The 137,716-nt window shown below is 44.2% G+C and overlaps 1 protein-coding gene and 1 long non-coding RNA gene across 4 annotated transcripts; one reads left to right on the top strand and one right to left on the bottom strand.

Annotated features, from left to right (window-relative positions):
* Positions 1–34,464: 34,464 nt before the first annotated feature.
* On the bottom strand, positions 34,465–57,197 carry LOC114596058 (uncharacterized). Of its 3 annotated transcripts, none has more exons than XR_003706421.2 (4): positions 57,100–57,197; positions 51,022–51,190; positions 45,242–45,307; positions 34,465–36,484 (listed from the first exon to the last, which is right to left on the bottom strand). It is a non-coding gene; the product is annotated as an uncharacterized LOC114596058 (long non-coding RNA). The 3 variants fall into 3 exon arrangements; XR_013392941.1 differs by having other exon boundaries at positions 57,091–57,186; XR_003706419.2 differs by lacking the exon at positions 57,100–57,197 and adding an exon at positions 56,784–57,080.
* A 93-nt stretch (positions 57,198–57,290) lies between these two features.
* Positions 57,291–137,011, top strand: CREB3L1 (cAMP responsive element binding protein 3 like 1). Its single transcript, XM_028727070.2, has 12 exons — positions 57,291–57,928; positions 100,819–101,047; positions 110,404–110,564; positions 114,186–114,264; positions 117,828–117,985; positions 119,529–119,678; positions 122,718–122,776; positions 126,752–126,820; positions 130,201–130,300; positions 131,346–131,466; positions 134,482–134,746; positions 135,482–137,011. The coding sequence occupies exons 1-12, from the start codon at positions 57,821–57,823 to the stop codon at positions 135,516–135,518; spliced, it is 1,536 nt and encodes a 511-aa protein (XP_028582903.2). The 5' UTR covers positions 57,291–57,820; the 3' UTR covers positions 135,519–137,011.
* Positions 137,012–137,716: the final 705 nt, after the last annotated feature.

Genomic DNA, 137,716 nt, shown 5'->3' with positions numbered 1-137,716 from the left:
TCTCTTTCCCCCATTTGCAAAAAAGAAAAAAAGATTCTGCACAGGAAGTTGATGCGCCAAGGGCAGGAGTGAAAACATGAATAATCGCCCCGATTGCAAAGGGGCTTTGCACAGGAAGTTGATGCACCAAAGCAGCGGCTGCACAAGCATCCTTAGCCCTAACGTCGGGGATTCTGCACAGGAAGCTGACATACCGGAGGAGGGAAAGGGGTGTGAGAGGGAACAAGAAGCATCACCATCCCAAAGCGAGGAGCTTTGCACAGGAAGTTGATGCAACAGGGCAGCAAGGGCTCCGGGGGTGGGGGCAGGAGAACGGGACGCCACAAAAATAACTATACATGCAACATCCTAACAATGGAAAGAGCTCCCTTTGCACAGCAAGGTTTCAGTGCTACACTTACCTACTTGTAAGCAGATGTGACGGGATTTAATGGGGCTTACTACTGGGTAAACATATTTAGGAGAGTGGCATAAATCAGAGCACAGGGTGGGGACATGAGCGACATCTCGACAAATACAACGTTCTTTGCTAATGTACCAAAGAAGAGGCACATCAATCACAACAGCATCTTAGGCACAGCTAACGTGGCGTAGTCTCTCATCCAAAAGAATTACTACACACTTACTTAGATGCATGACAAATTCTGCTTTATCCACTCATGTTTTGATTTTTCTTAATACTATTACAATACCTAGCTTTTAAAAAAAGTTTTATTGTACTTTATGGTGCCATTTGTATTCATAGGCTCCCATAGAAAATCCACCCTCCAGGTGCCTGTAAATTAAAAAGTTTTATAAAATTAAATTAATAGAAAGTTAAAACTTTCTAAGTTACCTTAGATATGCCAAGTCTGGCATCCCACTGATACGGTAATGTTCTTCAAAAAATTGTTAGTGAGATAAAATACATAGGATTTCTTTTGCTGTAACTTAAAGGTTAATAAGCATAATTTTAAAAGGACCATACAATATAATTATATTTTAAATTAGTTGCTTAAAGACCCATTTTAATAAGATTGTAAAACTAATAGCACTCTCCTAAACATGTTTGAAACAATCCAATCAAGGGAAATCCGTGGGATTTAAGAGAGTTGCGCCTGTTGCTATGCCATTGTTTTCAATGGGACATACTCATACTTAATTATTGTCAAATAACTGGCAGTATAAGCAGAACTGACTTCCAAGCAAGTGTAACCAGACTCCTGCTGTAAGATACAGTATCCTCTTTTGCTTTTTTGGTTTCAGATATGTGTTGACTTGATCGTGTAATTAATAGTTCAGAAAATTACATCAATAGAAAACTAAAACTCAAAGGTGCACGCAATATGCAAAGTCTGCTGAAGTAAAGTTCTTTTAAAGTTTATGTGCTATAGGGAATTGTGATGACACATGCATATATATATATATATATATATATACACTGTATTTGCTTTCGTAGATTTTCACGGGTACAGGAATGCAGGTTTTGGTGTCCTCGGGTGTCTTCCCGTGTAAAAGGTGGGGTGTCTAGGCGACGTTTCGACGAGGTCTCACTCGTCATCTTCAGGCTGGTGCTTTCGGCTTCTTGTTACTGGAACAGAGCAGGATCTCAGTGTTTGAGTTCCTATAAATACTGTTGAGGAGGTGTGGTGTATAGCCTCCAATGTTCTGGGCAGAGAGGGCTAGCAGACATCTGGAAATTAGCCATCCCCACAAAAACTGACACCAGATCCAGAGGCACACAGAACGCCATCACCAATCAACCACACCAGACCCAAACCCAGACCCTCTCCACAGATAAATTACAGACACCATCCAGTAGCCAAACCATGGTGGCACCTCCGGATGCTGCACCCCCCTGCAATCCCTACACAGACCTGGCTGGCACAGACCACAAAACCACAGCTCGCCCCTATACACGAAGCCAAGCCAGAGCACAACTAAGTGCAGTACAGCCATCTTCTCAGAAAAACTCTTCACAAAGTTCAAGAGGTCAAGACACAAAGGCTTTAGCAACTAATCCACACCTAATGACCCACCTAAGTGGTACTCAGGATATCACTCAAGAAATCACTCAAGATATCCCTCAAGCAATTAAGGAACAAAAGAAGAAAAGGCACACTAGCCTGGGAACTTCCTCTCTGCCCAGAACATTGGAGGCTATACACCACACCTCCTCAACAGTATTTATAGGAACTCAAACACTGAGATCCTGCTCTGTTCCAGTAACAAGAAGCCGAAAGCACCAGCCTGAAGATGACGAGTGAGACCTCATCGAAACGTCGCCTAGACACCCCAACTTTTACACGGGAAGACACCCGAGGACACCAAAACCTATATACACTGTATATATATATTTGCTGTACCTAACAAATGAATAAACATAGCTTTAAATCAGCCATGCAATACTTGTATTATTATTCTTTATCTTGTATACTGCCCTACATCTGTAGATCTCAGGGCAATTCACAACATAAAATAACAATATAAAAAACACAAAATCCATAATAATAAAAAAACAAGAGCAAAAGAAACCAAAAAGTTGTATAGCTGTGATGGCTATATTCAACCACTAAAAATAGAAGCAATATGCCTTTGAATACTAACTGTAGGGTACCAACTATGGAAGAGGGTGGTTCTCTTCATGTCCTGCTACCTAGAGGCACTTTCCAATGTACATCTGGTTGGCCGCAGTGAGAACAGGATGCTGCACTCACTGGGTCTTGGGCCTGATCTGGCAGTGCTCTTATTTTCTTATCTGATTGACCACTGAGCAGCAGAACTGCTCTTATCTTCATTCTGGAGTAGGGAGGAATTTTATATAACTGGCCATAGATATACAATATCATAGGTGTATAATATTTACAGAGACATTCACAGTTCATTTATGTTTTCAATAAGTGTGTGTGTCTATATGAAGAAATTTATAGGGCTGGATCCCAAAGATCTTTCCAGGCAATGGCTAGAATCCAAAGACTCCAGCTAGCTCTGTGTGCCAAGAGTTCTTTGGATCTGTGCTTACTGAAAAACAGCAGCATTGCTGTATGGCAAGAAATGCTTGAAGGAGTTGTAAAAGCAGATTGTGGCATGACACAAGATCTGTTCAAAGTCACACACACACACACACACACACACAAATTGTTGGGTGGGTGTGAGCGCTTGAATTAGCCTAAAGTAGCCTATTAGAATAGTTCCTACCTAATTATTTACCTTCCCCCATCATTTTCTCCGCTATGCTTGCACCTGCTTCTACATTGTCCCCATGCCAAAGAACTTCTAAAATAAAATGGGAGCCTTTGTGGGCTCCCATTTTATTTTAGAAAAGAATCTGCTATTTTTCGAGAAAAAGAGATTCTTGAACTCACCATGAACGCCTTCCTCGTTCTCTTATAATGGCAATGGTGCCCACCTGAGAGGTGCCAGAACTGAGTTCCAGTGAGTTCCAGCTGAAAAAAAGGCCCTGAAAAGAAGATGTGGTAGTTGTGCAGGAGGTAGAGTTGTACATTGTCATAGACAATATTCACAAATAAGCCTACAGGATTCCTGAGCCCAAAGTAGAACCACATTCTTCATGGCAATTTAACCTACAAAGGGGAAAGAGTTATGTTTTCTGAAATACATTGCTATATGAGTTCTTGGGAAATGGCAGTACCTCAGCATAATAAGCACTATTTCAAGCAAAAATTTATGGAAAGGAATTTATTTATTGCATGGGGGGGGGGAGAAATAACTTTTTAGATATTATGGAAGAGCCCATATTAGTGTGTTGCAGCAAAAACATCAGTGCCTTGTAGCACTTTAAGTACTAATAAATGTATTATAATATGAGCCTAAGGCATCTAAACATGATCTAAATTTGTTAAACTTGTAAGATGTCACAAGAGTAATTATTATCTAGAAAAATCTTGATATATGTCACTTTAGAGCGAACATACTTAAAATGGAGGCTCTTTTGAACCTAGACAATATTGTAAAACATGTAATTCTAATGTTCTAGTCATGTCCGTCCAGGTTTGCAGATATATGCCAGCGCATGTAGAGATAGGGGAGAAATTAGATTCAGTTCACATTTAAACTTACATAATTCACACTTTCCAAAACAATATGTGAATTAAAACACAGCCATCTTCCAAAATCCACACTTTTCACAATTTTGCTGTACATTGGTCCAGCCAAGCAATGTGCACAAATATGAACATATTAGGGCAAAGTGTGCATATAAGTGCACACACTGCTTAGAATAATATATAAAATCATTGTATTGGGGGAAATTGCTTGCAAAATGTCTTTATCTGTCACAACTGCATGCAACAAGGTGTTAGGAGAAATTTGAACTAAAATGCTGAAGAATTTTCACATGGATTTTTTTTTAAAGCAAACTTCTGCAAAAATAAAATAAAATCTTGAGATCTGAATTTAAGATTGGAAAAAGGAGAAACAGAACCAAAAATTGACAGATTTGTCCATCCCTTGTGGTCAGGATCCAAAGAACCCTGTAAATTAATAAAAGGGAAGAGCTGCAAATCTTTGTACTGAATCGAATCATATTCCCCCAATTCACAGGACCAGATTTTTGCAATGGGAAGGCAGGTTGGAAAAGCCCCACTGTGCAGTTAAACTACTTATGTGATCCTTTGACCATCGTTCATTTATTCATTTTTATCAAATTGCAGTTCATAACATGGAAACATTTTTAATATATACTTTTAACACATACTTAGATCTCTAGAATACGGAGCACACTGTAGGCAATAGTATTTGCAAACTTAGCCTTGTTGCATCTTGAGAAGCAACAGTAAGTTTGGCATTCTGATACCTGAACTGTGTTTCTCTTAACTGAGAAGAGTAAAACTGTACATTGGGACTGCAGCAGTAAACTTCACCAAGTTTTTGCGAGTTTAGGGCTTCTGTGTAATGACTATAGATGTTGCAAGAAGCCAACATGAACTCATGGCTAAATTGTGAAACTACAGTTATAATGCAGTCATGATGAGTAATGGATGAGAGTAATTTGATAGCAGTGCACATTTTATAACCAGAGTTCTTCTGTAACTGTTTTAAACAGGGAAGTCTTACAGCATCCTATGAGACTATCCCTTACAGAGATTGCATGTATATTGGTTCAGTTTTGTGTATCACAATTTCTGACTGTCCAGTAAGTGTGGGGGTAGAGCCAGAATGACCCCCAAAGTATCTACGATCTGGCTGTTGGAGTATACAGCTTTGTGCTTTTTATTTTCGTAAGGCTTCACCAATTAATTAATTTAAAGGTTTTGTTTATGTGAACAGTCCATATTCTACCACCATCATATTTTGACAAGTGGAGAAAAATTACTCAGGTTGCTTCCTACGTAATCCTTTACAAATTAATAAAATGTATCTTTTTACATTTTTCCTTTTGCATTATCTCTTGCCAGAATTTCTGTAGTAGTTTAAACATAGAATCTAAAATGCTATGATACATTTGGAAATAAGCTATACTTAATAAAAGTGCAGGGACGTGGGTGGCGCTGTGGGTAAAAGCCTCAGTGCCTAGGGCTTGCCGATCGAAAGGTCGGCGGTTCGAATCCCACTGCGCTCCCACTGCTCGGTCCCAGCGCCTGCCAACCTAGCAGTTCGAAAGCACCCCCGGGTGCAAGTAGATAAATAGGGACCGCTTACTAGCGGGAAGGTAAATGGCGTTTCCGTGTGCAGCTCTGGCTCGCCAGAGCAGCTTCGTCACGCTGGCCACGTGACCCGGAAGTGTCTGCGGACAGCGCTGGCCCCTGGCCTCTTGAGTGAGATGGGCGCACAACCCTAGAGTCTGTCAAGACTGGCCCGTACGGGCAGGGGTACCTTTACCTTTAATAAAAGTGCAAAATTCGTATGTTCCCTTAGTCATGGATGCTTCATTCGCAATAGGATTTTCCAAGGAATGTAAGGTCACAATTTTCTCATTATTTGATTTTCATTTAACCTATTTATTGGTAATGGGACTTTTCTAAGATAAATAATGTGAAGAATAGAGCCAGAGAATGTCAGCCTAGGAATGTAATTTGAGCCTGCAGTCCTCTGCACAGTAACTTGGAGGTAAGTTACATTGAATTTATAGGGACTTACTTCTGAGTAAACATACTTAGGATTGTGGTGTTAATCATGCTTGCTTGGCAATAAACAATTCTAAGATCAGAAGGCATGGCCACCTACTTAATGGGTTGAACTTCAAGCAAATATATTTAAAATTGCAAGGCTAGAGAATTAAATGGTAATTCCCACAAGGCTCCAACCTGGAATTAAGTCTCATCGACTTCAGTGATAAAAACATAAGGTTAGCAGAATAAGGGTGCATGTGTCCTGAAGTCTGCAGCATAAAAAAAATCCCATTTGTGCAAACAAGCAAACCCTTTCCAGCTGTAAGAGCTATTTGGCATCTTGACCATCCACTGCTATCAGTGCACATTGTGGGGGCCAAGAGACTCTGAAGGTCAGGCTAATTGAACTTTGCTGTGAGCTTGTATTTGTAGCTTGTTTCCCAACATAACGTTGCAAGTCATGCTGTCCCTTCTTATGCAATGTGGCCCTCCTTTCAGGCTTTGATATAATTTATTTCTTCTGGAGCCTGCAATGAAAACCAAAACCAGGATGGGGCCTGAAAACACTTCCTTGGGAGTCTGGGCGAGGAAAGCTGAAAAACAGCAGGGGTTTGTTTGTTTGCTTACTTGCTTTCGCTAACAGAAGTTGTCAACCTTTTCTGGTGCAGAAGCAGTTTTTTTCAGCACATCATTCTGTTGTTGATTTGGATTAGGACTTTCTGCTATGTTTGCCTGTGCTCCTACCAGTCAGCCTGTGAATAAACAGAGGCGGCCAGTTTACTCAGTGTTAGATACCATCAATATATCATTTTCATATAATTTTCTCTTAAACCATAGTATGCTGTAAATTTTATATCCCTATTCCACAATCGTTCCCATGCTGGATGATGGAAGTTTTGGTCCAACAACATCTGGAAAGCCAAAGGTTACCCACCTCATCTCAAGTCATTCTTCAGTTCTCCACCACCACCAGAGATTAGGCATGTTGTTACTCAATAGAACATCTTTTTGGTTGTGGTTTACGTACGCAAACTTCCCTGAGAGTTTTACCTGGCATCTACGCTTACATATTTCTGGTTTCATGTGAGCATTAGATCCCTAGCTAAACAGAAATGTTTGGAAAATCAATAATGAGGGAGACAAATAGACCTCTACAGGGAGAGCATTCCCTTACAAATGGGGAACCATCACTGAAAAGGCTCCATTATGGGTCAGCAATGCCAACCAGGCAGACCCTAGTGATGGTGCCACCACAGCCAAGGCTTCACCTGCCAATCACAGGGTCGAATTGACACTCAGCTGCTGTCAGCCCTGGCCCCCTAAAGAGTGTGCCTGAATTACAGTGGTACCTCGGGTTACAAACACTTCAGGTTACAGACGCTTCAGGTTACAGACTCCGCTAACCCAGAAATAGTACCTCGGGTTAAGAACTTTGCTTCAGGGTGAGAACAGAAATCGCGTGGCAGTGTGGCGGTGGCAGTGGGAGGCCCCATTAGCTAAAGTGGTACCTCAGGTTAAGAACAGTTTCAGGTTAAGAATGGACCTCCAGAACGAATTAAGTTCTTAACCTGAGGTACCACTGTATACAAATGTTATGTGCACCTATAATTTGGAACAGAAGTGCCAGGATGAACAACAGAAGTTTTTCTTTTCTTTCCATACATGATAGTTGAACACAGTATTGTATAATAATAATAATAATAATAATAATAATAATAATAATAATAATAATAATAATAATAATATATTTATACCCCGTCCATCAGGCTGAGTTTCCCCAGCCACTCTGGGCGGCTCCCAATCAACTGTTAAAAACAGTACAGCATTAAATATTAAAAACTTCCCTGAACAGGGCTGCCTTAAGATGTCTTCTGAATGTCAGGTAGTTGTTTATCTCTTTGACATCTGATGGGAGGGCGTTCCACAGGGCGGGCGCCACTACCGAGAAGGCCCTCTGTCTGGTTCAGTTATTTTCTGGGTTTTCATCCCCACTGTACTTCTGTTAATTTTTTAAAATTTCTATATGCATTTATCACTTATCACTTTTACTGTATTTTCTATGTGTTCATATCAGTGAAAATACTACTACTACTACTACTACTACTACTAATAATAATAATAATAATAATAATAGGACCTGGGACAGGAGCAACTGTGTGTCAGATAGCAATGTCAGAATCTAATTTTTATTTCTTTTATCCTGCTGCTGTCTCTTATGATGTGTTTTTTATTGTAATGCTTTAAACATTGGGCGATATCGAATGCTCTCATTCTGCTAGCACCAGGGGTGTGTGCCCTAGGACAATGGAACTTCTCTCCCCTTTAACTTTCTACATGGTGTCAAAATCAGCTCTGGGAGGTTGGAGGACCCTCGCGAGGAGAGCATGCCAGCCGAAGGCAATTTATGAATTTGAATTAGCTGTGACTTTTTTTGTGTGTGTCTAAAAGTCTCTGTTAAAGATAATAGGCACCAAAGCTGTCCATGCCACCATACACAGCTGTGATCCGGGAGAATCACCAATACAGTGGTACCTCGGGTTAAGAACTTAATTTGTTCCAGAGGTCCATTCTTAACCTGAAACTGTTCTTAACCTGAAGCACCACTTTAGCTAATGGGGCCTCCCACTGCCGCCACGCCGCCAGAGCACGATTTCTGTTCTCATCCTGAAGCAAAGTTCTTAACCTGAGGTACTATTTTTGGGTTAGCAGATTCTGTAACCTGAAGCATATGTAACCTGAACCCGAGGTACCACTGTATGCCCATCTTCAGGGGACATGCAAGTTGAACCATAGCTGTCAATGTTTCCCTTTTTTTAAAGAGAAATTCCCTTATTCCGAATAGGATTCCTCGCAAGAAAAGGGAAAAGTTGACAGCTATGCGCTGAACTGAGATGACAGTTTCTCCAGAGTACAGTGGTACCTCAGGTTACAAACACTTTGGGTTACAGACTCTGCTAACCCAGAAGTAGTACCTCGGGTTAAGAACTTTACCTCAGGATGAGAACAGAAACCGCACTGCGGCGGCAGCGGGAGGCCCCATTAGCTAAAGTGGTACCTCAGGTTAAGAACAGTTTCAGGTTAAGAACGGACCTCCAGAACTAATTAAGTTCGTAACCAGAGGTACTGTACCACTGTACTGGAGCCCAGGAACTTTTAGGCTGCACTCCTATCCCCACTCCCTGAGAGTAAGCGCATTGAACCAAATAGAACTTACTTTTGAGAAGCCAATAATAGGTGCTGTAAACCAACATATGAACGTAGGAAGTTGCCTTATACAAAGTCAGAGGAGTGGTCCATCTAGCTTACAATAGCCACACTGACTGCCAGCAACTCTCCAGAATTTCAGGTAGAAGTGCGTTCCAGCTCTATCTGGAATTCCTGCAAACTGAACCTGAGACCTTTTGCATGTAAAGTGTATGACGAAAAGGACATTTAAGGAACAAGAGATTGGAGAAGACCAGTGATTGATTCAAGTGACTAAAGCCCCACTTGCATTTAAAGCAGTAGCTTACCACTTTAAGTCATAAGATCTTAGGGCGGTTCACAGGATAAAATACAGGATAAAAGCAAGTAAACAAGCAAAACAGCAAAGCAATAACCCCCCCTTCCCAGTCATGCCTCCCCCCCCAGCATATTGGGAACTATAGTTTGTTCCCAGAGTACTGAGTGTTAGAAGGCCTCTTTGCCCTCCTCAGAGCTACATTTCCCTGGTTGTTCAACCATTCTGAGAACTGTAGTTCTATGTGGGGAACTGGGGTCTCCTAACAGCTCTCAGCACCTTTAACAAACTATATTTCCCAGGATTCTTTAGGGCAGGCTTCCTCAACCTTGGCCCTCCAGATGTTTTGAGACTACAATTCCCATCATCCCCGACCACTGGTCCTGCTAGCTAGGGATCATGGGAGTTGTAGGCCAAAAAATATCTGATGGGCCAAGGTTGAGGAAGCCTGCTTTAGGGGCTGGCTGGCCATGACTGTTTCAAGTGGTAGGATACTGCTTTGAATGTAGTGTCAATGGGGCCTAAATGCATTTGCGCTGTTATGGTTCTTTCTTTTTCCTGAAAGAAGTTTTTGTCCCTAGCGGGGGCATGCCAGGCAGAAATACCACAGACAAAGCTCTCTCCTGGCTTGGCGAAGAAGAAATGGGGAAAGTGACGTATTGAATCGGCCTGCTCTTTGACTTTTGAAGGCACAGGGCTACTAACAGGGACTGCGGGGGGACAACTACAGCTTGTAGCATATGGAACATCCATTTAAATTCTATGGCCTGGGTCTGTGCTGCAGGCATATCAAATGGCATAATTATTTGGGAGACAAATTGTTACGAAATGAAACTCTGCTTGACCTGTTGTCACAATTATCTCGGTGTGAAACTGGCAGTCTCCTGCCTCAGATGTTAGCAGCCCCACTGCGGGAGATGCCATTTATTATTTTGCAGGTGGTATCAGAATGTTTAGTCAATCAATGTGAGTATTCTAGATAATTTGTACTAATCCTTAATTCATGAGTGGATAAATATAAATGACTTTCTTTGCTGGGTCGGTGGGTGGGTGCAAAGTATTGCAATTTAAATTGCAAAAAGTAAAGTATGAAAACTAAGTGTTTTAAAAATAAAGGCCTCCATATTTTAAAGCTTCAGTTTACTCTAAACAATTAAGGTAACTTAAATGAAATTTCACATGTTAATGCAATTGATTAGAGTGATCTTCGTTAAGTTAAAGCAACCCAGATAACAGGAAGTCATTAATAATAAGGGCAAATGTTGCTGATGTATACAACTGCTCAATATTCAGTATACTGCAGTTCATCCTTCAGCTTTTATCTTAAGCTATAAATTATGAGTTGCCAAATGACCAGTCAAACTTGCCACGCTTCCCCTTATGCCCTTATCAGCAGCCTTTTGCACAGAAAGCCACAGGTGAAGCTTCATAGCATGGAGGCAAGCATTTTCAGCTACTCAGGTCTGCACACTGAGTTACTGTGAAAGGCAACCTTTATAGAGAGGCCACTTAAAAACTTTGCAATCCTACAAAGATCCCACCTCAAAACAGTTCCTTGGCACTTTGGCTCATACATATATTTATGAGTTTGTGGGTGCTAGACACACATAATTCCTGGAATTGGTAAGTGTTATAACATAAACAATGCTTGGAGAGTTAAACTGGAAGTCAGATTCCCATGTTCAGGAGATCACCTGAGAGATGGGCCGTTAACAGAGAACAAAGGGAGATGTGCGATCAGCAAAGCAAAGACTATGTGCCATCTGGCAAATGGGTGGTTCCCTTCCCTAAGCTCTGAGATGTCTAGCAGAGTGGAGAATTTAGGGTTGTAGTTGGGGGATGATGTGAGATGGAAGAATATAGTTGCAGTCTGTAAAATGCAGCAAGCTGGAGGGAGGCCGGGCCATAGCTGGTGTCTTTTTCAATCCAAGGCTGCCGTGGCTATGGGAGAAACAATAACCTCTTGGGGTGTTAAGCTTTCCACCCCCCATATGTAGGCTCAGGTTGTATATATGTGTAAATAATCCATATATCATAAAGACACCACAGTCTGCTGTTTCTCATTTCCAAACAGAAATACAAACCCTGGGTAAGCGTGCCTGAAACTCCTGGAATCTCACAGAGATTGGGGCAGTGTGTAAGAATACTAATAGCTTCAGCAATTTTATTTCTTGTATCGTCCTGTTCCAGTCCACCTCTGCTTCAATGCATCCTTGGGTGCGAAAGCCAGCAATGGTTTAAGGAACCTTCCAGACCACCTGTTTAGCAAACATTCATCCTGATTTGTTTGCAATAATATTAGGCAGCTATACTGTTGCTATTTTTGGATGGGGTTCTGGCAAATTCAGGTTGTGCAATTATAGTTGATTGGGAGGTTTTGCACAACAAGACCACTTCTCCAATAGATCAGTGTTTGTGTGATAAGGAAAGGGACGGGGAAATGCACTGTAAAGTGGGGTGTAACACTGGATTTGGTGTAATGCTGTCTAACGTTCTTAGAAATCAGGATGAATGCTCAATAAACAAGTCATCTGGAAACACCCAATGTTGGCTATTTATTGATCATTCTCATTTGTTTCTGGGGATGTTAGACCTCCCAATCAACTACAACTGCACAACCTGAATTTACCCTAAGAGAAAAACTCTGCAGAGCAAATAAAAATGTGAGGTTCTGTGAGTGGTTTATGAATGGCTCCACCAAGTCCTATAGAAAGTACTGGTTATATGTGGTCTCCTGATCAAAGATTTCATATTTTCAGGAATACAACCACACCCAAAAATTATATAATAACAAACAATACATACATAACCAATCTTGACAATGAACTTAATCCCGGTACTAACTGTTGATGAATGGGGTGGGAGAAATCTTGAAGAAACCAGAGGACACAAAATAGCACCAAAAGAGGTAATTTATACATTTTTAAGCTAAAGGCCAAAAAACATTTAGTTACAATACTGGTCCATAATAGACAATGAAGATCTGGGAGAGGGACTGCTCCCTGTTGTCACAAAACATAAAGAGAAATAACATTTCATGTGAGCAGAGCTACTGACATTTTGTCCCAGAAAGTGACAGAGATACCTGTGAGAGAGTAAGAGCTGGTCTGAAAGGATTAAGGTGCGAAGGGGTGTAGTCAGAGCGGAGAAGGAAACAGCAGAAGCTGGAAGGTTGATCATGATCAAGGTCTTTTGTGTTAAAACTAAATAAAACATTTGTTCTTAACTCACAACAGTTTCCAGCTTTCTTCAGTAATACAAGGAACAACACAAAGCCAAGCTGCTAAAATGTTTGTGCCCCAAACAAAATGCTTACAAGAGAGATACCACAATCAACAATCTCAGCTTTGGTTCTTTTTAAAAACACACACACACACACACACACACACACACACACACACTCAAATTCAATAATCGCCAATTCAATGGTGTTTTATTTGACTTAGGCTATATCAGCTCCCAGAGAAACTTAATGCTTTCTGACCCCTTCCTTGAAATCAGTGCTATCCTTGCCTTCCCTAAAATACACAGCGATAGTAGCTTAGGCAGATTTTGCACTTTGGGAAGCAGACACAAAGGAAGGCCTATAGAAAGAAATGATGTGAAATATTTTGGTTCAATATCCCAGACAGGGGGGGAAAGGGATTTGTGGGAAATCTAAAATGGATCAGGAAATAATAATAATAATAATAATAGTAGTAGTAGTAGTAGCCGCCTGCCCATCTGACTGGGTTGCCCAAGCCACTCTGCCAGCTTGCATCAGATATGAAAACATAATAAAACATTAAACATTAAAAGGTAAAGGTAAAGGGACCCCTGAACATTAGGTCCAGTCGTGGCCAACTCTGGGGTTGTGGCGCTCATCTCGCTTTATTTGCCGAGGGAGCCGGTGTACAGCTTCTGGGTCATGTGGCCAGCAGGACTAAGCAGCTTCTGGCGAACCAGAGCAGCGCACAGAAACGCCATTTACCTTCCTGCTGGAGCGGTACCTATTTATCTACTTGCACTTTGACGTGCTTTCAAACTGCTAGGTTGGCAGTATAAATAAAAAGAATAAAAAGATTCCTTCTTTTTAGTAAGAAATAATGGATGGTGGAAATATGACCCTCCGGATGTTGTCGGACTCCAGCTCCCATTAGTCTTACCCAGCATGGTGAATGTTGTTGCTGTTTATTACATATATTAGGGGTTTAGGGTTCTTTGTATTCTTCAATAGTCTGAAAGTGCTGAACTTGCCTGTTGTTCCAGCATTCTGTGCTTCTGTATCTGTTTTTTCTTTTTTCTTTTAAAAAAGATTAGCATGTGTATATATTACACCCTTCCAATTGAGCTCAGGGTGGCAAACACATTGGCATTAAAACAATACAATCAAAAATAATTCAAGGCATCTAAAAACAAGGAGATGCTCTCACCGTTGCTAATTTCACGGTTGCCATGCCTAGCATCTTTCAGCCATCAAATCCTGGGGTGAACAGGAGAGTTCTTAAATTTATCTTGAAAATTAACAGAGAGGGGGACAGACAACCTTGCAAGGAAAGGCATCCTACAAAAGGGGAAGCACCATCAAAAAGGCCATTGCCGGCTGACCTTATGACAGAGCAAGGGACCGTTGCCTTAACATTGTTAAGTATTCCTTTGAATGAAATAATTACCCATTGTGCCAATGGCCGTTCATGGGGATCTGCAAGTGCAGGTTGCGGTGGCTGGGGCTGATGATAGTTGTAGTCCAAAATAATTTGGAGGGCACCAGGTTGGCAAAGGTTGACACAGGTTGGCAATATGACCCATAGAAGGCAGCAGAACTTCAAAACTCTCTTAAAAGGTTGGATAGATAGGGAATAGGTCCGTCAGCTCACACTGTCTGTCACTTGTGGCTCAGCACACTTGCTTGAGGAGCAAAGGGTGCTGAGGAAGGGTTAAGCCAGGTAAAGGCATCAATAAGAGTGACACAGAGATGACAGCATCACAAAGAGCAAAACAGTTAACAAGGGGTTTAATGCACGCAGCTCTAATTTTTATGATCTCAGTCCTTGTGTGAATAATACATGTGGAAGGCAGTGGGAACAGTGTAATGACCACAGCGTGTTAGTAGAGTGCATGTCAGGGGTCAGCAAACTTTTTCAGCAGGGGGTCGGTCCACTGTCCCTCAAATGTTGTGGAGGGCCGGACTATATTTTAAGGGGGGGGATGAACAAATTCCTATGCCCCACAAATAACCCAGATATACATTTTTAAAAAGGACAGATTCTATTCATGTAAAAACACGTCCACTGGCTGGATTTAGAAGGCAATTGGGCCGGATCCGGCCCCGGGCCTTAGTTTGCCTACCCATGCTTTATATATATGTCCCAATATTTGCATGAAGGGCTGGTTGGCTGGTTGAAGAACCCTGCCTGAGCCATGGAGAGCACCTGCCAGCCTGTGTCGACAATGCTGCATAAAAGAACTCTGCATAAAGCAGCTTCCTGTGATTGGTCAACAGTCTCATTAGCCTCCTTAATTTGAATCTTCCCACATCATGCTGAGGTGTTGTATGTGCACGCATATTTATTTTGGCATTGCCAGCTCTAAGCATCCAACAATCATGAGTCAGAGTGGCTTGCAATTGTCCCAGTCTTGAAATAGCACACTGGAGTGAAAGAAGCTTGATAATGTTTCTCCAGAATCCCCTGTCCGTTTCTCCCTTCCCACTTTTTCTTGTAGGCCTTACACAAAAAGATACGTTCTAGAAATCAGGGTGCCATGAACAAACAGCTGGTTTTGTGCAGCTTTTTTTGTAGGTTGAACTGAAGCCAGCAATGTTGGGCATTCCACATGGCTTTGAAGAGTAGTCATAGAGAGCAACAGCACAAGAAATGTCAGCCACTGTACATGATAAGGGTCCCATTTACCCATTTATCACGGCCTAGGACCCTCGTACCTACAGGACCGCCTCTTCTGGTATGCCCCACGGAGAGCCTCAAGGTCCATAAATAGCAAACACCCTAGTGGTCCCAGGCCCTAAGGAAGTTAGATTGGCTTCAACCAGAGCCAGGGCCTTTTCAACTCTGGCTCCGGCCTGGTGGAACGCTCTGCCTCATGAGACCAGGCCCTGCAGGATCTGATTTCTTTCCGCAGGGCCTGTAAGACAGAGTTGTTCCGCCTGGCCTTTGGCTTGGAGCCAATTTGATTCCCTCCCTCCTTCTCTTTCTTTTTTCTTTTCCTTCTCCTCCTGCAATGAGGCTACATTTTAATATTTTAATGTTCCATTATTTTAATGTTGTATTTTATTTTTGTTTTTAAGTTGTAATCATTCTTCTTGTTTTTATTATTGCTTGAAAGCCGCTCTGAGCCTGGCCTTGGCTGGGGAGGGCGGGGTATAAATAAAAATTATTATTATTATTATTATTATTATTATTATTATTATTATTTTACATAGTCACTTATATTCTGGCTTCTCCGATGGGACCCAATAAGGAGCTTGCCCCAAAATACCTGTGCACACCTAACACCACTAATCAATAGGGTCAATTGTACTACGGGAAAGCAGTGAGATCCCTCAAGAAATCAATGTAGTACAAGTGCTAAGCAATTAGAATTAAAAGCAGAAAAGCTGCATTTTCCTGCCCTGAAAGCTTACAAACTAACTTATGTTCTGTGTTACCTTGGTTATTTTCTGGAAGTTGTTGTCAAAAGAGTAGATATTTTACTTATGTGTGTTGGCTTGGAGAACGATTAAATGCTATAGGGAATATGTACGTATCAACATTTTAATAGGTATTTATGAAATTTACTCTCTACTTGGGAATCTTCTCCTGTGAAAGTGTAGGTGTAAACTGGGAGATGGGGGCTTTTTCAGGCTCAGAGCTGCATTCCCTCCAGGGGGGAGAGCCACTGAGCCAGAAAGCAAAAGTGGATGGAGCAATTGATGTGATTCTTGCCTTTGTAAAGTGGGCTACACTCTCATTATACTTTCAAAGCACATTCAAAACACATTCTCTCCCTCAGAGAATTCTGGGTACTATGGGTTACCCTTCACAGAGTTACAGTTCCTAGCAACTCTTAACAGTGCCCAGAATTATCTGAGGAAGAAAATGCACTTCTATTGTGCTTTAAAAGTACAGTGGTACCTCGGGTTACATACACTTCAGGTTACATACGCTTCAGGTTAGACTCTGCTAACCCAGAAATAGTACCTCGGGTTAAGAACTTTGCTTCAGGATGAGAACAGAAATCGTGCTCCAGCGGCGTAGCGGCAGGAGGCCCCATTAGCTAAAGTGGTGCTTCAGATTAAGAACAGTTTCAGGTTAAGAACGAACCTCCGGAATGAATTAAGTACTTAACCTGAGGTACCACTGTATTCTGTATTCTGTACACAGCTACATGGAAGTCAGAGGTTTCACACACACATCTTTTCATCTTCTGTGCAGGCAAGCAGGAGGCATTATCATGGATAGAGGACAAACTCATGGGATGCACGGCCTGGGGAGAACTGGTGTTTCTTGGATCAGGGGCACAGCCTAGGGCAGAGATAGCTAATGTGGTGTGCTTCAGATGTGTTGACTCCCATTCCCATCAGCCCCTACCAGAATAGCCATTGGTCAGGAATCATGGGAGCTGTAGTCCACAATATCTGAAGGATGCCACATTGGCTACCCTGGCCCTAGGGAAATTCTCAAGTAGTGAACAGAGAGTCTGGGTGGCCCAGATCTATGGGAGAGAGGCAAGGGCTTTCCCACAATGAGCCAATTGAAAGGAAAGATGGCGGTCTAACGGACCACCAATCTCAAGTCTGTCCTCAGCCAGCCTCCATCTGCCTTTCTTCTTACTTACAGTCAGGGAGGGGGACGCTGCCTGTAAGCTTCCTCCTCCTTACTTTAAGTGTTGCCTTTGTTCAACTCTGCAGGGTGGTGGGAAACAAGAATTGGTTGGCTCTGCCTGCCATTAGCTCTGACTCCACTTACTGTTGGGCCTCATCCACACCATACATTTCAAGCATTATTATGCCACGTTAACAATCCTGCCTACTCTGGAAATTCCCAGAATTCTGGCAACTGTAGTTCGTTAAAGGTATGGACCTTATGGAGTTACACTTCCCAGCACCTTAACAAACTACAGCTCCCGTGCCTGTTAAAGTGGTATGAGTGCTTTACATGTGTGGTATGGGTATAGTTTTGGTCTCCCTACTTTCTTCTCCACAAGTTGTAATGTACATGAGCCACCACTGAAGGACAGTACAGTGGTACCTTGGTTTGCAACTGTTTTGGATTACAACCATTTTCGATTACAACCACGTCAAACCCTGAAGTGTGTTTTGAATTACAGCCCATTTTTTTGGATTACAACCAATTATTATTTTTTTGAGGCCCCGTTGGCGAAAGCGCGCCTTGGGTTACAACCTGCTTTGGTTTACAACCGCACCTCCAGAACGGATTATGGTTGTAAACCAAGGTATCACTGCATACAGATATGAACTCTCTCTCTCATACACACATACAAGCAGCCTCATAATTCAGATTTTTATATCCTCATCAAGGATATGTAAATAAGGTAAGCCCTGTCCCAATTTAGCTCTGTGTTGACTGCCGTTTTAAGCCAGCATTTCCTATGATTTGCTGGGTTAAAGGTTGCTATTAGAAGCACTAAATCAACATTACCAGATTGAAGGACACGAGACAGACTGAGTGTTCTTTCTAGGGGAGTGCAGCATGACTGTTCAAAGACTTTGGGGAATTAGTGGCATTTTGATATAAAGATCATGCTTTAAGTAGAGGGGGGTGGCCAATTGGCAACCTGTGGACTGAAACTTTGGGGGGGGGGGGACAACCACCTTTACTGTTCCTACCACTCAATGTGGGGCAATATTTTTGCCTAGCCAGATTTCTTTTGAGATATAAAACAGCTTTCACAATTTTGAGGGGAAAATTTCACACTTCATTGTTCATCTGTATGGCGCTGGTGAAATCTTTGGTATCGATTGGTTCAGCTGATGGAACAGCATCAGTAGCGGATGCTGTGGTGGGCCTGAGGTTCCCCATCCTTGCCCTAAAGTACCCTGCACCCAGTGGCATAGAATGGGGGTAGGGTCATAGGGGCAGTTGCCCCAGGCACAAAACTGTTAGGGGCACAAAATTTCAACACCTGGTGCTACCTCAGTACAACTGTGTGCTTCTGTCACTGGGCGCTGTTGAAAATGGCTTCTCCATGTTCACTAGGAAGTGACCTCTTCAGACCATGGGACAACTCTATGGCTGAGATCTCTTGGGTGATGCCATTAGGCAGTTGAATGTGCATGCGTACTCCATTTCCCTCCCTCCCACCCCCCTCTCTGCATGGCCCTGTGTGCTGGCAACCCACGCTACGCCACTGCAAGTAAGACATTTGGGGCTTTGAGGTGGACGGTAAATACATGTACTCCATAACTGGGAAGTCTTTACTGTTAGCGGGTGCCAACTAAATTACGAACCCTGATTATCCATAAGAATTTCGGCTCATGTGAGTCACAATGAGCTTCCAGCCCTCCAATCACCATCTGAAGAACAGGGTAGTCTTTAAGGTCGCCCATCCCTGACGCACCAGGGTTACACTGGTTTTCCTTCTTTTGTAGCCCAACCCTGATGGTCAGCTATTTTAAATCAGCATAATCAAGCAGCCTTTCCAATGATGTGCCAATTCACATTTGTGATTTTCTCTGCCAAGAAAGAGAGCCATAAGGAAAACAACAACCTCTAGCCTTTTCCAGTAGTGATCTGCTCATTCTGAGCCACTGGCCACATTGCTACAGCTCTCCGTCTCAAGAGACGTCACCCACTGTGTGAAGTTACACACCGACAATTCCCCCCTCCTCCCCCAAGTATGTGAAACTTTTGAAGGCGGGTAGACTGAAATACATGAATCACTGTTGCAAAATGTAATATATGACTCAGCGGTTACTTTTTTCCAGAATGGTTTGTCTCTATTCCTGACTTGTCTGTGTTCTTTTTTTGTGTTCATTACATGACTAGATTTAAAAAGGGAGTTTGTGGTTTCCTCACTAACTGTGAAAGGTAGCTACCAGGTTGTTGTTGTTTTTAGCAAGCCACCTTATATCAGATGTTACTGGGGTGGATTACAAGCCTTAAAATGACAATGCAACATAAGCCATAAACACACACACATCAAAACTCTGGGTCATCCCTATTATTAGGCAAAATGAGGTGACCACCTCAGGCAGCAGAAAGTCAGGGGGCAGCAGCTCTCTGGCCATTTCCCTCCTTCATCAGAGCTGTGTGTACTACATGGCATGTCCTTGCCCTTCCTAGCAACTAGTCTGATCCCTCAGTGCTGTAGAAGACAATATCCCATCACTGGTGTTAGATTAAGACTGAACTGCTGTTCCAGTTGGCTTCTGTATATTGCATGAGGAGAGGGCGCCATGTTCTCCTTTGCTTCAGGCAGCTGATCTAGCAATCAGCTATAAAAATCAATATAAGCAGCTCAAATGCAACTGCAGTTAAAGCCTCCCCTGCACCCCCCCCACCTCAAATGCTTGAGTGAACAGCTGGGTCTTAACTTGGTGCTGGCATATGACCAATCACAGCACTAGCCAGGCATTCCACAGCCAGGGAGCTACAGTGAAGAAGGCCCTCTTCTTCATCTCCACATAAAGTACATAATGCACAGTACAAATCCAGTTCTTTCATTCATACACACCATTAATTTACCGTAGTAGCAATTCATTATGTTCTAGATCAGAACTCAGAGCAAACTGTTTTAAAATGACTGCATAGACCTTGGGAAATACTTGAGATGTAGAATTAGAGTGAGGAAAATATTGGCACTGCCAAGAGCAAAATGAAGCTTTCGGTCACATGTGGTGGCTCTGCAACAGAGTATCGAAACAAGGGAAGACGGTAGCCAAAACTATTAATGAAATGTTTGAAATAAGTGTTTACATTTAGATCCACCATTGTTCCACTTTCTACTCAGTTATGTAGAAGTGATAATACCAGTGAAGTTACAAGAACCAGCTTTATGTTTAAAAATAGCTGCCAGGTTGATCTTTGTTACTAATTTAAAATGCATGGTTATATAAAATTGTAAGTGGCTATCAGTTTGACTAACATGTCTATTGCTAGTGTCGGAACACTGTGAACTGTGTTTGTATGTGTGTCATAGGTACCTGTTTGTTGACTACTGACTATGACATCACTAGTGATTGGTGACACAACTCCTACTCTCTCCCTGCGTAAATGGTTTGGGTTCATAAATATTTTATTGTGCAAAGCTTAAAACAATATTTGCGCTGCAGTCTTAATCCCCTGGGTAGTGGTGGTGGTTAGGATATCAAGTAATTTCTTCTGGGCTGGGCTCTATTAGCAAAGAGGTGTAGTGGGAGGGATGACCAGCTGGAATAGAAACTGGCTCTGTAAAGTGGCAAATCAGAAACATTATCCCCACCTTTACAACAATGCTCCAACGTCTACTGCCACCTGTTCTTGTTGTCAGCTCAGAGGTAGAGCATCTGCCTTGCATGCAGAAGGTCTCAAATTCAATCCACAGCATCTCCAAGCTTGCAGCCTCAAACTTACTTGGAGAGAAGGCCAAAGGAAATCAATGTGATTTAGGGCTCATCCAGACTTCCATTTGTGCAGCATTTCTAGGCACAATTCCGCATTCTGAAGCACTGTGTCCGAGTGCTTTTTTTGTCTCAGACCTTTCCCTGCAAAAACCCATTCTTTAATGCAGAATCAGAACAAATGACAATTTGGGTTTTCTGCGGATTGTTGTTTGTTCTGATTGATAATTAAAGAATGAGTTTTCAAGGGGAGAACTCTGGGGCAAAAGAAAAAAAAGGGTACACCGACGCAGCCCTTTAAAGCATGGACCTCTGCCTTGAAAGCACAAAGCAAAAGTTAAGTGTGGGTGAGCCTGTTCTTCCAAGGGAATTTTTTTTTGGATCAATAGATAATCCTACACAAAAATGTTTCACTGAGCTGAGAAGAGAACACAAATACCTGTATATAAAAGCAGTGCTTTTTTCCCAGGGGGAAGTAAGGGTACGCAATACCAGCACCTTCTTCTCTAGAAGAAAGGCACTGTATAAAACAATAAATGGAAATAAATAAACCACCATGCCTCTTTATCTGCCCCTCAGGACTTCCTTCCAGGCTACACCACCTTAGCCACAGTCCCCTCTCCTCTGAGCTCAGCCCTCACAAACCTTACTTTGCACCCTCTTTGAGAGCTTGTGCCTGGCTGTCAGATGCCCTTAAACACTGGTTTTGCCTCTTGCTTGTCTGGATGGAGGAGAGAGAGGGGTGCGTGGAAACTAGCCTGGTGTACAAACTTGCATTTGTTGCTCCACCTGCTTTACCTCTGGCCCAGCCATGCAACACTCCCCTCTGCCACCACCTCCTGAAGGTTGTCCAAAAGGGAACGTGAACCTTGTTCTGGGGGAAAAAAAAGTTCCCCATTTCTAGTCTACAATATAGAATTTGAACTAAGCAGCAAATCCAAGTTCTGTGTTAAGAAATGATGGCAAATTTGCATACAATTGCCTGGTCTTACCTGCACAGTTACGACTGTAGGTTAAGGGTATTTACAGTGGTGATGGTGGTGGTGAAGAATATCTTCTAAGGCCTGAAAGCGTCACTTGCCATGATAGCAACTTGTGACCTATCTTTTCCAACGTTGTCACTTAAACAGAGGGCTCCTTCATTCATTCCAGTTTCCAACACGATGTGTACTTGCAGTGCAACAGCATAGCAGACACATATGTGTGTACACCAGATTTTTTTTTAAGTATGCCTTTCCTCTCCAACACAATTATCACCTTAAAAGCCCACGCTAGCAGTGGTGTAGCGTGGGGGGTGCAGGGGGGGCCGGCCGCACCGGGCGCAACATCTGGGGTTAGGGCAAATCCATGGGTTAGGGGGCGCAAATCCACAGGTTAGGGGGCGCAAATCCACGGGTTAGGGGGCGCAAATTACTTGCCTTGCCCCGGGTGCTGACAACCCACGCTACGCCGCTGCACGCTAGCATCCCATAGGGAAATATAATTTGTACGTCTGTATGTCTGAGCATCTGCCTTGCTTACTGAGCCTCAAATGAGCTGTCTGCTTCTGCGGATCTGCTGGTTTATAGCCCAATCCTAAAGGTCCTCTTCCCAGTGATATAAATGTAGACTTATGCCAATACACCCAAAACAGCAATCTTTTCTATTCGTGAGGGGTTGGGGAGAACTGATTGCTCTTTCCCCTGCCATGAAAACCCAGTTCTTAAGTGGTTAGAATAGTCATACAATGAGACCGTTTAATCTGCTCCATAATATACCACAAATATAATTCAAGGAAGGGGGGAAATCATTAGTGTAGAATTATCAAGCCCTGCTACTTCATGAGCTCTCGGACTGGGATCGGCAGCACAGCAAGAAAGGTGCAAGGGCCTCTGTTTTGCACTCCAGCAGCAAAGCATTGCAGAGGCAAGCCATTCGTCTCACAGCTGAGCGATTTGGGCTTGCCACAATAGTCAGTTCACACATGCATGAGCAACACTTGATCTTCCTCCATTTTATTACGAAACCATTGACAACTTTCAAGTGAGGTTTCTGGACTTGGTTGAAAAGTATCGCACTGGAGTCAGTATGAAATTTCTTTCTTTGGTACCTGATCTGCGATGGCTCTTTCACACGTAGAAGTTATTGCTTCATGGGCTCCTCCAGACAAGTTGTCTATTGAGCATTCATCCATATTTGTTTGTTTGTTTGTTATACAACAATGAGCAGACATCCTGATTTGCTTGCAGGGTGCTTACATATCAACCCGTTAATTGGTTCAACTTAATTCTTTTCTGTGCAATTCCCCTCACTGCCCTAACTTCAAGAAGTCTGTTTCACAACAACAACACAGGTTTGTTGCACTAGGGCACCAGAACATTTTAATCCATTTTAATAGTACAAACCTAAATTTCCAGTTATGTGCTTGAATCCCTCTCACAAAACAGTGACAGCTGGAAGCACCCCATTGCACCCATCAAGCAATGAACATCCATGCATGGCCGTGGCCTTTGTCCTGATCGACTGTATAACCTGTGCCTCAACTGGCTAGCATGGGGAGGAGAAGCTGCCAACCTCCTCCAGACACGGCTGATCTACTCACAAGTGACAAAAATCAATGCACAAAGTCAACTGATTTCATGCATCTTTTAACATGGCCATGGCCTTTAGTTAGCATCCGCTTAGATCCAACTGCTTCTATTTTAAAAAAAATAAATAAATATGTCCTTTAGTTCACATTAACTTAAAATCTGGTGGTTTTTTTATTTAGAGCCCCTCTCTCTTTCAAGGTTATCACACTCCACATCCTCAGGCTCACTCTTAGGTTTATTTACACTCCTGCCACTTAGCTCACCATTGGGCTTTGCTGCCTGAGCCTTCGTATGCTCCTTCCTCTCTCCTCTGTTTCCTCCTTCCTTGGTAGTGCTTGCCATTATCCAGCTGTCATTGTTTCTCTCTTAATTCACCACAGCTGATGCTTTCCCCTTTTCCCTACTTACTCTCATCTCTCTACTTTTTGTTGCTATTTCCTGTTGTTAGTTCCTAGCGCTCTGCTTCCTCCTTCTCCGTTTCACTCCCACATTCCTGCTTCCTCCCCTTTCTCAGTCCCTGGGACACCAAAAGTTTCTCCTTTGCCAGGCTGAGCAGCGCTGCATTCTCAGCGCCGCCACCCCGCTTTGTCCCATCCAATCTGACTGGCTCACCTTCTGGACCGACTGCCAACACCTCTCCTCATATGCATAGATTTACACAGCCCCTTTTATGAAGAAAACCACCTTTGAGAGGAGCTGATGAATTTCATCAGGCAAGTGGCAGAGACATGCTGAATTTCCCCCCTGACCATCATTTCCCCATTACAACTTGCTATAAGATGCATTCCTTGCATAGGGTTGTAGGCATGTGTTTGCAAGGATAAACAAATACCCTCCAAGTGTCCCTATTTTCCAGGGGCAATCCTGGAATTACAAAAGCTACTCCAGCTTCTGATCTGATCCTGGAATGCCCCTATTTTCCCCACCAGTGCCGCCACTGCCGACCTCAGAGAGGAGGAGGAGGAGCTGGCACTTGCCCTGAGCGACAGCAGTGGCAGCTGCAAGGGAGCATACCGTTGCCTCTCCATGGCCGCCAGTGTTGTGCCAGTTCTGAGGTGCAGGCAGAACGCAGGGCCACCCCAGGCAGGAAGAAAGGGGGAGCAAAGCACAGCGCAAGGCTTGATTTTTTAAATGAAAAAATGCTTTGTGCGTCCATGCCTAATCTTGCTCCTTTCTAAAATTTATTTATTGGCATGTGTTTTCCTTTTTGCAAACCTACCAAAGAATACCTGAAGGAGCATCTCCACCCCCATCATTCTTCCCGGACACTGAGGTCCAGCGCCAAGGGCCTTCTGGCCGTTCCCTTGCTGCGAGAAGCCAAGTTACAGGGAACCAGGCAGAAGGCCTTCTCAGTAGTAGCACCCACCCTGTGGAACACCCTCCCATCAGATGTCAAAGAGAAAAATAACTACCAGACTTTTAGAAGACATCTGAAGGCAGCCCTGCTTAGGGAAGCTTTTAATGTTTAATAGATTATTGCATTTTAATATTCTGTTGGAAGCCAGCCAGAGTGGCTGGGGAAACCCAGCCAGATGGGCAGGGTATAAATAATAAAATATTTATTATTATTATTATTATTATTATTATTATTATTATTATTATTATTCCATGTTAGTGTAGTGGTAGAGGTAATGCTTTGCCAGGGGGTGGGGTGGAAGACAAAGAAGGTTGGGGGTAGGAGTGAGAAATGTCCCTTTCTTCATGTGAGGAATGTTGGAGGGTATGTAAACATACCCTGGACAAAGTGTCCTGTTGTGGACCCCTTCCTTAGTGGGGCCTAACAGCCTTACTTCCCTGTTACAGGGTAACAGAGTCTAGCAATGAACAAATTTCCCAGAATGCCTTGTAGAAAATGTAAACATGGCTCGATGAAGTCACCTGCTTCTGCTAGGACTGCCAGGTCAGACTGTTTTTTGTGTGGTGGGTGGGGAGGGGGTCAGGGCAAGCATCAGCTATGCTGCCCGCCTTTTAAAAAAAGTCCCCAAGGAAGCCAGGAATTACCTGGACTGGAATTTCATTGAAGGAAAACTGGTTGTTGGGAGGCTTCTGCAGAAGAGTCAAGGGTGGGAGTGATGGGCATCCTTCCCTCCCTGCTGCTTTACTGCTCCAAGCAACTGCTTTCTTTAGATATAATGCGTAGTTTGGCCCTCATGCTGGTGCCATTATAAGGGGGTGCTGCATGCCTGTAAGCAGATCTTCCATATGCTCAAGAATTTCCACATACACGGGCAAAGACACTTCCTACTGATGCCTCAGCGATTTGAAAAGAAAAGTATTTTTGATTCCTGGTGCCACACAAGGCAAAATCTCTCCCATCCACGTGGCACAAGCTCTGTGTTACTTGACCAAGAGTGCAAGCAGTCAAACCTCAGCCAGGCTGCAATTGGTAGATACCCAGGTGAGAGCCTTTAGCACAGTTCTTGCAAAATGTTCTTCTCCCTGCCTCTGTGTTTATAGTTCCTGTCAGTGGCTAAGAAGCAGGATTGGCTTGAAGGGCTCAGGAGCCTCAAGAGGCTGCATGTAGCAGGAACAGGCTGTGCTTAGAAGGCCACTGAGAGCACTCAAGGCGGAAAGGAAAGAAATGAAGAAGAGACTGGTCTGCGTCATGAACTGCAAGCCAAAAGGCGAATGACATCAGAGACAACAAGCCAGTGGAAACTGTGTCTCAAGTACAGTTCCAAATGGGAAAGGTCAATATTTATTACGTATAATAAATCTATACAATATGCAAGGAACTTACACCCCAAATTGCTGAAAAAAATAAATTAAATAACCGTATTGCTGTCATAAAATGTCACGTAAAAAGCCATGCTTTATATGATGCACTGTCAAAGATCAAAAAGCTCTGGAAATCCAGGAATTCAGTGAAGACTTAATTTAGTATGGCTGTTGGTAGCTGGGTCAATGGACCCGTTTCCACAGAATCTTCATTCGGGGCCAAGCTATAAATGAACCTCAGCTGTCTGAACAAATCCTTCGCATTGTGGTGTATAATTCAACAAATGCAGTAACAGCTGTAATAACAACTCTGTAGTTTCTCGGTGCTCGTAATGGTCTCAAGCTCTTCAGGTAGCCAGTATCTAAGCTCTCTAATATGTGGGTTAAAATAGTATAATGCAAATTATGGGATAAAAGCCAATTTAAAAATAAAACTGCATGTGTATATATGTGCAATACCTGTCGTTTTAAAAACTCCTGTAAGCAAAGAGTCCCTAGCAACCTTCAAAGGTCTCACAATCTGCTAGGTAAAAACCCAACTGAAGATAGTTTGGAAGAACAAAGACTGATATTAAAAATGTCTTTAAAATATACGTAAAAATACAAATACTAATATTTTTACTACTGTGCTACTACAAGATGTCTTCAGATTTGAAGATATTGATATACAGCTTATTCAGCACTGATTTTTGACAAAAGTGTCAGGCAGTATGTGGTCCACACATTTATGTAGTCATTTTTATTTATTTTCTTCCATTTATACTCTGGCTGCCCTGCGTCACAGAATCCAATGGGGCTCACCTGTAGTCTCCTATCCAGGTGCTGGCCAAACAAAGACCTGCTTAGTTGTGATGGCCCCACATGCTGTTAGATCATACCTGGGACCCTAAGAAGCATTCAGGATAAACAGAAACACCAGCACCTGGGGCTGGAAGTTTTCTATAGCTCAGTTGGTAGAGCATCAAACTCTTAAATTTCAGAGTCATGGGTTTGAGCCCAGATTCCTGCATTACAGGGGTTGGACGAGATGATTCTTGTGGTCCCTTCCAACTCTATGATTCTAGACATTATGCTCAAGATGGGGCTAGCTCCAAAAACAGTGGCTCTCTATTGTGCTCCCCCCCCCCATTGTTACTTAAACTTTCCCTGTTTACCACCCCTGTCACTGCACCCAATGAACCAGGGCAGGAATGAGGAAAGACTCATCACTACATGGGTAAGTATCCCTCAGAGTTAAGGGAAGTGGACATTTCTCAAAGGTGCCCTGTGCTGAGAGGGAACACCCAGGGGTGCCCAGGGAGGGCTAATGCCTTTTCCAGCAACCCCCCTGTGCTTCCTTATAGTGGCTGTTTCCTTGGTCTGAAGTCAAGGGCATCATAGTCTATTGGGCCTCCCAGTGACCACCTAGAGAACCGCAGATGATGGGGCAGCGGCAAGTGATCTAGTAACTGGGCAGAAGTTATATTGGCAAAAAGGATAAGTCAAACCCTATTTGAAAAGTTTGCTTTCTCTTTGCCAGGCTTGGGCTACCTCAGCCAGCAGAAGCCCTGTTTCTGAACAGAGTTCTGGACAGGGGTAAATTACTTTGCCCTAATTTACCCCTGTGTCATTTAAGCTGGCTTCCTTGAGTCTGCCTTGCCCCTCACTCTCCGTCAGCGCCATTTGCCCTCCATGACATTGTCATGTAGCTAGTTCTGATTGACTGAATGGTGCCATTATGCCAATATGTTCGCTACCAGCTCTCTTGATTGTCTGGGGACATATCATAAATTAGAAAGGAGCCCTAACTGGGGTGGGGGGCAGCGGCACCAAATCAGCAGCAGATCTGACTGCAAACGGGCATGAAAATACTTAGAGATGTCAAGGAGGTGTTCGGGCAAGATTTAAACCATCCTTACGTGCCAGAAAGATTCATGGGGTGAATCTTCAGTGCAGCACTATAATGATCTTCAACATGGAAACATGGAAATGTGCAACTTGGATGCCAGAGACATATATTTTATCAGTGTGTGTGTGTGTGTGTGTGTGTGTGTGTGTGTTTCTTTGGGGTCATTAATGGAAATCTACTCTTCACCAGTTTATTGCTTTTGGCTAAAATATTTGTCTACTGAGCTTTTCATGTCCTTGCCTGCTGCAGTTTTGCATTCTATGCATTTCTTTCTCTTGTGTGTGTGTGTGTGTGGGGGGGCTGTTTCAAAGCTTTATAAGATGGATCAAAGAACAGGTTATTTTGTCTAACAATTGCAGTAGTGCTTGGCCAGGCCTGAGTTTGTTTTTATTGAGCTGCTATGCTGCAAGGGATGGCCTGTGATGGGTATAGATTGCATATTGATCACTGCATGGAAGTACAAGGAGGTATTTGGCGGGGTGGGGGTGGGCAGGGAAGGAAGGAGCAGCTTACTTTCGCAGCCCATCCTCTCACAACAGAAATCATAATTCCAAGCAAGAGCACTGGGCGCTAAATGAAATACAATGTTGAATCGCAGGGATGCAGTTAATGTATTTAAAATGTAAATAGCAGCCACAGGGAAGCCACAGGGAAGCTTGAGCAGGCTTTGGACTGCAGGAAGTGGGGAGAAAAAGTTTTACATAGTTTCTGGGGAGAACCTTGAGTCGTAGATAGGGCCCAGAACAGAGCAAGACAAGCCCCTGTGTATCCAGCTTCCAGCATCAACTAAAGCTCACATATACACAACCCTGCTTGGCCTATGGTTCTCCATCCAGCCAGGTGAAGTCAGAAAAATCTCACCCGTTTGTCTCTAGGACAACAGGGCTCACTCTTTGGACATGTAAATGGCCATGCTTAACTAGCCAGCTAAGGCCATTATCTCACAAAGAGACAGGTGTGACTGGTTCTTCTGCTACATTCTTAACTCACAGAGACAGGATCAGAAGCCTGGAAGGGTCCCACAGATATCATCCAGACTGACCCCACAATCCTACAGCAGTACAATCATATCAGGAAGTCTGGGTAATGACTCAATAGGGAAATTCCTGAGTCACTGCAGAATCAATCCTAGGACATGAAGTTGGAGAATACTGTGTGATTTCCACGGGTTCTGGTGTTTTTTTTCCAGATGACATGGTGCTAAAATATGTTTTAATAAAGTGCAGACAGTGATAAATGTAGGATATTACACAGAAGAAAGAGTCAAAATGCATAAGATGGATCTGTGCATTATTATACAGGTTGCAATAGACGGAAGATATCAAGAGAGGAATTATATCAAGACAGTCTACCCTGCAATCTCGTCTACAAGGAGGTCATTTGACATGTTGTGTTCAGTTTTAGGAGCTACAATTCAAGTCACCAAACTGGAAAGGATTTAGAACAGAACTATGAAGATAATGGTGAGAAGACCTAGAGGACACATCATATAGAGAAAAGTATGCTGAGCCTAGAGAGAATAGAAAATTAAGCAGAGATGGTCTACAGCTTTTGAATTATGAAAAGAATGTGGCAGCCAAAGAAGGAGATAGAGGAGGTTCACCAGGAGAAGCAATGAGTTTTAATTAACTACAAGAAAGTAGATTCAGGGCATGTCTGCACTGCAACTAAAAGGAAAAAAAAACTCCCTGCTCCCACTTGATACATTTTTGGTCATCACTGTAGAGATGCATGGCAAATTCAACTATTCTTTCTTTTTGGGGAGAAGAACACTATTCTGATCTACCATTCGCCGCTTTCTTTTTTACTTCCTTCACTGTGTTTTTGTATTTGTGTAGCCAGACGTGGGCCAAACACAGCAAATGGTCTGGGAACATCAGAAGCTGTCGTGGTACGGAAGCTAAACAGGTGTGGCCTGAATTGTAATCTGAATGTGAGCCTTTGGGGAGTTCAGTGTATGAGCAGAATATATGTATAATAAATTCAGGTGGTGGTGGTGTGTTGTTTTTAAAAAATAGCCAGATGCATGACCCTTGAATGCCCTAGTATCACCACTGTGGTGGTGATCATGGTGCATAAATAATGTTTATTAAATGCGTAATAAATAAGCATGTGCACCTTGTAGGGCATCTGTTAACAAGGAAAGATGGAAGACTTATCTTGCCTCTCTGCAGAGCACAGCATTTGCATCCCTATGAGCGCACTTGTGTGAGCAATGCTTATACATACATATGCATGCACGCTTACGCAACTCTCCAAATTCCGTCAGTGGAAGACCTTTGAAGAATCTGATTGAAGAAGTTGAAAACACATTGGATCACCATTTCCTGTTATTTATTATTAACTAGTTATTAACTAGCAATGCTCCTGTCATGGTCTCCCTTCAGGGAGTAGAGGCCATGAAGAAATCCAGGGATGTGGGTGTGGGAGTTTGTCCCTGCTCATCCCCATCTGCACACTGGGGAGAAGACTCCCCCACAATTTACACCCCAAAATAGCCCTTCATCCAAGTTATTTGCTACCACCACAGCATTTATGTATTTTTTTATTGCTATTTTTATTTCTCTTACTGTAAATTTTGTATGTTGTATGCCACTTTGCTGTGTTAAAAACAAACAAACACAAAAGTGCCTTCCATAAACATTTAAATGAAATGGAAAAACAATTAAAATAATGTGAGCAAGGGGTTGGCTTGACTTTACTGGGCCCTGCCATTGCTCCCTCTCCCCTATTTGCTTTGATAGTGACATAGGAGTTGCTGGTGCTGGGATAGTCCAATCAAAAGGCAGAAAATAGAGCCTTGGGAAAAAGACAGAGTTGGGCCTTTTTCCAGCCAACAGTTAGGACTGCATCCTCCAGTCTGGTGCCTTGCAGGTGATTCAGACTACAACAGTTCCCAACATCGCTGAGCATTGTCCATGCTAGTTGGGGTTGATGGGAGTTGTAGCTGAAACCATCTGGAGGGCATCACATTAGGGACGGCAGAGTTAGGGAGCGCCATTAAAAACCAGAGAGAGTCAACAAAAAGGAGGATGTTAGAGCTTACAGCCCATTTGAAAGACCTCAAAAGGGATAGCTGGCTGACCAAGCCATCTGAACAATGTGTTTCTCTCCCATGAGCCTGTGGGAAGTGGTAATACGGCCCACTACAAACTAGGTCAAAAATCCTGGCCTGAAAAGATGCTGGGATTCAGAGATGAAGTTCTACTTTCTTGAAGAGCACATGCTTTTTCTGCATTTTTCTTAGGTGGTGGCTCTGTTCAGTGTCTATGGAGTCAGGGAGGTGAGCCCAGATCACTCATGGAGAAACCAGGTGTAATTTCTCAGGGTGCTCCCAAAAGATGTTATGTAAATATAGATGCACAGCTTGGTTTATTCAGTGCCAGGGACAGTTGAGTGAACACTCAAGTCACAGGAAGAGCATCTTGGTAAAACTGCAACAACCGCCAAAGGAAGCCCATACTTGCAACCCAACATCATGCCCTTGATTACCCACTACATAGAATCTACCACAAGGGCAGTAGTAATGCATCTGTCATGTCCCCGGCCTCAACAGTTGTGGCTGGAGGGGATACACCAAGAAGTTGAAGCAATGTTGCACTTTGAGATAATTGAAGAATCCCAGAGTCCTTGGCAATGTCACCCCTTGTTAGTACCTAAGCTGAATGAGAATGTTCATTTTTGTATTGATTTTAGGAAAAATTAATCCTGTTTCTACATTCGACACGTATTCCGTGCCACAGGTTAATGTGGTTTTGGAGAGGTTGGGCAACCCAGATATTTATCTACCCTTGATCTTACTAAGATTTATTGGCAGTTTCCGCTTACCAAGTCCTTTGAAGACAAGGAAACCTCCTTGCAGCCAGTATATGAATGACATTTGGTGTTCACGGAGCTACTTTTCAGCACCTTATGCCCAAGGCTCTGAGAAGAGTAAAAAGGAGTACAACAGAATTTCTGAGTTATGGTGGTCCATTTATTCCCGGGTTTATCTGTGTCCACATTGCTTACAACCTTATCCAAAGGGGGGGGGGGACCCACCATCCCACATAATTTGAATAGCAACTTGTGTACAGCTGGGAGTACTTCTTTACTCTGCATGTATTTGTACGTTGAACTAATGTTCCACATCCCTGGTCTTGCCTGTTGCTTTAGCCTTCAGACAGATTGATGCCTTTAGTGGCACTGGTGGTGACGACACTGTTCTCTCTCAGGCTTTTATACATGAGCAGAAAGTTCTTGTGGCAGAAGATGAGTGTTGTAGAAAAGGAGGTCCTCATAATAACCAGTGCTGTGAAGACATTAGGATACTGTATCTGGAGCCTGTGGTAGCTCATACTCCATTATGGAGTTTGCTGTACAATCTCCCTCTGCCCGTGAAAATAACAAGGGTTAAGAGGGCTAGATACTACTGGGTCAACTGGTGGTTGACAGCTTCATCTATAGTTCAGGGGTAGCCAACATGGTGCCCTCCAGATGTTCAGCCCCAGGCAGCATGGCCAGTGGTCAGGGGTGATGTGCTCTGTTGTCCAACAACACTCGGACACCACACCAGCTACCCCAGTAGATATGAAAGCATCAACCACCCATTAACCCAGTGGTATCTAGCTCTCCTGCCCACAGAATGATAATGCTTATCCCCCCCTGCTCACAACAAGAGGATGGTAATCATGTGGAATCTGTGGCCAAAAGTGGTGTCCGGTTATCTATTCAGGAAATTCCTGTCAGACTTGCACTGTGCCCAGTGGTGCCCAGAAGTGATGTAATTGACGAGTGTTTGCGAGCCATGCGTCAATTCAGAAATGGAATTATTATTATTTATTACTTGTACCAGGGCATCTGACTGGGTTGCCCTATCCACTCTGGGCAGCTTCCAACAGAAATCAGGAGACCCCAGAATGAAAACCAGGAATGAAGGAGGCCCAGTTCTGGCTTGCATTACGAGCCACAGAGAGCGGGCAGAGGAAACGAATGAGAGAGCTGCACTGGGACAGTGCTTATGGCCGTAAGGGTAGGAGGTCTCAGTGGGTAGAGGCAGCTAGTCAGGAGACCTGAAATGATGAGGTTGCTCCTATGAACCAACAACTATGTGGTGGGGCAAGGTCTAGCTCCTGGTTTTAAATGCTTGTGTTGGTTACCTCCTAGGGTGGTAACCTATTGGATCTCTTTGAGTTGGGAGCAGGGCTGGATTAAGACTTTTAGAGGCCCTAAACACTGTGAAAATTATGGTTCCCCCTATGAAATTCAAAATAAAAACAATGCTAAATTATATATCTCCAGTGGGTTTTTTCGGGGCGGGGGGGGGGCACAGAGGTATGCATACCCCTAAACATTTTGTTAATCTTTGTACTTTTGTCCATTTACTGTATTTATTTTCCCGATCTGAACAATAAAATGGTGGTTTTTCTTGAGTCAAAATGAGAATACCCCTAAAGAATTTTTTTATGGAAAAAAGCACTGTATATATCTCAAAATGACACAAAACTTTCTTGTATGCTGAAATTAAAACAGCTCCTTTCTCGATTTTCTGATTCTGCACAAGTCCATCAAAGCTGGGTCAATGAGGCCTTCTTTCGATTTGCCTTGGAAAGGAGGCACAGCCCCTGCTTTAGGTGGGGATTAAGTAATAAAAAGAGAACAGGAAAATGAGGAAAGAATGTGGAGAGGAGTGTAAGGAAACCTAATACAATTCTGAGTTTCCCGGTGATAACTACTTTTTAAATATAGATATCAAATTCTTAAGAAATACATTTGGGAAACCTCTCCTTTTCCGGCGCCTCTGCTTTGCTGGTGCCCTAAGCACATGCGGAATCCTCCGCGTTCCCTCCCCGCTGAAACTGCAGACTGCGCGGTCGCCAGGCGGATCCCAAGGCACGGATCGGGCCTCCGACTCGCCCTCCTTCCCATTGCCCGGAATCCCCGAGAGGTCACGGGGCTTTTGGACTTTCGCCAGGGGAGAAGACTTCCCGAGGTGGGTTTCCATAGGGTTCCAGAGAAGCGGGAGAGGCCGAGTGGGCGGCACAGCAGCAGGAAAGCCCCAACTTTAGCAGCCCAGGAAGCGTCCGCGGCGCCCAACTTCGCCGCATCCTGCGGGTGGCCGGTTGCGCGGCCGCCGCCTGCCTTGTTTTCGACGCGCTTTAGACGTCGCCATTTCTTCTCCTCTGGCGCCCTCTCTTGGCCCGTAACAAATACGGAGCCGAGGAAACGCAGTGGAGGGATGAGGGCAGAAGCGGAGTCTCCCCACCCCCCTCATATTTATTTCATAAGATTTATACACCGCTTAGTTGAGGGGGGGTTAACCGCTTTACAAAAAGCTAAAACAAGAAAATTAAGGGGGGCCAAATACAACCATACTTTGAAACACACAAATTAAAATACTGAAACGGATTAAAATAAGCATCTGGGTGCGCTTGTCTAAACCAGAATGTTTCTAGCAGGTGCCGAAAAGAGTGCAGTGAAGGTGCCTGCAGCAGAGCAGGTCTGTTTCTTTCCCATCGCTATATTAGGATGGATGATACACGGATGGAAGAAGGGGGGACCAACCAAGGGCCATTTCCCCCTCAATACAGTCGTGGTGGGTTATCTGAAACGGTGCGTTTTTAACAGGAACCTGTGGCCCTCCAGATGTTCTCAGACTCGTTCCCAGCAGCCCCAGCCAGTACAGCCGATGGGCAGGGATGATGCAAGTTGTAGTCCAGCAACAGGGCCACAGGTTTCCTATTCTTGTTTCGCACTCAGGAGGCAGAAAAATAATTGCCTCTGTTGGAGAGCCCTTCAGGTTGGAGGTCTGGGCCCTCTTCACTTAGCTGCCTCCATTAAATGAGCCATGGCAACAGCATAAATTGGGGGGCCCCTCTATCTCCCCCTATTCTTTTCACTGAAAATTAAATCCATGCTACTTCCAGATCCTGAAATATGAAACTAGGAAGAAACAATTGTCATTTATGAGTATCTGCTCTTCTCCCAAGAGACTTCAGAACTTTTGTTTAAAAGCTGCTTTAAACAAAAAAATAATAATGCACATGACTGGTAGTATGTACTTAACATGCATCCCCTTGACCCTGGTTGGATCAAGAAGCCTTTCCCCCATCTCTTCTCATCCCCCCCCACCTCTGTATTTAAAACTTTGTTGAGTGTCTCCATTTCTGGGGCTTGAAGAATCTTGGGATACAAGCCAAGAAACGTAGGGTTGAAGAAGTTCAAGCTGAGCCAGGAAAATGTGAGGTTCCTGCAAGGTTCAGTCACTGAAAGTTAAAAAAAGTTGTAAAAGCACGTAACCGAGGCTGTGCTTTTTGCAAACGCTATGCTTTATTCCCAGCTCTATTTCCAGTACTCCACTGATGCAAAGCGAGGCTATCTATAGGTAAATAGGTAATCTTTGCTGCTGCTGTTCTGAAGTGCCATCTCTTTGTCACCTGTTCTCGGCTAAGCTTACCTGCTGCTATGGTGTTGCAAGCTGCCCAAGTTCTTTTCCATGCGGATCAAGTGAATGACAAACGCAACGAGAAGGTAGTCAGATGGTCCCAGGTCTCTCCAAGTGGTCAATTATATCCCAATTTTCACAGGAAACTTGCTGTAACAGTTGCTCTCCAACTTGTTCTACACTGTTAACGTGTTCAAATCTTACTTAAGGTTCATCTACAACTGCTGGGATAGCCAACATGGTGCCCTCCAGATGTTTTCGGGACTACTGATGGACTTGTACTCTGTCAACATGAGGAAGTCACCACACTGGCTAGCCCTGCACTGGTGCCTGTGGGAAATCCTCATGTGTTTTTTCATTGGCATGATAATGTAGGAGGTCCTTCATTCCTTCTGTTTACTAAAATATCTTGCATTACGTATCTGAAGAAGTGTGCATGCACACGAAAGCTCATACCAAGAACTAACTTAGTTGGTCTTTAAGGTGCTACTGGAAGGAATTTTTTTTGTTTTGACTATGGCAGACCAACACGGCTACCTATCTGTAACTTGCATTACAGGCTTATCTTTGGGCAGTTGTGACTTGAAAACATTCACCCTACATTATGCACTTATAATAATGCATATTAAAAACAGATGGCCTTAGTCACTGATCACCAGCTTAAAATTTATCACTTGTGCAGAATCCACCATCTATAAAGGCTGCTTCACACATGCTGTGTTTTCTCCATGGAAATAACCTCTGTGTCAGAAAAATAGGTCCCGATGTCCTGTCAACACCAGCATTCTGGCTTTTTGTACCTGTGAAAAATAAGTATTTGTGTCACACTTCACAACTGACAATGCAAATAGGTTTTTTGTTTAATAAAAGGATAACTTCATATGAAGCAGCCCATCAAGAACAAAGGGATATGTGCTTTGTCCAGCCAGCAGAGGGCAGCTTTTCTATACTTCTGCATTGAGCAAAAAAGCCCTCATAATTTCTTTCCAATGAATATCAGGAAACCAACTGGCATATCACACACACACACACACACACGGTCAGTCAATGGCTGCAAGTGAGATGGTGCTAGGGTTTAACACACATAAATCAAAAGTGTGAAACTGTAAAGCAATGCACAGATATTGACAATGTTGCTAGTGCTTCTCCATGGTGATATGGTACACATACAAGAGATTGTATGTGCAGCTTATTGAAGTTCCTAGCGCGAGCTTACAACAACACACTTGCATTTATCCTAACCTGGGGAAAGCCGGAAATTTTACATGTCCTGAGCCCACACTCAAGTCTTGTAGTTTACACTGTGCTGTTGGAATCTCTTTCTCTCTTGGGATTCTGTAATGTACCTATAACACTGAGCAGGGTTGGCCTTGAGATGTTGTTGGACTTCAGCTCCCATTATCCTTGATAATGCTGGCTGGGGCTGATGGGAGTTGGAGTTGAACAACATCTGGAGAGCCAAAGGCTCCCCACAATATACATTATAGAGTATTAACTCTGAAAGACAGTGTCCACAATCCAACATAGAATTAGGATCACAAATCATTTGTTTTTGGTGTTGGGCTGTGGTTGTTTGGAAGATAGAACCAGACAGCATCTGCTTTGCATCTCCCTGATATTTCACGTTAAAAAGATTTCAGGGTGCAAGGCCAGGGTAGGCCTGCGCCCAAGCCCTAAGTGGGTTGCTGCCAGTCAGAGTAAAGAATACTAGAACAGACAGCCTAACACTATTACTTGGTCTAAGGCGGTACTTCTTATTTTATCACCTATATTAGAATTGGAAATTTCTACTGCACCCTCCCTTTTAAAAAGAAATATGGAGACAAGCTAAGGAATGAAAAGTCAGAAATCTCCTCCCCCTTATCATAGAGAGCTAGAAAACAAAATATAAGTGAACTCTGAATTTCCCTTGCAAGAGTGCTTTTATGTAAAGGAAATCTAATTAAGGCTGAAAAGGATTACTAAATGTTCCTGACTCTTTTCTTCCTGGAGTCTAAACTGTGAAAATCTCTGCGCAGAAGTGCCTGGGGGCGACGGCTGGGGCACCACTCTGTACTCAAAGGCAGCCCAAGAAGTGAAGTGAACTTCACATAGCCTAAGCCTCACTCCGCCTCCTAATTTCGGAGATGACAGATGTTGCCTCAAGGCATGTTATTTTAAACACTTCTGTGGCTTCTATTTCTTCACAAGTTTGATAGATGAAATCAGATGTTGCAAACTAGCTAAAAATAAATCAGTTACTGAAGAAGCCCTAGGCCTGTCATATGTGTGGGTCTAGTTTCAGTATTCAGTGTATCCCATTTCTTAAGATTCCCTTGGTACACTTCTCAGATCCACACATTATCCTCACCACGAAAGGAAATGTCCGTTCCAGGGCTGGATTAACCATTAGGCTAAATAAGCTGCACATCAGGTCCCCAATGTTTCCCCTGCAATTAACTAAGTGCACTTCTATCTAAACAGTGTAAAGTGATACAGTTCGCAATGCCAAGTTCCTTTAAAATCCTCCGTACTCAGAGCATAGTGGCTACTCTCTTCTCATAGAGAAAAGCATAGAGTATTTTTCCATGGTTTGTATGAATTTTTAAAAGCTGACAGTCCTGCACAGCATAAACAGCAGACCATATATGATGAAGGGTGGTATACAAATTGCAATCATCATCACCATCTGCCCTGGAAGACCTGATGCAGAGGGCTTTCTGAATCCTAACCCCCTTACGGTCCCCCACCCCAGGAAAAAAATGACAGAGGGGGAAAAGCATTGAGAAACCACTCATCTCCCTCACAGGTCTTCTGGTGCAGATTGCAGGCGTCACAGCTGCATTTTGTAAACATAAAACCACCACCTGCTCAGAGAAAAATGGCAGGCAACGCAGCATTGTGGGTCAGTTGGCCACAACATACCCTGGTATTCCCTGCAAGCAAACCTAAGAAGAACCATCAATCTTAGCATTTATGATTGTGATGCAAGCTGAAAAGTATGTGTCACCACCACCTGGTCCAAACGTCAGAGAAGCAATCCCTTAATGTCAAATAATCTTTTCTGGGGAGAAGCACAGTGTAAATTGTAAGTTTCCCAAGAACATTCATACACCTTTCCTCTCACACACATCCATATGGACATGTATCATTATACATAAACCAGCATACATAGGCTCCTGTGCATGCACACATCACAGATGCATGCACGCTTGAGGAGAAGCAGAGCCCTGGGCATCATCACCTCCATCTTCTATGAACACCAAGGGGAAAGAATCTACGAAGGGACAGGCACGACTGGGAACAGAACAGCCTTCCTTCTTTCACATGTGTTTCCCATTCCTTGTGAAACTTCCTCGGGTAGGCGCTGTGTCTGCTTCACAGGGCCGAGGGAGGCAAGGCTGGGATTAGAGTAAAAGCAGATGAAGAAATCAGACAAATCTGTGTCTACAGAGATGCAAGGCGGAAAGGAATGTGTGCCTATGTCTGTTGAAATAAATGGGCATAGCTACACTTATGAGAGGGGACGCGGGTGGCGCTGTGGGTAAAAGCCTCAGGGCCTAGGGCTTGCCGATCGAAAGGTCGGCGGTTCGAATCCCCGCGGCGGGGTGCGCTCCCGTTGCTCGGTCCCAGCGCCTGCCAACCTAGCAGTTCGAAAGCACCCCGGGGTGCAAGTAGATAAATAGGGACCGCTTACTGGCGGGAAGGTAAACAGCGTTTCCGTGTGCTGCGCTGGCTCGCCAGATGCAGCTTGTCACGCTGGCCACGTGATCCGGAAGTGTCTGCAGACAGCGCTGGCTCCCGGCCTATAGAGTGAGATGAGCACACAACCCCAGAGTCTGTCAAGACTGGCCCGTACGGGCAGGGGTACCTTTACCTTTACCTTTACCTTTTACACTTATAAGGCATGCCTACTCAGAAGTACGCTGCACTGAGTTTTGGTTATAACCACACCATACGTTTACAGTAAATTTATACCACCTTTGGTTTCCCATCCCCCCAAAAAAGTGCTTTACCCATCATAGAGGTGCAATTCCAAGCACTCTTAACAAAACAGCACTTCCCAGAATCCCTTGTGGTAAGTCATAACTGTTTGAAGTGGTATAAGAATGCTTTAAATGTATAGTGTGGCTGTGACGTCAGTGGGAATTGCTCTCAAGTAAGCACTTATAGGATTGAAGAGTTACCCTTCTGTTGGATTTAGGCCAAAGGGGAAGGGGAGTGATTGTGTGTGTGTCTAAGTTGATTCCATTTCCCTCTATGGGGAAAGGGATAGGTGACAAATTACCACGATGAGGTATTGTCTATGGCAATTTGTGAGCTATCCTTTACTAATGTTAATAGTAGTAGTAGTAGTAAGCCGTTCTGACTGGGTTGCCCCAGCCACTTCGGGCAACGTAATAAAACCTCAAACATTAAAGAACAATAATAACAAAATGAGAACAATAATAAGAAATTCAGTTATGGTCGTCATCTAGTTACACTTTCCTAAATGTCTGCACATTCAGAGACACCCATTTGGAGACACCCATTTAAAGATGCAAGAGGCATTTGATTCAGTCCACATTTAAAGCCAAATTTATCAATTCCACACTTTTCCAGAACAATATGATAGCCATCCTTTAAAATGTGCACTTATCCAATTTTTGCAATGCAATTCTCCAACCAAACGTTGGATAATGCAATAAATGCATACAGTGGGAGACAATGTGTATAAAAATAAATATATTACTAAAACTATTGTACAAAAATGCATTGTATTAGGAGAAATTGCTTGCAAAAAAAATTTGAGTCAAAACTGCAGACAAAAATGTGCTTATTAGGATAAAGTTGCACTAAAATGCTGAAGAATCTTTATTAGGATTTTTTTTAAATGCAAATTGCTACAGAAATGTGGATAAGTGATTGTAAGGTTGGAAAAATGAGAACTGAGAGAACTGAAATGGACAATCCTTCCATTCCTACCCCAGTTAATGATAGCATCTAACGAAATACAAGGCTCCTGTGTTCTGGCACAGGATGTGCCTGGGGAGGCCAGAAGGTATTTTCAAGGATGGAAGACCTTGAGCAGCAGTAACAAGAGGTTCCCTTAGTAATTCCGTGCCAACCCCACCCCAACCCACAAAAGCATCTGTTGAAGGGTAACAGAGCAAAATGAGATGGGCAATACATGTAGACCTGGATAGGAACTTGCAATATTGCCATGGCAACAGGAACACCGTCTGTTGCTCCAGAAGTCTCAGATCCACACAAGAGGCTGAAGGCTCTCTACAGGCCTGAGTGGTGTGTCGTGATCTCTTTAGAGGGAAGGACAAGACAGCTGAGTCCATTCAAGTCATAGCTGTGGGGCCAGGGGTGGAGATGAAGGTCTCTGGGTGTTGTCAGCCCCCTTCCCTCCACATCTGAGGCTGCTGGGGCCCTCTCTGACACATGGTATTGGGGAAACATGGAATCTAAAATGGCAGGGGATCAGCATATCTGCCCCTCTTGCTTCTCCTGATCTGTTCCCCAAACTTCTGTCTACACCTTTTCTTAGATGGTGAAGGAGTCTTGCAACCCTGGCTGCATTCTTTGTGGATTGCCTACCCCATAAATGGCACTCCAGCAAGTAAATTACCATAAAATAGCATTTTACAAGCACTGTAAAAGGGGTTGATTACTTGCTCAATCAAGGAATTCATTGTCAATAAACATCCTCTTCAGGGCTTTCTATTGTGTGCCAGCGCAGTCTGCGAGCTGAAGCCAATCACGCGCATTCATTTTTCCAACAATTTTCTTAGAATAAATGTCATCTCACATCCAGGGGGATTTATTAGCCTCCTACCAAGGGAGGGGGAGGGGGGAAGATCCCTAAGAAATATTCCACTGACATCTTCTAGGTTTGTGGAGGGGAAGAGGGAGGGTGTGCATTTCATCCGTGTATCTGGGCCCCCACCCTGTGAATAAGGGCTCTTGCCAGCAATTCAGCTGAATGGCCGGATCCAGATTTGGCTGACTGGTTCAGCCTTGCCTGCAGCATCAGCATCTGAAAGGCAGAGGAAGGTCTATCTGGCACAACGCAAGCAAATGATAGCAATAAACAAGTAGAATAAAATAGCACACCTTCCATTACTTCCTGAGTCAACAACACTACGGGGCAGAAGCAGTTGCCAGGACACCATCTTTGGATGTCCCAGAAGCTCTTCCTTCCATAGCTGCCATATGATGCAAGCATATGCAATGCTTTTTGGGAGCACAGCCCTGCTCTGGGGGCTTGGTGCCCAAAGCTAATGCTTTCTGTTGCTCTTGGAGTGCAAGCTTTTATCCAGATGTGCATGGAGGAGATATATAGCGGGAGGAGGGAGAGATCAGGGGGATTTTTGGAAGCCCTTTTTTGTGCTATTTGAATTTTAATATGCTTCTCCCCCCGAGGCTGTAGATGGCTGATTGACCCCAGGACCCAAAAGGAAAGAAAACGCTCAGAATTAATTAAAAAACCTGAATTGGAATTTACTAGGGCTGTACCTCTGGCTTCTGTCTTGGATACTGATACCCGGCAGATGCTGGTAGGTGGAAAAGGATTGCTCAGTCGAATCTAGGGAAGCCACAAATTCTCCTACACCAAGAGATCACATTATGTCCCCTGCCTCCTTTTATGGTTATTGCAGAAAACTGGACCTGCTCAATATGTCAAGGATAGAACCACCACCCCCTGCCTTGGCTTGAATTAATCCCTGTATGGAACAGGGAAGTGCTTGTATAGATCAAGATTGACAAAGCAGCCCCTTTCCCTCGGTGAGTATGTGTGGGTGCATGTGTGAAAAGAAGGATGTACGCAATGCTTGCCCCCTCTTCCAGCATACCCCCATAACCCCATAAGCTATAGATCGGATTCATTCACCTCGGATTAGAATGCAGCTCATTCTGAAATGGAGGAAAGAACACCAGTTTGACATTAACAGGCTATACTAGGCAGACAACACAGCAAAATCTATTGTCACAAATGGAACCTGCAACACAGGGTTGCAATGTGGTGGACTCTCTCCTCACCATTTCAGCCACTCCATTCTGTTCCTCCTTCCCCACTCCAGTTTTCTATCTCTCCCCCGCCCCCTCTCCAAACCGCCAGTCACTGAATTTGTCCTTTTGCGAAGCTTGGGGTTCCCCAACCCTGACAGTAATAACATCTCCCTCTTGGGTGGGGTAGCGCCATTTTGGCATTTTAAGCAATGGCAGTCACATTTGTACATCAGAAAGAGAGGGAATGATGCTGGAGACTTAAAAGAGTAAAGGAGAAGGTAAAGTTACCTGAAATTTGGCAGAAATCATTATAACCAGTGTGTTAAGTCCTTAAGAACATAGGGCAAGCTATGCTGGATCAGACGAAAGACCCATCTTCTCTAGCATTCTGTTCCTACCGTGATTACCCAGATGTCCCAGAGAAGCCCACATGCAGGATACGAGTGCAACAGCCCTCTCCTGCTCATGTGTTCCTAGTGAAATTCATTCTGTTAGTTTGGGCCCTGTTCTCCAACTTAAGGTCAAATTGAATCCTGATTCTGTCTTCAGTGGCGTTGGCTACTCCTCCCCGTTTGGTGTCATCCTCAAATTTGATGAGCATCCTCTCAATACCTTCATCCATAAAGATGTTGAAGAACAACGGGCCCAGGAGCAACATGACCTACCTCACAAGATAATAGCAAGCATAAAAGGTGAGCTGGAAAAAATCCACTGCTATTCCTAGCACCGAGTCAGTGTGTTGTAACCATTAGAGTGTTGGACTACCACCTGGGAGACAAGGGTTCAAATTTCCACTCAGCCATGCTGCTCACTGGGTGACCTCGGACTGGTCACTGTCTCTTGGCCTAACCCTACCTCAGCGGGTTGTTGTGAGGTACCTTTCAGATGCTTTGGATTACAACTCCCATGAGGCTCAGTAAGCACAGCTGTCCAAAATATTGGGGGGGGGGGGATATACCAGCTTGACAAATGCTGTGGCAACAACAATGAAGTGCTTCTTCCACTTCTTCCAGCCCTGATCTTGGGCCATCTTGGGGAAAAGGTCCTTTATGCTCCTCTCCCTCCTTTCTGCTATATCCACATGGTAACCGGCCTTCCCCCCTCAACCCTCCCCCCCCCGCAACTTCCTCCATTTCGGCTCTCTTCATCCACACCCACTATTTAACTGTTTAGGTATATAAAAATAAGCGCGCTTGCACACACACACACACACCACTAGACAGTGGCTTTTTATGAAGAAGTGTAATTTGGAAACACTCGCCTTTGAGGTCAGAAAGTAATTGCAGCATTGGGCTTGTATGATCCAAGGCAGAAATTATCCCCAGGCAACCATTAAAACAAGGGAGGATAGCAGACGACATGGAAGGACAAGGGAAAATCAACCCAAGACAAGGGATATTGCCAGGCAGCTTATCGGATCCTTAAATCTCACTACCAGCACCGTGTGAGCCTCCTGCACAAGGCTCAGGGAACTAACTAAGCTAGCACTCAGGGAAACGTTTCTGTTGGCCTCCATTTATGCTGTGGTCTGACCTCACTTACCTTCATTCCTCCACTAGACATTTCCTGTTGCCTTTTAAAAAAAATCTTTAAGTTGTTTCAATCCGTTTCTGATACAGTTTGATGCTGCGTTTTAATATCCATGTTGTGTTTAAATTGCTGTAACCTTAGGGTGAAAGGCGGCTAATAAATTGTAATAATAATATTATACATGACACTGAGTTGCCATGACAATGAATCAGAATTTTCTAGGAGATGAAATAAAAGATACCAGTAATAGTACAGTAGTAATACAAATATTCTAGGCGAGTGTGTACACACACACACCCTTTCCTCAAATTATTTCAAGGTGGGGTGCATAGTTTTTGTCCTCTCCACAGTGCATCCTCACAACAACCTAAGAGATAGTTATGGGTCTAAGGTCACCTAGTGAGTTTCATGGTTGAGTTGGAGGATTTGAACCCCGGTCTCTGCCCCTGAGCTACAGCCCTGGTTTGTGTGTGTGTGTTTTCTATTTTATTGTATATACTGCCGTGTTATATTGTATGAATTGGTGTTATATAAATGTTTTTATAAACAAACAAATACTATGAAGTTAAAATACATCTCAAGCACTACTGAATTACGTATATTTCACAAAAGCCTTATGATTCTTTGCCACCACTACTGTGAAAGCCTAACAGACCAAGAACCTAAAGAGAAGCAGTGTGGTGTAGTGGATAGAGCAGGCATAGCCAACATGGATATTTGACCATAACTCTCATCCACTCCACAGTGGTCAGGGTTGATGTAAGCTGCAATCCAAGAGCATCTGGAGGGCACCACCTTGGCTATTCCTGGGTTAGAGTGTTGGACTAGGGCCGGGGAGTTCTGGGTTCAAATCTCCACTCAGCCATGAAGCTGACCAGATGACCCTTTCTCAGCCTAACCTACCTTATCATCGTTGTTGTGAGGATCAAGTGGGAGTGAAAGGGGAGAGCACCACGGCTGCTGTTTTGATCTTCTGAAAGTACCCTATAACTGGGAATGAGTAACCTTTCTGTTTCTGCTGGCTGGTGTGTCATCGTTGGTTTACTTACTGAATGCAGGATAGATGTGGATCACAGTGCAGGATTAGGCAGGATGGAGGTCTCCAAGAAACATCACTGAAATAAAAAAATGCAGAAGTCTTGATGCAACCATTTATTCTCTGTGCTTTGTTTCCAGATCCAAAGTAACAGGTTTTCCTTTGAAAAGTTTTTTTTCTTTAAAAAAAGCAGAAACGGTTGTGCATTTAGGGTGTGTGTGTGTGTGTGTGTATTCTTCCTTCTACCCATTCCATTTCCAGGCTTTCATTCATTTTGGTATTTCTCCTTATCTAAACACTATTTTGCACATGAAAGGAAATTATTTTCAGTCTCACGCCAGCATTTGTTACAAGGGCCTTTGCTCTGCGGCCTTCAATTTTGAATAATCTAGGAGGAGACAGGTTTTAATTTCCTCCCTTTGTGGCATCCCTGGGTCAACCCTTCCCAAAGCCAATGCCACTGGTTCATCAGGAGGGGCATTTTGCCTCCCACTAAAGTCATTCAGAACCCTAAACCACAAGTGAGCAATTTAGGTTACAGCCATTGCAGGTCAACACTTTTGGCCTTTTGCAACCGCTTTTCATCTCCAGACCTTGGGATTTTCATATTTATTTTATTTCTTACCAGAAATATCAAAAACCCAAAACCACAATAACCGTTTGGGGAGCTCTTCGCAAAATAAAGATGCAAGTCTGATCAGGGATTACACTTGGCTAAGTACATCCGTTTGCCATATGAACCTAGGCAGAGCTCTTCTGGATCAAAACCAATGTGGGACTTGGTTTTGATCCAGAAGAGCTCTGCCTAGGTTCATATGGCAAACGGATGTACTTACAGATGTACAAACGGGCAGGAGCTAGGACCGAACGACGGGAGCTCACCCCGCCGCAGGGATTCGAACCACCGACCATGCGGTCGGCAAGTCCTAGGCGCTGAGGTTTTACCCACAGCGCCATCCGCGTCCCAATAAAAATATAAACATACGTTAATAATAAATATTATCTGTGCAATCATGAACTTGCTGCACTGATATATATCCAGTTTAGCATTCCTTGCCTTTCTGGGGCATTGCATTCTGAGATAGCTAAGACATTCCTATCTCTGCACTGGACTAAGCTTAGGAGTAGAATATAAACATGTACATTTCTCTTTCTGCCAGTCCTCAGTCCTGATCAACACACTCTTTAACTGAGGTTCTGAAATTATAAGGTGGTCTTTCTAAAAAGCTAAGCTACATAGCTCTCATATCAGGACCACTGATCTGTGCAAACCAGGCATAGGGTCCACAAATCCACATGTATCGATCACTTAACACACTTGGGGAGGGGAACACAGAGGGGAACAGCGTGACAAGGTTCAAAGCTGCCACATCAACGGTACATGCCTGGAGGAGAAAAATTGCTCTGATGGATGGAATTTCCAACCAAGCGCTTCAGCTGGAACATCTCCTGGCTGTTAAAGTTTGTTTAAAGTAGGCAAGTCATAAGCTGCAGAGATTGCTAACATGCTCTATCCCAGCAGCTATTCTCTGCTGCCATGAATCTTTGAAAAGGGCCTCCAGGGTACTGTCATGTTTCTGACCTCAAAAAAAATAAAAAAAAGGTGATAATGTTTTATTCCTTACGATAGCTTTGCTTTGTGAAGACCTGGTATCAATAACTACTATTATTCACTTGGGAGAAATTGAGAACAGGGTAAACCTTTTCTTCCTTTCCTGTAGGTTTAATCCACTCTGTCCATCCCAGCACGCGGAAAATGTTCTGTCTGATCCTTTGCTGATCTGCACAGTGTTTCTGACCATGTGTGTGATTGACACACACTGACTTTGGCTGTGCCAATGTTTCACTTTGGCCACACCCTCCATAGGCACATGTCCTTCAGAAGTGCTGGCTTTAGGGCCACATCTGCAAGTATGAAGCTTCCTTACAGTGTCCCTCCCCCTCAAAATAATATAGGATATTTTACATGATCTGCTGTCAGCAAGTGTTCAAGGTTTGAGCTATCATGCACTTAACCTTGCTTCGTTCTTTTAAGCCAGATGTCAAATGGCAAGGCGTTCCAAACTGTAGGTGCTGCCATGCTAAAAGACTGATTTCTTTTTAACGAAGGATGGGAAAGATTTGTGGATTATTTGAAAAATATTGTAAACAACTAAGTTCATTAGCAGGATTAATGTAAAACAAGCAGCTGAATATATTTATTAAGGAAAACATAGGGAACAATTAATAAATGGAATTAAGTGGCAGATGCAGTAATGAAAATTAAAACATAAGAAACCACAGAAGGAGGGGAAAGGAAGTCAAATTATGCATTTTTTATTGGAAAATGAAATTAATTTGTGCGATCGTAATTTTTTTAAAAATAACCTGAAAAATAAAATATTTTTAAAAGGGCGGCGGGGGGGGGGGGAGAGATTGATTTCTTACAAATGCAGAACAGATATTATTGCAGAACAGGTATTCTGTAGCACATGTAACAGTGCCAGTTCCACAGAGCTAAGCAGTCAATATGGGGCAATGCAATCTCACAGATAAACTAGTCCTAAATTGTTAAGGGCTTTATTTACTAATAGTAATACCTTGCCACGCCTGGTAGAAAACCGGAAACCAGTGTAGATTTCCAAGAACAGGTGTTATATGCTGACAATGCCTCACTCCTGCCAGCAACCATGCTGCAGAATTCTTCACTAATTGCAGCTTCTGGAACAAGCGTTGGGGAAGCCTCACATAGTGTACATTGCAGTAACCCAGTCTTGACGTAACCACAATGCTTAGCATGCATTCTTACATGGGAACCATGTAGTAACTTCCACTTGCGCGTAGCAACAACACAGGAAGCTAATTCAACATGATCAACTTGCTACCTCAAAACAGCATTTGCTATGGTTTTATGTAAGGCACCTAGCACCAACCTCACAGTGGCACTTTATAACTGCTCCTTACAAACAAACAAAAGTCCGAGCCGATATCAAACTACCTCAATTTGCTTTGATTTAGAAAACATAGCTTGAACTCCAGTGCGTAGCAATGGGTTTTGGTTGAGCCAAGCGAGTCCTGCGACCTGATTGGCTAGATGGATTTCTAGAGGGAGCAGATGCTTGCCAAAGCCGACCGAAAGGGACAATGATGAGGGCTTGCTGTAATAGTGACATTTCAAGTATGCCTGTAAAACCAGTTGCTATGGAGATGCCTATTAGAGCCTGAACTGAGCTGCACCTCCTCTCAAGTTGTGAATCAGGTTTCATGCTATTTATTTTTTTTTAAAAAAACCACACACACACAGCCCTAACAAGCAATACGAAAGAGGAAAGGCCATGCTACAAATCCCATTGCACACCTCACTGCTGAGTGAGTCATATACACTTCAAGCTATTAACCAGCCCACCTGACGTCAAAACTCTGCATCAGAGGAAAGACCAAATGGAAATGTCAACATATCTGAATGGCAAGGCCAGGAGGTAAAAAACCCTTTTTCTCGGCTCCCTTCTGTGAAGTGAGAAAAGAAGATTAAAATTCAGCCAGTGCACTACACAGAAATGAAAATCTGATTAAACCGCCCTACCCCTGTTATCCCTAAGCAGAAGTTCTAAAGGCAGAAATTCCCCCAAATGTAAGGAGGAAGACACCAGTGTGTGTGGATTGGGGGTGGGGGTGGGGGAGAAGAACAAACAAAAAACCCATAAGCTAACGCTTCTGAAGAACACCAGAGGTGAATAAAATAAATAAAGAACATCAGAGATGGAGAGTTCATTAGGCCCAATGCATTTGGAGTGAGCAACGCTCTTTGTGAGGAACAATTTGGAGGTTTCTTCGACTGCTTCAGATGTGGCAGCAGAAATCAAAATCCTGAGAATCATAGCCTGAAGCTTTCACAGAGCTAAACTAAACATGATAGTGGCAGATCCACAAGTTGGAGGCACAGTTGCATAGAACAGGGGTGGGTGGGGAACCAGGGGCCCTCGGGATGCTGTAGGCCTCAATTCCCATCAGCTCCAGTCAGCATGGCCAACAGACATGGATGGTGGGAGCTGGAGTACAGTATTTGGAGGACCACAGTTTCTTCACCCCTAGCATAGAAAGAGGGTCTGGGTGCACCCCTCCCTTTTAGCTCTGAGGTGGTGGTGCGTAATGTGTGTATAGGAGTGCTCTGCCCATATAGGAAGAGTAAGTGAGGATGAAAAAGGAAAAAGAGAGAGCATTCTTTATTATTGAAAGCACTGTAATTCTCCCAAAGCCCTCCCCTCCCCAGAACAACTTTAACAAAGTGATCCTATGAAATCTCTCTTTAACACTTCACCCCCTTATCACAGAGTAAGCACAAGCTTTGTTCTGATGGGTTGTGGCGGCTCTGGCATGCTGCCGCAGACATTACATTTGGGGGTTTCTGTTTGAAAGATGATTTTCTAATGAGGGTTTCCTCCACTTCGTCTCTGTTTTCCCCAAGTTAAAGTCTGTAATTACCTACCATGGGGTGAGGCTGCCAGGGACTAAAACAATGTTATTTGAACTGGGAGGAGGATGAAACATGACTGGTTTGCTGCTTTTTATTTATGCTGTGGAGGCGTTCAACCTCTTTTTACAAATTTACTCTCCAAAGAAGTGATAGAGCTATTTTTATCAGGCCATCTAAGGACAGCTATGAAAGAATACGGTCTGCTTAGAACAGCACACAACTTCTCTGTTCATGTGCAAAGTTTAGCCTGTGTAGATGCCATCATGTCCCTCCATAGAAAAGTTCTTTGTCAAGGACTGGAGTCCTCCATCACATCATTTCAACACCAGGATTCCTTGGGGAAGATCACTATAGATTTATTGGCTTAAAATGGTGCTTTGGGGGTTTTGTGGCAGGAATGGGCAGTCTGTGACCCTCCAGTTGTTGTGAGACTCCCCATCAGTGCCAGCTGTCATAAACAATGTTTAGAAGAATGAAGAGAATTGTAGGTTGGATGAACACCACACATTTAAAACACATTAGTTTCCCCAAATAATCTCATCACCCTTTCATTGGTGACATATGAAAGGTCTGCCATTCCTGTCTTCATCAGCACTTCCTTCAATGCAAAGGCCAGGTTGAAAATCCTACCTGTTCCCTCTGGGAGTGTAGAGATACTACGGTAATTCTCCATCACTATATGGTCTTTTAAAAAAGAGACATGATAGAACTGTGTAATATTTGGAAGAGGGAATCAGATGCTGAATAAGGGCAACTGAGATCATAGAAAGAATGGCTTGTATCCAACAAAGTGATCCCATACGCACAAGGACTTCCAGTAGTGCAATGGCGCTTCTCCATTCCTCTCCTCTCCCTGGATGCCTTGTGCTGCCCCCCATCTGCTCTGGAGGGTTAGGAGACCCTGAGAACAGATTTTGGGGAAAGAGAGGGAGGGCAAGTTCTGCTGCACAAGCAAAAGTCCTTGCATGAGCAAGGCAACTTTGCTGAATCATACAACTCATGCTAGAATCTAACAACAGGCTACATTAAGAAGCACCCAAAAATTCTATTTAAAAAGATACACAACTTTTGGTGATTTGGGGGGTGGGGCTATTAGTTCCAACATCTGGCATGCAGCTGGAAAGACTATCTTATGCATAGCCTGGCTACCTTCCTCATCCTAGAGTGTTGTTTTCGAGGGTGGGGCAGGCGGAGCTTTTTATTGTAGTTAGTAACATGCTGGTATGTTTCTTTGTTGCATCCTTTTGGAATTAAAACATCATGGCAATTAAAAAAAATCAAACTATATTAACATTTTTCAAAAAGCCAGACCATTAATTTAACTGGAAACCTGAAAATACCTTCTGTTGCTGAGTTCCAACTTGGACCCAATATGTACAAGAAATTATGCCTCTGGTTTGGTTCCAATTTACACAAGCTTTCTGGGTCTTTTCTCCATTTTTGTTACAGTTCAGTTCCCTGGCCCAAAGCAAGCATGGAAAATCCTGGGCTCAAAAGTATATTTTCTTCCTAAGGACCACAGAAAAGTTAAAAATTACTTTATGAAATGTTTTTTAGTTCTTTTTAAAAAGGCACACACTAAATACAAATACATATAGGCTGCACTCCTATACACACTTAGCAGAGAGTGAGTTCCATCGAATTCACTTGGGACTTACTTCTGGATAGACATGTATAGGATTAGATTCTGAAGACTGTAAATTTTTGTATGGGATGGGTGGGGGAGTAGATGTCTTATGAACACAGCTGCGAAAGGAAAAGCTCACAATTTGAAGGGATGGCCAACAGAAAATATGAAGCAAGTCCTGCTGAGTTTTACATTTAAAACAAGAAAATGATCATTCAGATATCTTTCCTTTTAGGGTGTGGTCTTCTCGTTGAGTCTGTCTGCTGAAGGGTTTGTTATGGGTGCTGAAATCTCAGCCTATTCTACCATCCTGGTGCGATGGAGACTTTGGAGTCAAGGTGAGGGGGAGATACCCAAAATGGAAGCTGCAAGGCTGGGTCTCCTGGTAACAACTGGGTTTTGTGGTTTAGGAAGGAAAGAAAGAAATATGCCCCATCTTGTCTGCCACTGTGGCTGAGTGGTTAGTTAGGGAGCTGTGCTGTTGAGTTTGCACTGTGGACAAAAACCCTCTCCTTGCCAATGGCAATATTCATTTTCCCCCAGGCATGCAAAGGTAAGTGAGGGCATTCACCCATAGTAAGGCTCAAACTCCCGTTGCCTGTTTCACATCCTTGTGGAGTGAGCCACTGGATGCTGCTGTCAATATCATTGATCCTGACCCCTCCCCTTTAGCTGCTAATCATATGAGTGTTCCCCTTGCTGGGTGAGAAACCCTTGTCTTGATCCCTTGTGCCAGGACAGCTGTGTTTACCTCTGCAGGCACCCGGCCCAGAGAACCATTCCTTCTTCCCCTTTGTGTGTTGAAATCTAAAACTGTATTTGTGAGGGAATTAAAACCCCTGCCTGCAGCAGCAGAAGAAGAAGAGTTTGGATTTGATATCCCGCTTTATCACTACCCTAAGGAGTCTCAAAGCGGCTAACATTCTCCTTTCCCTTCCTCCCTCACAACAAACACTCTGTGAGGTGAGTGGGGCTGAGAGACTTCAGAGAAGTGTGACTAGCCCAAGGTCACCCAGCAGCTGCATGTGGAGGAGCGGAGACACGAACCCAGTTCCCCAGATTACAAGTCTACCGCTCTTAATCACTACACCACACTGGCTCTCACTAATCTCCTTTCCCTTCCTCCCCCACAACAAACACTCTGTGAGGTGAGTGGGGCTGAGAGACTTCACAGAAGTGTGACTAGCCCAAGGTCACCCAGCAGCTGCAAGTGGAGGAGCGGAGACGCGAACCCGGTTCACCAGATTACGAGACTACCGCTCTTAACCACTACACCACACTAGCTCCTGCAGGGATGCTTGAGTGACTGAAAATGCTGAGGTGTCATTTTGCATGTGTGTTGATGCAGGGATGTATCCATGTTGACCCAAGTTCATTGGCACTTTCCATGTGTGAGCTAACATTGTGGGTATTGTTGCCAGCGGAGTAGGTGATTGGTGCCTACTGGTAGGGTTTTAATAATAATAATAATAATAAAAAATTATTTATACCCCGCCCTTCCTGGTTCAGAAACCTGGGCTCAGGGCAGCTAACAACAAATTTAAAACACTTAATTGATGCAACAAAAAATAGCATAAAATACAGTATAAAACGTGAATAACAATAAATTCAAAATTCAAAAATCAATTTAGGGGGAAAATCCATCTAATAAACATTAGATGATCACCAGGGCTAGCTGGCTAAATTAGTCCTATTTGGGCCAGTGAGGAGACCAGGGGAGAATTAGCTGTGGGATCCCAGAGCAGGTAATCTTAATAAAAAGGGGAAAGGGAGGGAAGGAAGGGGAATAAAAGATCAGGCTAAGTTCAAATTGAAAGCCAGGTGGAATAGTTCTGTCTTACAGGCCCAGCAGAAGGAAGTTAAATCCTGCAGGGCCCTGGTCTCTTGGGAGAGAGCATTCCACCAGGTCGGAGCCATCACTTAGAAAGCCCTGGCCCTGGTGGAGGATAATCTGACTTCCTTAGGGCCCGGGACCTCAAGACATGCTAGGGGTGTATCTATCATCTTCAATCCATAAATTTTGTACTTTCCTCCTCCCATCATGGGCTGAGCACATATACAGAATATATATATTCTGTATATATTCTGGGAGGAGATGCCCATCTAGCTGGTGGATAGGATTCCTCTGCTGGTCTTTGCTGCTCTGATCTGGAGTGATATCAAAGACCAAAACAGATAGAAACTTTACATAGACTCCCGGCTTGTGATTTCCGGCATAGCCTGAGGTTGCTCATTAAGCCTCAGCATTGATGGGACGCATCTACAGACAGAGCTGTAATTTATATTTATATTTTCTCGCTCTCTTGTTCCCCGCAAGCTAGCTTAGAGGCCTGAGCAGCAGAGAAACAAAAAAGGATTTACATGTTCTCCCTTGCACATGCATGCCTCTGCTGAAAACACACAGTCCACACAGAATGCTCTCTGCACTTGAACCACAATCCAATCATTAGTTCAGATTAAAAACGCAAACTGAAACAGGGGTACCTCGGGTTACAGACGCTTCAGGTTACAGACTCCACTAACCCAGAAATAGTACCTCGGGTTAAGAACTTTGCTTCAGGATGATAACAGAAATCGTGTGGCAGTGGCGAGAGGCCCCATTAGCTAAAGTGGTACCTCAGGTTAAGAACAGTTTCAGGTTAAGAACAGACCTCCAGAACAAATTAAGTTCTTAACCCGAGGTACCACTGTATATATATTTTGCAATGAAAAAATAACTAAGTGAACTCCCTAGCTTTTAAGAGTTCCTCTACTAGTGATAACAGGCTTGTGTCACCTTAAAGACTAACTAATTTATTATGGCATAAGCTTTCGTGCGATGCCTCATTTCACTGCTCTTTTGGCTCTCTTGGGTATGGTAACAGGTGTTTTTTATAACTGGCAAATGTACAGAACGAACAAGGAAGCAGGAAATAGAAAGCAGTTGAATCCGGCTCCAACTAAGGGAACTTTTTTTTAAAACTGGCATTTGGAAGACAATAATAAGCATGCAGTCTTCTTGTATGTGGAATGACTGAGGATAACACCCTGGCATGAGGCCCCCAGAATGTGGCCCTCAGCCTAGAAAAGGTCCCCCTCCTGTGGTCTACTGACTGGCAAGATCTTTACAGGATTTCAGACAAGTTTTTTCCCTTAGCCCTCCTTGAAGATGTTGGTGCTCAAAGCCGGAACCTTCCGCATTCAAAGTATGTGCTCTGCTACTGACGTACAGACCTTGCCCAGTGCCTCAGCCTTCGTCACACATAGGCTAACTACAAGACTGCGGTCCATGCTGTACACTGTTTGACTCCTTTGCAATGAAATGAAAGCCCTTACAGCAGGCAAGGCTACTTTACTGTGTTACAGAAAGCTGAGCTTTTCCCAAAAGATTATTCTAAGAGGTTTTCTAGATGTCTATCTGAAAGAGGATGAGATTGGCCAAGGATCTATAATCCCATTTATATGAAGCCCTGTAATCTTCCTGAAAGTCTAAAATGGCACTTGAATCTTTAATTACAGAGTGATTAGATGGACTACAGGAAACAGGCCCACCTGCATTGACAGAGTAACTGGCAGCATGAAGGGAATCAACAGACAAATTTCCTTGCTTGCTTTCAACTTACAAAATGTGGGTTTCCTAAATCAACATATTCTCTATCTCTTCTCACTAAGCAAACCCGGATGACTACTAACATCAGGGAGAAGACTAGGTCAGAAGACCAGGCTTGCCAAAGAAATCACTTGCATTTTCATAACTGTACCTGAATTTCTCAGAAGACATTTTTCTGAGAAAACAGCTGAGATTTTTCTTTCTCAACCCCCCTCTGCAGAAAAAGGCCACCTTGTATAATTTTTCCAACATTTCTTTTGTGGCAGCTGCCATTCCAACCCCACAACCCCAATCTCCCAGAATGATGCTAGGTCTCAGGCATTATGGAAGACACAAAAATAGTGCTCAGGCTGCCAGTGCATTTGCTGCTGTTGCCACTTGAAGAGGCAGGTCTCTCCGCTAAAGAAGAGAGAAAGAAGCTGCATTTCTGCTAATGGTGAGCCTTAACACTGAAAACAACCTGGGACCATTCCTCCTCCTTACCCTGGAGAAATGCAGTGAAATGGTCCTCCCAGTTTCTCCGACCACAAACAGGGTAGATAATTTCAAAAGGCCATTTCCGCACAGCAGTATCATAAGCTGGCTCTTTATTGAAAATCGGCTCTCTTTAATTAAGTTATCTGACTTCTGAGAGTCATCTTTTTAAATAATGATAGTCAAGAATATTTTGTGAATTCAGCAGTTAATACAATTTTCTTTGAGATATGAGGAAATTGATGGGAGATATTACGCCTCAGGAAATGGTGTAATTCAATTGAAGACTTTCTTCTTTCTGTGTCACCAATATACTAAATATTCTGGAAGATTGATCTCTTAGGAGAGAGCTGGGGCATGCATTACACTGGCCATGGGCAGCTCATCCTGCTTTGCCACCTGAGGCAAAATGAGAATATGCTCCCCACTTCTGCCACCAGTGGAATGCCCCCCACTGGTCAAAACCCAGCAAGAGAGGGGCATTCCACAGGGTATGGAAGAAGGGCGGTAACACCATGAACCGAAACACCTCCCTCTCTCTGAAATTCAACAGAAGGGAGGCATTCCACCAGTGGCAGAAGCAATGAGGCAGGCAGGGCTATGTCTCTTGAACTTCCGCCGCCTGAGTCGGCTGCCTCGCCTTGCCTCATGGGTGTACCAGTTCTGGCTATGGAGGAACCGGAGATAAACATCTGTGATCTGTTTCATACAATCAGACTTATCACTCAATATTGGCTATTCCAAGCATCAAACTGTCCCAGAGACTGCCCTATAAAAAACACACACATGTGTCTCAATGGGACAATCTTTTACATCCATTCGCTGGGCTTCTTGGTTCCCCAAAGAAGGAACTGTCTGCCTCTGGATGGTGGCAATGGGAAGAGCTGGGAAGTGTGTGCCTCAAACAGCTGTTTGCAAAACTCAGGAAAATCTCAAAAATCAGCAAAATTGCTGTGCAATCAACACTGCAGCTATGACTGGGCTGCTTCATAGCTGATTGTGTTTCCATGGGATATTTGATGGGATCCATCCCTTGTGCCAAGGGTCGCCTTTTTGGGACCATTTTGAATTCTGAGAGTGCTGTGGGCACAAATCACAAAATGGCTGCCATGGGGGTGAGGGCTTCCATTGAGGGCATGGGAGAAAGTCATGGTGAAGCTTTTGCCATGACTATATTTCCATAGTAGGAAAGGCTTAACCTGTTGAATTCCTGCTTGCCATGCAACCGCTTAAGGCACACAAGACGTGTCCCCCCTGTCCCAATACCAACTCTAAACCAAAGCTTAGGCTGCCATTCTGTACCCACTTTCCTGGGTGTAAGCCCCGTTAAACACGAAGGCTTACTTCTGGGTAGACATATATAACATTGTACTGAGTACAGTGTAAATTCTGAGCGCGTGCCCGGTCTTTACCTCCTGCACACCCAGAGTCCTGCTTGGGCCCCTTTGCAAAGGGCAGAGAGAGAGCGCGCGGGGGGGGGGGGTCCCCAGCTCAACCCCACAGCAGACAATGCAGACAAACGGTCTAACTCAGTCTAAGCAAGGGAGCTTCCTACGCTCTCGGCGAGGGGAAATGTCAACTCGGCTACGAAGCGCGCTGGAAGCTGGCATCTTCCCCGGAGGGAGAGCAGCCGCTAGCCTTGGTCAGCCCGCACCGTCGACGCTGCCATGACGATCTCTCCCGCCTGTTGCTGCCCAGAAGCGGCTGCTCGTCCCTTACCCTACTTACGGTAACGCGCGTCCCGAAGCGGAGCGCTGCCGCGCGACTCGCTCTCAGCGACCGGCCCCAAGCTCCTCCCTCGAGCTCCCATTGGGCAGGGGTGGCAGTGGGCGCGGCTTCGGGAGGCTCCTGCCTTGCCTCGGCCGGGCGTTCAATATTCATGAGGGAGGAAGGGGGCGTGTCCAGGGAGGCCGGGCCGAGGCGTCTGAGCCTGGGGATGGTGCGCGGAGTGTGACTGTGACAGCTGGGCAGGGATCCCGGAGGAGGCGAAGGCGCCCCTCCTTCCGTCCCCACAGGAGGCTGCCTCAGCCCTTGCACGATCCTTCCCTCCCTCCGCGCGCACCCCGCTCCCTCTCTCAGCCCGGATCCTGCACATCTTCCTCTCCTCTCCCTCCCACCCCCTCCCAGAGTGGCCCCCATCAGCCCCACCCCTCTGAGCCCCATTGTCTTTCCCCTCCCCACTCGCTCGCCCCCCCTGGGAAAAAGGAGCCCCCCCCCGTCCCCTGCTTCCCTCTTTCCCTCCCCATGGATTACAGGCTCCCCTCGAGGGAAGACGTAGGCATGGCCCTTCTCTGCCCAGCGCCTTGGGTTCTGCCGCTCAGGGTTGCTGCTCTGGAGTGAACCGCCGGGCGATCCTTAAGGGAAGGTCCCGCAGCGCTGGAGGGGAAGGAAGCGGCTTCCTTGCTCCCCACACCCGACGGCTCCTCCGGCTCGGCTCGCCTCCGCTACCATGGACAGTATCCTAGAGCCCTTCCCTTCGGAGCGCCTCTTCCCCGGAGGAGCCTCCAGCTTCTTGGATCTGGGCGATTTAAACGAAGCGGATTTTCTCAGCAATGTGGTAAGAGCGGAGCGGCGGCTGGACGGCGTTTAAGGTTGCTGGGTGCGGGCCAGAGAGAGAGAGAGACGGGGGGTTGGTGGTTGTAGGTTTGTAAAGCGGCTTTCCTTGCCCGAAGGTCTGAGGGCCTCTCGGTGGTCTCTTCTGGACCCTGGGGGGAAGGGAAGGGTTCGTAGGTGAGCAGGAGGAGGTAGGCTGGGGGCAAGTCGGAAGGAGCCTTAGCTGTGTCCCGGGATGCCCCTGGCTTGCCTGCAGCCGGCTGCCCCTTGTTGTGAACTACTACCGCGATTTTAATATGCCAGTCCGGATATGATCAGCAACACGTGTCACATGCACATTCACACGAGCGTTTCGTCCCCTGTAAATGTAAGCAGCCGTTCCACCCTGTTCCTTGCCGGCACGGTTCAGAAAGCGCCCGTTGATTCGCGAAGGCGTGATGCACATCACTTGGTTTCGCAACGCTTGGTGACTAGCAAAGGGTCTCTATTAAAATGCAGTGTCTGGCATAAGATGAAAACGTTACCTCTGGTCTTTGATTAGTGATGTCTGTTTCATGGACTTGATGCAACAGCGAGGGACCCCTGGCCCTCCAGGTGTCGTTGGATCCCCACTCCCATCATCCCTCACCATTGGCTGTGTGGCTGATGGGAGATGGAGTCCAACCACATCTGAAGGGACAGGAGTGGTCTTCAGGAGATAATCATGCATGGGTGAAGCAGCCCCAGGACTGCTTCAAAACATGCCAGCTGGGAGGCGAACATGGATGGAACTTGTGATCTGAGTGCAAAATTTTACCTCACCATGCAACAAATGGTTGTTGCAAATCTATTGTTAGATGACCTATCTATGGTAATGGAACGTCTTAGAGCTGATTCACATTTTTTAAAAAATTCTATTGTAGGACTAGTATGTTCATTTACTTAACAGTGGGGTTCCATGTAATCTTAAAGTTGTGAATAGGTGAATATATTCAGTAAAGTGTCCCAAAAACCTTAAATCAGGTCAAAAATCAGGCCAGAACCTTAGCACCACAGGCTAATGTCTGTGGTGTGGAGGCAAATTTTACCTCTGAGGGGCCACAGTGTATTCAGGAAATCTGTGATGAGAATTCTCTCTAGCAGTGAGCATGGGAGAGAGCTCCAATTTAGATCAGAGCAGAAGCATTGGTGGTAGTGGGGTTTAAAGCCTCCCCTCTGTGCTGTTTACCCTGTCTAAATCCAAAGTCCCACCTGAGCTGCTATTAGACTTCCTGAGGAATCTGTGGTGGATTTCCTGCTTCTGTCTATGCTTATGTATGCACTGGTAATCCAAATCGGCATGTTACTATAACAACAGTGAAGGGTAATAATGTGGCGGGGGGGGTATTGGTTTGTTTTTGGTTCATTATGTATTTTGTATTCTCATTTTGTATCTTTATGCTGTGACCACCTTGTGATTTTTGGATGAAGGGCGGTAATAAATAAAAATAAATTTTAATTATTACAGGTTAATCACTCTAGAATAAAGGAATATGACTCTAGAATAAAGGAATATGATCTTCTGAAAGCTTCATCTTGTCTAAGCCCATCTTAACTGTAGTCTGAAGAGTTTTTCCAGAAGTATGGGGGGTGGGGTCTTATATATTTGGTGGGTGGGAACCCACAAAAAAATCTCACACATGAATACAGAAACCCTTATGGGGCCTCAGCAAAGCGTCTGATATTGAATATATACAACACAAGGCCTTTGAACCTTTGGGTGAAACTTGTCTCCTCGACTGGAAACTGAAATAGCATCCTGTTGTAGACTGGGGCATGCAGTTTCCCACATGTTATATACCACCTTTCCGTAATGTCAAATTTTATTTTAGGAATCTTTTTCACTCTCTGAAGCTTTGTTCCTGCCCTGGGTGTCTTATATCCTAAGATCACCAGTGCTGAAGCAATGATTGTTCAACATCAACTTCGTTAGACTGGTCATGTTGTGCAGATGCCTGATGATCGTCTTCCAAAGCAACTACCCTATTCCAAACTTAAAAATGGAAAGCGTAAAGTGGTCAACAAAAGAGGTTTAAAGACTGTCTCAAGGCAAATCTTTAAAAAGTAGTATAAACACTGACAACTGGGAAACACTGGCCTGCGAGCGCTCCAGTTGGAGAACAGCCTTTACCAAAGGTATTATGGGCTTTGAAGACACTCAAACTCAGGGCGCAAGGGAGAAACGTGCTAGGAGGAAGGCACGCCTGGCAAATCCACACCGTGATCAACTCCCACCTGGAAACCAATGTCCCCACTGTGGAAGGATGTGTGGATCCAGAACTGGCCTCCACAGTCACTTATGGACTCATTGTTAAAACCATGTTTATAGAAGACTCGGCTACGAGCGATCGCCAAAGAAGATATCCTATTCCATAAGCAAGAGATTCAGGGAGGAGCTGTCCCTCAATGGTGGAGCACATGACCTGCATGCAAAAAGTTCCCAGGTTCTGTCCTTGGCATCTCCAGTTACCAAAAAGGACATGGTAGTAGATAATGTGAGAATTGCTGCCAGTCAGGGGGAGCAATACTGGGCTGGGTGAACAAATAGTTTGACCTGATGTAAGGCCACTTTCCATGTCCTTGTGCGGTGAGAGATGCCACAATTTTGTTTTCCACTATTGATAACCTACATTGCCCTGGTGTGTAGGGCAATGGTATCTAGCATATGGTATCTAGCTTAATAGCAACTTGAAGCAAATGGTTTCTCCCCTCTTGCCCAGTGGGGTTGTACTGACAAAGCATGTATCAATGACTACTATAGTAGATAATTGTATTAAAGGTAAAGGTAAAGGTACCCCTGCCCGTTCGGGCCAGTCTTGCCAGACTTTAGGGTTGTGCGCTCATCTCACTCTATAGGCCGGGAGCCAGCGCTGTCTGCAGACACTTCCGGGTCACGTGGCCAGCATGACAAGCTGCATCTGGCGAGCCAGCGCAGCACACGGAACGCCGTTTACCTTCCCGCTGGTAAGCGGTCCCTATTTATCTACTTGCACCCGGAGGTGCTTTCGAACTGCTAGGTTGGCAGGCGCTGGGACCGAACGACGGGAGCGCACCCCGCCACGGGGATTCGAACCGCCAACCTTGCGATCAGCAAGTCCTAGGCGCTGAGGTTTTACCCACAGCGCCACCCGCGTCCTGCGATAATTGTATTAGATCTACTTATGTTTGCTGCCTTACCAAAATTGCACAAAATTGCTAATTTTCTTTAGCTTTCTGTGTTTTATCTGTGTTTGTTTTAATTTTTTGGAAGCCACATTGAGTCTTGGTTTTGGGGAAAGGTAGGGTATAAATAAATAAATAAATAAAAATAATTTTCTCCCTCTCTGGTATAACTAGCCCATAAAATATAGTTATTTGTCTGTTTCCATCAAATGTTACACTCATAAATTAGATAAGCCCTTCATAGTGGGCACATATTACTGATCTGTTGCACAGCAGCATTTGTAAGAATGCCTTTCAGATTATACACTTCGTTTACATATTCACACATTTCCTTCTTTATTCTCAAAGGTGTTGAAAGGATATAGCAGTAATTAAAATAAATGAGGTTGTATTCAAGATTAGCAGTCCATGTTAAAAAAAATAGTATTAGAATATATATTTTAAAATTATGAATTGAAAGTGTGTGTATTTTACTCAGTGGGAAAATAGTAGTTTTGGGAAAGTGGCATCTGGTGGGGACAAGGAATTAACTCCCTCATGTAGTGACAATATAAACCAGGCCCCCAAAATTTGCATTTACTGTTTTGAAAAACACACAAAATCCAATTCTGGATCTTCCATTGCTTTGACCAGCTCCTCCCGCAATCTGGAGCCTATGGGTTGCCCTTTATGAATGCAAGAAAAGTTGTGAGAGAAAAATTTGGTTTGTCAGCAATGTTGCAAATATTTCTTAACATTTTTGCTGGCTATGTATACCATGTTGTTTTTCTGGTTGATTTAAATTACAGTTCCTTTTTGGATGGTGACTGCAAAACTGGCCTGATGAAAATGTATGATTATTTCTTTCTCATGATCAGTGAGTCAGTTTCTAATTATTAATATTTATATGCAGTTGGGTTCCCAACACATACCGTATTTTTAACTCTTGCCATCCAGTGTGTGTGTGTTGCACGCACTGTATGCATATACACATGCACAAATAGGCAACTCCCTATTTGTGTGTGATCAGCATGCACACAACTGGTGGTGTGCACACCGTTTTCAGCATCTCAGGGCGGGCCTATGTGCACACAGGCGGAGGAAGAGGAGTGCGGAAGGAGCGCATCGCCCCCGGCAGCGCGTTCCCATCCCGGTGGGGTGCCACTGTGGCTGCCCCTGCAGCCAGCGCGCCACCACGCCCCCAGGTCACACGCCACACCACTGTGGGTGGCGCACCACGCCCCCAGGACACATGCCACACATGCTGCGGGCAGCATGCCACGCCCCCGGAATGCACACCCTGCCCCTATGGGCAGTGCACCACTCCCCCGGGATGTGCACCAGGCCCACCCCCGCCTGCTCTCCGCCCCCCGGTGCTGGAGCATGAAGCTCCGCCACTGTATGTGCGTCCCACTTATGTGCAGTGCCTCAAATCATAACCCCCACATAAATGGGGAGTTGCCTGTGCATGTGCATTTAGAGGCCAAATCTGCTGCAGTCTGAAGCAGTGTCCAGGTGGAGATTGGCAAAAATCCAGACATATGGCAACCAACGTCAATTTTTCTTGAGAAAAAGCTCAACAACTTTAGTGTCCAGGATTTTTACTTTTAGAAATATGGCAACCCTATGTTCATTAGAGTTTGGGTGTTCAATAGTATCTGTATTATTATGTATTAAGGTTGAGGCAGAGTGGTATTAAAGGTAAAGGGACCCCTGACCATTAGGTCCAGTCGTGACCGACTCTGGGGTTGCGGCGCTCATCTCGCTTTATTGGCCAAGGGAGCTTCCGGGTCATGTGGCCAGCATGACTAAGCCACTTCTGGCGAACCAGAGCAGCGCACAGAAACGCCGTTTACTTTCCCACCGGAGTGGTACCTATTTATCTACTTGCACTTTGACGAGCTTTCGAACTGCTAGGTTGGCAGGAGCAGGAACCGAACAATGGGAGCTCACCCCGTCACAGGGATTCGAACCGCCAACCTTCTGATCGGCAAGTCCTAGGCTCTGTGGTTTAACCCACAGCACCACCCGGTCCCCGGGTAGTATTATCTGAGTAGTATTATCTGAGGCCTAATTGTCATGTAGTTGTCCTTTTAGAAAGGAAGTAGGGTTGGAATTTGCCATCTAAAATGACATGTTTAGGCTGTAACTTATACCTACTTACCCAGAAGTCAGCCCCACTGAACTCAACAGCTCTCTGACTATATATTTATGGGATTGTTCTGTTAATAAGTCTGAAAACATTAAGTCATTGGTTAACTTAATTGGCTTCATTATGAATTAAAAACAGAGCTCCAGTCAACACCATCACTACCACCAGTTGTAGGTATACTACTATTGTTCCAATAGTATTTAACATTTCATTAGCAAAAGCAGCATGGTACATCATAAAACTCAGGAATAACACGGTACCACCCTAGAGGGATTAAAGCCTATATTAGAAAGTCAGGGATGGAGGGCACTTATATTGGATTCACTTGAGCAAAATTATGATGGGGTTGGTTTAGCCAGTCTGAAACCAGCTAGGGGCACATGGCCTGGGGGATGTAATCAGCTTCTCTGCAATCTGTTTCTTTTCCAGTCTTTTAATAGGACAGGTTTATGAGTGACATATAGACCATATATGACTGCTGAATAATGCAGGAGTAATGGGAATTGGACCGCCAGCAGGATCATCTGGGCCCAGTGTGTTATTTGTATCCATGCCTCTTTCTGGTGGTAACAATCATTGGTCTTGCGACAACCCCTCTCGTCCATGAGAGTTGGATGTCCACAACTGGTTTATCTATTATCCTCTTTGTTTGTGGTCATGGCTGATAAATGAGGGTCCCTAACATGGCTCTTCTGCCAAGCCCTCTTGGCCCTTCCAATCTTTTGCTTTTGAAAATTGAAGCTCTTTTGTTGTTGGTTGGTTGGGGAGGTCTGAGGTAACATGACTCCCCCCCCCCCCGCCCGGTGTTTATTTCACATGCATTTAAAATGCCCTGAAGTGGGCTACTGTGTGGAAAACCGGGGGTGGGGGCAGGGGAAGAATGGAATGGAGTATTGTGGGAAAGGGCATGGCTGGAAACTTAAACACTACTTGACGTCACAACATTTTGCCGCAGGGCTCACTTGTTTCTTAATTTTATCAGGTCTTTAAGTACATCCTAGCAGACCCTTCTAGCTTGGCACAGGGCTTCCTGTTTTGACCTTGGAAACCCGTGCTTGGGTTTCAAACTTGAAAGGAGTCTTCAAATGTAAGGTTAATCTTCCATGCTATGTTTACTTACAGATTGCTGTGAACTTTCTCATCATATTATTGTACTTGCTGCTTTAACCTTTCTATTGTCAGCTGTAGACTTTGTTGAATCTCGCCAGAATGCTCCTATTCATTCGTTGTTTTCATTAATGCCGCGGCTAAGACGGCACCTCTCACATGTTGCTTCAGACACAGTCACCTTTTGTGCTTTATTTTGGTTTCTTAACCGGTGGTCACTAGTCCTTTCATTGGTTTTATGCCCCTGACGTAGTGAGGCATGGAATTTATCTCTTTCTGAGTTTTTAAACCCACAATGAACCAACCTGCTTTGTCTTTTTGGACAGTGAATGGCAATGCATTAATATTAACCAAGAAGTTTTTTTAAGTTTCCAGAATTGTAGAGTTGGAAGGGATCCCAAGGGTCATCTAGTCCAACCCCCTGCAATGCAGGAATCTCAGCTAAAGCATCTGTGATAGATGGCCATCCAACCTCTGCTTAAAAACCTCCAATGAAGGAGAGTCCACCACCTTCCGAGGGAGTCCATGCTGCTGTCAAACAGCTGTTACCGTCAGGAACTTCTTCCTGACGTTTAGTCGGAATCTCCTTTCCTGTAACTTGAATCCATTGGTTCATGTCCTACCCTCCAGATCAGGAGAAAACAAGCTTGCTCTATGCATTGAACAACTGGGTGCTGTCATCACTGATTGGGGTACCACAGTTTGGGTGACCTGGCTACTGTGTTGTTTTTGTCACCACCAGGCATTTCACTTGCCAATTTTCTGGCTCCAGGGAACAAGGGAGTTTTAAATGCCAGTTGCTAGTATCTGGCAACACAGAAGTTACCTGGGGATTGTATCCTGCAAGGCAATTGTTTTCCTGACCTTGGGTCTGGCAGAATGGCCACGCTGAAGCTGAAGTAGCACTTGGGAGGGGAGGACCTGAAGATAAAGCTCTCAAAGACTGCTAATCAGGATGGCTGTGTACTACTACTTCCAGAATCAGAGACAGTATGCAAGGGATCAGGAGTGGAAGAAGGCTATTGTTATCATGTTTACAGGCTGACAGGTTTCTTACAGGCTGGCAGCTGTGAGAATCCAGGATGCTGTATTACATAGGCCTTTGGTCTGATCCAGCAGGGCCCTTCATAGGAAACTATGGTGAACAGAGCGAGGGAAAGAGCTCTGGAGCTGGACATACAAAAAGGGGAGAATTGAGATGGACAAGGCCTTTGGCTGTTAAACCAGCTTCCACCGAGCTAGGATGGAAGTTCACCCAGTTCTCTGGTTTCTAACAGAAGCCCTAATTCAGCCTTTTCCAACCTGGTGCCCTCCAGATGTTTCGGACTACAACTCCCATCAGCCCCGGGCTGTTTACACTGAGCATAACTGGTATCGCACTGCATTGAGATTGTGAGTTCATATCAGTTTAGGGCCATTATCAGTTCATTATCAAGTTAATACATAGGTGCTTTTTTCTTTTGCTCCATTTTCTTTTGTTTAAAAGCAGCAAATACTATGTTCACAGTGGATGAAAAAGTCTGCTAATTGAAAAGGGCCATATGCATTTAATTCTGCCTGAGCACCCCTCCCCACCTCCAAAGAAACTGGAATTAAAAGACTAGCCAGGAATCCTTACCAGTTTCCAGTTCTGCTGGATTCCTTAGTGCAGCGGGAAGCTCTCCCAGCTGCTGTGAGAGGTACACAGATGTCTCTGGAGAGCTGATGCCAGCCCAGCACTGTGGCCTACATAGAAAAAAGTGTCACACTTCCCATTTTATCAGCTGCAAACAGTTAGTTGATCCATAGCATATTCTGAGTTATAGTTAGCTAGTTAATTAGTTTAGCAGTGAAGAGTGAGAGTGCTGGAAATGTCTTATGCGGCTGTAAACTCATTCAGTTCAGGCTTATCTTTGCAGGGGAGGGGTTTGTTATTGTTTTGTTTCTTGTTTTTCTTACGTATTTTGTGTTTTTATCTTGTATTTTAATGTTGTGAACCGCCCTGAGATCTGTAGATGAAGGGTGCTATACAAATTTAATAAATAATAAAAATAACCATCAACTATCAGGTGACAGTCTAATCTATGATTCAAATGGTTGGTGGCTGCTGGTGGCAGAAAAGTAAGAAAATGCCTTGCAAGTTAAAGGAAAGTTATAAGGAAGAAAGTATGTGAAAATATTTGCAGAGTAAACTTATTAAACACTCATCAGAGGGTGGGGGCATAGGCATGTTTCTAACATGAGCTGCAGATGTTAACAATATCATTGCATGTGCTGGAGAACTGCCTTGCATTTTGATGCCTAAGAGTGCACAAATTCTGGCTGGAAATTGCCTTCTCTTAGAAGCATTCTTAGCTAAAGCATCTTCTTTGAATAGAAAAATGTCCAACTGGAAATGCCTTTTCTTGAACGTTAACATTCTGAATTTTAATGTGGGCTGAAAGTGCTGTCTGTACAGGCAATCTATAAAACCATACAGGTTTTAATGACTCTCTCACAAGTGTATGAATGGATATACAGTACACCTTCCTACACTATGGAAGGAGGATGAAATGATGTAGTCATAGAAAGATTAGAGCAGCCCAAGGGTGGAGAGTGCATCCCTGTTTCTCCATAGCAAGTAGTATACTTTGCTATCATCCTCTCTTTGACCTGCCCTTGAATCTGTGTGGGGAAGTGAGATCAGTTGGCTTTTCTCCCTCTTGCCCTTTTCCCTGAGCTTGCAAGGGATACAGGGACCAGATTCAGTACTGCCATGCTTCCAGTGACATGACCATCAGAAGAAAATGAAAACCCTGCTGGATTAGACTAATGGAAACATCTAGCCCAGGATCGTGTTTCCCACAATAACCAAATAATTGTCTCTAGAAATCCCACAGATGGGACATGAAGGCAGTGACCCTCTCCTGCTCTTGCTCTTCAGCATCTTGCATCCAGCCGTGTCTTGGAGGTTGCACGTAGCCATTGTGACTCCTCCATGGATTTATCTCGATCCCTTTTGAAGCCATCTATACCAGTGGCCATTACCGCATCTTGTGGCAGCAACTTTCATAAATTATCTACATGCTGCGAGAAGGCCTAAGAAAAGAGAGGAAAGAGCAGAAGAAGGAATCATAGAATAATAGAATCTTGTCAAGGACCCAAGGGTCATCTGGTCCAACCCCCTGAAATGCAGGAATCTCAGCTAAAGCATCCATGACAGATGGCCATCCAACCTCTGCTTAAAAACATCCAAGGAAGGAGATTAACATGTATGTGCCATTTGACTGCTTACTGGTGGTTGGGATATAGAAGCCAAGATATACCCTTGGGTTGTTGTTGTTTTTTTAATCATTGAGATCCACCAAAGTTTTCAGAGATTTACAGCATGCTGAACTGATCTGGTACTCATGATACCATGAGTGCCAATGCTTCCACTAGGATTTTGAACCATGATTCAATTTGCAATGCCAATAGGTTCACCTTGTTGGTTCAAGATGTCAAAATTCACTGGCAAAAAGTCAAGTTTGGTTGACGTCATTGTATTGTTTTATAATGTTTGAGTGAATTAGCTCAAGACGATGATTGTTGGGTAAGCAAGAACTGTAACTGGGTAAAACTGGTACTGGGTAGAATAGATCTTGCACAGGAAATCACTTTCATTTGATATTGATGTGGGGTAGAGGAGGGATTCACCCCTCTTGTATGTTCAGTTGAACACAGTATGCATGTGTCAGTTTTGTGTGTGCCTTCATCTTCAGGTTGTGACAGTTCCCTTTGTAAGCAGGTAAGCAGCAGTGGTTACTGATTCTTTAGACTTTAGAGCTTGCTTTCCCTATAATCTCTAAGCAAACAAGCAACCGTCTTTCTGCTGATCATCTTCGCTATGCTCCATGCGGCAAGAGAGTGAGTCTGAAAGAAGGAGTTACAGCCACAAGGCTCTTACTTAGGTGACTATTCTTTGCTTCTATTATCATGACAACTTCCTTCTTGAAGCTCTGGCCTTGGTCCTGAGAGCAACCACAGATAGTTGGCATTTTAATCCTTCTGGGTCTTGGGAGAAATGGATGGATAAGAAATGTACAGCTCCGTCCTAAGCATTTTTTACTCAGAAGTATGTCACACAGAGTTCAATGGGATTTACTCTTAAAGTAATAGTGCATAGAATTGCAGCCTAATATACTTGATTCTCTTTGGAAAGCTCCTTTTCGATGTAATGGCACAGGTCATAGTCTTGGATTCCCATAAATAGTCCGAGATACCTACATATATTGTTACAGATCTGGAGTAACAGAGTGTGGGGGTGCAAGGGCACCCATAATTGTTAGAGTCAGTGAACGTTAGACGTTAATAAAGGGGTAGAATTTAGCGGGTTTTTGTAGGATGAAGGGAATATGCCAGGTGCTAGCTTTAAAATACAGGCCGAAACAGTTCTCCTGTTCAGGAGATCATTGATAGCGATGCCATTAAGAACACAAGGAGAATTAAGTGCCGGTCCATTAAAGAGCAATTGCCCAGGCAGGTGCTGTCCTTCCCCCCCAGCTGTGTGTTAGTTAGCAGAAGAAATAGCACAGTTGGGAGAGGGAGGTTACAGGAGGCATGATGTCACACAGGAAAATTGTTTCCTTTTAAAAAACAGGTCTGAAGAAGGGGGGCGAGCAGGCAGAAGGTGAGGTGGTTTTTTTGGCAAGGTGTTCTGGGAACAAGAAGGAGGAAGTGGGGGAGAGCTCCATTCAATGCTGGCTAGAGGAGGCTGCACTGAGAAACCAGAGGCCATGACTGGCTGCTGATTTGGACCCAAGCTTACTGAAGCTATGGGAGGAGCCATGAGGGATACTCTTGCAGCATAATGTTCTGTGCCCCCTCCAATTTTTAGGTATAAATTTGTGTAAAATAAATCATATTTCTCAAAGACACCAGTCTCCACTGTGCCTCAGTTTCCCAATGGAAACACGACCCTGAGTGTCTGCCCGGAACCCCCCGGAATCTTGCTACCACTTGGCAAGAAGGAGAAACACACACAGTGGAAATGGTATTAACTATGGACTAAGGCAGAGGCTTTTAAACTGTGGCCGCCAGCCTAGCACCCATAAATCTTCACATAGTCACACTTGGACCCAAGGGAGTAGTAGCAAAATGTGTCTGGTGCCTTGCTCATTTCTAACACTGCACTTAACTGAACCATAACTGAGAGAACCAAGTTGGTCTTTGGAATGTCCTTTCAGCGCTGTTGCTAGAACTTGGGATGTGTCGAGTCCAGCAGCAGGAATCAAATCTAGAACATAAATTTTGTGTCACAAAGCATGATAAGAGTGTTGAATTTTAATACACAGAAGCAGAGCTACAAGGAGGAGGTTTTGTACCCAGGGCAAACCCCTGGATTTCTAGTTTGTTGATGGTGCTATTATGGCAAGACATCAGTTCCATGTCACACGTTCCCTCTATGTGGCTGTGCTATATTTTAGTTAAGGGAGCTGTATTTTAGTTAAGAAAAGGGAATGGTGATTCTATCAGGGAGCTGCCCCATCAAGAAATAGTACCAAAAGCCTCTGCTTTAAGTAGGTTCTAGGTGGCTCCAGTGAAGCCTGCCTTTCATAGTATGGAACATGTTATGTATTTGGTGGTCTGTGTTTGCCTGAGCTGAAGTCTGGACTAAGGATTCTGAGCCCCAGTGTTTTTATTTGATACATGATATCCAATCACAGAACATTTCAGGATTGGGCCTCTGCCATTGGCCCTTAAACTCTGAGTCATGATTCGCAGCATGGAAGTTTAGACAGCCAATCACGTTGGGAGTGGGAGTGGCCCAGGCCTTCAGAAATGTATATAAGCAGTTGCTTTACCCCTGTTGTCCAGTTCTGTTAGTTCAATAAAGGTTCTTGCTGTTATCACTGTGTCTTGCCTCGTGGGAACCCACCTATACCTCAGAACACAAATTCCTTTTGACTTAAGCGGGCTCAGATATGGCAAATGAGGAATTGTCCTCGCTGTGGTCATTGCTTCAGGACACAGGCCTTGCAGGCCCCAGACCAGTGTTCACTCACACAGACACCTCAGTGACTTGATCCACTCCACTTCATGTGTTTCTGAGGGAAGGGTAAGCAAGAAAAGAAAGGGACTAGTTCAAAAAGAGAGCGACTAGGGAAGAAAGAGAGAACAGAGCTGGAGATGCATGCAGCACACTTCTGAGTCATCTGGACCTCCTGGCACAGCCTCAGCTGGACAAGCTTATGGGTTGATCCATGGCATGATGTAATCCCCCCAGTCCAGCTCTGATTTTCCCTCTACCCCTCCTCTTGCCTTGGGATGGCCCTGCATCTGGTGCATGTTGGGGGAGCGGGTGTTTTGATTTCCTGCTGAGATATGTGGAGATTTGCTGGCTCTTCCTTAGTAGCTGCTTATGTTTTGTATCACTTCAGTGAAAGGATGCTCTCTAGCCAGGATGCAGAACAGCTGGACATGGCTTGGTCAGGCTTCAAGCCAGCTGCTTGTACAGTGTGCAAACTGTGGTTTCTCCTCTAAAGTACAGATACACAGATAGTCTGTTTCCATCTAATTCCTGCTGGAAGAGGTGTGTGACCTTTTCTTATCTGCCAGTAAGATGGCAATATTCTCCCACATGCACACACATATTGAGAAGGATCCCTGTCCTTGTATCGCCTGGAAAATCTGCACCTTGTGCATGCTTGTGTAGCTCACATCTTCATCTGGACTAGGAGTAAAGGACTGTCAACCTAGAACAGGAGGAGAAACTTTTCTATTGGCAGAGTTGGGGGTGACTAATACCGTAGTAATAATAATAATAATAATAATAATAATACCACCCCACCCATCTGCCTGGGTTTCCCCCAGCCACTCTGGGTGGCTTACAGCCTATATAAAACATCAAACATAAAAAACTTCCTGTTATAGGGCTGGCTTCAGATGTCTTCTAAACGTTATGTAGTTCTTTATCTCCTTGACATCTGAAGGGAGGGCGTTCCACAGGGAGGGTGCCAAAACCAAGAAGGCCTTCTCTGTAGAGAATACCAAGAAGGTATTCTCTGAGAGAATAACCAGAGTTTGCACAGAATGACCCTTTTCTTTGGCTTTCCCTGGTATTCTAGAAATCAGCAGAGGAATGGTGAGCCTCTTGCCCCACCAGCCAATAGTGAGGGACGGGGTGGTAGTCCCAGAATATACAGTCAGATACGAGCCAACAAGCCCTTAGAAAGGCCTCTTTAAGAATCCTTCTGGCTAAAACATGTTTCTGCTGAACATGAGCCAGGGCCTTTGAGTCATTGCTTTGGTTACACAGCCTGGTCCTTCCATAGCTAGGCCAGAGAGAGTGGGAAGAACCACACCTGTAAGTAAAAGAGCCAGGAATAGTAACGATAATAATAGCAAGTCTGAAACTCCAAAATGTAATCTCAGGAAAATTCAGAAGCAAGTTAGAAGAGATTGGGAGGACATTCTAATGCAGATCCTCCAAGTGTCCACATTTTTCAGGGGCAGTTCTAGATTCACAGAAGCCACCCCAGTTTCTGATTTGATCCTGGAATGTTCCACTTTTCCTTAGGACGTCCCTATTTTCATTGGAGAAATGTTGGTGTGTATGGAGTTACACACCAACATTTGTATGTGTATGGAGTTATGTGATGTCCCAAGCCAAGGAGATAAGCAGCTATACAATTTTTAGAAGACATCAGCAGCCCTGAAGGCAGCCCTGTATAGGGAAGGTTTTTTAAAATGTTTAATGTTTTATTATGTTGGAAACTGCCCAGAGTGCCTGCGGCAACCCAGCTGAATGGATGGGGTATTAGTAGTAGTGGTAATAGTAGTAGTAGTAGTAGTAGTAGTAGTAGTAGTAGTGATGATGATGATGATAATAATAATAATAATAATAATAATAATAATAATAATAATAATAATAGAATAGGATGTCCCTATTTTCACCGGAGAAATGCTGGAGGGTATGCGAATGAGACCAAGAGTCAAACCTCACAAAACTGGTGTGTCAACTACTCCTTGGAGATAACTTTCCATCTAGGTCTTGATCAAAGCAATAGCTCCTATTGTCCAAGTCAGACCATTTCCAAAACTCCATTCAAGCCCTGCAGAGAACAACCCTAAGATAAGCAGTTGAAAGGACGTGGGTGGTGCTGTGGTTTAAACCACTGAGCCTCTTGGGCTTGCTGATCAGAAGGTCAGCGGTTTGAATCCCCACAATGAGGTGAGCTCCCGTTGCTCTGTCCCAGCTCCTGCCAACCTAGCAGTTCAAAAGCACACCAGTGCAAGTAGATAAATAGATACTGCTGCGACGGGAAGGTAAATGGTGTTTCTGTGCGCTCTGGTTTCCGTCACGGTGTTCCGTTGCGCCAGAAGCAGTTTAGTCATGCTGGCCACATGACCTGGAAACCTGTCTGTGGACAAATGCCTGCTCCCTCGGCTGAAAGCAAGATGAACGCTGCAACCCCATAGTCACCTTTGACTGGACTTCACCATCCGGGGGTTCTTTGCCTTTACCTTTACCTGAAGCAAAACATCAGAAGAATGCAGACATCTTTTGGAACATCAGAGAGAAGGAAAGATGCAGGAGCATTGATTGGATGTGGGGCAAAACAGAAGAGCATTGAGGTAATCCTGTGCATGCTTACTTGGGAGAGTAAGCCCCATTAAACACAGTGGCACTTACTTAGCAGTAGACACAGATGGAGCTAGGTCCAGAAGGAAACAACAAAACTGTTGATAGGCCTGGGATGAGCAGTAGCAGGCTTGAGGGAGAGAAGCCAAGACTTAAGTGTAAAGGAGGTGGGTGAGGAAATGACTTGACCAGACTCAAGTTCTGGCTATGGGTTGTGGAAGGTCAGCATTGTGGACCCATAGAACTTGGTCCAACTTTTGTTTATGTTGTATAAGCACTGTATAATAGGGGGACAAAATGGCTTGAATATTCATATAGGTGTGCAGACTCGAATACTGTTGCATGCAGACAGTTAACATTTTTCCAGGGACACAAATGGATCTTTGGCTTCATTTCAGAGGTTGTATGCTGTGTGTGTGTGTGTGTGTGTGTGTGTGTGTGTGTGTGTGTGTGTTAAATTAACCAAGGACTATTTGATTTCAAGCTCTTGTGTTTGTGACAATTTTCTGACAATTTATAATGAAATGGGTTTGTTTTGTAAAGAAAAAAGTCAAGAAAGTGTTTCTGCAGTTCTCATTGAATGATGCTATAAGAGTAGTAAAAAAACCCCACAAAAACATATACCTGTTGATATATGTGCTTTTCTCTGTCAAGAGTGGCCTGGTGGAACTACTATTTACACTTGATCGTGTTGAGAAATATTGAAACAGAAATAGGTGGCTTGTAAAAGTAACACCCCCAGCTGAATATAGGGGATTCTGATCTGAATTCTTTTCTTGTTGAATTTGTTGACAGTAACAGAGCTGGCCAATAAAGCAAGATGAGCGCTGCAACCCCAGAGTTGGTCACGAATGGACCTAATGGTCAGGGGTCCCTTTACCTTTAACAGAGCTGGCTACAATAGCTTCCCACCCCATCCCTCTACTGACTGCAGGTTTTCAAAATATTTTTCCTGCTGAACTTCATTTTGGTTGAGCCCACACTCAACAGCAGGCCTGCAGGCTTCAAGCCTTCTTTGGCACAAAGAAGAACCTTCACTTTTCCTGGTTTCTTCACTTCTTATTGTTCAACTTGAATGTGATGGCAAAAAATGTCATTTTTTAAAGCTAAGAGTTAAACGTTAATCACCTCTCTGATTGTAGGGCACAGGCTTTCCATCGGTTACTGGCATCAGGTCAGAATTCTACATTCTGAGTGAAAGCGCTTGGAAAACACCCGTGATGCCTGAAGGCATAGAGGTACACCTTCTGCCAACAAGCTCCCAGAGAGCTCCTTGCCTGCCATGGTGCCTAGACATATCACATCACTGAAGCCATGAGCAGTCTAGCAGCTGGTGAGATCCTGCCCAGTCTGCTAATTACATCACCATCCTGCTGAAAGCAACTCTTTTGTAGTCCTGAAGATTTTTCCAGCTTGGCTTTAAGATGATTTAGATGAAAAGGGATTTTGCATCTGGGGTAATCGTATACAGTAGGTCTTCCTTATCTTGGGACATTTTGAGAAATCAGCACTATCCCTTTCATAAAGAACCAAAGAAAGGTCGCCATCAGTTGTGTCACCTGATCGACTGCAATCTTGTTTTGCTTTTCACAAGTGTGATCTTCGGGGCCCTAGCACCTTCCCTATGTGGGGAATTGTTCTTGGCTTTGTCCTACAGGTTATTGAAGAATCCCACAGAATATCACTCAGTATTCTTTCTTATGGGTTTAGTATTGGGGATCAGTAAGGAAGAAGCCATTTTGGATCATTTTGACTGGGTGTAGGAACATCCTAAGAGGATGGAAATCAGAATGAAAGCTCACATGGAGTGGCCTCAGAATTAACAGAAAGCTCAGTGCGATAAAAGAATAAGGGCAGAACCTCTGATGCTGGAAGAGAAATTTTGGCAAACTGCACAAAAGGGGGCCCTAGCATTCTTTATCAACATAGGATTCAGCTGGTGGTAAATGAGCAAATAATTATTGTAGTCTGCAAAAAATAGAGCATCATTTTGGGTGGAAGTAGAAGCCTTTGAATTGAGCCACAGTTCTAATGTTAGTGAGGTGATACAACCTGGGTTGGAGCCTATGCTGCTGGCAGTGGTGGTTTAAATTTAGAGCAATAGGACTTGGCTCCAAAATGATGTGATGTTTGGCAGGTTTTAGAAGGAAAAAGAAGAGACCAGAAACAGGTTTTGAGCCATTCCAAGAGAGTTCCATGCCAACTCAGGGGAGTTACCCCTAAGAGCTACTGCCCAGAAGAAATTAGCATGAGCACACAGTATTGTGGAATTTGTATACATATGTGAGAATCTTAAGCTGTACATGTATGATTCCAGCACAGGCGCTTCAAAATCCAAAGGGCCAAATTGCAAGGCCAAAGACAGGCCAGTGGTTGGGCTCCGGAGCAAGCAGGCAAGGATCCCAAGGCAGATGGCATGGTCTAGGTTGAGCTGGTGGTTCTGGAAGAGGCAGACAAATTTCTGGGTGAGGTTAAGGCAAGTCGATTTAGTAACTTCTCTTAATGGTAAGCTGATCAGTCTGAGGAGTTCTTAGGATTCTATATGGAGGGTCCGGTGAGTGCTGATTGGCTTGTCAGATCAGCTGATTGGCTTCCTGTTGATTGGACTCAATTGGCCCTTTGATGTATTAAACAACACTGCTCCAGAATTGTTTTGGAATATTTTATGCATCCACTGCTAACACGTCCTTTTATATCAATGGATAGTGTGCTGTATGCATTGACAACATGTTCCACCAGGTTATATGCCTACTTACTTTTTCTTTTAATACTAAGCATTCCAATTCCACAGCCTTGGCTTGGAATTTTGGAATTAGCATAAAGATTGGCTTGGCTTCTGGAATTAGTACAGGAATTCTTATAGTAAGGCACTGGGATGTGTGTCGCAAACTCGGGCCTCCCCTGCGGCAGCCAATCTCCATAACTTTACTTATTCTGCTAGCATTCAGAACTTTGCAGACCCCTCATAGAAGGGTCATCAAATTGCAAATTGTAATTTGTTGAGCACTCTGAACAAATTACAATTCTCAGGATTCTTTGGGGGAGACCACATCTGTTAAAGTGCTTTAAATGGGTGGTGTATATGTATCCCAGGAATAAGCCCAGGGCAGGTGTAGGGAACCTTTGGCCCACCAGATGAGCTGAACTACAACTCCCATCATCCTTGGCCATTGGCCATGCTTACTGGGTTTGATGGGAATGGTAGTTCAGCAGCATCTGGAAGGCTAATACTTCCCCACATCTAAGCTAGGGTTAAGGACCATCGTGAATACTAACTCTTCCACAGAATTATTGTGAACAGGAATACTAAGCTCCAAAAGTAATCTTAATGGTGGGGGCATACTGTTGCTCCCTTTCCAACCATGATGATGATATTGAAAAAGAAATTGGGAAAATAGCCAAAGTAGAAGCATTGACTGATAACAACTAGTCATAGAGCCAACTAGAGGGGAAGTGGTCCTTTGATTATTTTATTTATTATTAAATTGTTAAACTAAATTTAGGCTGCTCCCCTAATCCCACTTACCTGGGAATATGCCCCATTGAATGCATTTGGACTTCTGAGAAGACATGGTTAGGATTGCATCAATCTTGAATGGTCTCCAGGTGTGATATGGTGGGAAACCTCTTGGGTATTTAGTATATATGGAAGTGGAAAGTTGTTCAAAAAGTCCAAAAGAATCACATTTAATTTCAACAGAGGAAATTTATCAAATAAAGTAAAATAATGAGCAGATCTTTTTAAGGGAATGTAAAAGCGGGGGGAGGGGAGAGCAGGGTCTAGTCTCTTCAGGAAGCTTGGATGCTATTGAAAACAACTATAATAGAAACTGAGGTAAAATAAATACCACAGACTAGGAAAGGTACGGAGAAACCCAAGAGGATGTCTGCGTGGTTAACAGGCAAAGTTGAGCTGTTAAAAGCACAAAATATTTCTTTTAAAAGCTGAAGTCTTGCCCATGTGAAGCAAATAAAAAGAAGCATCTACTCTGGCAAAAACAAATGTAAGTTGAGAATAAGGTAAAAAGAACTTGAGGGGCAGATTGTAACAACTTTAACACAAACACTAAAATTTTATTTGAATATATCAGAAGCAGGAAAATAGCCAGGGAGGACAAAGCAATGAAAGAATCCTCATGGGAGGGGAGAGACAGTAGAAAAGTAACAACTTCTTGTTGTTGTTGTTGTTGTTGTTGTTGTTGTTATTATTATTATTATTATTATTATTATTATTATTATTATTATTTTGCATTGTTTTTGCTTCAGAAGGTATTGGACTGATACCACCTAAATCAGATTTTTCTCAGAGAAGACAAAGTCCTCTCTCAAACAGAGGTAAAAGGGGAAGAAATATTTCTAGGCCTAATTACCAAATTTTATAAAGTCGCTGGGTAGAATTCAACATTGTGGTAATACGATTGTTCTATCAATGCAAGGATTTCTGCTTGCCAAATGGAACAATCTCCTGTCACCACCCCCTGCATGCTGTGCTCCCAACCCTCCAGCGCAGATTTAGGGAAGGTGTCTGCATACCACCCCCCCACGTGTCCCGATTTTCCAAGGACAATCCTAGAATTACAAAAGCCATCCCAGCTTCTGATTCAATCTCAGAATGTCCCTATTTCCTCTACCAGTGCTGCCACCACCAAGCTTGGGGAGGAGGATGAGCTGGTGCTTGTTCCAAGTGAGTTCTCCAGAACTCTCCATCAGGCAAGATGGTACACAAAAGAAGGAAAGCAAACAAAATGGTGAACCAAAAAGTAGAAAAAAATTGAGTCTAAGGTCCTGTGCACATTTGAGCATTATTTAGCTGTTAATTCATAATTTCCCCCATTCAAGTAAGACTAGAGGAGTCCATACCTACACACCTTTGAATGTGTATGTGAAGAACAATTTCCCCATTCATACCAGTAGATGTTCCCTTTTGTGTTTGCACCTTTCTAATCTGTTGATTCTATTATGTTGATTAAGTACTGATAGGCAATGTGTGCAGTTAGCTTTGTGTGTACCTTGTTGTTTTCTTTTAAAAAAAAACTCCTTATGGAGGAAGTGCATAAAAGCATACAGTCAGGCAATTTGCTAGTGCTGTTTTCTGGTTTTGTGAAAATCTGAAAGCTCAAAAGAAAAGAAAACACCTTTGTTCAGGAGTGTGCTGGAAATAGTTGCAAACCCTGCCAGAAAAGAAATCAAAGCATTGAGGGAATAGTGGGCATGGAGAGGGGAATAGCAGAAAGTAATGACTGATTCACCCATCCCAAAACACCTCCCAAAAAATAGTCTGCAACCCTGAGTGAAGTGGTTTAGAACCTGATTTACCCCAATTTATTGAATTATCCCAAATTTGTGGGAGGAAATCATTGAGATTGGTGTTGTTTGAAGGTCATGTTATTTCATATGGACTATGCAAATTAAGTAAGACCTCAAATAACTGCAAACACAAATTAAACTGTCTGGGTGGACAAGCCCTAAAACAGAGATTAAAGGTGAAATCCCTCCTAGTAAAGTCCCAGGTGCTGAGATGTCAGGTTATATACTTGGGATTCTGGGATGGATATACGAAACCATAGGTTCCTGGGCTGGCAGGGAGCAGGAGTAAATAGAAATGTGGCAGGCTTTAATTTTAGCAAGGGGTTACGGTAATTTTGGAAGATTCACTGGGTAAAAAAAAAGTCAGTTAAACCCAAATACAGCAGTATTACCCAGTGGTTGCAATCCTCAGACCTGCCAAGCTGTTTTTCTTTGTATAATTTGAGAGTGTCAACAAATGCACAGATAGGAGTGCTTTGGTAATATAGGTTTGAACTGAAGACTCCTGAGCAAACATAGCTGCTAAACAGCAGGAAGCAGAGAGTACAAATAAACTGACAGTTCTCACAATGGGGAGGTGTAGGCAGCTGGGCCCACCAAGTGTCTGTACTGGACTAGTGATATATTTAAAATATTCATAGACCAGATAGTCTATGGTGAGCAGGGGGGGAAATCTAGTTTGTGGAGTGTTACAAATAATTCAGCATGGTTGGTGAACACCCAAGCAAACTGTCAAGAGCTTTCAAAAGACTTCTCCAAATCTGAATGGGCAAGAGGGCAAGTGATACATTTTGAGAGACAAACCTGCGCTCCTGAGCTGAACATATACGTTGATAGGATGTGAACTCACTGTGACTATCCAGGAAAGAGATATTGTGACCAGGGGGGATAGTGCAATGTGAACATAAACCAAATGTGCAGCAGCTGTGAAAATGGCATTATATTTAATGTTAGGGATTATTAAGAAAGGCAGGTCTTCTACTACCGAGCTAAAGCCCTTCACCTATCCAGCTGGTCTGTATTTGAATCAAGATGTTGGACTAAATGAATCTTTTGTGGACTCCTGCTCAAACCAAACTACAAGGATTGGATGTAGTTTAGCCCCTTGGAATACTAATATAGACAACTATAGATAATTAATGATGCAACCCTATACCAATCTACCAGGGCTAGGTGCCTCTGAACATGTATAGAATGGTGCTCTGTGTTCTTATGGTAGTTACCAGATTTTTTAAAATGAATCCAGGGACACTTTTTAACTTCAATTGATTTTGTATGGGGACTGATTTGTAAATCCGGGGACTGTCCCCAGGAAATGGGGATGTCTGGTAACCTTATTATGGCATCAGAAATGCCAATGATGAATTAGATCCATACTGTATCTGTATCCCATTTTCAACCATTCTCAACTCGGTCTTTCTTCTAATGCCTGTCAACTGGTACTGTGAAATGGGAGGGGATTGCTTAACCTTCAGCAACAGAAAATAATGAAATACATTTTGTACATATGTTCTGTTATTTGTGTATATCAAGTTTTGTGGCTCATTCTGAATTATTGGCCATAGATACTTGTGGCAAGCCATGTGCACAGACATTCACTGCCATTAAAAAAAAAAAAAAAAGCTTAAATCTGTGGTTTTATAATAAGGAAAATGCTGTAACATTCCTCTAGTTATTCACTTGTGGTCCAAATTGAAAACAATTCTTGGAACTGATCACAAACCTTGGGCACAATGCCAGCAAAGGAGCTTTTTTTCCCTCCAATAGTATTTGGTATCAGTTTCCCAGCCTGTCCCCTCCCCCAACTAGAACTTGTTCAAGTCTGCAGATAGATATTTTAACCTCCTAGCCACCCAAAGTGGTCACAGAAATGGTGCTACCTATCAAGGTGAGCATTGCTATCATAAGTAACTATCTGTCTCAATATGTACATATCTGCATATTTAAGATATCAGTGGAAGGTCTCCTGTAGTTGCCCCCACCATCTGAGGGGAGGCTGGTGGTTACAAGAGAGAGGCCCTTCTTCTACATCTATGCATACTAATCAGGATTGGGGAACCTGTGGCCCTCCAGCTGTTGTTGGACTTCAGTTCCCATCAACATTGGCCATTGGTCATCCTGGCTGGGGCTGATGGAAGATGGAATCAAATGATATATGGAGGGCCACAGCATCCCCATCCCTGATTTATATGTAGAAATGTAGAATTAGACATAATTAATTTACTTGGAACTACATCTCACCATAGTGGGGAAGACAGTGACCAGATGAGCGGTCTTCTCACTCCGTCAGATGCCAATTTCAGTTTCTCTGTTCTCCTTTCTTATGGGTCTTTATGTTTAAATAGGATGTCAATTCTATTTGCACAATTAATGTCGCTTCTTATTTGGCCCCACTGGCTTGTAGTGCAACGCTCACCCGCTCGCAAATTCAAATGTCCCAGTGAACCCTGAAGTCCTTCTGAGTATTCTGCTTTCTGTGCTTCAGACTTTGAAAGGTTCATCCTCAGCAGAGCCTGACTATTCTTTGAAGTTTGGCCTCCTTCCATATAATCTCTTCCTAGCTATAAAAGTACTTCCAATGTTTGGAAGCCTGTCCAAAGGCCAGTTGCAGTTAAAGAAACATGCAGAGCAAGACAGATTACAAGGCTGTGGTAGAATTAAGTCCTGCCAGGGCTATACTAGCAGGTATGGTTTCTATACCTGTATGAAGACGTGAATTCCCATTGAGGGAAATGAGTGCTAAGATCTGGAGGCAGTTTCCTTACATCTTGTTTTTATGAGGGAACCAAAGCAAACAACAACAAAACCCCATCCACACATAAAGGTTAAAAAAAGTTATTGGGGTCTTTCAGCATTCCTTCCCCATGAATGATAGGGATTAAAATGTTGTGCTTCTTTTTCATGACTTGGTTACTCTGGCCACAACCTTTTGATGTGGTTTATGTTGTGTGTCTGTGTGATCTTGACATCATTATGAATCCTGTCAGTTTCTTTTTCCAGTGTGGACACAGGCTAGTCTTTGTCTACCACAGATAGAGCTGGAAAACCCAAATGAGCTGTTTCTTTGGTCTCTAAGGGCCAAACTGTATGTTATCTGCTCAAAATGTGTGTAACTAGATCCTGACATAAATGTCTTTTCTTTTTTTAAGCTTGGAAAGTTGCTTTGAGAGGGGCCTATTGAGAAGTAGTGGTGGAAAACAACCTCTTTCCTCTCTGCCACTTCCCTTATCCAAATTGCCCGCTTTCCCAGTGAATCTGAGAGGATATGAAGCAAGGAAAAGCTTAGCCCTATTTATCTGTTCTCAGTGAACCCCTCAAAAAGTGGGCTTTTCAAGGACTGTCACAGTTTGTTTGCCTCTAACATGAGCTTGGTCCTTAGCATTCAGAACTACTCACAAAATCTTCTAGTCCACAACCGCTACCTGAAGATTCAAGTCACAACCATCAGTCAGAGACATAAAATAATTCCTTTTTATCGTTAAACCTATACCTCAGGTTATATGAAGAAAGGATTACAGATTTTCTTCTGGGATCAATATAGTGCTTTACAGTTTTGTAAACTGTGCTCCTCAAATGAGTATTTTATATTTTGAGATAGTTTATGGCAGGGCTTTTTTTCAGTTGGAACTCCCTGGAACTCAGTTCTGACACCTAGGTTGGGGGCCATTGCCATTCCAAGAGAATGAGGGAGGTGTTCATGGTGAGTTCCGAGACTTCTTTTTTTTCAAAAAATAGCACTGGTTTAGGGACAACATCAAAACTCAGCTCTGGCAACATTATGGGCTTCAGAGTGTTGCTGCAGAGCCAGATTACACATTATTTAATAATAGCCCTAGAAGGTAGTGGCGTTATCTAACAGCTGTAACGGGTTCCTGAGTACTCTACTACTGTATTTGCTCCCTATTTCTCAGGTTCAGGAGCTTACGTAGACTTGACTTCCTTAGGGACAATTGCGGGGAACATAGTATTCCTTTGTTTTGGTAATATCTGGTAATAGCTTATTTACACAAATAGAAGTCAAACTTAGGTGAAGGCATATCACACAATATCCTTCCCATAAGCCAGAGCTTTCCCAAATGTGTGTCACGACACGTTAGGGTGTCGGCTGCAGTGTGCATGTGTGTCGCTCGAATGCTCCCCACACTCCTCCCAGGGCTGGAAAGGGGCCAGTTTAAACTCCAGCTTGCTAGTAAAACTGAATTACTGTGTCACGAAATGATGCATGTCCAAAAAGTGTGTCGTCAACTTGAAAAGTTTGGAAAGCTCTACTATAAGCAGACAGCAGATGCCCTGCTGCATGTCAGATCCCAGAAGTGCGCCCCAATATACTTTTAGCCACAAGCCACTGTCTTTCCACCTAATGCTAAACTAATACATTCTCTTATGCCCCACCCCTTTTCTGCGAGGTAGGGGAGTGAGGAGCCATCTTCCTAGCTGAAGGCTTTCCTGTTCTAGAAACCATCAAGAAACCATCTCTCTAACAATTAGTTTCTATAAAGAGATATCCGCCACCCATGCTTGGCATTCACCTTTAATTTCTTAACAGAAAGTGTGGCTGTAACAACACAGGCACTGACCATTAAGGGAGCACTAATATCTTGGCTGCTTAACAATCTGGTCTAACTCCTAGATTCATTCACAGCAGTCAGACAGTAAACTCACAGCGTGATGACTGACAGGGGCAAGCCAAGGAAGACATGATAGGAAGGGTAATGATGCATGCAAGGCAGAAGTGAGGAACCCCTGGCTGAGGAACACACAATCCATCAGCTCCCAGTTGGCCTGAGAGGACTCTGTCACTCGTATGTTTTTATTTAATTTATTTGTTCCCGTGTTTTAAATTTTGAAACCACCTTAGGTGCCTTGGCGGTATACAAATCTGATATATTGATGCAGATGAATCAACTGAGTCTAGAAGTTTAAGCCTTTGCTCTCTGTCCAAGAACATACATATTCCAAAGCAAAAGCCAGAGAATGATAAATATTTGGTACAACCCCAAGAAAGAAATCTCAGTTGGCTTTCTCTGTGACAACCGCAGCATGGGTTCTCTGATACACATTGAAGTACAAGAACTGCATGCATTGAGGTTTCAGAGTCAGAGAGAAGCGGAACATTGTCACATGCATCTAATATGAAATTTCTTCAAAAAGGAAGGGCTTGAAGTAAATTTACAGGGAATTCCCTGACAGTCTTTAGTTTATTACAGTTTAGTTGGTCACACTTAACAGAACCCAGCTGTGTTTCCAACAGAATTAGCCAGTCCTCTCTATTAACTACTTTGCTATAGCAACAAGCCCTTCTCGATACTGAGCCATGATTATTTGTAATTCTTTCAGAGAAAGAAACAAATAGCCAGGATGAATCATTTAGTGATCTGAAAAATTAAGAATTCATTTTAAAAGTTTATGGGATTCAATATGGCATTTTGATGCATATTGACTTTTTTCATAGACTCCCCGCCCCTCCCGCCAGATGTGACCATTTTTACCCAGTACTGGAGAGGCTCAGAGGTACAAAATCTGACATCTAGCTGCAAACAAGTACTTGCTAGGGAGCCCCAAGAGAATTGCTGCTTCAGCAACAGCCTGGCTCACACTGAGGCTCCACCCTTTCTGGCTCTCAGCCAGGCCTTGATCCACAAGCACCTACACAGGCCACCCCCCACCCTAAGTAGTCACACACCATATCTCTCTTTCAGGAGATATGGGAAAAGAGCTTCTTTTGGACTTGCCCACCCTCCTTCACTTCTTTATCTGTGGCTGGTCTGCCAGCACAGGTGTGCCCTGAGTCCTGGTGCTGTATTAGTGGGGTTTTTATGCTGGTGCTAGCTTCACCTTATGAAGATGCAGTGAATCTAGATGACTAGAACCAGATCTGAAGTCCAAAGGTATTGTTTAGACCAACAGTACTATTCCATTTTGGTTGCATGGCCATTTATGCATGCTTGCACAAATTAGTGCATTTGGGAGTCTTTTTTTTTTTTTTTTTTTACTGTTTTCCTCCTGCTGCAGACCAAATGCTTCTGGGGCAGTGCAGGTAGTGGTAGACCACCCTCAATGTGATTATTATTTTTTAACAGATTACTCCCAATGCATAAAACAATTACCCTAATATAGTATTGTTGCTGGTTGAAATCTTAGAGCTTGCATTACCAAAGAGTAAGTGATTTATGGATTGCAGCCTAGCCCTCTGACTCTTAAGCATTTCCAGGCTCATACGATCACAACGGAAATGTGAAACTTGTGCACCCCCACACTAAGCATTTTTTGTTGTTGGTGGAGCAAGTCAGATTTGGACCAGGAGTGTGATTTTTGCAAACATGTCCTTAAGCAAAAGAAATGGAATGTGACTTGGAAAAGCCAGGCTTAGACTACTTGCTAATTATTATGAACTGGCCAGCCGACAACCTTTTCAGAAGTACAATCTCATGGGCCTGGAGGAGAGTTTGGAATTGCTCAAGAGAGATTTCCAACATCTTGTTAGCTGATTAGTAGATCCACATTAGCCGTGTGGCTTGGTTCCCACTCCCACACATGGTGCATGACTCAAAGGGGGCAGACTGATGGGCCTTGGGGAGGCCAAGGTCCTCCAGTAGGAAAAGAAGTAGTGTGTGTGTGTGTGTGTGTGTGTGTGTTTGGCATAAATACAACATTCGCCCATGACAACTTTCCAGCAGATCCCTGAGTGTATATGAGATTGTTACTAGTCTACTGCCTCTATCCAACACCCAAGGACCTCCTGAATTCGCTGCTTTCCTGTTTCTCTGTAATGAAATTTGAACCACATGGCGGGAGGGGGAGGCATACAGGAGTCTGGATAATTTTTATCTAGCAACCATCTCCTGTCATAGCCACACCATGAGAACGCAGGGAGGAACTGCATGAGCAACCACCCACCCATTCAGAGCACACAGGCGCACGAAATCAAGCTTTTAGTCTTCCTAGCTTGGGTAGTTTGCATCCCTGCTTCATGGGGCCCACCCCGCAGGATGCCCACCAATTTCACTCACTCCTGTGTTCCATGGCACAAAGGATGCAGGTTGTCCTTTGGCAGCAAGATTAACAGCACTCAGGGTCAAATGATACTAATACGTGTGTGTATGTGTGGATAGATAGATAGATAGATAGATAGATGATAGATAGATGATAGATAGATAGATAGATAGATAGATAGATAGATAGATAGATAGATAGATGATGATAGATAGATAGATAGATGATAGATAGATAGATAGATAGATAGATAGATAGATGATAGATACCGTAGATAGATAGATAGATAGATAGATAGATAGATAGATAGATACACCAGACTTCAGTCTCGATATCTGCAGAAACGAATGGCCCTGGTAATAGCAGTCACACACTGCAGGCTGCAGGCAGGAGGTGCAACTCAATGGCTCCGCAGCGCCTCTCGCTTTATGGCTCGACTTCCAGAAGCAGCATCTCGCGCATCCTGGAGATTTCGGGGCTGTGCAAGGGAGCTTTCATCCCAGGCAACCTCGCCGGGGCTCCTACCTCAGCCCTGACAAACCGCACGCGGAGCGACTGCTCCATTCTAGCCCTGCACTCCTCTTGATCTGCTCACCGAAAAGGCTTCTCCGTTGGCAGGCTCTTCCCATTGGCCCTAGGTCTCTAGGAGCTGTCCAATAAGCTGATAGGTTTCTTATTGTTTCTTCAGAAGGCCTCTTTTGGGAGCAGGTTAACCCTTTGCAGGCGTTTCGATTGGCTGACTTCTCAGGGAGTTCACTTCTTCCGTTTTGTTTTCTCCGGCTGACCCCACACCCCTCTGGCATTCTCCCCTAGTTTTCCTTTCGCTCCACTGTGCGTTATTTCCTTTGGATCCTTGCAGCAGCTACATCCCATATACTGTCTAGACACAAATAAAATCAAAGCAGCCCCCTCCCCTCAGGACACATATCAGCCAGAACAAACCGTTCCCCACTTCTTTTAAATGCTTGCAAGGGATCTTTCCTCCCCCATTTTATATTCTCTCTCTTCCTTCTCTCTTCCAATGTTCATATATCACTCAAGGCATGGGGAGCCCCTGTTACACCCCCGCCCCCAATTCAGATAGAAGGTGGATTCTCAAGTTTACACTCATATTTCAAATTAAGTCAGGTTAATTAAAGTGCATGACTTTACCCAAAGAATCCTGGGAACTGAAGTTTTGTTAAATGTGCTAGGAATTGTAGCTCTGTGATGGGTAAACGACAGTTCCCAAAATTCTTTGGTAGGAAGCCATATGCTTTAAATTTATGGTGTGCACAGCCTAACCTGGAATTCTTTGTCACAGCTGGTTCTGTTCTAACAAAGACCAAAGCTATCATGCTTGTGAATCACCTTCGGAGGCGCCTCTCACTGAGTACAGAGGGACCATATTTAGACTGTTATACTGTCTTTTGCTTATGTTACTGCACATAGCCCTTTTCGGGTGCCACAAACACATGGGAAGGAAAGGGAAGGGGAAGCCTGTGTGAGCCAACTTCCTCCTGATTTCTTAACCTTCCCCATTATGTGGTGAGAGCCCCTCTGTCTGCACAGTTGTTACATGTGGGTGGGTGCTCTTTCAGATTTGATCACCCAAACCCCACTCTTTCCCTCTGCACATGCCTATGATGTCTGAAGAGGTTTACTGATCTTTCCATACATATACAGTACAGTGGTACCTTGGGTTACAGACGCTTCAAGTTACAGACTCTGCTAACCCAGAAATAGTACCTCGGGTTAAGAACTTTGCTCAGGATGAGAACAGAAATTGCGCGGCTGCAGCAGGAGGCCCCATTAGCTAAAGTGGTACCTCAGGTTAAGAACAGTTTCAGGTTAAGAACGGACCTCCAGAACGAATTAAGTTCTTAACCCGAGGTACTACTGTAGTACTTACATGATGGACTATTAAATCTAGTTTATTCTATAGTCATTCTCTTTTCCCATCTAGTATGTGGAGAAAGATGTGTTGGCACATTCATCTCCTCCTCCCCCTTCTGCACAGCAAAGTCTGCTGGCAGTTCTGCATCTGGCAGTGGTGGGATTGCTGGTAGTAAGAGTGGCTTTTTCCCAGACTAACATAAGGACAGTTCACCTATTTGACTTTGCTCAATAGGATAAAGCTTGCATCATGCAAACCATTCTGCCATAATTAATTTAGATACTCTTAGGTAGCTGGATATTAGAAAAACCACTAACATTCAAGGATGGTTCGCACTTACAATTGATCTTTGTGAATCTGTCACTTAATCTTAAATGTAAACAAGGCCACTTTGGGCTGGCAGTTGACTCTTCACCTGAAATCTAGCACATTTTCAAAGAGCGCCAGCATGAATGATTGAAGTGTTCCTGTTGTGATACATCTGATGTCCTGCTCAGTCCTGTTGGCTGCAGGATTTGGGAGCCTCTGGGTAAGTGCCCCATGCCAAGTATTCCACTATCACTGACCCTTCACTGACCTTTGTCACAGTTTGATTTGTATGGCCATCAAGAGGGAGAAGGGAACACAAGCCAAGGCTGAGGCTTGCCCCTCTCCCACCATTGCTGGCTTGTTCAGAGAGGTCAGGTGAAAAGAGAAGGACAGCAAGGAGCAGAGGCAGACAGGCTGAGAGGTTCCAGGGTTCGGCACTGGGCCTCCTTGCTGAGATGGGGACCCTGGCAAGTACCTGAGAATGCTGGCTCCTGATTCTGCTGCAATGCTCAAACTGTTCTTCAGGAGTTTTTTTGTGTGCCTGTGACACCCGTTGCGGCCCTTGTGGGACCCAGCATTAGAAACTATAAAACCATTGCTTTGGCAAAGATCCTTTGATGGAAGGAGGTTTGCACTAAAATGAATATGAGGCTTCATTGCGGCGTCTTTAAATGGACGGCGACGAGAGCCAAAGAGAACGTATATTTTACATATCACCTTCCACTGTTAGATCTGAAAATTATTAACACATAGGAAGAAAATACTCCTCACTACTGTCTCATGAATATTTTTCTTCTCTGTTGGTTTTGATTATGTAAAAGTGCCCCCTTGTCCCGCCCTTCATTTTTGCTGCTGGCAGAAAAGCAGGAATGTCAACCCCGGAGCCTTTTAGAAACTCAAGGATTCCAGAACTCAAGGAACTGGGCAGGATTCTTTTTTACAACTTTCCTGCAGAAGCAATATAAAAGAAAAAGAGTCTAGACTATTCTAAAGCATTTCCCCTCAGCCAGATCTGTATTTAGAGTATAGGTCATATTCACACCATACATTTCAGGCACTCTTATACCACTTTAACAGTCATGGAATCCCTCAAGGAATCCTGGAAACTGTAGTGCGATAAGGGTGCTGGGAATTGTAGCTCTGTTATGGGTCTTCTAACTGCATTCAGCACTCCTAATAAATGAAGCTTCACAAGATACTTTGGGGGGAGCCATGACTGTTAAAATGGCAATAAAAGTGCTGGAAATGTACTGTGTGCATTCAGATATTGACCAGGCATCTGAATAGGCCACAGCTGAGCAGTAGTGTTAGCCCCCTGATAAAGGCAAATGTGCTTTGGGCTGCAATCTTATGCCTGCTGACATGAAAGTAACTCATATTAAGCAGAGAAGAACTTACTTCTGGGTATGTATGCGCAGGATTGTGTGCTGTCAAGGTTTGTTTAAAAGTGATGGGTGGAATTTGCAAAGGGGGATAGACTTCATTTATTGCAGGGGTCAGCAGGGCAGTTTGGTTATTTTAGGTATTTTGCAACCGGAAGCAAAGGTAAATATGGCAACTCAAATCTCCATTCCACCGACAGAAGTTGAGTAGACTGGGAGCTGAATTTTGCGTCAAACTAGAATTGCCATATGTCCGGAATTTCCTGGACACTGACAGGATCTGGCCATTGGAAACAGTGTCTGAGCAGAAATAGCTTTAATGTTCATGAAAATCCAGACATAAGGGAACCCATGTCAGAAGTTTAGATTTTTGCGAATTTCTTAAAAATAGCTCAATAACTTCTTAGCTTCGAGAAAGAAAGAAAATACTCAACAACTTTTGTGTCCACAGCTCAAGGGAGCAGGCTAGCTATGGGGATGCAGGGCACTTTGCATGACACATACAGCTTTCTTCTCCCTACACCTGGCAGCTGCTCTCAGCAGCTGCTGCCTGAGGTGGATGCCTCACTCTGCCTAACAGTAGGACTGGTCATAAGGATTTTTATCTTTAAAATGACATTTCTGCTGGTATATACTCATTTGACTTGTTCATTATATTTTTATCTCCTATAAAATATAAGGAACCTAGAGTGGCTTGCAGAGTTCTCCTCACAACTCACAGATTCAGAAAAAAGCTTAGGGCAAAAATCGTTGTTAAAATATAATTTTTGCAACAGCTGAATATATATACCTCTTTCACATTCTGTATTTTCCATGCCACTGAAGGGTTTCAGGCACCCAACTTTGGATAACATCATTTCATTTTAGTAGAAAGAAAGTCTGCATATAATTCTACCAGACAGTCTTCAAGGGGTAATCATATTAGCAATGGAGGATAATTTTGCCCTGTGTTTTAAAGTGTGCCAACCAAATTAGCAGTTCCCAGACTTCTATGCAGATTGCTAAGTGCATTCCAAATTTTTTGCTTGCCAAAAAATCATATTTCAAGGGGAAGGGCATGCAAAATCATTTCTTTTGGAGAAAATGTGCACAAAATGCATATTTTGGGGGAAGGTGCATAGAAAAAAATGCAAAAAAAAACCTGCATAGAGAAATTTCTAATTTTGTGCACGTTTGTTTTACAATCCATGTCAACAGGAAACAATCGACTTATGGAGACACTGACAGGGAATGAGAAAAAGCTGATCCAGCCACCCCTGGGCTGTATATACCATCAGTTGCATTCTGTTCATCAGCTATCTGACAATCATGCTCTTAGCAAAATAAACATTCATGCTTCACTTACCCAATAAGAAAAAGGTCATATGTTAAGTCTCTTTGAACTTGCAGCCCCAGTTGTGGATTGCAAGTGACATGTGTAGCAGTGAACAATCCACAGGCCTGGAAAATATCATTCAGGACCAAAGTGTATGAGGTTACACTTCGTGATCCATAACCTCCAACTGCATCTTTTTAAACAGGAATGTAGTCTGTTTTCCTTATAAGTGTTTTTCAGTGATGGTTGCTTAATTTGCCCTTATGCATGAGAATTTAGTGTGAAGTACACACAGTGGGTTTGCATCCAATCCGGCACCAGCTCAAGGAAGCTCACTTGGTGCTCTCATTGGACATAGTTTGTATCATAACACTAAATACCTTGTCCACATATGTAAAAGGGAAACACCTACTTTATTTTCTCAGGGCTGTTTCACAGTCTCATGTCTGCTTGAAGAAGCTAAACTATGCTTTGTCATGATGTCATCCGTTGGTTTGTGATTAGGCAGGAAGCACAGAAATCATAGCTTGAAGTGAGTTTGCAGATTGTGGTTTGTCTAACGGTGAGTAGGGTGTCTCAACTGATGGTTTCAGTAGTTTCAGCTATCACACCACCTCGGGAAACTGGTCTTCATGCAGTGGGGAGTCAATTTACGATGCTGAGTGCTGAGAGGATAGAAAATAGAAGCAGCTCTAAAACCATGGCTTGCTTTTTGTAGCTTTGGAAGCTCAGGTAGTAGTTTGGGTCCTAAACGATGGTTAGCACAAGCCATGGTTTCACATGAAGTCAGAATTAAGTCATCATAAGAGTCAAATTACTGGGTCTGTGTGGAGCCTGCTCTACCATTAGGCAGAACAAGGTCGCCACCTCATGCAGGAGATGCTGGGGGAGAGCAGTGGCAACTCTGTGGCTCCTCCTTCTGAACCTCCAGCAGTTTCCTTCTGTTATAAGACAGAGCAGTGTATGCCATATGAGCTGACCCAGCTTCCCTAGACTTGGTGTCTCAGATGCAGTGGAAGGTGCCATCTTGTCACTTAGTGTTGAGGCAAGTTCAGCTGCCATTCCACTCAGCCTCTGTCCATGAAATGAGGAGGGTGCGCCATCTTGTCCTTCATCTCAGGCAGCAAAATATATTGGGCTGACTCTGGGTCCCTTGGCATGTGTACTTGTTTTCAGTCATGTGTTCTCAAAAAGGCAGGTTTGTCTATCTGATTCATGCTAAAAACACATGTGAAGTAGCCATTGGATGGCGGAAAGCATGGACGTCCTAAAGTGAAATATTCATGGGCTAAGAACAAAGAGAGGACAGGAAGGGTAGAAATGTGGGAACAGGCTTACAGTAATCGTGAGGATCAGGCCGGAGGTGTGTTAACCAGGTTGCAAGACCCACATGCTGCCTGTCTCTTGTTAACACTGTCAGGCTGTCAGTTTCACGAGCACTAGCATTCACCGCAATTTTTTATTAAGGGAGCAAAGAATGGATGGAGGCATGCAGCTTCTTCTTTTTTGGAGTGTAAAAGAAACCTCAGCTGTGAAGCTGGCCTGTAGGGTGAGGGGGGTGCTCATTCCTTATTGAAAGCAGAGAAGGGAAATGCAGATGTCACAGCTGGAATTGGAGATTTATCTTGGCAGGCAGAGAAGGAAAAATATATATTTATTTAATAATAAAAAGTAAAAGAGAAAACTTAGAAGAATCCCCTCCCGGTTTGGCACAGTTGGCCAGCATGAGGAGAACCTCTGGTTTTCAAGCAGCCTTCGTCTCCTGGATTTGGGCTTTAGTCCAGTGGGACTGGCCTTTTGCTGGCTTCTTTTTGGAGTGAGTTTTAGTGTAGAAAGGTCAGGATGGGGAGAACTTATTTGAATCTGAAGCAGTGGGGGTGAGACTCTTTCCTGGATTTTTTTCCTTTAAGGTGAAAAAACGGTACAACCCTGAGGGGAAAAAATGAAGAATTCGGGTTTCTCAAAGGAAAGGGGTCGCCCAAGCAACAGAGATGAGTTCACATTTGTATATTTTCAGCTTAACTCAGGGGCGGCCAAAGTGGGGCCTTTCTCAAGTTGTTGGACTCCAACTCCCAGCAGCCCCAGCCAGTACAGCCTGCAGTCAAGGATGCTGGGAGTTGTAGGCTGCATACACACCATGTTTAAAGCACATCCCTCCATCCCAAGAATTTGGAGAACTGTAGGGTACCGTTCACAAGTCACCTATTCCCACTGCCCTTAACAAATTACAGTTCGGGGGTGGGGGTGGGCTTTAAAGGTATGGGGTGTGTGCTGCTATAGTTCACCCACATCTGAAAGGCACAAAGCAAACACTCCTGGCTTAATCTCTGAGACAAACTTTTATGCTCAGGAGGCAAAGGAGGAGAACCAGCCCAAGACATTTTGCTCCCTGAGGCAAAGGACAAGATATCACCATCACCACCCTTGCACGGCTTCCGTGTACAGAAGCCGACTGGGCTGTAAGCTGAATTTTACTTCAACTCTGGCAGTGGGTTAGTACCACTTGAGGGTGGTTGAGGTGATGCATGACAGGCACATACAGCTCTGACATCCAGCGGAGGGAAATGGCTCATGAGGAACTGCCATAGGGGTGGGGTAGGGCTGTTGCTTCTGCCCCCATCACCTGCTGCTTGAGGTGCTTGCCTCACTCTGCCTCATGGTAAGGCCAGCCCTGCAATGGAGATTCACAAAGGCTTGGGCCGTGTCACTCAGGCAGCCTCAGCTCATCTTGTGGTGATGAGAACATGTGGTGGAAATATGTTTGGAAGACTCGGCCTATCATGCCTCTGTCACTGGGAGAGTGTCGTACCGCAGCCAATGACTGACAGCCTCACATGCTTGCTTCAGGAATGAGACGGCTTAAGCAGGAGCAGATTTTACAAAGTTAAAAGATTGCCTGCATTTGGAGAACGATGCCCAAATATGAGATCAGGAGGTATATCTTCCCCTATCTCCAAGCTCATGGGAAAGAGCGGAGCAGTTAAGAGCAGCCTGAAACTTTGGCTTGTGTCAGGGAATCGGTGCAGCCCCACTATGGGTCTCAGTGAACCTTGGCTGCCCCCATCCTGACTGTTCATTGGTAACGCTTTGGAAACACATCTTGTGCTATTTCTTGGCTGTGAAATATGAGGGGTGGGGGAGGGGAGGGGAGGAGAGGAGAGGAGGGAGAGAGAGAACACAAACACAGGGGTGAAAGAGAGAAGCAGATAATGGAGCACTAAATATGGACTTGGTGCTTTTAACTTCAGACCACATTGGGAAGCAGCTTTCCCTACAAAATGATGTTGGTCCCATTCCCAACTGGCTTGCCTCAAACTGGTGACTTTGCCTGAAGGCAAGTTCACAGAAGCCACAGCGAGGTTCACTCTTGCCACTTGCTGCTTGCTGCAAAAGCTGTCTTCATTCACTTTTAAACCACTCAGTGAACAGTTTGTAAGGGTGTTTATATGGTTTTGAAAAAAAGCTAGAGTCTGGATCTGGAGGAGGCTGCAGAACTTCAGCCCAAGATCTACATGAGTGTCTGCCTTAAGCCCTCTTCCTAGTTATATTAATTCATTCCATGGTTTTCCTAAGCGCAAAAGAGAACTGGCAAAAGTCTTTAAGCAGGGATGTGGGATCTGTGACCCTCCAGACATTGTTGGACTCCAGCTTCCACTGGCCCCTCCAAGCATGGCCCATGGTCAAGGATGATGGGAGCACATCTGGAGAGCACCAGGTTCCCCACCCCTTTCTTAAAGGCTTTATGTAATCCACAACGTTCTCCATTATGCTATATTGGACTCCAGTCAGTGCTTGATTGATGTTATCTCTGCAGCACACCCTAGATGACATAAAGTGATTATTTCATGAAGCATTTAGTCACAGGTTATATAGGAAGAGAGAGCTTCTCAGTTTAGTCTCCTGACACTCACATAAGAAGCAATCGTGGCAGAGCCACTAGGATACAACACAAACAAATGTAACTTCCTTCTTTGAAAGAAGATATATATCCCATCCAGTATCATTTATATTTAATCTGGAAACTTTCTTGTAGGAACTGAAATATATAGTAGGAAACACTGCTGAACACCTTCCGTAAAAGGGAAGTCTAAATTATTTGGGGCTTTTTAGTTTAGGAAAACACCACAACTAAGAGCAATGCTGTGATGGCAGAGGTTTCTGTTGAGAAGATACATGTGCTGGGCTTTGCTAGATCGATGATCTGGCACTGTACTACCTAATCTACAACCAGGCAGAAGATTACATTGGTGGCTTCCCTATGGGAGGTAGTTGGTGCATACCATCAAAATTGAGGTTTTGGGAGGAGGGGAGGAGAGGGTGGGACAAGGCTCACCTGGCCAAGTGTCTGCTGGATCCCATGCCCCACAAGTGCTGGAAAAAACAGGATGTCCCATTCTTTTCCTGCAAGAGCACGGTGGCCATTTTGGGCATCATGATCTCTTGCAATTTTGCACCGAGATCTCACCCTGAAGAAAGTGTTCTTTTAGGGGCTGCAGTCTCACATGGTTCCCCAAAACTTGTCTTTTTGGCACTGTGAGAGCACAGCCCTGCAAAAGGGGGGCCTTTTGTGTTCTGTGAGCTCGCACTGGTCACATAACCTGTGTAGGAGCATGGATGAGAAGACAAGCATCCTGGTTTGGGGATTCAATATGTTAGAGTGCACAGGATCCTAAGCCAGTCTAGCTAGCTGCAACAGACCTAATCCAGGTCTCTGCTGCTGCTGCTGCTACTGCTGCTGCTGCTGCTGCTGGCTGGAGCTAGTGCAACAGAAATTCATGATTTCCCTGCCCTTTCATCTCCCTCACTGGCTGGTGCAAGTGGCAGAATTCCGGGTGTGGCATTGGTGCTGCGTTTTGCTCCATCCATCCCCATTGCTGCCTGCCAGGGGTTTGGGAAGGACATGGGGAAGGTTTTTAACATTTTGTATGGTATGAGGAGGGAGAGGCGCTTTTTGCCTCCTCCCCATACTAGAACTTGATGGTATAGAGTGAAATTCAGAACAGACAAAAAGTACTTCTTCATACAACACATAATTAATTTATGGAAATCAGTGGCACAAGATGTGGAGATGGCTTTAAAAAGGGGTCGTGGACATGTCACAATGTTTTTGTATGGAAGTGCAAACTCCAGCCACCAAACATGGGCCTTAGCGGAAGGGCAAGTCAAGAGTCTCTGATCTTGTCAGGGGGCGTTGCTGACCATCTTTCAACTCTCTTCAACCTTTGATTCACCCTGCTGAATATATGAACTGTGATTCACCCCTGAATCTGTTGCCTTGCCTTGAAATTAAATAGCATTTTCCAAATCTGGAATGATCTGGGAGTGCTTTCTTCTTTAAGGGTGTCTGTGCCTCATACAATCTTTGGTAATGACCATAATTATCCCTTATCCCAGTGCATAAACTACCTTAAGTGCAGAAAGCACTTACCTCTGAAAAACCCATTCTGAGGCACACCATGGTTAGTGCTAATCTGGAAAATGTGTACTTGTCCAGAGATAAAAGGGGCAAGCACTGATGAGGAAGCATTTGCACTTGCAAAAGGATCAGGATAATATGCCAATGGGGGAAAGAATCCTAGAGAGGGAAGGTCCTTCAAGTCATTTAAACCCTGGTGCTTTTCCTTTCCCTCCTCTGGCTCACCCCTGCAGCATCCTTGGGGCACTCCTGGCACAGTTATCTCCATTTTAGCCAGCTAAGCCAATCTCTTCTGTCCCACAAGGCTCCATGTTGTGCAATGGCCTGGGTGAAGGCTCCATCTCCTCCTCTCCTGGTTCTGGGAAGCTAAATGGCTCACATCGCTTCAGCCACCCCATAACTCGTTATTCCATTGGACACTGCCAGGGCTGGAGTGTGGCAAGCCAACCCCACCACCACCACAACCCCCCACTCTGGGAAGGAGTTGATCAATCTAGGCTGAACCTGCAGGGAAGACTCACAAGGGCAGAAAGTCTTTCTCCTCTTCTGTCCCATGCAGGCTTCCATATCTTGCTGGCAACAAGGACAAGGGGAGAATGAAGGAGAGAAAGACTTTCTCCCCTTTACCTCCCCCTTGCCGCCACAGCGAGAAGGAAGCCTACAGGTTCAGGTTCCCTTCTTTTTCTCAGCAGTAGGGGACATGAATTGGGGGGGGGGACGACTTTTCTCGGGGGTGGCGTCAGGGGGCGGTGGTGTTATCAGGGCAGGAAACTGTTTGCCGCCCCCTCTAACCTGTTGCCCATGTGCTCCCTCTTACTGCCTTCTTGATCCAGGCCTGCTTTCAAGATCTTAAAATATTGTTTTCACCTAGTAGTTTCTTTTGAGATTTATATTAGCCACCCCATATGCTGTGATTGTCATGTATAGACCTTTTGTATGCATTTTGAAAAATGCCACCAGTGCTGATGGCTGGGTTGGAGTTGAGTGCACATAGAATTCCCAGTGGCAACTTCTTTCCTGCCTGAATATCTGAATATCTACCTGACTATAGTCCTCTTCCAGCTACACTCCAGAACTCTCTGCTCTTTTCAGTACATGGCTGAGAACTGATTGTTTTAAAAGTTACCTGATATCTGTTCCTTTAACCAGCCTCTATGCAGCCTTTTCATTGCCTTGCTTCTATTTACATAATGATATTATGCCAGAGCAAAACAAACACACACCTTGCTATTGAAACAGGAACTTACATTGTAGTATCCGGGGTGCCCAGCTCAACTCCTCCCTCAGTTTTTTTGAGCTGGCAGGTCCTGCTCAAGGGATTTCCTCACCAGAGAGGAGGCCAGACAATGACCACCCTCCTCTCCAGTCTGGATAATAAAAAGCAAGCAGTGTGCCTCGGCGTGGAATTTTAAGACCATGCACCACACACTACAGAGCACGCCTTTCCTTTCTGACCTTTAAAGCCCTAAACGGCCTCGGTCCAGTATACCTGAAGGAGCGTCTCCACCCCCATCATTCTGCCCGGACGCTGAGGTCCAGCGCCGAGGGCCTTCTGGCGGTTCCCTCATTGCGAGAAGCAAAGCTACAGGGAACCAGGCAGAGGGCCTTCTCGGTAGTGGCGCCCACCCTGTGGAACGCCCTTCCAGCAGATGTCAAAGTGATAAATAACTACCTGACATTCAAGAGACATCTTAAGGCAGCCCTGTTCAGGGAAGTTTTTAACATGTGATATTTTATTGTATTTTTGGTTTTTATGGAAGCCGCCCAGAGTGGCTGGGGAGGCCCAGCCAGATGGGCGGGGTATAAATAATAAATTATTATTATTATTATTATTATTATTATTATTCTGATGTTTTGTGTAGAATACCATATAAAGTACGGTACTTACTTCCCACCTTGAAATGCTATCTTTCAGTCATAAATGGATGCTCTGCATCAGAATGGCAATCCAAGAAGAAAAGTATTTTATATAATATCCAATCAGAGTAGGACTGCTCTCTCTCTCTCTTACTCACATATGTGTAATTATGCTTACATTCCATCTACTATGATCAATAATTTAATTAATCCATGCATCATATATCAAATAGTAGTATTTGTCAAGAAACGACAGGATCAATATATTGTGGTGAACATCATGTTGTGGTGAACATCATGTTGTTGTTTAGTCGTTTAGTCGTGTCCGACTCTTCGTGACCCCATGGACTAGAGCACGCCAGGCACTTCTGTCTTCCAGTGCCTCCCACAGTTTGGTCAAACTCATGCTGGTAGCTTCGAGAACACTGTCCAACCATCTTGTCCTCTGTCATCCCCTTCTCCTTGTGCCCTCAATCTTTCCCAACATCGGGGTCTTTTCCAGGGAGTCTTCTCTTCTCATGAGGTAGTCAAAGTATTGGAGCCTTAGCTTCAGGATCTGTCCTTCCAGTGAGCACTCAGGGCTGATTTCCTTAAGAATGGATGCGTTTGATCTTCTTGCAGTCCATGGGACTCTCAAGAGTCTCCTCCAGCACCATAATTCAAAAGCATCAATTCTTCGGCGATCAGCCTTCTTTATGGTCCAGCTCTCACTTCCATACATCACTACTGGGAAAACCATGGCTTTAACTATACAGACCTTTGTTGGCAAGGTGATGTCTCTGCTTTTTAAGATGCTGTCTAGGTTTGCCATCGACTTTCTCCCAAGGAGCAGGCGTCTTTTAATTTTGTGACTCCATAGACAAAGACAACAGGTGAACATCATATGTCTTCAAAAAACAGCACACTGGATACATTGTAAGGAGTAATTAGATTTCCAGCTAAAAACACTCTCCACAAAACACATCTCGGGTCACAGTAACAATCTGTCTAGTTAAATTGCCCCCTGCCCCAGACTGCCTCCTAGTGGCTTGGTCTGGCAAGTGTCTTAACACAAAGGGGACTGTACCTTTCTCCCAGCAGCAGGAATGTGGACAGGTGAGTTTTTGATCCATCTGTATGCAACAGCAGCATTAGCTGGGGGCGGGGGGGGGGGGAGTCACAGTAACCTTTCTGCAGTATGACATGCATCCACATGGATATGGAGACTTTTTTGTGTAGAGGAAATGTAACATGTAAAGCATCCCTGCAATCCTTTCCCCTTTTCTAGGTTCCTAAGAAGGTAACTTCTTGATTACTGTTTGATGAATCCTTTTGTCCCCTGCCAGCAAACAATAGTGTGCCATGCGGAAAGATCTGGGGTATTTTTTTAAACTATAAAATCTGGATTTATTGGATGGTAGTGCTGTACTCACATTAATGTTACCAGGTCATGTTAATGTTACTAAGTCATAGTTAGACTTTCTGAGCAAGCCAGATATTCACAGGCATCGTGTGACTTTATTCTATTTTTCTAGGACTCGTAAAAGATGGCCGGAATCCTAAAGGATATTAAAATGTCACAACCCTTTCCTTTTGTTTAGCTTAAGTTCCTTCTTATAAAGATAGACAGAAACATCTGGCCTTGTAAACTCCAGAGGGACGTGGGTGTGTAATGCTGTTTGAGGAACATACGGGAGGGCTTGTTATCTCAGGGACAGTATCTGCAGAGTACAGGATTTGGAGATGCTTCTCTTTAATTTTGCATGGGGCTTTCTGGGTAGTTTTTCACCTTTAGTTAGACAGATGGATAGATTTTGGACACCTGTGGCAAAACTGCACCATAGCAAGCCTCTCAGATGTTTGACACCATGAAAAGCATATGAGCTGTACGGTGCTTACAGCATAGAGATAGAAAGGAATCCCAACTGGTCCTAGCCAGGTAGGAAGACTGCAGGGCACAATCTGCATAGGGTAATATGAGTTAGCTGCAGTACTGCATTTCTGTTCCCTGAGGAGCTGGTGGAGCCAGCAAGGGAGACTCAGTAGGTCACTGTGAAAGCTGTGGTAGAAACCAGTGAGAAATCTGTTAAGAGCTGAAACATATGATCTGGTGGGACTTCATAAAACTATTAACAAAGGTAGAACAGCTTTTCGTAAGAAGGGTTCCACTGACTGCGTACACTCCATACACGTAAAGCACATTTCTCTGCCCAAATAAACTTGGGAACTGTAGTTTTTGGGTGCTGGGGTTTGCAGTTGTGTGAGGGGTAAACTACAGTTCCCGGGGTTCTTTTGGGTGGGTGGAGAAATGTGCTTCAAATGTATGGTGCGTATGCAGCCTAAGAGTGTTGAAGGAAAAAATGGTGTTACACCAGTGTTTCTTGCAGCAAGCATATAACAGGTGGGCATTATATACACATATACATGCATGTCTTTTAACATCCATGTACACACATGTTGGAACCCTTTCCCAATCAGGGTTTCCAGATGGACATATAAATGTCTTTAAAGAGATATGTTTATCTGTGTTTGCTGCAAGAAACATTAGAGTTTCCCCTAGCTATTTGGTTATTCCTTTGCTAAGTGGAAATGCCTTATACAATATGCCTAAGAAAGAAATACTTTTTTGAGGGCCAGACTTCATAATAATTCAGTAGCACCACTATTCGTATTAGCTGCTTTGTCCTCTGCTTATTTGGGCAATTATGCTAAAATTTGTTGCCATAGGGCTCACCCAGGCTTCTGCTTGTCCCACCACTTTCCCCCAGGAAAACCCAATCTTTACTGCTGAATCAGAGCAAATGTCAATTGCCTTTTCCACGGATGGATGTTTGTTCTGATTCAGCGCTAAAGAGTGGGTTTTCCTGGGGAAAGTGGTGGGGCAAACAGAAAACCGCTGGCCACTGTCAATGGACTCAGCTACATTAGTCAAAAATTAGCATTTTGAATGCATCATAAACATGCAATACCAGATGGTGCTGGAGAGGGAGGGAAATTATTTGCAATTTTAAAATTATAACAGTTTGATTTCTGACTTATTTATAGCATTTCCCCCCTGTGTGTAGATCCACCCACTGTCGTTGTCAGTTTGAATGGTGACAAACCAATAATTATGATATCCACAGTAGTTGATAACATGAAGCTTGTTGTTGAAAAAGATGTACAGATGGTTTGTTATGAGTGCCGAGGAGAAATGGGTCCATTAAATAGGGTTAGTTAAATTAAGGTATAAACGGCAGACAGGGAGATATATCTTTGTGGATATTGTCTGGTTCGTTCTTTAAGAAAACAACAGCTTTCTGTAGCTATGAAAACGGTAAGAATAAAAGGATGAATATAGCTGCTTCTCTTCCAGATAATTTGGCTCCTGATACATCTGGCTTGGGATACGTTTCAGTAGAAGGCCCTCTAGTCCCTCACGGAGGTGATGCTTAATGCTCTTCTTTTTGCCCTTTCCTCAGCATTTCTCTGAGAACTTCGACCACTTCTCCGAGAATATGGAGGACTTTTCCAACGAACTCTTCAACAGCTTCTTTGACGACCCCATGCTGGTTGAAAAGAACCCTTTGCTGGACATGGATCTGGACCCTCCTACTCCTGGCATCCAAGCAGAGCACAGCTACTCCCTGAGTGGAGACTCAGCTCCCCAGAGCCCCCTCATGCCTGTCAAGACAGAAGACAATGCCAATGGTGAGTGCGCAAGGTCCATGCATGCTGGTTTGAGAAACGTGTCCCTAAACCTCTTTAAAGCCTACCGTGTTGTTAGCAGAAGAGTTGGTTCTGTTAGGTGGGTGTGTTCTCTTTCAAATGAACCATTGCCCTTGAAAACAGCTGATCAGGCTACCTAAAAGAGATGGTCCATACCTTTACTTTCAGGAAGAAAGTTTGACTCCAGGCAATGAATTTGATCCACTTTCTAAAAATTGATTTCTTTTTTTAAATTTAACAATGAAGGGGTGGGGGAGAAGAATGAGTAAAAGTTAAAATAAAATTGAAGAGAAGAGGAAAAAACACATCATCATCATAAACAAAGGATACTAATGATAACAGTAGACCACCATCAGTTCACATTGCAGATACAGTGACGATTGGTACAGAAATCTTTAATTCAATATAAGCCCTCAATATGTCTAGATCAGCCTTTCTCAACCTGTGGATCCCCATATGTTGTTGAACTACAACTCCCATCACCCCTAGCTAGCAAGGCCAGACCTCAGAGATTATGGGAGTTGTAGTCCAACAACATCTGGGGACCCACAGGTTGAGAACCGCTGGTCTAGATGGATGCTTATGTGAAATATGTTTGAATGTAGCCAATTTGATCTACTTTTAATTGATTTGAATCCACCTAATAATAATAGAACTGGTGTTGCTCACTTAATTGCCCATGATACATACACATACCCAGTGGTGGAGTTTCATGCTCTGACAGCAGGAGGAGGAGAGCAGGTGGGGCGGGTGGGGCTGGCATGCGTCCTGGGGGCATGGCACTTGCGCGGCTGGTGGCGGTGTGCTCCCCCCGCACTCCTCTTCCCCCACCAGTGCCAATACCCCATTAGGCTGAAATAGAAAGGCGTGCAGGCCTCTTCTGCCTCCCTTCTTTTTGGAGACATGTTTTTCAAGAATCCTGCTTCCTTCTGATAAGAGGTTTGGAGAAGTTGAATGAGCATGCTAAAACCAGGTAGGAACAGTCCAGGAAAGGAAAACTAGGTAAGGAAATAAGGCTGCAGTAATAACCACACAATGTGATCCTACCTAATCTGCATTTCCTGAAACAGTATGAACTGGCAAACAACTATCCTTTGAAATTCATACATATTGCAATTCTCCATCCAAATAATGTGCATAAAATGCATATACTATGGGAAAGTGTGAATAACATATTTATGTGCCAACTCAGCCACTTTTACAAGTGCCACATAATACTGGCACCACATCTGTAAGAACTTTATCATTTAGTGTGGCAGCACTGAAACTTTGGAACTCCCTGCCTATTTAAATCCAGCAGACACCTTCTCTGTATTCCTTCAGTGTCTGCTGAAGACATTCTCATTTAGACAAGCCTACCCAGACGTTTAGAAAATTTGTAGGAGTTTTAATTTGTTTTAGTCTACTTTATTGTGGTTTTAACCTTCTGTATGTTTTAAATTAGGACTACATTTTTAATGATAATTTTATTGTTTTTCTCTTTTTTGTAAACCACTATGAGAATTTTTTCTACAATCATGTGGTATATAAATCTTATGCAATGAATAAAATAAAATCCAAAAATAAATACCAGTGAAAAGAACATGCAAAATGCATTATATTGGGGGGAAATGCTTGCAGAAATGTATACATTAGGGGAAAGACACATTAATTGCTAACAAATTTTCATAAGGACTTTAAAAAGAAATGTTTTGTGAACTGATGTGGAAATATGAGGAATTAAACTTAAGATTGGAAAAGTTAGAAACAGAGAGGAAGCAAACTTGACAGTTTTGTGTATCCCTACTAGGGAGCATCCTAATTGAACACAGTGGGACTTACACCTGAGTAAACATGCATAAGATTATGCTGTGGTTTGCAGCAAACTAGGCAAAGGTAAAGGTACCCCTGCCCGTACGGGCCAGTCTTGACAGACTCTGGGGTTGTGCGCCCATCTCACTCAAGAGGCCGGGGGCCAGCGCTGTCCGGAGACACTTCTGGGTCACGTGGCCAGCGTGACAAAGCTGCATCTGGCGAGTCAGCGCAGCACACGGAAACGCCGTTTACCTTCCTGCCAGTAAGCGGTCCCTATTTATCTACTTGCACCGGGGGTGCTTTCGAACTGCTAGGTTGGCAGGCGCTGGGACCGAGCAGCGGGAGCGCACCCCGCCACGGGAATTTGAACCGCCGACCTTTCGATCGGCAAGCCCTAGGCGCTGAGGCTTTTACCCACAGCGCCACCCGCGTCCCACTTGCAGCAAACTAAAGAAAGCCAATTTCAGCTTTCCTTGCTTAGCAAGTGTCCTTTGCTCAGAGCAGCAGTAATGGAAGAAACAAAAATTGACCATTTCAAATAAGAACTGAGCTCTGTTATATGAAAATATATACCAGACTTAACAATGACCTTTGCTTCTTAATCAGGGCTTGCAACAACAGACTAAACAGGGATTTTGGCTTCATGACTCAGTAAGAGTCACTAACCCACTATTTTAAGAGAGGGAGAGAGAAAACTTACTGCTTTATCGTCATTTAGTGTGAGAGTTAGTTGTTTCCATACTGGATCTGGTCCAAAAAAATGACCTCCCACTAGCGTACTATTCACTGAATATTACAATGTGTTCCCATATTTCAAAGCAGTTCTTGCTGCTTTGAGCCGTATTGAACTAGTAAGCTCCTTTGGGGATATATGCTGGGGTCTTGGTTCACTTTATCTGTTTCTCCATCCATCAGACTTAAATAAATCATCAATGTGGTTATACAATAGAGGCAATGCAGAAAAAAATAACGGTGGTGTTTAGGATTTGTTTGGCAGTGAAACTTTTAAGAGCCATTTGCCTATGTCCAGGCAAAGAATGAACAACCATACCGAGGGGAAATGAATGGACTCCAGCAAGTTTTGTTAGGATCTTTATTAGAATGTTTAGTTTAAAATATAACTAAGTCTAGATGTGATGGAGCACCCCAAATGGGCCAGAATGTCTTCTAAATGTCAGATAGTTGTTTATTTCCTTGACATCTGATGGGAGGGTGCTCCACAGGGCAGGCGCCACCACCGAGAAGACCCTCTGCCTGGTTCCCTGTAACCTCACTTCTCACAGTGAGGGAACCGCCAGAAGACCCTCGGAGGAGGACCTCCGTGTCAGGGCTGAACGATGGGGGTGGAGATGCTCCTTCAGGTACACCTGGCCTAGGCCATTATTGAACAGCAAATGAAGTCCCTCACATACAAGAGTGCACACAATGTGTACAGTTATATATGTGGGTTTCCTTTCAATGGCAAAGGACCACAGCTCAGTGGTAGAGATCCCCTTCTTCACTTGTGGGGCATCTCAATATTCACACAGCCTCTGACATCAAATTGCCGAGTACTTCTAGGAGGCTAGGAAGCTGCCTTCTCCTGAGGCAAAACATTGCCCAGTCTAGTTCTGTTGACACTGACTGGTAGAGGCTCTCCAGGGTTTCAGACTACCTGGGAATCCCATGGATTGAGCCTGGGAGCTTCTGTTCTACCACTGACCTAATGCTAAGCTCCTCCTCTTGTGTCAAGGCCTGTCCTGCTGCAACCTGCCTAGAAAAAGTTCTGTAAAACCCATGCATCCCCGTTCCAAGAAGGAGGCCTAATAAAACATGTCAACTTGCGCTCTTCCCCTCCCCCTCTGACAGGCTCTTGGCAGCAGCAGAGAAAAGGGACTCTTAGGTTGTTGGGTGTGGATGCACAGACCTCTGTGCCTCTCCTGGCACTTTGGGCTTGGGCGTAGTAGACACAGTGGAAGCCGCTGCCTGCAGCCAGTGCTTACTGGCGCGTGTGGAAGACTAAGTGGCTTTTTTACTTACCCGCAGATCTCTCGGTAGGAGACGGAGAGGAACAGTCATTTCAGAGCCTATTTTTAAAACAATTCATTTTAGGATAATTCATGATGGCAGGATATTTTTAGAGCAACCCCAGCAGAGGATCCTGTAATTTGTGGGACCATGTGGGTGTCCCAGCAGTTGAAGGACAGCAGCTGGCCTGAAGAGAGAATGGCACAGATTCAGTATACACAAGAGAAGAAAAGCCTTCCTTTCAGCAAAAGCAGGGAATAGGTTTCCCTGCTGTGGTCAGGGATTATCCATGCTGAGTGATACCAAACATTAAGAAGAGAGGAGGCAGAGAAATTTCCCTTTCCTCCCTCCTTTTGGTAGATCCTTCTTTTATTTTTGTTTTTATTCTTTATTAAATTTGTACACCACCCTTCGCCCGTAGTTCTTTTAAAATGGAATGATCAGAGCTGATCTAGAGAAAGAGCTTGCCGCATGCCAAACCTTGTCTGCGGTTTGTACCACTTTTCACTGTGTGTGAGGGAGTGTATGCCAGCATGCTTGGGAAGGTAAGGTACTCTCCAGTGGTATGCTCCTAGGACCTCCCCCATCCACGAGATGTACATTTTGGTAATTGCAATATTTTCATACATAATGCAGCATGTATTCAGGTTGTGAGCTTCCTCCATGGGCTTCTGCTCAGAACAAACCTCTCCTACTCAAGATCGAGACCATCGGTAAAACAGGATGGCTAATATTCTTGTGTCTTAGCGGAAGCCATGTGTACAAGGCTAACCCAAGGCATTTTGCTGCCTGAGGAGGAACAGCAAATGTTCCCCCTCTCAAATCAAGGTGTGTAGTATCCAATTTATTTTGGCAGCTGAGACAGAACCTCCTACAAGTGTGTCTCCCTAACAGTGCAGATGCAATTAAATAACTAACAACTGGCTGCCCTTACATGACACCCAGAATCAGCTGCCTGAGGCAGCAGTCTTGTTCTGCCAAATGTTAGGGACGGGGTGGTTGGGTACGCTAGCTGCTTCTGGGTTCTGCTACAGTCCTTCATTCTGAAGTGCATTTCTTCATAGCAAAGGTGGGAGACTATGGCACTGAGGAACAGTGGAACAGTTCTGTAGTATGGAGTGCTATAAGTTCCTTTGCGTGCTGCAGCAAGCACAGAAGGCAAGATGAGAAAAGAAGACAGCACAGTTAATATCTTTCCCTGACTGCTCATCTCCAGTACCCTTGCACAGCTCTGGAGAATCAATGGGTTCCCGCCCCCCAAATATCTTTAGATTACGAGTCCCTAGTGTTTATCACACAGACATTCCAAGTATCTGACTATATGTGGAGTGTCCAGGGGAGATTGCTCAAGCCAGTTCTCTTGGCGCTCCTAGCACAGCAGGGTGCAGCCATCTGGGGATGGACAAATTAGTCTGTTTCTGGTCCATGTCAGTTTTGCATGAGCTTATTCATAAGTCTGCCCTGTTTGTGCATTAATCTTCCCCCGCCCGCGTGCAAAGACTATTTAAATATCTATTTTGTCTTAATAGGCGGTATTCAACTGAGTTGTACGCAAAGTACTGTCTGGCTGTACTGCTTTCTGAAGCAAGGTTTTTTTGTGTGTGTTTTTTTGTTAAAGAAGTAAACTAACCATAACACTGTCTGCTTTAAAACAAACAAACAAATAAACACCAAACTAGCAATAAGTAAATTTAATTTCACAATGGATCTGGCAGTACTTATTACAGAGTAACTGCAACAGTCCAACTCCATTTAACAACATTTATGAGTGCCGCAACCCCAGAGTCGGTCACGACTGGACCTAACGGTCAGGGGTCCCTTTACCTTTACTATGTGGATAAGTAAGTGAGGAAGGGAAGGGAAGCAGCATGTAAGTGACAATTTGTGCTCATTTTCAATATACCCCCCCCCCCACTGTTACAGGCAATATTTATACTGGGCCTGGCTTATTCGGATAGATTGTAACACCTTCTTATTTTGCATGCACACCCTTATTTCCTTCTATGCCTGGAGAGCTTTTTTTGAGCAAAAGCATATAATGCTATCCTTCTCCTGGTATAGCTCAGTTGGTAAAGCATGAGACTCTTAATATTAGGGTTATATGTTTGAGCCCCACGTTGGGCAGAAGATTCCTGCATTGCAGCAAGATAGGACAGGTGTAGGCAACCTAAGGCCGGCGGGCCGGATGTGGCCCAATCGCCTTCTCAGTCCAGCCCGCAGACGGTCCAGGAATCAGTGTTTTTTTACATGAGTAGAATGTGTGTTTTATTTAAAATGCATCTCTGGGTTATTTGTGGGGCGTGGTTTTTTTTACATGAGTAGAATGTGTGCTTTTATTTAAAATGCTTCTCTGGGTTATTTGTGGGGCATAGGAGTTTGTTCATTCCCCCCCCCCCAATAATATAGCCCAGCCCACCACATGGTCTGAGGGACGGTGGACAGGCCCATGGTTGAAAAAGGTTGCTGACCCCTGGGATAGGACAAGGTGACCGTTGTGGTCCCTTCCAACTCTACAATTCTATGATTCTAAAATGGTCTCATTCATGGCAACCTGCCCCAGATAGCCCATGAGGGTAGTCCAAGCCTCAGTTCAAAAGGTTCTTGATTCAATCCCCAGGATCATCAATAGGTAAGAAGCACAGGAATTGACTGTACATTAGGCTCCAGGGTTGGAAGTTGGGCCATTGCTTTGCCCCTGCTGAGAGACTTTTTTTGGCTCCTCTCCACACACTGTTTCCACTCCAGCTGGTTTTTGGTATGCAAACTGAGTACAGTGGTACCTCGGGTTAAGAACTTAATTCGTTCCGGAGGTCCGTTCTTAACCTGAAACTGTTCTTCACCTGAAGCACCACTTTAGCTAATGGGGCCTCCTGCTGCCGCCGCGCCGCTGCTGCACAATTTCTGTTCTCATCCTGAAGCAAAGTTCTTAACCCGAGGTATTATTTCTGGGTTAGGGGAGTCTGTAACCTGAAGCGTCTGTAACCTGAAGCGTATGTAACCCGAGGTACCACTGTAATTTTAAGAACTGGTGCCTGTTTGCTTTCCCCCCTCCTCTCTCACCACCACTTCCCCCCTTTGTGCCATGAGATTGTGAGGCTGAGGGCAAGGATTGTCTAAAAACAAAAAATCTGTAAAGTGCCCTGACAATCTTTTCAATTGAAAAACTGGGTTAAAAAAATAATAATGTTGTAAATAAATACATTAAGTTAATTGAGACTTGATGCAGTTTGTTTGTTTTAATTAAGAACCACTTTAGAAGAGGAGTTTTGAACAGAGCATGGTGAAGGAGTAGTGGATGCAGTACTTTGTTTCTCTGCTGTAAATGTCTTCTACTCTCTACCCTAGGACATATATATTCTTGGAACCTCATGGTTAATATATGTAAGACACCATCGAGATGCAAGCCTGCTATTATTTAGTGAACGTTTAAGTAACAGTATAATAACATATTGCAGGATAACTTGTGACCAAGCCTAGACTGTAGCTAAGCTAATTCTTCTCTTGTTTTTCCATACACAAAATGCTAGTTTGTCGCCTCTCTTCCATTCCCAATGGAACGACCATAATAGTAAATGTTGCTGGATGTGTTCATGTTGCTTCTGTAGATACAACATGAGATTAAGCATTGTTACTGTATTTGCTTTTTTTCTTAAGGGAACCTTTGTGGTCACTTTACTAACCCACGTACTGTATTTCAGAAGCCAGAGCAGCTGCAGTTACTGCTGAATAAATGAATGCAGCAGACAAGAAGCAGATAAGTGCCTCCAGCAATTTGCAATAGGAGGCACCTGCAGACCTTTGCAGGATGAACATAGGAAGCTGCCTTATACAAAACCAGACCATTGGTCCAGCTAATTATGGTCTATAATGACTGGCAGAGGTCTTCCAGGGTTTCAATCAGGAGCTATTTCTGAAAGAACATTTCCTTTTCATTTTTGTTCCTAGCACTGAAAAGCTTCCATGTAGTTTGTATGTAATATTCATGTGCATGTTTCTGCCTGGAATTAGCAGCATACTAATTTTTTTACTGCAAATAACAGCTGTTGGGAAGACTACAAGAGAGCACTTGGTAAGGAAGGGTCCGTTTTGACAAGTTCTGTTTTGAGCTGTTTTGTCAAAAATAAAAACAGTACTAGAGGAATTTGCTTTTAAAAACATTTTGCTCTTGATGTGTTGAGTGTTCTACTGTGTTCAGCTAAAGCTAGATATCTGACGCTACAATGGTATGCCTGATAAGTTGTTTGCAAGGGGAGCATCAATGGATCCACAAATATAAAATATTTCACCTGGCGTCTGACCAAGTAGCGGTGTCAAATTGAATTGAGGATGGGCTTAGGCGAGTCTATAGCCACCACAATTCTGCAAACATTAATTCTGCAAATTTCAGAAGAGTAGCCCTGTTTAACCAGCTGTAGCAAAAGCAACACAGAGACCAAATGTGTATTTAAGACACATTTATTGTGGAATAACATTTTGCAGACAATACCATGCATCATCCGTAAGAGGCTACGGTTCCTAGAGTGGTTTAACAATCAATCCCTCTTCCCAGGGAACTCTAGAAATTGTAGCTGTGTGAGGGGAATAGCTGTTCCCTAATAATTTTTTGCACCCTAAACAAACTCCGGTTCCCACAGTGCTTTGGCTGTTTAAAATGGTATTGTTATAAGAATTTTAAGGTCATATATATATAAAATAAATGTTCGTAACAGAAAAGGTCCTGAACAAATTGACCTCAAATATTTCTCTGCAAGGTCAAAGTGGGAAACCTCCCCATTGTCTCTTTCCTCACAAATCCTGTCCTCACAAATCCTGTCTTAAGGGCACATTCAAGATATGAACAGGGTGTGAGCCTGTGACCTGTGACCTAGATTCGGGAATTAAGTAGTTATAATAACAAAAGAGTGGCCAAAACCCAGATAATGCAATCAGGTAACTTGCCAGACAGGAGATAAACAATGCACTCAGATTTCTGTTGTAGACCGCCTTTTCTTTGATGTAGGTATGCTGTATCTGGGGGGTGGTCTTGGGCTACACCCCTTCTGTGATGTATGTATGATGTTTCTGGGGGTGGTCTTGGACTCCGGGGTGGGCAATTTAAAATGTCTATATAAGGGCGGGCACACCTTTGTTCTGGGTCCTCCTCCTCTCTCCTGTGTGTGGGGGAGCACCCTGTTGCAACAGTTAATAAAGATCAGGCTTACTAGCTGCTTTGCTTCTCAATATCCTCTGGTTGGCCTCTGTTATTTTCTTCTACCGACAGAGAACCTACAAAAGGACTCTATATGGGCTCTTGGGTACCCCATAAGGGAAAAGGAGCAGGTTTCTTTTTTACTTATATCAGTATGAAACTGCTTTAAATGTATAGTGCAGATGGGTTTTGGTGTTGCCTTCTGAAACAGCAGAGCTGATTGCTGAGATTACTGGGGTTTCCCGCCTACTGCAACATTTCCTGTGTATTAATGAGAAGGCATTGGAGACACCCACACCCACACACCTTACATTGCTTATGGTACAACTTGATGTGGTTCTTTTCTCAGAACTGGAAAATGGGATGTGGTCCCTCCAGCACAAGCTGTGTTCCATCCTGGTGAAACAGGAGCAGAACATGGCACCAGAACTTCCTGAGACCCAGCTGCCAGCTAATGCAGTACCCATGCTGAACCTGAACCCACTGCAAAGGTTGCCAGTCCCTGAAGAGGTGAGTTTGCTGCATCATTGTTGTCTGCAATATAACAAGTTGTGGTGCAACCTATCCTCCTGCAAGCCCTTCATTCCAAATGAAAGGGCTGTTATGTGGCGGAAGATAAAATCTAGCTGTTTCTTATTTTTGTTATGACTGATTTGAAATAAGCCACTAATGGAGGAAAGGGAACAGAGGACACCTAAGGCATGTCTGGAAAGAGTGCTGACCCTCTTGCTGATAGCTGTTAGTTCATATGGAAGGCCCAGAATTAGTAGGATCTGCATGAAAGTGACCCGTGACAAAATACAGTCTAAAATAAAAATTTAAAATCTATAGAGTCAAATTCCTGCACCAATTGGTACCCTTTCCTAGCGGTACCTTCCTGCTTTTGTTCTAGGTTTAGCACTGCAGCGTTAAATCAGTCATGGGAGGAAACTGCGATCCAGATGATGCCCTGATGAAGGACGTTATAGAAATTTAAATTATTCCTTGGCTGCTTTCAGTAGTATGAGCCAGAGGGTAGCCAAACACACCCCGTGTTGAAAGCAGTGTGTTAACACATGTCACCATCTGGCCCATAAAACCATGAAATCTAGATTTTAAAGTTACCTAACTATACCACATGGGACTAGGGTGGCGCTGTGGGTTAAACCACAGAGCCTAGGACTTGCCAATCAGAAGGTCGGCGGTTCAAATCCCCGCAATGGGGTAAGCTCCCGTTGCTCAGTCCCTGCTCCTGCCAACCTAGCAGTTCGAAAGCATATCAAAGTGCAAGTAGATAAATAGGTACCGCTCCGGCGGGAAGGTAAATGGCATTCCCGTGTGCTGCTCTGGTTCACTAGAAGCAGCTTAGTCATGCTGGCCACATGACCAGGAAGCTGTATGCCGGCTCCCTCGGCCAATAAAGCAACATGAGCACCGCAACCCCAAAGTCGGCCACGACTGGACCTAATGGTCAGGGGTCCCTTTACCTTTACCTTTAACTATACCACATAACTGCCTCTCAGGCTGGCAAAGGACCTACAGTATTAGACCGTAACTGTCACTGCTGGGTGCTTTGTAAGGTCAGAGGCAGCATTAGGTTTTTCTTACATTACCTACAACAGGGGTAAGGAACCTGTAGCTCCATAGATGGTGTTGGGCTCCAGTTCCCATCAATCCTGGCCAACATGGCCAATTGTCAGGAATGATAGGAGCTGTAGTCCAGTACCATCGGGAAAACCATAGGTTCCCCAACCCTGGCCTCCAGTTCTTCCTGTTGTTCGGAATAAAGTGAGTGATTGCCCTGATCTGTTGCAAAGCCTAGCGTGGGTTATCTTCCTTTCACTTATGGCGGGTAAGGGAAACTGGATGCAACAAGCCAGCTACTCGAGCCAAACATGTACACAAACTTCCTTCTCTGTTTACACAGCTTGAACTCCCTGGGCCTGCAAATGCAGACCCATGTGGCGCGTGTGTGCATTTGACAGCCATACCAAGCTCCCTCCCTGAGCTGTGTTTACAGTATGAGGCAGTGTGAAATATGTCTGTTTAATGTTGTGTGTGTATGCCTTTGGTGGGAAAGGGATGCTGGTAAGAGGATTGCATTGGTGCAGCTGGGAACTAAGTGCTGTTCCAGTTAACTCTTCATCTCATTTGATCAGAAGCAGCTGCTGAGTGGTCCTGCAGAAGGCCCAGAGAACAGTAGAGGCTATTCTCTATCTCCAAAGGCTGTGCAAATACTCCCAGCTCAGATTACAACAGATCAAAAGAGAGGGAGAGAATGTGGTGGAAAAGTTTAAATGGATTTTTTTAAAGCAGCTTGAGAAGAGAGGAGGTAATGACAAATATGATTCTGTCCACAAAGTGAATGCCACCTGCGCCGTGCACCCTGGCAGCACACCTGCATGATGCTCACTCTCCCTTGGCAAAACACTCTTGTTTTGAATTGTGACTTCCCTGGAGACAACTTTTTTTTTTATTAAAGTTTTTGCTTGTCTTTGAGCAGCTGGCTTTTGGTATGCAAATTGATAAGATGGAGAAGGGGGAACTGGAGGGCTGAGAAATAATTGTCATCAAAGCAAGAAGGATTATGGCTGTAGTCACAGGGCATGCTGGTATTCACTATAAGTTTTGTTTCAGGGCAGGTTAGCTACCAGCTGACCTGCACCTTCTGCACTCTTACCATGCATTTAGAAGGCTCCATAGCTCAATGATAGCGCAAAAGGCTTTTCATGGACAATATGCAACTGCTGAAAAAGTCCGGCCTCTAATGGCTGGAGAGGTGGCAAGTGCCCAAAGCAGAGGAGGCAGCAGGCAGGCAAGGAACCAGCCTGGAAGTCCAGAGGGATACTCTAGTGCAGGGTCCTCCCATTAGTCCCAGCCAGGGTGCTCAGGCATAGTGGGAACTGTAGTTCAGCAACATCTGGAGGGCCACATGTTCCCCAGCCCTGGCCTTCAGTCTTTATAGCTGTCTGCTACAAAATCAAAGGTAACCCTGGCCTTTGGGTTAACTTCTTTTCAAGCTGTGCAGAATGAGGGAATATGACACATACAGCAAGCGTGGGATTGGCCCTTCAGAATCACATGATTTTTCCAGAGAATTCTGGTCCTTGGTAGCTGCATCCCAGCTCAAATTGCCTGCCATTTTCTCTTCTGACCAGAGGCCCAGATGGTGCAAGGAGCCTGAGCTTCACGGTTCCTGGGTTGAATGCCACAGTGTCTAATAATTCCAGTCCCTGCATCTGAGAATTTATTCCGTCCATTATGGTACTCACAGGATCTGCTGCTCTCTGTGTCTACCTGTGGCACAGAATTACATCATTAGAAAAAGAAGTGCAGGCCTCAGTGGTGCCCAGAAGGGTGTCAGAAATCACACCATACCTGTGCAGAACTATATGGTCTCAGAATGAACCCACCTATTCGTTCATTCATTCATATGGTTTCTTACCTGCCTCTCATCATAAGATCCCAGGACAGGTAACAATAAAATATACAATTATAGGTAAAGGTAAAGGGACCCCTGACCATTAGGTCCAGTCGTGACCCACTCTGGGGTTGCAGCGCTCATCTCACTTTATTGGCCGAGGGAGCCAATATGGTACAGCTTCTGGGTCATGTGGCCAGCATGACTAAGCCGCTTCTGGCGAGCCAGAGCAGCGCATGGAAACGCCATTTACCTTCCCGCTAGAGCAGTACCTATTTATCTACTTGCACTTGGACGTGCTTTTGAACTGCTAGGTTGGCAGGAGCAGGGACCAAGCAACGGGAGCTCACCCCGTCACGGGGATTCGAACTGCCGACCTTCTGATTGGCAAGTCCTAGGCTCTGTGGTTTAATCCACAGCGCCACCCGCGTCCCTTTCTATACAATTATAGAAGTGGCAAAACCATTACAATTATAAAACCTGTAACACTGACCCCAAATGGAGCAGAATGATATACATTCAGCAGAAGAGGTGTGTCCTGCATAAAAAAATACCTTAACTATCAAAGGCCAGAGTAAATGATAAGAAGCAAATGATGGGCTGCAGTATGATGTTTTGCACCTTGTGAGTCTACATTACATGGTAAAGCAACCTCTTAATCTGCAGGGTAGAGTCATGCAAGAATTGCCTTTGCAAAACCAAACTGTTGCATTCTGTATTCTTTCATACAGGCTCCCATAGAAATGACGCCCCAACCTATAATCAAAGCTGAACCCAGAGAGGTGAACCAATTTCTAAATGTACCAACAGGTAAGAAAATAGTTACAAGTCGCTTTCATCAGCCCTCCAGCCTCATTAATTTAAAAAACTATCTTTTGCAGAGTGGATCCTCCACCAACCCATTAGCACAAGCTTCTAAAGCATCTCTCTCTCCTCCCTCAGCCCAAAAAGGTTACTATGAGTGATGTCAGCTGTGGATGTGTGGGATTCACTTGTAATCCGCTGATGCTGCTAAACTAACCTAATGAGATTGCAAGAAACAATTGTTAACAGGGCACAAGTACTTGAGTTCTCTGAGTATTAGTGATTTCATGAGTCTTGTGTCTGTGTGTACTTTCTCCAACTAGCAGTGCTATGCCTCTCTTAGTGGGCTTTCTCATAGTCACATGGCACTGACTAAACAGTGTACCTGTGAAATGCAAATGCCAGTGTGCCTGGAGCTTGGGAAAACCTTTAGCTGGCTGTGAAACCCGAGATGCCAATGCTGTTTCTCAGCAGGCTGCTTATTGTTTGGGGTGAGTAGCTCACCAAGAGAAAGGGTATACTACCCCTTGCTAAAAACAACAACTATTTTTTTAAAAACAAAATGTATATACTACTGAATTGAAAGAACACCTCTACGTGGTTTACAAAGCCACATTAAAATTATCAATAGAAGACAGCTGAAAACAGGTGTTTTAAAACATTCAAAGGATAATTGAAATCAACAGCAAGCAAAAACAGATTTAAATACATGTCTAAATAAACTTGCCTAAACAAAAATGTTTTAAACAGGTGCTGAACAGAGAAATACTTCTTCACCATACATAGATTATGGGATTTGCTACCACAAGATGTAGTGATGACCGTTGGCTTTGATGACTTTAGAAAAGGATTAGGCAAATCATGGCAGCAAAGGCTAGCAATGGTTATTAAATCATGATAGCTGTGTTCTATATTGGGGATGGGGGACCTTTAGCCCTCCAGATGTTGTTGGACTCCAACCTCTAATGGAGTCAGTGGGAGCTGGAGTCCAACCACATCTGGAGGGCTACAGGTTCCCCAGCTCTGTTCTGTATTCTGTCTCTGGGATCAGAGTCGCTATGCCTCTGAATAGCAGCCCTGCTTCTGGGCTTCCCATAGGCATCTGGTTGAACACTCTGAGAAGCGGAATGCCGGAACAGAGGGGCCTTTGGTCTGAACCTGCAGGGCTTGTCTTACAATCAGACATTTTGAGGGTTTTTTGTTTCATTTTGTATAGGACATTTAGTGGCAAGCCATTAGAAGGATATTAGCGTATGGTGCCAGTTCTCATGCGTCTGGTATCACTGTAAAGGATCTCAGTTTTGTTTCCAGAATGGTAATGACATCAAGAATGCAGCTTGGCAGTCATTAGCACACCACAGAGGGGTCTGCTCAGAACAAATGAGCACATTTATTTATTTGCTCTAAAATGTAATATCCTCCCCCTAGACACTAAGCACTCATATTCAAGTAAGCAAGCAATGCTTCACACAAAATATTAGGCCCTCTTAAATGCTCAGCTCATTATTTACCCTCGCAGAACAGGCGTCTTTTGAAATGTGGCTTTTAGCAAGCTCAGCATCTTCCATCAGCAGTCCATTAAATAAGGAGGAGAGGCAGCATCTAACAAATCCAGGTTCTTATAGAAGGTACAAGGGGAGTACGTTCCAGGAGACTTCTTGTTGGGACAACTCTCATGATAGCAAAGGAGCAATTGAAGAATATAACTTGTCCAAAAGAAATGGGGGTCGGGGGAGTGACTGTCACACAATGGAATTCATGATCTCATGTAAAGTTAAAGATGAGTGTGTTCACCTTGGGCTTCAGAAAAACTGGTTGTAATAGGCATTAATGGGTAAGAATTTATGACTAGATATACCAGGGGGGAAAGGATGCCAGGATGGGTGGGAGTTCCTAAAGATGGAGTTGATAAGGCTACAAATTATCCCAGTGGGAGGCATCTTAAAAAGACACTGCGACAGCACAAAAAGCTTACTGCAGAGATGAAAATAAAAAAAGACATGCATAAGCAATGGGAAGAGGAACAGGCCACCAAGGATGAGCAGCTCACATTTGTAAAGACGGCGTCAGGAAAGCTAAATAGCTGAGGCTGGCAAGTGATGCTAAGAGCAGCAAAATGGAGCAGTTCTGCAGTGGAACCAATTACTCAGAGGAGCTGGAAAGCCATCCGTATGCTCTACATCCCCAAACATTACAGAACAAAGAGTGGCTTTCCCCCACCCCCTCCATTCCTTTCCTTGATTCATTTCCCCCTTTATCTGGGTTTGAATTCAGATATCCATCTTACTGAATTTGGTGAATTGATTTGTGCATCACTGATGGAACAATGTGGATGAATGGCAATCACAACAAATCATCATCAAGAATCCAGTTATTTTGGTGCTTAGTCCAAGTGGCTCAAGCTTGCACCCCAGACCAAAGATTTACTGCTGTCTCAAGATAATCAAAGTTTGCTTGCATTGATAGAATCATAGAGCTCACATGAAAACAAGTCCAAACCACTGCACAAAGATATGAATATTCATCTACCAGCCCCTTGTCAAATTGCGCCACACAATACAGATCACAACATGCCCTGTGCATAATGGTGTGCACAGAACCATTTGCTTCAGATGAATCAAGCAAGTGAGCCAAGCTGCATATTATATCAAAAGGCAACATATCTCAAATATTTATTTCTCATTTAGGACCTTGATGTGGGCAACACCAAAGATGAAGGCCACCATATTATATTAAGTCACGGCACTAAGCCATCTATACCATTTATGTTTACTTGACTGGCAGGAGCTCTCCAAGATCTTGCTGGAAGTCTGTCTTTGTATGGGAGATCCTTTTAGCTGGTGATGCCAGGAACTGAACCTGGGACCTGTTGCATAGGAGGCAATAAAATATTCATTCCACGATTTAGCGCAAACCCCTCTCATGAGCCTTAATACACTGTTATAGCCAGAGCTCACAAAGCAGTCCTCCTAGCTTAATTTATTCCTGCTTCATTTAAAAATCTGTGTTCAGTGAAATATTTTAGTGTTATTGTCTTCATGTAACCTTCCCTGGTTTTTTAGGGTCATGGGTTCAAGCCTTACATTGGGCAAAAGATTCCTGCATTGCAGGGGGTTAAACTAGATGACCCTCGCAGTCCCTTTCACGCCTATAATTCTAAGATTCTCCTAATATGTGTTGTCTCTTTCTTACTGCCTTGTTGTTCCCAGAACAGTTTCATGTCTCAATGTCACCTGGAAACACTCCTTTGTTCGCACTCTTCTCTCACCAAATACAGTGGTACCTCGGGTTAAGAACCTAATTCGTTCTGGAGGTCCGTTCTTAACCTGAAGCACCATTTTAGCTAATGGGGCCTCCCGCTGCCACCGCCACGGGATTTCTGTTCTCATCCTGAAGCAAAGTTCTTAACCCAAGGTACTACTTCCAGGTTAGCAGAGTTTGTAACCTGAAGCATTTGTAACCTGAAGCGTATGTAACCCGAGGTACCACTGTACTTTCTCTCCTTCGCTGTTCATGACTTAGTGCGCTGTTACCATCTGTTAACTTCTGCTTTGTATCTCCCGCCTTAGATGACCTGGTGCAGATGCCACCGACTCCTCCCAGCAGCCATGGCAGTGACAGTGACGGATCTCAGAGCCCAAGATCCCTCCCTCCCTCCAGCCCAGTCCGCCCTACTGCACGCTCCTCCACAGCAATCTCTTCTTCTCCTCTCCTCACAGCACCACATGTAAGCAGGGAGCTCCTGTCATGAATCATAAGGCATCTCCCTGCACGGGGTTCAGGGTAGCTTTTGGCAGTGACCCCCTAATAAGGTGCACAGTGGGGATGTGTGACAGGTCAGGATTGTGACAAGGATGGAGGAGAAAACAAAATGGTTTGCATTTTAAGTGTGAACTTTCCTAATTTGCACTTTCTGAACCAACGCACAAACGGAATTGTTCTGCCCTTCGAAATTCACAGTCCTCAGAATTTTGTAATGGGAGTTCTCCCAACAAAATATGCATTTTAAAAAATGTGCATAGATGTTAAAATATTGTGCAAAAAGTCAGGAAAATTTGCTTGCAGAAATGCATATACAGTGGTACCTCTAGTTACGGACTCGATCCATTCTGGGGTGCCGTTTGCACCCTGAAAAGTCCGTAACTAGAGTGCCGCTTCTGCGCATACATGCACGGCAAAACCCTGAAGTATACACTTCTGGGTTTGCTGCGTTCGCAAGCCGAAAAGATGCAACATGAACCTAACACAACACGAGGTATGACTGTAGTAGACAAAAGTACATTTAAAAGCACACAAAAAAATTGTATGATTTTTTGTGCAAAATGTTTTTTTAAAATTGCAAACTAATGTAGAAATGGGGTAAGCTGGACTTAAGACTGAAAAAATAAGAAAGTGAAATTGGCAGATTCATCCATCAGCATGATGCTGAAATAATCCATAACTACTGGCAAAGGAGCTATTTTAAGGCACTTATTATTCATATTCATTTCATTTCTATACCGCTTTATATCTTTAAGGGGGGAAATTGCAAAGTGGTTTACAATATTAAACATTAAAACATCAAATAAAACGTAACAGAATAAAACAAAACAGAAGAAAGCTAAACATAAAGTATACATTCAAAGCAACATAATTGACAGGAAACTAAAATCTTACCTTAAAGATTTCAAAATAAAACATTACAATGGAGGTAAAGTACAGAATGAACATTTAACGCAGTAAAAAAAAAATTTTTTTTAATCTAAAACATGTCTAAAGAAAACGTTACTAAAGTAAGTCAAATATAAAATTCACATTTAAAACAGCATAGTTAGCAAGAGAGTAAAATATTGTCATAAACATAGAACATATCTGCCACAGTTGCTGCCTATCCTGCCAATCCTGGTTGATGGCAGGCAGCGTCTGTGGAAGCTCAGGCTCCATGACCCAGCTCTGTGCTAGGAGACAGGCAAGAGGCATTTACACTGACCTCTGTCATGCATGGGTTTTTGTTGTCGTTGTTGCCTTAGATTTTACAGTTCTCAGATTGCCTGGAGAGTTGGAATTTCGCGATGCAAAGCCATTAATGTAACTTGTAGTTAGGCCTTTCGGGTTGTGGTAATGAGGAATGCTGCTCCCCCCCCCCCCCCCAAGCAGTATATCAACCCCAAATTTCAAGCGGTACAATAGTGACTTTTGGGGCAAGGCCCTTCTTTTTGCAAGGGAAAGTTAGGGATGGGATTGTTGATATGAATTCTGAAAATGTTGCTGCTTTTCCTTTTCACTTACAGAAATTACAAGGGACCTCGGGACCTCTGCTCCTAACCGAGGAGGAGAAACGTACCCTGATTGCTGAGGGCTATCCCATCCCAACCAAGCTGCCTCTCACCAAAGCAGAGGAGAAAGCACTGAAAAGAGTTAGACGAAAGATCAAAAACAAGGTCAATAATTCCACTGAATTGGGAAAAATCAGGAGTGTGTGGGGTGTGTGGGTGTGGGTGTGTTTGATTAATGTGATCATCCTTCTTTAACTTGCTGCCTCATCTGAGGTTCGCCGGCTAAAATTAAATCTGTGTAGTGATAGGGCTTTGAATGCTGCAATAAGTTTTCTAGATCTAGAACTTGAAGTTCTTTTAAAAAATAACCATCAAGGGCGTTTTCAACATCACAGGTTTTGATGAGAAGGATGATTTATTTAGTTGTTCATTCTTGTTCAGGGGGACAGGGCCCTGCCCTGCTGACCTTACAATCTAAAAATTGACACAAGGGCAACAGCAGATAAAGGGAAGGGAAATAGAGGCTGAGGTAAATTGGGAATGAGTATGCAGTTGTTTCTATTACAAGGTCTTTGCCTTAATCTTGAACGTCATAATATTGGGACAGGAGACAATATATCCCTTTGCAAGTCAAGACAAGGGCCTGTTTCGCACATCACACTAAGCTGAACCGTGGCTTAGCATGAGCGCATGAGCAAGCAGACTTCCAGCAAGGAAATGGCAGCTTTTTCACTCTTCCCTAGTCGTTCTGCTGCTGTACCATGCCGAGCTAAGCCATAGTTTACCAGTAGTCTACCATGTTGTTGAAGCCCAGGCTCATGGTTTAGCTCTCTCTGCAAACTAACCACAGCTGTAACTAAGATTTGTCCTATGGTTTGTGCTTTTTTGTGAAAGCTAAAACACAGGCCTGAGTTTGTATGACATGCTGAGGCAAATGATGACTTATCTCAGCATGGCACAGCAGCAAAGGAAGCTGGAAGGAGCAAAGCTGCTACAATCTGCGATCTAGGAGTCATCCTGCTTAATTGTTTATTTGTCCTCTTGTCCCAATATTATGATTTTCATGACTAATACTCAGCCCATATAACTGAAAGAACCTCCTCTCCTGGAGCCTTGTGTTTGCGCTGAGCCACGGTTTGGCCTAGTGTGATGGCAGCACGTGGGCCTTCTAGCTGGAGAATTTGGAAGACTAGACACCCCTTCTTTCCCCTCTCCCCCCCACATTCCTTTATTAATATATTTAAAAGGCTTTGAAGATCAGTATAAATGCACCATTCCATCAAAACTGTTTGCAGCATACTACCCATTCCCTTGTAACTTTGTGAGCATAATGGGCCTCTTGAGTGGTCAGTCTCATCAGCTAATTGCCCAGAAAGAGTTGTTTCTCACCCAGGTGAATGAGCAAGCAAATGTCTGTGGAGTGATATGAAATACTAACGGTGGATCCCCACTCAATGTAAGTTCCCATATTACGAGCCCACAGTATGCATTAGTCACCTGTTGTGACTCAGACATTTGGCCCAAGTGATTCAGCCACTTTGGGAAATTCTGATCCACAAAGAAGTTAAGTCATAGCCCTTGCTTATAAGTTGGTTTGCATTCTGATCATAACATTTGATTCAGCAACATGTAAGTGTTTAAAACAGGATAGGGTGACCTCAAAAAACACTGTGTCATGGCGTCAAGGTAAGGTATCTTGGAGCAAATGTTTAGGGACAGGGCGCCAGTCCTATTAAAGTAAATAGCACAAGGAGAATGGTTCAAGTTCAATAACATTCATGTGGCTTGTCAGTTCAGTTTAATAAATCATATATGAAGTTGCCCTCCACTGTCAGTGTATTGCTCCGTTTAGCCCAGTAATGCTTACTCTGGCTGTCAGGAGATCTCCAGCCCTGATAGAGGCATAATTTTTCAACTGGAAATTTCAGGAACTGAGTCTGGGAACTTTGGTGTGCAAAGCATGAGCTTAGCCACGCAAACACATGAAGATCCTTTGTATACACCATCAGATCATTGGCCCACCTAGCTCTGTGCTCTGCTAGGGACAACCATCCAGGGTCTCAAGCAGAGGATTTTATTTATTACAGGGGATTGAATTTGTAACCGTATGCAGGCAAAGTGTGTGTACTCTACCTCTAGTTGTGACACAGCAGCCAAATTAGGGCTGATCAGCTGGGCTGATCAACTGGACAGAGTAGGAAACCTGAAGAGCACACCATACTTTTTAATGCATCTTTTCTTGGAAGACCTTCTGATTATGATTATGAAAATAGGCAATCGGGATATAAATTAATAAATTAATTGTCGTGTGCATCTCCCCATGACCACAGTGGGCAAGTGACATAGAAGGAGCACAGAAAGCAGAAGTCCAGCTCACATGCAGTTCCCATTTCAGCTGGCGCAAGAACATGCGAAAGTGCTCTGGGGAGTTATGTAGTGACAGGAGGCCTGCCTCAGGGCCAAACTAGATATGACACAGAAAATCTATTTACAGGTTATCTTCTGTGTGTGTGTGCGTGTGCGCGTGTGTGCGCACACACACACACACACACCATTTTTGATTTAAAAGAGCAGCAGGGTTCTTATGTGAGATTGGGGCTGTGATGCTGGGAGAGGGGTTTTTAACTCTTTCCTCCCTTGCCATTCCCCCAATTTATATCATGCACAAGGTAACCACTGAAGGTTTTGTCCAGCAAAGGGAACAGCGCCTTGATGTGGGGTAGAAAGGGTTAGCTCTCCCAAGTGCTGTGACCCTGATCCAAATTGGGCTTCTCCGTGGCTGCTTTTAAATTCTAAAAAAACAACAACGAAATGTGGGTGATGCTGTTCACATAGCATTTAGTTTGACTTTGACCCCTTAGAACAGCCTTCCCTACCCATGTACTTCCTAGATAATTATTATTATTGGAAGTTTTTAATGTTTAATGCTGTATTGTGTTTTTAATATTTGATTGGAAGCCGCCCAGAGTGGCTGGGGAAACCCAGCCAGATGGGCAGGGTATAAATAATAAATTTTTATTATAATTATTATATTAGCTGTTTTGGACCTCCCATCATCTTTGACCATTGGTCATGCTAGCTGGGGCTGATGGGAGTTGTAGTCCAAAACACCCAGAAGGTGCCAGGTTGGAGAGTTACTATATGGGAATTGTTCTTCAGGAGGTTACATTAGCATTTCTAACGTTGGTATTCCTCATTCCTTAGATTTCTGCACAGGAGAGTCGCAGGAAGAAGAAAGAATATGTGGAGTGTCTGGAGAAAAAGTATGTTCTTCTCTCTGAGCTTCCATGCTACATTAACTCTGGATTTGTAAGATCAGTAGTTTCTTTTGTACTTGGCAGCATCATGAGAATTACTGGAGCATCGTGACCCTCTTGCAGAAGTGGCACATTCTCTTAAGTCTCTTCCCTAATGCGTCTCTGCTTTAGGAAAGAGTCGTGCTGTTGACAAAGTCTTGAATGTAATGATTCAAGAAGTCCACCTGCTACCCAGAGAGTAAGATGCACATCTAATAAATAAATGCATGAAACGATATGTGCTTAACAATATCACTTAAATCGAACGTTTCACCATGTAACAATTATGTAAATGAAACTCGAGTGCCAAGGGAGAAAGATTGTTCTCCACCAGCCTGTTCAAAACCCCTTGAGCTTTTGGTGTGCTTTCCCAAGCACTGCAAATAGCTTAATAAAGATGGAAGGAGAAACCAGAGTTGTTATAGCACAAATTCCTTAGTTCCTGTTCCCATGAAAGGAATTTGCTGCTGGGTGAGATGTCCTTGAATCTGTGTCCTTGAATTCAATAACAAATGTGCTATTCTTTGTGGATAGCCTGGTACCACCATCTCACTGATCCTCATCCTTGAAAAAGGGAGTGGGAGGGAGAAGCGTGGATCAGTGAATGAGGCAGTAGCTTTTGTTACAATAAGCATCCATGAAGCTTACTGGATGACTTTGGGTCAGTCACCATCTACTTAGCCTAACCTACTTCTCAGTTCCATAGTGAAGGTAAATGCAATTAGAATTGTAAAGAACTTTGTACATAGAAAAATGCTATATGGGAGATAACAATAGTTTCTTGCAACACGTTCTGCATAGTGGGCACCATGTAAAAACAGCAGGGATATTATACACCTTGATGTTACCATTAATGGTTGCTTCTTATTGCATTTTGTTGTACTTTTGTGAACGGCCTTGGATCCCCTACCCCCAATTGAAGGGTGGCATATAAAACTTAATAAGAAAATATAAAATTATACTTCCTACAAACAGGGCTTATTCAGCCCTGATTTCTGCGTTTACAGCTGCAGGATTGGTTTAAGGGTTGCCATATGTCCTCTTTTTCCAGGACACACCCTCTTTTTCATGCATTTGTAAAATGAGAGTTGTCAAAGTGATTCATAGTTAAAAGTAGAAGTTGGCAAATGTGTCCTCCTTTTTTGCTCTTCAAAATATGGAAACTCAGTATGCTCAAACTGTCTTGCCCTGGTGAGCAACCTGGCAACTGAATTCTGCACTAGCTGAAGTTTTGGGACTGTCTTCAGAGACAGCCCCAAGTATAATGCATTGCAGTAATCTAGGTCACCAGAGCATAGACAGATGTTAGGCTATCCCTGCTCAGATATGGGTGCAGCTGAGCCACCAGCTGAAGCTGATGGAAGGCATTACGTGTCACTGAGGCCACCTGAGCCTCAAGCAACAGCAGTAGACTCAGAAGAACTCCAAAGCTATGTACCTGTTCCTTCAGAGGGAGTGCTATTTTATCAAGAGCAGACCACCTTCCATTCATCTTTTCTAGGGAACCACCAACTAATAATGCCTAAGTCTTATCTGGATTGGCTCTCATCCAGTCCAGAACCAACGCAAGACACATCCACTGCCACCCCTGCAAATGTAAAGGAGAAGTAGAGCTGTGTGCCATCAGCATATTGCTGACAACGTACTCCAAAATTCTGGATGACCCCACTCAGTGGTTTCATGTAGATATTAAACAGCATAGGAGATGAAATCCAACCCTGAGGAACCCCACAATGAAGGCTCCATGGGGCCAAATAGCACTCCCTGAGCATCACCCTCTGGAAATGACCATTCAAGTAGGACTGGAACCACTGCAAAGCAGTGCTGCCCACCCCAAACCCAAACCCAGACAGCCACTCCAGAAGGATACCATGATTGATGGTATCAAAAGCTTCTGAGAAGTCAAGGAGAATTACCGTATTTTTCGCACTATAGGACGCACTTTTTCCCCTCCAAAAATGAAGGGGAAATGTGTGTGCGTCCTATGGTGCGAATGCAGGCTTTTGCTGAAGCCTGGAGAGCGAGAGGGGTCCGTGCGCACCGACCCCTCTCGCTCTCCAGGCTTCAGGAAGCTATCCCAAGTCGTGCAAGCCCGGCGGGATGTCCCGCGGGCTCGCAAGGCTTGCGGGCAGCAGCCTGCACCCAAAAGCTGGGGACAGCGGGGAGGCGCAGAGCCGCCACGCCGCTATTCCCCGACCTGATCTGGAGGCTGGCGGGGGGAGAAGCAAGCCTGCTTCTCCCCCCCCAGCCCCACAAGCTCGGGGGATAGGGGGATGGCGAAGCGCCGCCATCCCGCTATTCCCCGACCTGATCTGGAGGCTGGGGGTGGGAGGAGCAAGCCTGCTTCTCCCCCCCCCCCAGCCCCACAACCTCCAGATCAGGTCAGGGAATAGCGGGATGGCGGCGCTCCGCCATCCCGCTATTCCCCGACCTGATCTGGAGGCTGGGGGTGGGAGGAGCAAGCCTGCTTCTCCCCCCCCCAGCCCCACAACCTCCAGATCAGGTCGTGGAATAGCGGGATGGCGGCGCTCTGCCATCCCGCTATTCCCCGACCTGATCTGGAGGCTGGGGGTGGGAGGAGCAAGACTGCTTCCCCCCCCCCCCAGCCCCACAACTTCCAGATCAGGTCGGGGAATAGCGGGATGGCGGCGCTCTGCCATCCCGCTATTCCCCGACCTGATCTGGAGGCTGGGGGTGGGAGAAGCAAGCCTGCTTCTCCCCCCCCCCCAGCCCCACAACCTCCAGATCAGGTCAGGGAATAGCGGGATGGCGGCGCTCCGCCATCCCGCTATTCCCCGACCTGATCTGGAGGCTGGGGGTGGGAGGAGCAAGCCTGCTTCTCCCCCCCCCCAGCCCCACAACCTCCAGATCAGGTCGTGGAATAGCGGGATGGCGGCGCTCCGCCATCCCGCTATTCCCCGACCTGATCTGGAGGCTGGGGGTGGGAGAAGCAAGCCTGCTTCTCCCCCCCACCAGCCCCACAACCTCCAGGCTTCAGGAGAGCCCCACCGCCAGCCCCACAAGCTCGGGGGACAGCGGGAGAGGCGCAGCGCGCCCTTCCCGCTGTCCCCCGACTTGTCTAGAAGGCTGGCGGGGGGAGAAGCCTGCTCCTCCCCGTCGCCAGCCCCGCAAACTCGGGAGACAGCGGCAGGGGCGCAGCGCGCCCTTCCCGCTGTCCCCCGACTTGGTTAGAAGGCTGGCCCAGCCCCGCAAACTCGGGGGACAGCGGGAGAGGCGCAGCGCGCCATCCCGCTGTCTCCCGACATGGTTTGGAGGCTGGCGGAAGGCTTCCTCCTCCCCCAGCCCCGCAAGCTCCCAGAGCGATGCCAAAGCTGCGCGCAGCTTCGGCATGGCTCTGGGTCCCGTTCTGGGGGAGGGGGAAGCTCGGGCTTCCCCGCCCCAGCCCCGCGCCTGGCGGGGGGGGGGGGGAATAAATTTTTTTGCCTTTATTTCCCCCCCCAAATCTAGGTACGTCCTATGGACCGGTGCGTCCAATAGTCCGAAAAATACGGTAACAGGGACATGTTTCTCATCTCATTGCCTTTCCAAATATGTTATTTGCATTTCAAGGATCTCCAGAGTGGCACCAGTGCAGCTTCTCTTGAAATGCAAATAGCAGCAGCAGGGCTATATGCACCTGAAAGTAAATCCTGTTGAACCTAACGGGGGTTTTACTTATGAGTAGGCACGTGTAGGATTACAATGTCAGTGAAGCTATTTTGTCAGGACAGTTATAAGGACAGAGAGAGTTAAAGTTCCCCCCTACTCTAACTGTTTAGGGACTTCCTTGCTGCTGTTATTTACATCACAAAACTGTGAATGTTAACTGCAATTCATTGCTGCTTCTAGGTTGGCTCTTAAGGATGAGATTTTGGAGGTGGGTGTGGATCAGGCTGATGGATTGCTTTATTTTTAAAACGGGGCTTGTTTTTACTTCTCCAGGGTTGAAAGTTATACATCTGAGAACAATGAACTGTGGAAAAAAGTAGAGACCTTAGAAAATGCAAACAGGTGAGGAGAACCCACATTTGATCTTTGACTGAAGGACGGTGCCAAGCAAAGGGAGGTCAGGGGAAGGCTGGGAACAAAAAGAAGAGATTTCTTGGCCTACCCCGAAGTATAACTTTTTCATTTTTCCAGCGGCAGCAGCAGCTAGTCAGCTGGGTTTGGTTAGCAAATGAGGAATGTTTGTGTTATGACAGCCAGGAAGGAACTTTTGACAGATGGAGGTGCAGATGGGGGCACCTCTGAGTGGACCATTTCCTGCCTCTCTCTCAGTAGCCTGCCTGGCCTTGGGACCAACTGGCTGACAGCTGAAGTGACATTAATCGTAGATTGGTTTCTAGGGAGAGTGCTTGCCAAGGTCAGATAGCTATAGGCTGGAATCATTATCCCGGGAAGCATTCTATATAGCCAAGGGTGAGGAACAGGCCATGGTGAACAAGAGTCAGCGACCAGGACGAGGGTTAAATGGGGCTGAGGTGAAGGGAGCAAGGAAGTCAGTCCTGGCTCAGTCACTGAAGTTCACCAGCCAAATGTCCAGATTAGAACCTGATCTTTTGGAAGGGTTTTATGGGGGGGGGGGGGGGGAGGAGGCAAAAAACACAACCAGCTGAGCTCAGAGCCAATCAAGATGCCTGAAGGAAAAGGGGACTGTGTGGTGTTCTGCTTTCCCCCCAGGCCTTCTATGCTGACTGAGTGGTTGAGGCCCTGGCCTTTGGTTACATTAAATGAAACTCTCTTCTATGTTCTTTGAGGTGCGGAGAGTGTTACCTAGAGCAGTGTTTCCCAACCTTGGGCCTCCAGCTGTTTTTGGACTACAACTCCCATCATCCCTAGCTAGCAAGACCAGTGGTCAGGAATGATGGGAATTGTAGTTCAAAAACAGCTGGAGGCCCAAGGTTGGGAAACACTGACCTAGAGACACGAAATCTTAGGAAAGAGTCTAGCAGCTACATGAGGAGCAGTTTTAGGGGAGTTCTTATGGCAGGCCTGTTAGCAACAAATAGGCTGGGAACAGAATGCTAAACTGCTGCTCCCAGATTCAAAGGCCACATCTGCATGTAAAGCACATGGCTTCCTCTTAAGAATCCTGGGAACTGTAGGTCTGAGAGGGGGAAAGTACAGTTCCTGGGATTCCTTGGCGGAAGTCATGTGCTTAAAATATGTGGTGTGGATGTGATAGCTCCTTAGTCCAGCAGACTGAGACCAGCTTGTGCGTTTCCCCCTCTGTTCATAATCTGGGGGAGAGTTGTCTCTGTACAGTTCTGGTTTAGGTTTTGGTGTGGTGCCACCCCCTCCAAGGCATCACACTTGCCATAACAAAGAAGCAGATATCGCCTGTTGCCGTGAGCTGGGCTTCTGCCTGAAGAATCCTTGAGGCCCCCTTATTCCCGTCTGGCAGAATCTCTGTCCAAGGAATTTGTTTCCTTTGATGCTTCTGGAGAAGACAAAATATCCGCTTCATGTAGCAATGGGAGAAGACAACAGGAGGGACCGGGAGTTTTGCCTAGCCTCCCATGAAGGGCCAAAACAAAACAAAGTCACAGCACATAAAACATATGCAAAAGACAGCAGGTTTCGGGGCAACACCTTCGCATCCTAAACTAGGCTACTGTGCTCTAGTTTCACTCTTTTTCTCCACGCATGCCCACCAGGCCGGGGTTACCTGAATAGCTTTTTCAGCTTTACAAATGTATTATCCACACCAAGAGGTGCTGAGAAGGAAGAAGGACCCAGGAGTACAGATTTTTCTTTATAGAGGATTAACTTTCTGTCAGGGGAAGACAATCTGGTGCCATCAAGATATTCTGGATAACAGCTCCCATCATCTCCAGCATAGCTAGCAGTCAGGAATGATGGGAGTTGTGATCCACAACATCCAAAGGGAACCCCATTGGCTACTCCTGGTCTGGGTGAGCAGTGCAGAAACATGATCTGGTCTTCTCTTCCCAGCATTCCTGTTAGTCACAAACAGTATGGGCTTATTTGCCCTCTGAAATGTACCCAGGTTTCATTTGTGGGCAGAATTAAGGCATTCCTTTGTGAGCAGCATATGTATGAATAGTGCAGGAATAAAGCACCTCTAGAGGAGCTTCCCAGAATGGTTTGCTTAATGTCCTTTGTAATCAGCCTTAGATGCTGCCTTTCCAGGCTCTTCCCATCAGGCACAGAGCTTTCTGTAATCTGCAAGACTTCAGCCAAATGGGGGAAACGATCATCAGTGACCCTGTTATCCAGGACCTATCCCCTCACTTAATCTTGCCAGCACACTTGACCTTCCACTTGAGCTCCCTGCCCTCATTCAGAGACTCTTTGTCACACTCATTTCCTTTGATTGCCTAACAGCAGCTTCTGACCCTACCTTTGTGGCTTGATGCTGCTCCCTAGAGACCCTGGAAGTGTTGAGCATATTCTCGGCTTCTCAGTAGCTAAAGGAGCTATGTTGGTGGTTGGTGACTGCCATCTGCTGGGCAATTTATGAACCCTTGTGTTCAGTTTATGAACCCTTTCTCCCATGAATTCTGGAGTTCCGTTTATTGTTGGTTGTATTTGGAATAATAGATCTCCCCCACCCTGCCCCCTCCCGTCTCACTCTTCCTTCCTCTCCTGTTTATGTGCATCAAAGCAGTTATTCTGAAATGGTTCCCAGGTCTACGTACTCTAATCCAGCTCTAGTCTGAATCCATGGTTCACTATGTGCAGCAGTAATTACGTCACCGCCCCAAACTGTTCACGCTGTTCTTTTAAAAGATAGCAGCTACTGGAAAAATAAACAACCCCAGCATTATACCTATGGACAAATGAGGTTTTGAGGCATTAATCCCAAAGGATATCAACATTTTTGGGGTTTAACAAAAATAGGCAAATGTGCAAACCCTACCATGGTAGAGCAGTTTGTAAGATAGTCTCCATGTTTAATGTTGAAAGGGTCTGTAAATAGGTAGCATTAGCTAAAGGAGCATCTTATTTGCATGACTTGTTCATATAAGTATTCTTCTGACATGCTTACATCTTCAGCAGAACATTTAATTGATTTTTACATTTCATATCTTACATTGTGAATATACAGCATAGCTGTCAACTTTCCCCCCTTTTTTAAGGGAAATCCTATTCGGAGTAAGGGAATTTCCCTTTTTAAAAAAGGGAAACATTGACAACTATGATATACAGTAGTATTTCTGGAAAAAAGAACATTGAAAGTATTAAGCTCAGGGTGAACCACCCTGAGACCTCCAGGTATAGGGCGGTATATAAAGTCAATAAATAATAACAATAAATAATAATTAAGTTTCTGAATTTGTAATGTCTTTGGATTTCTTTCTGTTTCTTCCTTTCTCTGATTATTTTAAAACAGTTTCTTTTAAATGTAAAAAATTGCTCTCTCATAGGACTCTCCTCCAGCAACTACAAAAGCTGCAAGCTCTGGTAGCAGGGAAAGTTTCTAGGCCGTATAAAATGGCTTCCACACAGACAGGGACCTGCTTGATGGTAAGGTCTGCATGCTATCCATTCCTTGGTTACTTAAGCTTTATTTCTTCGTTATGTACATATATCTCATTTCCCCCCCAGGTGGTCTTGGACTTGGACAGTGTTTAGGCCAGATTTGTAGTTTGTCTCCCCCAGACAAACCCAAGAGTGGTAATCCAAGAAGAAACATTTGTTACAGTTCATGTTTTGTTTGGAGTGAGACAAATCACAAGTCCTGCCGGGGGGACGGGGAGGTGTCAGCCTTCTATGGGCAAGAATGACATGTTTTAGTTTAGTGGTCTCTGAATTTTGTTTCTCCTACTTTTCTTCTAAATGTGGTTAAAGTGTCTGTCTAGGACCAGGGACATCCAGTTTCAATTCCCACTCAGCCACTAAGCTCACATTGGACCAATTACTTTTTCTCTGCCTATTCTACCTCACAGGGTTGTTGTGAGAATAACTGGGGGTGGGAGGGTCATCTATGCAGCCCAGAGCTCATTGGAGGAAAGGCAGAACAGAAATGGAGTAAATAATTTGTTTTAAAACCTGAATGTAATACTTACATTCAGATGTCAGGTGGTTTGGTTTGCTTGCAAGTATCATAATGGCATTTGGGATTTTAATGGAATACCGTAAGTACAGTGGTACCCTGGTTTACAACCATAATCCGTTCTGGAGGTCCGTTTGTAAACCAAAACAGGTTGTAACCCAAGGCGCGCTTTCGCCAATGGGGCCTCCAAAAAAAAATTATTCGTAATCCCCCAAAAATGGGTTGTAATCTAAAATAAGGTTGCAAACCGGCACACACACTTCTGGGTTTGACGTGTTTGTAATCCAAAATGTATGCAAACCAAGACATATGCAAACCAAAGTACCACTGTACACATATCTAAACTAAATACTAAAGTAAATATGTGCTTAGTAACTGAATTCTGTTGATTTTCACCGTACTGTAATAGTTTATGATTTCCTTCTTTTCTCCTCAGTTGACCTGTGTGAACTCATGCACATATCCACACCCTGTTTGTTGACTGCACTGACTATTTCTGCCATATCTGCTCCACAGGTCCTCGTTTTGTGCTTTGTTCTGGTTCTGGGCTCCCTAATGCCGTGTCTCCCAGAATTCTCTTCAGCATCGCAGACAGTAAAAACAGCTCCAACGTCAGACATATACACAACCAGTAAAAGTGAGTCACATGTGATCTAATTGTTACTAAAGCCCTCTTGAAGAGCCAGAACTACCCCAAGTCACTGCTGAATCCAGCCAGCCATTTCCTCAAATGGTGCAGATTATCCTTCTGTCTTAATGGTAGCTCTAGCCAAGGCTGCATATGTACCATTCATTTAAAGCACATGACTTCTTCCAAGGAATCCTGGGAACTGTAGTTTAAGGATGCTGGGAATTATAGGCTTGTGAAAGGCAAACTACTGCTCCCAGGATTTTTTTGGTGGAGACGAGCTTTAAATGTATGGTGTGTACACAGCCAGTCTAGTCCCTGTGGTTTGTTTTATTCACAAGAGTGTATCATTTGAACAGAGCAGTGTTTCCCAAGCTTGGGTCTTCCACTGTTTTTGGACTACAATTCCTATCATTCCTGACCACTGGTCTTGCTAGCCACGGATGATGGGAGTTGTAGTCCAAAAACAGCTGATGGCTTAAGTTTGGGAAACACGGATTAGAGTGATGCATTGCTCTTGTTTCCTGAGTGACCTTTCCTCCAGAGCTGCTTGCTCCAGTTTATTCTTTACATGGTCCTATGGCCTAGCTGTACAGTAAAGCCTCATTTGCCTTTTAAAGGATTCATTCTCCTTCTCTTCCTCATAGATGCTTCTTCTCCTGTTCCTCCCACCATGGGAAGTAAACCAATTAGCCAGGAAGTCTCCCTGACCTTGGAAGATAAAACCCAAATTCAAATAAACATGTGATCTTCCAGTTCATTTGTTCACTCTCAGCCTGCCTTTAAAATTGTGCCGAGAGTTATTAGGAGACTCCTACTCACAAAGCTGCAACCCCCAGAGGTCTCTGGGAAGAGACATTGCTTGTTAAACCACTCTGAGAATTGTAGCTCTGGAGGGGAATAGGGGGTCTCCTGATAACCCTCTGCACCCTTAACAGACTATAATTCCCAGGATTCTTTGGGGGAAGCCATGATGGTTTAAAGTGGTATGATACTGCTTTAAAGTGCAAATGGGGCCTATATCTGTCACTCCAACTCAGCCCTCTGATCTAAAATCCTTCTTTGGGCTAATGAGTCTCCTTAACACACACGGCAAGACAAGCTGGAAACAAGGGCCTGGTTCCCACATAAGCCTGTGGGCTGTACCACTTTAGATTGTACAAGGAGTGTACTTGGGAGGGGGAATGATATTATGGAATGCTTCTCCATTTTTTTTAATAGTCCTGTAAATAGAGAGCTAGATTGCCAAGGAGAAACACAGGCAGCTGCCTTGTACCCTCATTGTCCATTGAGCCCTCACATGAGGCAGCTTCCTTTGTTACTCCCTGACCACGCTAGCTTTCTCCTTCATACAAATTTCCTCTTTGTGGAAAATTAGATGTCATGGAAAAGGGAGCACATATTTTGCCTGCTTAAAGTCCCTAATGTAGCAAAGTCAGCCATAAACCTGACAGTATCAATATTTCTCGGCCTAATCTATCACAGAGGGTTGTTGTGATTCCCTGCTGGTGCCAGGGAATCTTGTATGCTGCTCTTAGCTCATTGGGAAAGGATGGGGGGAAATATTAAATAAGTACCTAAGAATTATTTATTCCGTTGAGGCCTCACCTGCAGTCTGAAATGCTACAGTCCAGACACTGGCTTACCAACCTATCTGCTGTTCATGAGCACTAGGTCTAAGTGCTTCCTCATCTCAACTGAGCTGGCATTTTGAAATGGGGGGGATTTAAAATCTCCAATAACTTCCTAACAGCTGGTACCCTTTTGTTGGGTACAGCCATAGGCAGGATGGTCTGCTTTAAAGCCTGGCAGCATGGAGGCCACAATCAGACCTAAGTTGTTTGTTTATGACTCAGCCAACACTCAGTAGGGAGGCAGCTGCAATGTGTATATTGGCCCTTGGGTAGCCAGACCAGCTGAAAGCCTTGAAGGGAGGAAGAATAGCGCGCTCTCTCTCTCAGAACAGATGGCCTGTTTTAAAGCCCTCAAGCAGTTGGGATAGTCTGTTTTATAGCCTCAGTGGCAGTTTTAGTAGTGCTTTTTCCTTATTGCTTTTGTATCCCAACCATCCCTTAAAAAGCTGGAACAACATATGTAGGCTTCCCATTCAAACACTGATCAGGCTCAGCTCTGTTTAAATACAGGCATGGAGCAGTGCAGAAGAAGGACTTTATTTGCTCCTTAAAGGTACAGATGTCATGTTCAAAGTTGCTGCCTTTCGCTGCACATTCTTGGCCCAAACAAAGCAGCAGCCTATAAATCACAGCTTCTGTGTGGCAACTTCACTCTGTAGCAGCCACCAAGAATCTCTGGTATTGGCCTGGTATATTCTATATATAACATCCACATGGAAGTAACACTGCACTTCATGACCACAGTGTGAAGAAGTTGTTACCATAAGGTGTTGTTTTGCAGAAACTTATTTGGAAGGCCTGCAATATGCAGACTTGGTCCCAACTCTGGTGTCAAAGGGTTCCGCTAGTGGTCAGAAAACATTTTCACATAGCTTTGAGATGTATTATGATCACATGACACCATTTTATGAAAAATAAATGTTGGGCCCACAGCTGGATTTTAGGAAGAAGTGTTTTTGTTTCTTTGTCCCGAAATAATGGGACCTGAAAGTGGAACTATATGGGTCTCCTATGAAAACACGCCCACTGAATTCACTCTAGTGAATAATATTGGGCAGGTATCCGACAATTAAGTTTTCTTACAGTTGCCACTTTTTTTCTGGCCTGGTTTTTTAGCCTCCAAGAACTGCATGACGGGCAGTGTCGCTTTTACTCCTATGGAGATGCAGCAGATGAATGCCTCACCTGCTAGATTTCTGCTTGCTGTGTAGCTGTTGAGAACAAGCAGGGGAAAGAATGCGAAGCCTTGCAATAAGTTTGTGTGTGATGGTCAAGATGTCTCTATATTCTGTGACTGGCTTTATCTACATGCCTTGGCACATGGGAGTGGGCTGGGAACAGCCTCATGAAGTTCCTGTTCTCAGCCCTTAACAAAACTCTCCCTTTTCAGTTCAGTCAAGGCGCCTTCTGTTCTACGATGAGCATGGGGGCTCCCTCGAGGAAGGCTACAGCTCCTTCATCTCTGTGGAGCATCCTGACAAGTGGGAAGCTGACCAACGCCAAAGCGAAGAACAGCGACCTCAGGAGCATGTGCACAGCCCCCTGGCTGTGGCCCACGAAACAGCCAAATACCTGCACAAGGCCCACCAGGAGGGGCCAGATCAGAACCAGACCAGCTCAGCTCTCACTAACCCCAAGAAGCAATTCCAGGAGAGGTAAGCAGGTGTGGGGCTTTCTTCTCTTTCCAGCTCATACCAGCTATATTCCATCTCCAAAGTGCAACGTGGGGTCTAAGCAGGGTTGCCAACTTTAAAGCAAACCACTAACCACTACTCCTGTGCTTTTAACAGATCTGCAGGCGTCAGCCACTCATGGTGTTTATTTCCATGCCATAACATCACTGCTGATTGCAGTCTTCAGGAGTCACAAGGGCAGGCTGTGTTTTCTATTCTCTGTTTGCAACCACCAACCTAAAGTTTCTGATCCTTCCCTGAGACCTCTTGCGTGCACAGCATAAACTCTTAACTCTGAGCTATGTTCCAGGGTTTTCCAAACTTGGGTCTCAAGCTGTTTTTGGACTACAAGCTACCAGGGATGATGGGGACTGTAGTCCAAAAGCAGCTGGAGACCCAAGTTTGGGAAAACTTGGTCCAGGCAAAGAGAACCCCACCCCACTCAACTGACAGTGAGAAATAAGGAAATAGGAGAATCTTCCGAGGAACCTCACCAGCCAACCTGAAAAATAGAACAAAGGATTTTGTGTTTTATCTGTGCTTGTTTTGAGTCCCAGTTCTGGGGGGAAAGTGGGATAGAAATATATAAAATGTTGTTGTTGATGATGATTATAATGAGGAGGAGGCAGCAACAGATCAGTTATCAGAGGCCAGAGTTGAGAAATAAATAGCAGGTGACAAAATGACTGACTGGTACTTTTTTCTTTCTTTCTGCAGAGACAGAATCTCCAGTGATGCAGCTGAATACTTGTAGCAGCTGCCAACCCTCAAGGCCTCTTCCGTCTGGATGTAGGATCCTTTAGTAGATGCCTGGTTAAGGCTGCAATTCCATGCATGTTTACCTGGGAGTATGTCCCATTGAGCTTGGTGGGACTAACTCCTGAGTAAGCATGTGCAGGATTACACTGTAAGGGGCGTGGGTTGCAACCCTAAACACACTTACTAGGGGAGAAAGTCCATTGGACTTCCTTCTGCATAAACATGCATAGGATTGCACAGCACATGGGAGAGGATGTTCCATTTAGACATCTCCAAATTGGCCCTGAGTTCCGCCTCTTATACACTTGATTCCCAGTGTCAAAATTGCATTCCCCACAATCAGGGATAGCGTCTGGCAACTTGGACAGAAGCCTCAGTCAGCCCTCTAATTTACCCCCACTCACTATCACCATGGCCACTGGTTATGTTCTTTCCTCTCTCTGCAATATGTCACCAAAAGTTACCAACTTCCTGGCACACAAATCTGTACTATATAAATTTTCCCCAGCTGTGTCTGTCTCCGTGTCAGAAAAAGCTTAATTTCTACTTTGTGACTTATTTTTACATAGTTACATTAAAAAATAATAATAGAGAATTCAAAGGAAGAGACATATTACAGTTAAATGTTCAGATAAGAGAAAAAGAAAAACATTATTCAAAGGAGGCTTTCCCCCCATTAAACATTAAGCAGAGTTCACAAAGCACCCCCATGAATCAGTTCCTCTGTGATGAGGAACACACTTGCCTTATCCCAGTTCTTGACCCTCTTTGCAGACAGTCTTTTCATTCAATTTTCTCTAGACAAGCCACCTCAAGGACTTTTCCTTTTACCTATGATTCCCCCCTTTAAAACATGAGACTGAAGAGATGGTAGGGACAAGTGTATATTCCTTGCTTGCCCCCATTCATTGAATGTTTCCTGGTGACATTTGGGACAGATGTAAAAGTCAGCAAGCTGCAGCCATGGCTTTCCTTTCCAAAGTTTATGGAGGGATGGAGAGATCCTTCAGAACAATTCTTCTCCAGTCAAGTCCACCAGGGACCAACACATACCGCTGCAGCCTCCCCACCCCACCCCTAAAACACCCTTCTCTGTCCCAACCCAAAACCAGCATAAAGAACCACTGTTCCATAGTTAGACATGCTCCTGGGCATAGTCCATGCGTGCCTCAAGTTCACATGGTTGTACAGAGACCAAAAGCAGAAATTGTTTGTACATAATGAACCTTATTTTGTATTATTGCCAATCCCTTAAGATATTGTATTTTGGAGACTCTCAGATCCTATTTTCTGTATTGTATTTTATTAAGAGTTATTGCGAGCTTGGCCTCTATGAACTTCCTCTCTTTGCAGGTCGCTGTTTCCTCTTAGTCTAGCAGCTGTTGTTTGCCTAGTTTTCTTTTTAAATATATCACTCTTTTCCTCCTGTTACTAGCTCTGCAATTGCTTTGGAGCAGCAAAATTAAAAAAAAAAAAGATGCAGCATCAGCTCTGTTGTTCAGATTCTTCATTATTTAATTGAGGGGTTATTAATTTAGCAAATCTCAGTGCAAGTGCAGGCCTGCCATCACTCACCGAATAATAGCTGTGCTCTCCCTTTGTGAGCAGAGGTCTCTGAGCCGAACAGTGTTTCTCTGAGGGCTTATACAGAAATGTTAATTACTGAGAAATGATGACAGCAGCTTCCCTCCTAGATCTATCATTCTGATAGCAATACCCCGGTAGCTATTGTATTATAATAATATAATTATAATATAATATACTTATAATATAATAGATGAGGAAGAAATCTTGTTGCATGGGGACTATCCTTGCTGGTAGGAGAAAAGCATATTTGCTTTTCAAAACAAGCAAATAAAAGATGTGCTATTATTAAATTTGCACATTGCTCTATACTCAGGGCGGTTCACAGCACAAAAAAGCACAATGCAAAAAAAGAAAAAGAAAAGAAAAGACATAATACAGTGGTACCTCAGGTTAAGTACTTAATTCGTTCCGGAGGTCCATACTTAACCTGAAACTGTTCTTAACCTGAAACACCACTTTAGCTAATGGGGCCTCCTGCTGCCGGCGCGCCGCCGGAGCACGATTTCTGTTCTCATCCTGAAGCAAAGTTCTTAACCTGAAGCACTATTTCTGGGTTAGTGGAGTCTGTAACCTGAAGCGTATGTAACCTGAAGCGTATGTAACCCA

This window comes from Podarcis muralis, chromosome 1 (genome assembly GCF_964188315.1).
Source record: "Podarcis muralis chromosome 1, rPodMur119.hap1.1, whole genome shotgun sequence".
NCBI classification, from domain to species: Eukaryota; Metazoa; Chordata; class Lepidosauria; order Squamata; family Lacertidae; genus Podarcis; species Podarcis muralis.
Note: the sequence above shows the minus strand (reverse complement) of the source record. Positions and strands in the feature narration are given on the sequence as shown.

Coding starts and splice junctions, on each gene's coding strand:
- CREB3L1 (XM_028727070.2), top strand. CDS start 57,821: ATGGACAGTATCCTAGAGCCCTTCCCTTCGGAGCGCCTCTTCCCCGGA. Junction 122,777..126,751: donor GTGGAGTGTCTGGAGAAAAA/GTATGTTCTTCT, acceptor TTACTTCTCCAG/GGTTGAAAGTTATACATCTG. Junction 134,747..135,481: donor AAGAAGCAATTCCAGGAGAG/GTAAGCAGGTGT, acceptor TTCTTTCTGCAG/AGACAGAATCTCCAGTGATG.